At 42.7% G+C, this 144179-nt stretch overlaps 2 protein-coding genes across 6 annotated transcripts; one reads left to right on the top strand and one right to left on the bottom strand.

Annotated features, from left to right (window-relative positions):
• Window positions 1-34142: 34142 nt before the first annotated feature.
• Blnk (B cell linker) lies at window positions 34143-96398 on the top strand. Its single transcript, XM_038342702.1, has 17 exons — window positions 34143-34328; window positions 53125-53190; window positions 57226-57275; window positions 62331-62371; window positions 63669-63825; window positions 66626-66789; window positions 71014-71095; window positions 72139-72210; window positions 76896-76965; window positions 79221-79248; window positions 80021-80063; window positions 83187-83271; window positions 84312-84343; window positions 85915-85991; window positions 87158-87241; window positions 89128-89283; window positions 96036-96398. The coding sequence occupies exons 1-17, from the start codon at window positions 34282-34284 to the stop codon at window positions 96153-96155; spliced, it is 1374 nt and encodes a 457-aa protein (XP_038198630.1). The 5' UTR covers window positions 34143-34281; the 3' UTR covers window positions 96156-96398.
• A 9302-nt stretch (window positions 96399-105700) lies between these two features.
• On the bottom strand, window positions 105701-130527 carry Znf518a (zinc finger protein 518A). Of its 5 annotated transcripts, none has more exons than XM_038312486.1 (5): window positions 130444-130527; window positions 128027-128107; window positions 114870-115000; window positions 112593-112675; window positions 105701-112199 (listed from the first exon to the last, which is right to left on the bottom strand). In XM_038312486.1, the coding sequence occupies exon 5, from the start codon at window positions 112068-112070 to the stop codon at window positions 107619-107621; it is 4452 nt and encodes a 1483-aa protein (XP_038168414.1). In that variant the 5' UTR covers window positions 112071-112199; window positions 112593-112675; window positions 114870-115000; window positions 128027-128107; window positions 130444-130527; the 3' UTR covers window positions 105701-107618. The 5 variants fall into 5 exon arrangements, with proteins under 5 accessions (XP_038168414.1, XP_038168424.1, XP_038168432.1 ...); XM_038312496.1 differs by lacking the exon at window positions 130444-130527 and adding an exon at window positions 130167-130257; XM_038312504.1 differs by lacking the exon at window positions 130444-130527 and adding an exon at window positions 129939-130019.
• Between the last annotated feature and the right edge of the window lie 13652 nt (window positions 130528-144179).

The raw sequence follows: 144179 nt of genomic DNA, 5'->3' as shown, positions 1-144179 counted from the left end.
AAACTTTTAAAAACGATCTTGCATTGTACCATGTTTCCTTGGTGACTCTGGGACAGTGAAATTATTATAAGTGAGCAGAATCTTACAATTCTTGTGAAGTCCTACCTGAGTGTCAGGGGACGTGAGAATCGCTGATGTGGGGCTTCTTATGCTGAAGAAGGCAGGGGTTAGGAATTTCACCCGACAAACTCTGGGGATGAACTCTGGGGCCTCTAATTCCATTTTTTTTTTTTTACTTACAGGGTCCTTCACAATGGCATTGTGTGGTCTGACCCCTTTGTATTCTGATTTGAAAATGGTTTGTACCCTCAAAACTTATATGGAAACTTAATTGCAGTTGTTGGGGGGATTGTTAGGGGGATTGTTGAGGGTGGTCTGTGGAGGGTGACTAGGCATCAGGATTAGCGTCCTTGTCACTGGTTGGATGGGATTAGTTACCACGATGGTGCTGGGTTGTTAAAACATGAAGCCACCCGTGGGGCTGGAGAGATGGCTCCTGGGTAAGAGCACTTGTTACTCTTGCAGAGGACCTGGGTTTCAGTCCCAGCACCACATGGGAGCTCACAACTATCTGTCACTCCAGTTCCTGGGGATCCAGCATCCTCTTCTGACCTCCGTGGACACCGCATGCATGTGGTACACAGACACACGTGCAGTAAAACATCCAGACCACAAAATAAATAAAATTTTTTTTTTGTTTTTTGGTTTTTTTGTTTTTTTGTTTTTCGAGACAGGGTTTCTCTGTAGCTTTGGAGCCTGTCCTGGAACTAGCTCTTGTAGACCAGGCTGGTCTCGAACTCACAGAGATCCGCCTGCCTCTGCCTCCCGAGTGCTGGGATTAAAGGCGTGCGCCACCACCGCCCGGCAATAAAATATTTTTTATAAAATAAGTGAAGCCACCTTTCCAATTCACCTCTGCCACACTTGTCTTTCTCTTTTCCACCATGAGAATGAGGCCTTGTCCCATCCTCTTTGACAACCCAGCCTTCAGAAATTTAGCCAAAATAAACCCCCTTTCTTATAAATTACCCAGCTTCAGACACTGCTGTGACAACTGAAAATGGATATGTAGTCACAGTTTAATGGAGGGAGGTGGAGAACGGCTCAGAATGGCTCTAAAACGGGTCTGGGGCACAGAAGCAAGGTAGTGATTTCTGGAATTCAACTCCGAGCTTGAGGTACCTTGAAAATTGTGAAACGTGAGTCTAGGGGCAGAGCTCAGTCAGTAAAGCGCCGGTCACCCAAGCCTGAAGATGGGATTTGGTCCATGGTACTCGTATGAAAACCTGATGTGATGGCATGGTCTTGTCATCCCAGTGCTCCCGACAAACACAACCAAGTGTCTTTTAAATATGAATGATTGAGAGGCATTAAAGAACCAGGCCATTCAAATGCAACACCCAGCGTTATGAACTATATACTCATAGGTGTTACCAGACTTTTCTATGTCTCAGTCCCTTGCCTGAACAGTGGAGGTTCTAGTGGTTTCTGCCTTACAAGTGTTTATGAAGACTAAAGAAATGCAAGAGTATTGCCAAGCAATGCTTGCTCAGAACAGTACTGTTAGCCAACAGGGCGTGACCTCTCTTTGTCCCCACCCCCTTCACTTCCCTGTGTCCCCACACACTTCACCAATATTTCTGCCACTGTGGTGCTTTCTGCGTAGTGGATCTTTCCAAAAGAGGAGTTCAAACCACTCAAGGTGGACTCAGGATCTTAGGGAGGGTGGGGAGAACAGCAAGGATCCCAGGGTGGGTTTCAGGGGATGCTCCAAGCCAAACAAAACATTCTTCAGTGCTGGGGTATGGTGGCACACACTTGTAATCCCAGAAACTGGGAAACTGAGGCACCAGGGTCATTAGTTTGAGGCCCTCCTGGATTATATAGTGAGACTGTTTATGATGATGATGAAGATGATGATAATGATTCTGTACTGAGTTAAGGCAGAAGGACCAGGCAGCCTAGCTCTATACAATGTATATTAAAACATCAAACACCTCATGAAGCCCTATAGTAAAGAAACCTGCTTGGTTTGTTGGGTTTGGAGCATGCCCAACTTGCTCCTATTCTGTTTGCTGTCATGCGTGATACTTAGACAATCTATTGGACGTAATGAGGCGTGTCAGTGACTTTGGACTCAGACAGGCCTGAGCCACCTGACACTTTTCAGATGTGTCTGCCTGGGCAACTTCTGGCGCTGGTGGAATTCTCACCTTCCAATCTGTAAAATGGCCATCAGGGTGCTGACCTTCATAACCTCATAAGACACAACTTTCTCTGCTCGCTGCTCACAGTTCTTTCTGCCTTCCCTCCCTGCCACTCCAAGGTGCCAGCTGGCGTGAGTGATGCTCCTGCTTGGCTGTGGCATGACAGGTATGGGTAAACAAAGGGCACATCTGATCTCCAGCTACCACTCTGCCATTCCCATGCAGTGGCTCCTCTTCCAGGTTTAATATTAACCCCACGTCTGTAACGGCAGTCTGCCCTTCTCTTCCTCGGTGACCCCCATGACTATTCTTAGAGCCCTCTACTGAGGCAGGAAAGAGGCTGCCATGCTGCAGCTTTTCCCTGGATGGACAGGCACATCTCCCCTCATCAACAAACGCTATTTTTACCCTGAGCTCAGTTGCTCTTTGCACACACCGAAGGAGTCAGTTTAGGAGAGGAGACGTCTGTTTCCGGCAGTTTTATTTTCTTTTATATCAAACACCTCACATCACCTTATTTTAAGCTGCCCATCTGGGAACTTTGCCATCCAACTGTGGGCAAGGTCTTGTTTTGGTTTGGTTCTTCTCTGAGCCAGTGCCAACTTCCTCTGTGGCCTGCACAGCTGCTTTTGGCTCTCCATAGCAGGTGTCTCTGGAGAGCAGAACTGCCCGGCTGGGAAAAGCTGTAGGGTTCGTCAAAGGACAACAATCTCAGGACGTTTGCCTCTTGTCGTTGAGAAGCCATCCACACCAATACACATTTTCTAAGTGCTTACATATTAGAAAATTCTGTGTTTCATCTTTATCCACTAAGTGAGAAATGACAGAACAAGGGAATTAGTGACCACAAAGCAGTACTGGTGGCTTCCAAATTTTTTCTTTTAAAAAATTATATTTATTTTATTTTTTGTGTGTGAGTGTTTTGCCTGATTGTATGTCTGTTCACCATATGCATGAATGGTACTTAAGGAGTAGTGAGCCTTGTGGGTGCTGGGAATTCAGCCTGGGTCCTTTGCAAGAACAGCAAGTGCTCTTAACCACTAAGTCAACACTCAAGCCCCCTTCTTCTTTCCATTTAACTGTATTTATAAAACTCCAGAGGAACACAAAATGAGCAGGCTACAGGCTGAGCATCCCCCATGAATGTGAAGAAAGCCAGGCATTTCTTACAGAGAAAGTCTGAATAGGAGAGTTGGGGTTTTGTTTGCAAAGACTTGGGAGCTATTGAATGTGCCTGAGCAGAGGCCAACTGAAAAATATGGCGCCTCGTGAGAACTAATGAGGAAGGATGAATCAGGGAGGAGAGCGGGAAGCAATGAAGAGATACTCGTCATGAGATGTGAACTAGGACGAGGCAAAGGGAATGGGAGCAGTCTCAAGTGCAATGACAGCCCCAGACCACAGGCTGAGCTGTTTGTTGGTCACTGGTGGGAGGAGGGGTTGTCAGTCAGTGATGGCCCCGGGTGCCTGGAGAGTCCTCTAGCCGCTAGCCCTGCCACACCTGGCTTCACATTCCTATCTCTAGCCTATGCCCTTCTCTTTGTTTTTCCTTCTTTCCTCCTTTCCTCTCTCTCTCTCTCTCTCTCTCTCTCTCTCTCTCTCTCTCTCTCTCTCTCTCTCTCTCTCCTTTCTCTAACCCCCATGCCCTCTGAGACAGGGTTTCTCTGTATAGCCCTGGCTGTCCTGAAACTCACTTTGTAGACCAGGATGGCCTCGAACTCACAGAGATCCACCTGCGTCTGCCTCCCGAGTGCTGGAATTAAAGGCATATGCCACCACCACCTGGCTTGTTTTTCTTTTAGAGACAAGGTTTCATGTAGCCAAGTTACATGGCCTCAAACTCGCTATGTGGCCAGTGATGACTTTGAGCTCCTCATCTTTCTGCTTCTACTTATTGAGTGCTGGGATTACAAGTATGAGTCTGCGTGCCTGGCTGGGATCTCTCTGTCTTGGGTTTCAGTACTATTTATATTCCACTTACAAACCTTTCCGAAACCCCAACAGAGTGACTCATGACTGCTCCCCACGCTGTCCCAAACCTTTTCCATCCTTTCTCCTGCTCAGTAAACTCCTGAGACCACCATCTAAACCTCCTGTCCCTCTGGACTGCAGATAAGACACCAGCACAGGGTGAGAGAGGCATCAGCTATGGCAGCAGCTATAACTGGCTCACTAAGCTCTGGAACTCCAGCTGATGGTGCTCAGTGGCATCCCCAGGTGGCTCCTACGCATGAAGATGACTAGCCATGCAGCCTTGCCACTACCAGTAACTTGGAAAATCCTGCTCGATTCTGGTTCCAACCACCAGGGCACATACCCTTTAGCTAGAAGTTGATGATTTAATGAAGTACTAGCAATAGTGGCCACCTGCAGGGATGGTTCACTTTAGTAAACACTTCAACATTTGCCCTGACCTTCAGATATCCCTGGAGGTGAGAATGCTGGCTGGTAGGATCTCGTGGAAGGTTAGGATGGAGACCCAGAGCTGTGATTCCACCCAGACACTGTTGCCAATGGCCAGAAGAGAGACTTCGGAAACTATGAGTCCAGCCATGAATTCAACTTGTTGTTGGGTACCTTCCAGGATCTGGACGCTCTTCCAGGCTCTAGACACGCAGACTGAAAAACATGGCTGGTCCCTGCCTCTTGAAGCTTAGAGCCTGTTCCATGAAAACAGACAGTAGATGAAGTTATTAAATCAGCAGATTTGGCTGGTGTAAGAGCTATGGGGACAAATAAGGGGGACAGAGTGTCTGTGGATGGGGCTGGGATGATTTGAACCAAGTTGCTCTGAGACGACTTTCCTGAGATGGTGACATTTAAGTAAAGGTCTGAGAAACAAAGCTCTGAGGACAAAGTCACTGTGCCGAGGGGTCGAGTCAGAAAGATACAATTTCAAAAGCTACGCCTGCAATCTTTAGACAACTAATTGAAAGACAAAATAGAATAGTTAGCCAAAACAGTAAAAATGTGTAGAATTAAACTAAACTTGCTATGTATTTGACCTTCATGCATTGAGGATATCTGTTAAATAGCTTGGTTATTCTTTCCTGCGTTTTATGGGAGTACCTAAGGTTAAGGGAGCAATTGTAGCCTAGGTGTTTGAGCCATCTTAGGTGGCAGTATAATGGCTGGCAAACAGGGACCTTCTTCTCTCCAGCATACACAGTGGCCATCAAATCACTGACCCTTGTAGAGGATACAACAAAGGCTGCCCAGCTTCTCAGGCAGGAGACTGATGGCTCTGGGAGAAAGCCTCCATACCTCAGGTCAGGACTTCCCATGGGGGAAACCTACAGCAGTTACTGCTCAATGGTCAGGGAAGGTTGTTGCCATGGGTGACAACTCTGAATTTTCCCCCAGCTCCAACACATGGGCAGTTGGCTATGTTGCGTCTATCCAGTTCCTCCTGACCCATCTTCTCCCACTGATTCCACATACATCCCTCATCTCAAATCCTGCAGACTTCCTCAAAGAACACACCTTTAATATGCACCTGAATTGCCTCTGCCCCTCCCTCCCATTCTATAAAAAGACTCTTCATTTAGAGTGTAACCTTTATGAGCCTCAGAGGGCTGGGCATTCTACACAAACATGAATATTTAATTACACACCCAAGGATGTCTTTTTTGTTTCTGTCCAAAGAGCCTCATTGAAACTTTATCAGCTCCTGACCCAGATGCAGAAGACCAGAGGGCTCAGTCCTCAAGCAGCCATGCCAAACCATTTCTCTAAGGCTGTTTTTGCTGATGATACAGCCACCGCCCCCATTCCTCTCCAGGAAATACAAGTCTTTTATCAGCACCTGGGAGGAAAAGGGGGTTCAACCGCCCTGTAGACACAATCCACACATGTGATGCCAAACTTGGTCCTTAGCAACCTTGAGGCTCTATTTTAAATGTTTGAGTGTTTCTCAAAAAGAGAAGTTCATGGAAGGGAGAGGGTGACATGGAAAATCATTTTCAATGCAATAGTCAATTCCAAAATGCAGACTTATGAATAATCCTTTTCTTTCTAAAATTTAAATAAGAAAATTCAATGTTAGAACATTGTAGAGACAATAGTTCAGTTTGCATGTATCATGTGCCAAATATCAAGTCTATATTTAACTAAGATTTTTATATATATGCAGATTAACTATTGCTTCTGTGGTACAAGGAGGTCAGCTCCTTTCAAACACATTCTGAGGCAACAGGTTACTTGATGGCAGAAGTAGGAAACTTTCATGCTGCTAGTCAGCTGAGACTTTACTAGAAAAGGTAGAAGAGAGACTGGGATGATGGCTTAGTTGTTAAGAGCACTTGCCATGTTAGGCAAAGACTGCTCTTCCGTTTCTCAGTCACTCAGACCTGAATAATCACACAGAAACTATGTTAATTACAACACTGTTTGGTCAATAGCTTATGCACATTTCTAGCTAACCCTTATATCTTAAATTAACCCATTTCTATTAATCTGTGTTTTGCCACAGTGCTGTGACTTACCAGCTAAAGTTCTGGGCATTTGTCTCCTTTGGCAGTTACATGGCATCTCTCTGACTCTGCCCACTTTCTCTATATATCTCTGTTTGGATTTTTGCCTGGCTTTGCTCTAAGCCATTGGCCAAAACAGCTTCTTTAATAACCAATGGTAATAAAACATATTCATAGCATATGGAGGGGAATCCCACATCATCTCCCCTTTTCTGTCTAAATAAAATGGAAGATTTTAACTTTAACATAGTAAGGTTACATATAACAAAACAGATATCAGACAAGAATTACAGTTACATTTTTTGAGTCTAAAGTTTCATACCTAATTTATTTTTATCATAACTAAGGAAAACTATAATTATAACTATCTATTCTTCAACTCCATCAAAGACCCCAGAAAGATATAATATTACCTAAGTTGACAGGAAATAAATGCATTGTAAACAACTTCCAAAACTCTAGAATTGACAGAAACATTAGGACAGTCATCCAAAGTTCTTCTGTAACATTAGGGCATCCATCTTCAGCCTACAGGCCCATAGTATCTGTCAGACTTTTCCATGAAGCATAAATGTTCCCCCTCTATTGGCAGTTTGTCAATCACTTCCTTCTGTATCCTGCAGAATGTCTGGCAGTCTCTTTCATTAAGCAGAAACTCTGAAGGACTGTCTCACCTTTAGGCAAGTTCAGCAGTCATTTTTCTGTGGGTCCTGCATGTCCAGATTGTACAACATACCATCAAGCAGTCCAGGCAAGAGCAGTTTCTTGCCAAAATGGCTAACAAATTCTAAGGAGCCTCTTTAATGCCCATCATCCTCTTGAAGTAGATTGGTGCTGCCAGGAGCAGATGTGTCTCATTGTCTTGAAAAGTCCTAAGTTCTTAAAACATTTTAAATGCCATATTCTGTTAGCCTTTGAAAGATTTGAAGAATCCCTATTCATCTGAAATATATATCTGTACATCTAGAAAACCTAACTAACATGACTACAACCTTGACTATTATAGATGACTATTAATCTGTATTTCTTAATTATATATTACATTTTTAAGTGAGCTGCACAAACTCAACACCTTAATCAAGATCAGAAATATACATATAACAAAATTGGCTTTAAATTTGTATCACTAAACCAAGATCCATATCATTGCAAAGTATTCATCTCAGTAGCAAATCCCCCTTTAAATGTAAACAAACATTTATAAACAATCATTTAAGAAATTTGGACATTGTTCTCTAGACTACCTCCTGCTGAATGGAGGCACTGTTTCATGGGGCATTCTGTGTGGTAGGTCCATCTCAGCCAGCAGTCCTGAAGCTGTCATGGATGTTGGACCACCTGGGCCATTGCTTCAGAAGGTCTTGTTTGAGCAAACCATATTAGCAGTAATGAATCTACAGCTTTTTATCCTCTGTGGAAACAAAAGCAGAATCTCTTTTCTTTTTTTTTTTTTAAATATTTATTTATTACTTATTATGTATACAATATTCTGTCTGTGTGTATGCCTGCAGGCCAGAAGAGGGCACCAGACCCCATTACAGATGGTTATGAGCCACCATGTGGTTGCTGGGAATTGAACTCAGGACCTTTGGAAGAACAGGTGATGCTCTTAACCTCTGAGCCATCTCTCCAGCCCCAGAATCTCTTTTCTAAAGCAACATATGCTTAGACTCAAATTTTGAAGTCAAAATACCTTTAAAATATATATGCTGGTTTAGCTTAGTAGCCTGAACAATGAACTGTCTCTCCATACTTAGCTCATTCACAGTCAAAAAATTAAAGAAAACACAATAATATACATAATCCAAACTCTCTATGTATTTTCCATGTTTATGTGGCTTATTTTTCTTTACTTTTTTAATCTATGGCTGTCTGTCTCTTTAAAGACTTTGATTTTTTTTTTAAAAGGGATTTGTTTCTTTTTATATCTATACTCTTTTTCTTCTCTCTCCCAAGCCTACATACATTTTTTAAAACACACTGTGATCCATTCTGAGGTTTGTTTCTGTCTGAATCTGTCTTTATTGTGTATTTGCAATCATTTGCTGATCAGGAGTGCTTTAACAATGGTAAAAAGCTTGGTCACAGTGGCCCTGGATGCTGGCTTCTCCTCTCTTGGCCTTTCAATATGGCAGAGGAACATTTACTGCCAGTTCTGGGTCTGCTGAGTGAAAACCATGCTTACCACCTCAACTCTGGGTAGCACCATGCAGCACATAAACCCTTTTTGTCTGAATAAAAGCTAAATCTGCCATGCAGCACATTGTACGGCCAGGAAATATCACAGTGTATGGCAGTGGGAATCTGTCATGCTCTTCTGCCTGTGCACACCTAGCAGACCTGATCCTGCCACCTGTGCAGACAGGGAACACTGAGCCATGGGCATGGTCTCAGCTACTTTCTCCCAATCCCAAGTGGGCACACAAGCACTCAGACCAGAAGTGAGTGCTGTGCATCTGCCCCAAATATTTGGGTGCCATTTTGTAGATGGAAACTGCTCATTCATTTCCCAGTTGCCCAGACCTGAATAACAACACAGAAACTATATTAATTACAATACTGTTTGACTAATAGCTTAAGCATATTTCTAGCTAATTCTTACATCTTAAATTAACCCATTTCTATTAATCTGTGTGTTCCCACAAGGTTGTGGCCTACCGGTAAGGTTCTGATGAGCGACTGGTGTCTTTCTCCTTCGGCAACTAAATGGTGTCTCTCTGAGTCTGCCTACTTTCTCTCTATGTCTCTGTTTGGATTTCCTGCCTGGCTTTACTCTGCTAAGCCATTGACTAAAACAGCTTCTTTAATAACCAATGGTAATAAGACATATTCATAGTATACAGATAGGAATCCCACATCAGCCATGCAAGCATGAAGACCTGAGTTCAGATCCCCAGTGCCCTGGTAAAAAGTGAGGTGCAGCTACTCATACCAGAAACCCCAGCATGTGGGGAATGCAGACAGAATGACTGCTGCAGTGTGTTGGCCACCAGTCTAGTCAAAAGGATTATCTCCAGGTTCAGTGAGAGACTCTGCCTCAAGGGAACAAAGTAAGGTATGTTAGGGCAAGATACTAGAGGCTCTCCTCCAGCCTCCACATTTGCCCGCATGTGCACACAAACTCACACATAAACCATGAACACACAAATAATAATGTTATTATAAATATAGTATGTTTAAGGACAGAGGATCCAGAACAGCAGCTTCTGCTGAAGGAAGAGGTTTACCTCATACAGCTTGGGAAGCTGGGGGAGGGAAAAGGAAAACCCCACAGCTTTAATTGGACAGTTAGGTGAATTTCATCAACTATAATCTTCAGAGTCATCAGGCCAGCTCCTAAATTCAGGCAGCTCTAACAAAAACTCTGTAGACCAGATGGCAACAACAGTTTATCTCTCATATATCTGGAGACTGGGAAATCCAGGAGCAAGGAACCAGTAGATTATCCCTGGGGAGGGGTCAGTTCTTTGTCTCCAGATGGCCCCTTCCCACTAGATTCTCCCTGGAGATCCCTCATGAGAGAAAGATCACCTCTCTCTCTCTCTCTCTCTCTCTCTCTCTCTCTCTCTCTCTCTCTCTCTCTCTCTCTCTCTCTCTCTCTCTCATGTTTGTATGTGTGTGCATGTAACAGCACATGTGGAAGCCATAGAATAACAAGTCAGTTTTCTCATTTCACCTTTATATCAGTTCTAGGGAATGAATACAGGTCTCCAGACCTGAACTCCAGTGGAACAATGGTCTTGTGTTGTTTTAATAAAATGCTGATTGGCCAGTAGCCAGGCAGGAAGTAGAGGTGGGACAATGAGAACAGGATAATTCTGGGAAAAGGAAAGGGTCAGTTTGCAGTCATCATCCAGACACAGAGGAAGAAAGATGAGAATGCCTCGTTGATAAAAGGTACCAAGCCACGTAGCTAACATAGACAAGAATTATGGGCTAATTTAAGATATAAGAGTTAATAAGAAGCTGGAGCTAATATGCCAACCAGTTTATAATTAATGTAGACCTCTGGAACTAATATGCCTCCCAGTGCATTCAGACTGGGGATTAGAACATTAGGGTGAAATATTTCTGGCCAAGGCAACACACACATGCATCCCATACCAATGGATAGAAAACAAATATGTACATTGTTTTGCTTGTTAAATTCATACATTGTCACGTTAAATATGTGTTTCTTATACAGACTTTTGGTTCACAACCATGACTGCATAAAAATGTACCCAAGCTTCTAACAGTGACCAGTCCCAGTTTCAGACTAGAGGAATTAAATATGAAGGTGAAGGTAAGCGCACATGTGTATGCGTGCACGTGCACCTGTTTCACAAGCTCATGACTATCCTGTCCCGGTCTGTAGGAGCCCACAGAAGTCTATTCCACCTTGACTAAAGGTTAGAGAGTTCACCTATTCTAGCTCCTTCAAAGTTATGACAGGAGGTTTGATCTAAGGTGTGGCTGGCTACTAATAGGATGTTTTGATCTAGGGTATGGTTACTTGATGTTTTGGGTATTAAGGTAAATATTTTGTTTGTTCCTTGTGTCATGGTAAATAAGCCTCTTGCCTTCCCCCTCCTCTTTGGATTGAGGTATATAAAGCCTATGAGAAATAAACATGGGTCAAATCTCAGTATGTACTAGATGCCCCCAACTCTATCAGTTGTCTCTTGTTTACCTCTTTCTTTCTTAATCCTCACGTTTCCCTCCAAGCATGGACGAATCAGCCAGGCGGGACCAGATAGTTGTCACCCGGATGCAGGACACCGATCCAAGGTTGAGAAAATGGTGGTGCAGAGTGTTTGTTGAGCATGGCTAAGATGGAAAATTCTGCTTTGATCTCCTTTATAGAATTCTGAAATTCTCTTTATCCTTGGGCTTGCTAACAAGAAAACTATTCTTAACTGCTTAACTGCACCACCAAGATCTTACCAGGTGGCCAGTGGCAGGACACCAGAAGAAGGTACTGCCTGCCCTGTATGAGATGGTGTTACAAGGACAGATAATTGTTCTCTTATCTTTCATACCAGGTGCCTCACTGGGGTAGAAATCTGAAAGATGTCAAATCTCCTGAAGTCATTCAAATAGAAAAGGGGAGTCACTGACTGGATTGGTTGCAAGGGTTGAAAAGACAAAGTGGGGATGAGCTTTAGCTGTTTCCACAAGGAAAAAAGAAAATCAGCGCCCTCTATAGACAGAAGAAGGAAGCTCACATTTTCTCTGTACACCTCAGGCAAGGCTAGTGATTTTTATCTCCCTAATGTTTGACACAGGAGCTTGTGAGTACTCATGTACATCCATCCACATCCCTCTACACACAGAAATACACAGGCAAGGGCACTCACACACGCACATGCACACGCGCGCGCACACACGTGCCAAAGACAAAGGCAATGTAAATATTAGTGTTGGGTTCAGGGATGTCCTGCAAAGATGAAAACACCACCAAGTCTAATAAACCAGAAGCAAACTTTATTCCAGAAACCAGATCCCAGGAAAATCAGAAGCAAACTTAAAAAATGAAAATAAAAAATAAAACACCACAGGACATAGAAGCTTATCAACTAGCTGAGACCACATCCAGAGATGGTGTTTGTTAGGCTCTAGCAAAAGGCTGGTTTCTGAACCCATCTTTTTATAGTAGGGGCACCAAGAATTAGGTCTGAACAAAGGAATTTTTATGATCTTGCCCCAACCAGTCAAGGAAGACCCTAAGGGAGGCAGGGAAGTGGGTTCTAATGTCAATAGGTAACTAGGCAGCTACCATAAAATATGTTTCAGAGGAGATTACAGTGAAAGTCACTAATTTCAAGAAAACGGGTGTCTTTAGCAATTAGTCAGAAAAGGGACTGCTAGTAATAGTAGAAGGTTAATAAATTAGAATTGATTGGTTCTCAGGCTGGGAACTTAAAAGGTAGCAGAAAGCTTTTCACACCATCTCAAGGTAAAACTCAGATAGCGACTGCCATACTTCATAACCTCCATTATCAGAGCTCATTAGTTAAACCAGGTGTTTCTACCTTGTCCACGGTTTCTCCTGGTACCTCCAGGCAGTGTATACTGAAGCTTCATGCCTTCCCTTTGATGATACAAATTTCCCATAACAGAGACAGTGCCTAACCCAGAGGTCACATATCTCTGTTTCCTAAAGGTTAACTCAGTTCACATCTGTCGTTTATCAAGGATGGCCAGGACACTACTCTCAGTTTGCAGAGAGAAGCTCTGGCCTTGTAAATAGAACAGCCAGCTGTAAAATGAAATGACCTAAGCTGATGGAGGCTTCCCAGGCATCCGAGAAAATAGCTCACTGTGGATGACTGATCCTTGATCTGCTGAGAAAGCTGCTGAGAGTCTGTTCTCATTCCCCTAGACTTATAACTTTATATTTCTTTATTTCTACATTCTTATTTCTGGAATATACATTTTTATTTTCTTATTCTTGGACTCTCTAATTAGCAGCACCAGCCTGGTCTCAGACTGTTGGACAGAGCAGGAATGTGAGTTTTCTGGGAGCAACTCAGACTTATACACACGAGAAATGTTGCAAAGTGAACTCACCAGTGATGCCAACAGAAGGCTTTTACCTGCAAAGTAGCGGAGCAGCTTCCTAAACTGGTCTTATTTTCCCTTTCTTTGCCAGGGAAGTTCTCTTTGTTACCACTTGGGGTCAGTATTTCCATCTTAGAAGGCCTGCGATTTGTGAGCCAAGTCCCCGAAATAAAAAAATACGGTAAATTATATAGCAACTAGACTTTAGGGGGTTCCAGCATCCTCTTTTTTTATGTTCTCTGATTCGAGTTCTTTCTGTGTTATCACGTGTGTGGTAAGCATCCATTTTATTTGCAAATGCTGACACCAGGTTTGTACCATTCATTAAGTTAAAAAAAAATTGTACCATTCATTCGGTTTTAAAAAGTAAAGGTATTAAGTAATAAAATAAGCAGAATGGTCATTAAATATTTATTCAAATCTGTGGAGCAACACACGTGCAACACTGAATGGGCCCTACTGCTCCTGAGTGGACCCTGCTTAGGGGACTTTGCTAGGTCTCTGTAAGTTCACCCACTCAGCAATTATATTGCTTTGATGGGGGCTGTGGGTGAGAGAGAGGCTGTGTGTCTTGGTGTATGTATGGTACCTCCTTACCTCCCCCTTCTTTGCTATAAATCCTGGAACTGCTCTTTAGTTTTTCCACTTAAAATGTTAGTGATGTTACTTGTACCAGAAACCCTAATTGGAGGCTTGTATACATTTAGGTGGAGGCTCCTCTGACTTCCTGGTCCTCCATCTCTGGGCTGTACAGATAGCATGAGGTTGAAGGCAAGTTCAAGAGGTAACGGGTTCCATTGCCTTCCACAGTTAACAAATGTTGGGGATTTTGCATATTGTGACACATCGAAAAAGACAACCTAGTGGAGTTTTTGCTTACTTTCCGTGTGTGTGTGTGTGCGCGCGCGCGCGCGTGTAGGGATTGCATTACTTCTTGTGTTTGTTAAGGATATTTCTCTGTTGGATAGGCTGTTTTTCTTGTTTCGTGGGACTTATTTAGAGGTAAGTGTATAAACTGACAACATGACCACTCCTTGGTACAGATAAGGGAAAGGACAGCCAGAGGCAGCTGGAAGAATCCAGAGCAGAGAGAGAGAAAAGTAGACTGGACACGGTCAGCAGACTGGACACAGTCAGCGCTATCTGCAGAGACAAGAGAGCAGCAGGGACAGAGACAACAATGAGAGAAGCAGCAGGGAGAGGAGGCAGTGAGAACAGCAGGGTCCTAAGGACGTGATAGACAGGGAGGGAAGCAGGGGAGCTGCAGGGGGTTTAGGAGAGGGAGGAGGTGAGCAGGGCTAGAATGCTAGCCTGGACTTTGAGATATGGAACAGGAACTTGGGACACTGAGGGAGCCTGGAGGCCAGCACCAGCTTGGAGATGTTAATAGGCACCACAGGTAGCCATGTGTCCCTTCTGCCAGGGGTTTCAAAAGTTCATGAGGAATCCTGGCTTTTATCTAAGCGCCAGAAACCCTCCTATAGTCCAGCTTGAGCTCATTTCTGGATATTCGGAATGCATTTTGGAGTTTGGGGAATTAAGAACTTCCTTTGGACCTGGCAATAACAAACTTAGCTTTCTTCCCATGTTTTGGTTGCTAACATTTGCTTCAATGGTTCTCTGCCTCAAAAAAAAGTGTGTGTGTAGTATATATGAGTGTGTGTGTGTATGTGTGTAGGGGGTGCACACACCTCTGTGACTCAATGTACGTGGGCACACACACATATGCACACATATACATACAAAATGTCTTCCTCTATTTCTTTGCATTGTATTTTTTTTTCCAGATGGGTCTCTCTCTGAGCCTGGAGATTGATGTTTCAGCTAGACTGTCTGGACAGCAAGCCCCTAACACCCCCCGCCCCATCTATACCTCGCCTCCTACAACCAGCGCTGGGGCTACAGGTGAACACATTCCTACACTTGGTTGGGGTTTTGTTTTGTTTTGTTTTGTTTTGTTTTTGGTCAGTTCCGGGGATCTAATGACAGGTTTTCATGCTTGCACAGTAAGCATCTTAACCCACTGGGCCATCTCCCCAGCCCTTCTTTGATTTTTAACTTGGTTAACAGTGGTACTTTGTGGACATTTTATGGTGTCTAGGCTTTGTATTACACATAGACTCTTCCCATTCAGAGATTATAGATAGGAGGGGGAATCTTATATTCTCTTATTTTTTTCCTTATGCTTTTATTTTCATATTTAAATTGTCAACCCTGGAATCTATTTTTGCAAACCAAGTATGATATTGGACCCAAGTTCCTCTTCCTCTCAAGAGCTTCCCAGCTGTCCTAGATTCTTTCATTAAATAATCTGTGCCCTCCATCCCCCCCCCCACCCGGTCTGAAACCTCCCTAGATGATGAGAGGATTGGCATAGGCCAATGACTTCTAAATATGGCAGCAGAAAGCTCTGTAAGGTGCAGAACTTCAGACTAGACCTATAGCCCCCCTGGTGCCTCTCGTCACTTGGAAAAAGAAGAAATAAATGTGCACTGAGCTGAAGCCATTCTTCAATAAATAGCTGTGTGGGAGAGTGGAAAGAACACAGCCCCAAATCAGAAACCCTCCCCTTGCCTCTCCTGCCCACTAATCATGAGCAAGACACACAACTGCCCTGGGCCCCGGTATTCTTCTGTGCAGAGAAGAACTAACCACTGTGTCAGAACGTGGCCCGGTGCTCTAGTGTTTTAGCAACCGTGGAAGAGCGTTATAAACCGTGTATGTGTGGTGGGGATTGGCCTGGTTGTTTGAGTTTTTGCAAGGCTGGCCCAGCACTGCTAGGTAATATAGGTGACACAAACCAGATTTCTAAATGTTTAAATGTTCAATCTTTATGATTTCTTTAGCGCTGGTCCGCTCTGTTACCTTCCTGGTAAGAACCCTGGGTCTGTGGTTTCTCAGCTTTATCCATTTAGACAGTGTCTGGTCAGGGAGGTAGTAAGAAGAGAAGGAGCAACAGGGAGTTCAGCGTCATCTGCTTGGCAGAGGGGTAAGAAAGAGTGATGTTTGTGGCCTTGTTTGATAGTTTTCTAGGATTCTTTTTGTTTTTCAAGACAGGATTTTTCTGTGTAGCTCTGGCTGTTCTCACACTTACTCTGTAGACCAGGCTGGCCTCGAACTCACAGTGATCTGTCTACCTCTGCCTCCCGAGTGCCGGGATTAAAAGTGTGTGCCACTAACACCCAGCTTCTAGGATTTTTTTAAAATGCTCTCTTCTATGATTTATAGCAGTTTTGCTGGCAATGCAGAGTGGCAGCAAAAACCAGGCAGTGTGGCTGTCTGGTCACATTCCCTCCTCCTGCAGGTTCTCACACTGCCTTACTTCACCCCAGACATCATGAAGATAGCATTCCTGTGCTCATGCAAGTCTTCACAAGGTTCCTGACAGCTCACACTTGTTCCCAGCGTACCGTGCCTGTAGTCCATCCCGTTGGGGACCTGCAGTCAAAATGGGACATTGTTTTTTCCCACCCCATAGATCAAGAGGAAAATTCTACTAAGATCTAATCAACTTAGCCAGAGAAGACATGGTACAGTCGTTCTGTTACCGCAAGGGGAAGGCACAGTGTCCAGGAGGACACAATGCAGAGAGTGCACTGGATACAATGTGAACACGCTGTGTGAGGGCTTAAAGAAGGGGTTCTTAGGACCAGGACAAGGGAAAAGTGCAGGGCAGCTGATGACAAACAATGCCACAGTGACTTAATGTGTTGGACCTGAGGAACCTGCTCTTTAGAGTTCCTTCAGCTGGGACCCGGCTTTATTGGTCTTTCCATCAAGGCAAGCACCAGTCAGCTGCTTGGTGGCTAATGTTCATCAAGGCTCCAAAAGCACAGAACCCCTCTAGTCCCAGGGGAAAGTGACATCAGCATTCTTCTGTGGTTAGCACATTTTAGTGTATTTTATTAGGTTCCAAACCTTTGAAAACTGGCTGCCCCAAACACTCCAGCGGTTGGTCCAGGTGCCGTGACAAACAACATTTTCTCTGAGCCAGTTATCAACAATAAGCGAACCCTTGGGGAGTGACTAGAAACCACTCTAGGGGTTTACACTTCTTTTTCTTGAGGAAGGTCCGTATTGTTTCATTTTTTTCTTTCAATTTTTTGGTTTTAGTTTTTTGACACAAGGTTTCTCTGTGTAGCCTTAGAGCCTGGCCTGGAACTCACTCTGTAGATCAGGCTGGCCTCAGACTCACAGAGATCCACCTGTTTCTGCTTCCCAAGTGCTGGGATTGAAGGCGTGCGCCACCACGGCCTGGCCATTGTTTCATTTTCAATTCGAATTTTTCATTAATTCTATTCCATTCTAGAGCTAGAGAAATGTACACTTGTGTGCTCTTGTTAGCCCTGGGGCAGGGAGGTAACTTATGCAGTCACCCAGTGCTCCACACTCAGAGGGCTCACACTTGAATCCATGCTCTGATGAATACGGGGGCCTTATGTGTTTATTTAGCACTAAGCCCTACAAAGTAGTCAGTCCTGCTCACTAGATAATAGATAATGCTCGAAAGCACACACAGACAAGCCAGGTATGGTGGGGGTCTATCTTTAATCTCAACATTCAGGAGGGAAAGGCAGATCTCCATAAACTCAAGGGCAGCCTGGTCTCCTTGGGAGAGTTTTAGGTCAGGGCTATATAGTAAAATGGTGTCAAAGGAAGGAAGGAAGAGAGGGAGGGAGGGAGGGAGGGAGGGAGGGAGGAAGGGAGGGAGGGAAGGAAGGATAAAAGGAAGGGGGGACCTTATAAGCAGGCCTGGTGACACATTCATATAAGCCCAGCACTCAGGAGGTTGTGGGCAGATCACCACAAGTTCTATGCCAGCCATGGCTGCTGTGTCTCAACAATTAAAATTAAATACGGCTTAAGAAACAAGAAAAGAGGGTCTGGAGATATGGCTAGTGGTTAAGAGCACATACTGTTCTTACAGTGTTTCCAGCACTCAAATCAGGCAGCTCCCTTAACTCTAGTTCCGGGGAATCTGACGGTCTCTTCTACTCTCCTCAGGTACCTGCACTCATGAGTACATACAGTAGACACACACACACACACACACACACACACACATGCACAACTTAAAGAATCAATATAAAAGTAAAAATCAAGAAAATAAAAGGGAAATATAAATATAAATATTTAATGAAAATTGCTTTATTGTGCTAATAATATATACACACCAAGTATGAATTTCAAACAAATAGCAGTGAATGGGTAGTTTTGAAAGGAAAAATATAATCATAGTTAAATTGGTTTGGGAACATTAAGTCTCACCATGTTACACTGACTGCCTAGTTAGAGGAAGTGAGAGAGAGAGAGAAATTGAGGAGAGATCGGTCAAGGGTGGGAGGAGAGAAATGAAGAGTGGGAGGGTGAGCTGAACTTGGCACCAAGCCCAACTATCTTCCTTTAATGATAAAAAGAAATTGGTTATTTCTGATGCACGCATGATCTGCGGATATGGATTTATCAGTGAGACATATTATATGCTATCTTCATTGTGTGGCTTTTCCTTATTTTTCAATTTCTCTGTCTCTGTGTGTGTGTGTGTGTGTGTGTGTGCGTGTGTATACGTGTGTGTGCGTGCATGCGTGTACAGATGCATTCATGCCCATGTGTGTGTCCCAGTACACATATAGAAATTTGCTGGGGTCAGTTCTCTCCTACTGCCTGGGTTCCAGGGACTGAACTTGTCATCAGGGTTGGCAGCAAGCACCTTTAATGCTGAGGCCCCATTATCTGAGTTTAAATGTTTTCTGGTCTGGGCTTGTTTTGAACCAAACTAGAAGCCTCATCACAGCCCTCCCTTGGGAGGCTGAACTCAAGGTAAAACCCATGCCTTTGATCTCCAGTTTCTCAGGGTACATGGCAGATTGCTTTGATTTCTAATGATAATATTAAAAATAAACAAAATTAAAAACCTCTTTTTCTTATACTGTGCTAATAGAAATACTTCCCCTTAAAAGTTCAGTATTGTTAGTTAATTAATTTCCCATCCTAGTAACTTCTACTATTAAGAGGTCTTTTAATATACACATTTAATATTTAAATATATATTTAATTTAGACATTAATTAAATTTAAAAATATATATATATGACTCTGTTGCTTTAATGAGAGTATAGTCACAATCAGTTTCTCTGAAAATGCAGCACCCAGCGTCCATATTTAGACATTTTAACACACACATACTTTTGTTGCACTGGAGTGTGTAAAATATCACAGGAGGCTCATTGCAGTTGAGTTCAATCATTTACTTGCAGTTTGCTTGTTAGGCACTTGAAAATACTTTGTTCCCACGGAAGCAAAGCTATAAAAGATGCTCTGGTCCCCAGGCTCAAAAGACTGTTGCAGAAGTGTTTTTGCCCTTGTAATGAAAATAGAAAACAAAGCATTTGGTAACAGTAATGGGGGAGAGAAAGAAAGCTAACAGTGTCAACCTGTTGGCTTTGAACACTCCAGCAGCATGAATTCCAGTCCAGCTCCACTGAGGATCCAAATGGCCCTGGTCCTTTGAAGGCTTAGTTGAAAGCCTGTGTGTACTTCAAGGGCACCAAGTGGAGTTTTTGTGATGTTATGTTCCGTTTTTATCCTTCTGGCTGAGCACAGAGAAGAAGGCAAGAGAGGAAGGAAAGCCTTTCTGAGATGCCCACAGAGCTCAGAAAGTAGAGAGGGAGAAACACTGGCTGGCTCCAGTGCTGTTACTCAGGCCTGCCTTGGGAATACCAGTTGTCCCCCTTGCTCCTCCTCCTTGTGGGTTCCTGAAGCTTACACAGCCTCCTCCCTGGGGAGCTGGCCCATTTTCCCAGCTCCTGGGCTAGCTCACAGTGCAGAATCTTGCTACCACTGGGAAACTCATGCCATTTCATAATTGTTTGTTACATATATTCCCTTCACTTGCCTCAAAAGAAGGAAGCATTTAAATTCATCTTTAGGGACCTACCTAACACTGGATGTATATTTCATTTGTCTAAGTTGGCACCAAGCTATGAGCAAACACTAGGCCTGGAGGAGAGGAAGAATGAAGACATGGCCCTCCTGGAGGAAAGATCGAGACTAGGAAGGAGACTAAAACCGCTGCTTTACAAACCATGGTCGGTTTTACTGTGAGGTTTCTCCATACACCATGCTACCCCTTCCTATGGACAGTCAGTGTTCATATGGACTCACTTTGAATATCTGGGTGGGCCTCTGACCTGTTTCCACAGTGGAGGGCAGCATGGCTTTCCCTCCATCTTTATGCTTAGTTCAAAGATGGAGATATGACCTCAGGTTTGTGTCCTGTCCAAACGAAATTCCGTTTCCCCCAATTTTGGTTGCTGGACAAAAGTCAGTTCTCCTCCAGCAAAGGAACCCTTCCCTCCCCTCTGACAGAAGGAACAAATGTTGCGCCTTTTAACATAGCAATGCGCTCTCTGGCCTGCCGGCTCCCTCCCTCAGGATCGCAAGTCCCCAGCTCTTCTCACCTCCCTCCACTGCAAACTTCCAGCTTCTCACTCTCCTTATTACCCTGCTATTTTGACTATGCTCTCTTGATCCTCTCTTTTGCCCTCTCTTGGTCCTTTCTTTGTCTCCTCCTCTCACTCCCTTGCCCTGCCCTCCGCTCCTGTTTCTCCTGGCCAGGCCCAGTCTGCTGGCCTTGTTCTGTCTACTACTACTACTACTACTACTACTACTACTCTCTCTCTCTCTCTCTCTCTCTCTCTCTCTCTCTCTCTCTCTCTCTCTCTCTCTCTCTCTCTCTGCTCTGGACTCGACCAGATGTCTCTGGATGTCCCCTCCCTAACATCTATAATAAAAATCTTGTCCTTCACCATGCCATGGAGCCCTCATATCATTGGTTTACACAGTATATGATCAGGCCAAATCTTCCTACATCTGAGGGTGTTACCTCCATCCTGTTGAGCTGAATCTGAGGAGCTGGAAGGCTCTGGAAGTGTGCTGGGAAATATTCACCAGCTGGTTCTGATTTATAGCATTGCTCTCTTCCTGGGTTGAAAATCATTCCACCACAGTTGATTAGAAACTCCATCATCGTGTTCCTCACATGGAGATTAAATATAGAAGATGTGACTAGCCTCAAAATCATCCATGGTAGAAATTTAACTAGGAAGAGATGATTTAAGTGGATTTGTTACATTTATTTTTCAACAATTTTAATTTTAATCTCATATATATCTTTTTTTTCAAATAACAGCATTGTTAAATACAGGTTCACAAAATTCTCTGACAATTGTCTCTGAATAGTAGGTATGAGTTAGATCCAGCAACTCATCCAACAGTAGCATCTGGCCATCTTGGAGGAAGTAACCGAGCAAGTGGCCCAGAATGAGGGGGAAATGATCCTGAGTATGATGCTGGGCCCTGAGTTCTGCAGCCTGCCCAGCACAGGACTGCCCGGCCATTTGTGAACTGACTGTCATTCGTATTTGGAAAAACCGCTAAGTTAAATGCAGGTTTTACATACTTGGCATTTAAACATTAAAGAACTGATAGTTTCAAGGTACACTCTACATTTGCCCTTTTATAAGCAAACCCTAAGCTTAGGGATAATTTCTGAATTTTTTCATTTTCCTTTAAGTAGACAGGCATTTTAAGAATCCTGAGACCTGTTATTAAACACGCTTTATCAACAAAAGCAAGCCCTTTGACAAACCTGAATAGGATTATTCCTTAATATTATTTAGAAAACTTAAAGCCGGGCGGTGGTGGCGCACGCCTTTAATCCCAGCACTCGGGAGGCAGAGGCAGGCGGATCTCTGTGAGTTCGAGGCCAGCCTGGTCTACAAGAGCTAGTTCCAGGCCAGGCTTTAAAAAAGCTGCAGAGAAACCCTATCTCGAAAAACCAAAAAAAAAAAAAAAAAAAAAAAAAAGAAAAAGAAAACTTAAGAGTTGATATCTCATGCTTACTTGAATTTGAATTTCTTGGTTTGGTAAGATTACGTGCTTATATAACCTTGTTTTCCAATTGTTCACTTTTCTATGGGGTCTGCCATTTATTTCCGAATTTGGAGAATCTCTGTATGCATTATAGCACGGGCATCGTTAAAGGTTTATTTCTGTAAAGCGTCCTTGCATAGATACCTGTTACTTCATAGGTGTAGGGTCTGCCTGTTTATGAAGAAGCAAACGGGAAGGTCTGTGAGGATACCATTGATGCATTTGGTTTTTCCCATTCCAACTTCAAAGCTGCTAAAGTTCCTAGTCTGCCAACCATCAATTGGTTATTGCAAGAGGAAATTTTACTTCTTCCCTCAGATAGTGTGAGGCTGGGGTAGGACAGCTTTCATAAGACAACTCACCCTAAGGGACTACATTGTTAGTAAAGTAACATTAAGGCACATACACAATTCTTTTCATAAACAATCAGCTTCCGTGTTCTGACCAAAGACACTGTTGTCTTTGTAAAAAAAGAACACTCTCTAGGTGGGGAGTGAGTCAGTCCTAGTCCTTTTTTGTTTTGTTCTAGTTTGAATCTTTGTCTATTTTAGACTTTTTCAGGGGCTATAGGGATGACTCAGTTGTTAAGAGCACTTATTATTCTTCCTGAGGACCCAAGTCTAGCTACCAGCACCAACATGGCAGCTATAACATCAGCACCAGGAGACCCAACAGCCTCTTCTGGCTTCTGAGGGCACCAGGAATGCAGGTGGTGCACATACACGCATGTAGGCAAAACCCTCATACGCATAAAAGATACATGGATGGGTGGATGGATAGATAGATAGATAGATAGATAGATAGATAGATAGATAGATAGAAAGACAGACAGACAGACAATTCATTCTCTGGTTCTTGGTTTCCTGATCTTAGATTTGTAAATTAAAAATACAGGATGTTATGCAGTATTTGGGACAGGCTTTTTACTAAAAATGTATCCACTTGTTTATCTAACATTGAACTGACCATCCCTTATGTTTATCCTCTAAATCTGATTGAATTCAAGAACAAGAGAACTGGACCACTCTGAAGAGTAGTTGGGATTTCAAGTATGGGGAGTCTACCAAAGGAGAACATTCTGGAATCAAGGTGAAAGAAATGCTGGTGAGTTCAGCAGTGATGAATCTGGGCCTATAGGGGCCTAGAGACATAATTAGAAGGTAAAGAAGACATGCAGGTGGAATCAGAGACTGATGTGGGATTTCCCTCTGTATGCTGTGATTACCATTAATGAATAAAGGAACTGCTTTGGACCTATAGCAGGGCAGAACTTAGGTAGGCGTGGAAGACAGAACTGAATTCTGGGAGAAAGAAGGGCGGAGTCAGAGAGATGCCAGAGTCAGACATACCGAAACTTTGCTGATAAGCCACTGCTACATGGCAATACATAGATTAATGGAGATGGGTTAAATTACTATGTAAGAGTAGCCAATAAGAAGCTAGAGCTAATGGGCCAAGCAGTGATTTGAGTAATATGGTTTCTGTGTGATTATTTCAGGTCTAAGCTAGCCGGGCAGCTAGGAGCCAACAAGCATCCTCCTGCAACAGAGACCTCACGAAAACCCATAGCATTGAAGTTACTGTTAGATGGTGAGCCACTGGAGAAACACAGCTTGAGTCCTCAGTCGGCTCCTTGGGTAGAGAGAGTCAACTGCTTTCCCATGGAGTACCTGCTTTGGTTACTAGTGTTACCGGACTTAACAAGCCGGCTTCTGCCACCTGTCCTTGATAAACCAATTAAAGCAGCCAAATTAACAGTGAAAGCAGAAAAAGGAGCTACATTCAATGTGGCCACTTTGGGAAGAAGGACAAAGAGGTCTAGAGACCCACCCAAGTCCATCTGCAGGGTCCTGATGTGAGGTTAAAGTTCAGGCAGAGGACCAGAGTTGTACATAGCTCAGAAGTCCTCAGTTAAGGTGTGATACCGCCCACCTCTGACCTTTCTGGAAGGTGCAGCGAGGAATTGGAAATCTTTCCTGCTGGCCTAGGTTTAGATCTTTTCCTCTCTCAGCATGAGATTCTTGGAGGAATTCCAGCTTTGTGGGGTCCCATTGTTTCAATAGTCTGATAGTCAGATAGAAAGATAAAGTGTCTCTGCCAGGCCAGTTAGACTAGCAGTGACTTCCTGGACTCATTTTTAGGACAGCTCGCTCTATGCGCAGACTCGGTTCCGTTTTCCTGGCCACAGAGTTCCCATTGGTGCAAGTGATTAGGATTTCAATCCCTGTCAACCAGTTCACTGCCTGAGTTAGAAGCCCGGTTGGGTCTCACAGCTGTCTTCGTTTCATACCTTTACAGTCCTTCACTGCTGACCAGATCTAACAGGGGAAGTTCCAGCTAAACAATATTCTAGCTTTCTGATGATCACTATGAAGAAAGATCACAGCCGGGTGCGGGAATGACCCCACACTTCAGAGGCCCAGGCAGCAGGGTGGCAAGTTCTAGGCCTTCTGTGCTGCATATTGAGACCCTACCTCAGAGAACATGATAGGAAAAGAAAGAAAGGCCAATGAAACAGAACAGAGTCCTTCCATGTGGATATACAGACATAAATAATTTCTTCAAGGTAACAGAATTATATTTTCAAAAAGTAAACAAGATTGGCAAACGCTCAAAGTGAAGCTCAAGTACAAAGAGAAGGAACAAATCAGAGATTATCTGCTGGGTGAAATTTGACAAGCTTCTGGAAAGCAAAAGTGGTTATTGGAGGTGGATGGGATTTGGGCAGGCCATAAGACATTAGAGAAAGGAAACAAGAATGGGGGATATCCAAGAGACACCAGGGGTCTCCGAAGCAGTACTCTTTTTCTCTGGAGGTAGCATTGACCAGGCCTGGGACACTGGGCAGCCCCAACACCCTGGTGCTTCTGCAGAGACGGCTGGCAGTGACCATCGTTTAGAATACTACAGTAGTTTTAAACTTGAACATTTCAAACTCGTGGACAAGCTGAAAGATTGGCACAATAGAACCTGTACCCCACCATCCTGTTCAGTCACCACATGTTTAACGGCCATTTGAAAATAAACTGTAGGAATCATGACCCTTACACTCTAAGTCCACCAGCACCTACCATCCAAACATGATCTAAGAAGAATCTACACCACCCTCAACCAGTGAACAGTTCCTAAGCTGTTAATTGTCAATACATTTATATCCGGATCACAATAAAATCTCAGCTGTTGACTCGAGCACTCTCTGTAGCTAATTTCCTTAAATCAACATTCAAATCGGGGTCATGCAGTGATTGCACTTGATTGTTATGACTCTTGAGTCTGGTTTAACTTTGAACAGTTCCTCTTATTTTTTTTCTTTCCTTCTTCCTTTACTCTTTTCTTGCTTTCAAGACCAAGTGGTTGCCTTGTAGAATTTCTACACCTGGATTAAAAAATAAAACCAATAACAACAGCCTCCCCAAAACGAAACCCCATCCTCATTGCTTCCTTTTAGTGTTACAACTTTTTCTAGACTCTTTATTCCATAAGAATCTCTTTCCCCGCTTGCCTAATATTTTGCTTACACACTGTGGTCCTAGCCTACTTGTAACCCTTGCACTCACCAGATGTCCTCATTTGGATTAACTATGGCTCACTCCATGTAAACTGGAAAGCTAGGTCTGAAAGCTAACCGATCTGAGAGTGAGCATTGGCATCAGAGTCCTTCCTAAGTCAGATAGGGCACTTAGCTTTGTCTCACATCAGGAAGCATTGTGGGTAGGCTAGACTTGATTATATGACGAAGGTACTAACCCTCAGATCTCAGCTCTGGACACCTCAGCTTTGTAATTGGCTGGTAGCCTCTGGGATGGACTTTGGTATGTTGTGCTATCATCAGGATATGGTGTCCTCAAAAATATTTCCCCTACCTGCCTTGGCATTAGCTGATGGTCTTTAGCTTAATCTGTTTTTTTTTTTTTTTTTTTTTTTTTTTTTTTTTTTTTTTTTTTTTTTTTTTTTTTTTTTTTATTTGAGATTGTGCAATGGTGGTTTTACTGGGAAGGGAATTCAAGTCCTTTGTGTACCCTGGACATGCATGTTACTACTGAGTCTTATCCCTGGTCCCCTCCACCCTTTTTCCTTTTTTTCCTTTTCTTTTCCTTCTCATTTTAAAATTCTTTTAAAGATCTATTTGTTTTGTTTTGTTTATATGAGTGTTTTGCTTGTGTGTATGTATGTATGCCACATGTATACATTGCCTTCAGGGGTTAAAGAGGACATCACATCCCCTGAAACTGGAACTATGAACGGTGAGTCATATGTGGGTGATCCAGCCTGGGTCCTCTGCAGAGCAACAGAGGTCGTCCTAACCACTGAGCCTTCTCTCCACCCACTTCTTTCTTTCTTTTGAAGCAGATTCTCACCATATAAACCCAGCTTGTCTTGGAATTGCTCTGTAGGACAGGGTGGCCTTAAACTAGCAGAGATCCACCTGCCTCTGCATTCTGAGTGCTCAGATTGAAGACACACACCATCAAGCAGGGTACACTGACCCTCTTTGCACTTTCCATTTTAATACAACATTTCATTGACTTGCCCAGGCTGACTCTGAACTCTATAGCTCGGGTAAGTCTTAAGCTTGCCATCCTCTTGCCTCAGCCTACCAAGATTACAGGTCTGTACCATCAAGCTCCTCTGTGATTTTCTTATTCTGCGATTTATTCTGTATTGATTAGTTAACTTTTTTCTATAAAACTTGGGTAAGAATTTTAGGGCCTTCTTTTTTTTTTTTTTTTTTTTTTTTTTTTTTTTTTTTTTTTTTTTTTTTTTTTTTTTGGTTTTTCGAGACAGGGTTTCCCTGTAGTTTCTAGAGCCTGTCCTGGAACTAGCTCTTGTAGACCAGGCTGACCTCGAACTCAGAGATCCGCCTGCCTCTGCCTCCCGAGTGCTGGGATTAAAGGCGTGCGCCACCACCGCCCGGCCTAGGGCCTTCTTAAAATGCTAGAATAGAGGCTTTATTTTTTTCAAAATTCCAAACAATCTAGCTTTATAAATTTCTAGCTATTAGAATGAATGAAATAATTGACTATAATGTTAGTAAATTCTTTTCTAAAGCTTTTACTATTTTGGACGAAGGGATATTTTTATTTATTGGTGGTCTAAAGTAAAGTAGTCACTTACTCTTTTTGATATTCAGATTGTTGCAAAGGTATCTACTGGACCCTTCTTGCAGTGTCTGTCTTCACTGGGCAACTCAATGAGAAAGGAGAGGCAAAGACAAGATGACAAGCGTGTCTTCCTTGTCCTTACCCTGATCTGAAGTCAGCCTTTGCTTCATCAGGACTCCGCCTCTTTTTAATGGGCACTCTGCCTTCTTCTCAGTGGGATGTAATGGAGAAGTTTTGTTCATGTGTCTGATATCTGGGATAACATTGCCTTCAGAGCCTTTTAGTGCTCTGTGCAGGTTGATCGTCTTTATTAAATTTAGTATCATCAAGTTTTATGTTCTTTGTTTTTATTTTTCATTCTTACACTATGAATATTAATTTCTACCAATTTTATGCAACATATTAAAAATTTCCTATCAAAAGTCACAACACTTGCCGGGCGGTGGTGGCGCACGCCTTTAATCCCAGCACTCGGGAGGCAGAGGCAGGCAGATCTCTGAGTTCGAGGCCAGCCTGGTCTACAAGAGCTAGCTCCAGGACAGGCTCTAGAAACTACAGGGAAACCCTGTCTCGAAAAACCAAAAAAAAAAAAAAAAAAAGTCACAACACTTGAACAGTATACACACACACACACACACACACACACAGAGTTGAAATCGGAGATTATGACATCTTAATGGTGCCGACTCACCCTATTCTCCACATGGAGCCATGACGTGAAGACTTCCTTATTTGCTAGCCAGCTTCTACTTGGAAATTTCTTTTTTCTCTTTTGAGATCATGTCTTGCTTTGCAACCAGCGCTAGCCCCAAAGTTGTCATTCTCCTGCACCCACCTTCCATATACTGACATTACAGACACACACACAAACATGTCCCGCTTTTTGGAGGCCTTTTGAATCCAAGATGTTAATCAACAGCCGCAGCCTCTGCCGCTGACGCCCTCCTGGCAGGTAGAGCCTCAGTGCATAGAGGCCACTAGCCTTATCTAAGCTCCCCATGGCTTTCACACACCTGTCTCGCCAGAGAACTCTGCCTATCCACCGTTGCCTACTATCTGACAGACTGACTCCTGGAATCCACCTGGCTTGTCTGGTTCTCCAAAGTATCTGCATCCCACTCTTGTTTCTAGTTTGGGGTTGTGGCTGGACCACAGGAGTGGTGAGGATCGAGTAGTGTGGTATCTGATGGGCATTTTGATCAGAGGGGGTCACTCATTGGCCAGTAGTGAGGCATAACATGGGCCATCAAGGAGCGCATCATTGAGGGGGGGGCAAAGGCGGTTGCACTTGGTTTCAGTAGGTCAGAAACTCCTGCCTGTGGAGGCCTAAAGAAGGGTCTGCTGCTGGAAGCTGGAGTGTGAGGGTGAAGGTGGCTACGGGAAGCAGCAAGCAGTTGGTTTATAATCCTGTGAATGCTCAGGATGGAGGAAAGCAGGCCAAGGCAGGACTGTCACCAGAGACTCGAGACAGAGTGGCTGAGGGCTGAAGGCAAGGGAGGAGATAAAAATGACCCAGAATCTGAAAGTTCTCCAGCCCAGTGTCAGGCTGCTAGAATGTTCTTTCCAACATAATCTTGAACCAATGCAATGAATAAAGGCTATTTCCATATGGGCCTTTCTCTTAACTAATTAGATGCTGCACCCTAGGTCTGTCTGAGAGGCAGAATGTTGAGTTTTCTATAAAATAGAGGGCCGATTGGACTATATAGGAAGTGAAGCTTGAGCTTCAAGGGACCTTAATCTTCTGCTCGAGCCACACCCATTGTCCCCTTCTTCCTTCTTCCTTCTTTCCTTTCCCACCACAGCAGAAGAGAACAGGTCCACAGCTGTCAGCAGCAGCCACCCCTCCCTTTCTGTCTTTGTACTCCCCGTCCTTTTCTAATATTTGTTTCCACTGCCTCACCCAGGCTCCTTAGCTGCCTCCCTCGCCTTCCTCAGCTACTGTGCTCTTGGCTGGGATGCTGAGAAGGCCAGGCATGGCTGACCAGGCGCACGTTCCTGCCACAGGAACCTGTGTGTGTCAGAATGCAGGCAGGGCTGCTGTTGCTGAGGGGTGAACCTCCTGTTTCTGCTCCAGGGCTGACTAGAAAGGAAAAAGTGAGTGTATGGTTTGGGGGCTAAGGGCAGGGACTCGGGCATCAGGACAGACGGAGTAGCCTTTCCTTCCTGATTTTCACATCACAAAAGAGAAAGGACAATGACCTTAATGGGGGTCATGGATCTGCCTAGAACTAGACTGCACAGTACTGACACCACACATTGCCTGTTTGCCTGAACTGGCCCCAGGAAGGAAATGCAGCCTGAGGACAAGTGCCCGCGCAGACTGACTGAACTACAGCTGCCATACCGGGCCCCCTGAGGACTTGGGCTCCCACCTAGCCTCTCTTCGAGAAGATGACTGAAAAAAGGAGAACCTGAGGCCTCTCCCTTGGAAACTACAGTGAAGTCCCACAGGTGCAAACTGTTTTTAGACACCTTACCACTGTTCAGATGGTGCCACACAAGTCTGGGCTCTCCTTGAATCCCTTCTCCTGTCCTCTAGGAGTAGATGAAGTGACACTCTCCAGTCTGTGGTTGATGCTGGGACAGGGTCTTCTATCTGCAGCACAGGTCTCTCTCACTGGGAAGCCATTCTGATGGGCAGTTTAGACTGTAAACAGCCTTGGACTGAATCCTAGCCTCTCCGTGGAGGAAGGGCACCACTTTGAACCTGCTGTTTAGCCTGAAAATCAACTCTTCATATAGAAAACACAGTGACTGGAGCGCAGGACACACAGAAAGCACCCAATAGACATGTTGTTGTGTTGTTACCACAGGCAAGAGCAAGCATCCAAGACCGACCAGAGCTGTGCGGGCCTCACTCCAAGCTCCCTTACCGTCTGTTTTCTCATTCTCGAGCTTCAGTCTCCCGCAGAGCTGATTTGGGCTTGGGCACGCTGTCTTTCCTCAATAATCCCAGACCTCTCTTATTCCTGCTAAATAGTCAATGCCCATGAGTGAGATTTGAATAATAACAATAAAATACTAACATCCGTCACTCCACTTAAGATTTAGGACATGGGGACTGGAAGAATAGCTCAGCTGGTGAAATGCTTGCTGTGGAGGCGTGAAGGCCTGAGTTCTGGTGGCATACCCTTGCTATCCCAGCTCTGGGAAAATAGACAGGCAGAAGGGATTCTGGGATTTGATGGTCAACCAGTCAAGCCTAATTGCTGAGCCCCATGTCTTAGTGAGGGACCTTGTCTCAGAAAACTAGGCGGACAGCACCTGAGGAACAAGACCTAGTGTTCCCTTGGTCTCCACACACACACTGACCCTCCAGCACCAAACACACACAAAAGAAAGAGGACGCTATTCCTGCCTGGAAGCCCTGTGAGCCCTTTCACCCCAATTTTCATTCCTTAGAAATCATTTACCTGAATTTTCTGTACTCCCTTCATTGATTTTATCATACACACATGAATTTTCATGTGTGTATACAATTTGTTGTGTCTAACCTTAATATTAATAGACCATACAACATTGGTCTCTTTTATTTTTAATATATTTTAAACTAAAATATAGTTGTATCATTTTCTCTTTCCCCTTCCTCCCTCTAACCCCTCCCATTTTCCTCCTGTCTTCCTCTCAAATTTATGGCTCCTTTTTCTTTGATTATTGCTTCCATATATGTAAATGTGCATATATATATGCATAATTACATAAGTACAACTTGCTGAGTCTGTTTCTGTTGTTTGTATGTATTGTGTCGTTGTGTTGTATGTAAATGATGTCAGAACTGACTACTTCATATTGGAGTTAGGGGGCTTGCCCCTAGACGAGGTTAATTTCCCCTGTCTCAGAAGTCATTAATTAGTTGCCTACAGTCCTTTGTCTAGGGGAGGGACTCCATGGGAGTTTCTGCTGCTGCATTTAGAATGTCTATTGATATTCCCACCATATGGTCTTATTCAGACAGCCATTTCTAGGAGCCATCAACTTCTTTTTCAAAGTGAACTTTTACTTATATGTGTGCTCACACGCTCTACTGCCCACACGTAGAGATCAGAAGCCACTCGCGGGCACAGACGTTGGTTCATTCTCTCTACCATGTGGGCACTGGAGACTAAATTCAGGAGTCAGTCTCACGGCGAGAGCCTTTACCCACTGAGCCATCCTGTAGGCCTATTCATCCATTTCTTCAGTGTCTCTTTATTTCGTATATTATTATTATTATTGTTACTGGGTCTGGGGAGATGGCTCAGTGCCTGAGAGAACTGAGAACTGGCTGCTCTTCCAGAGGACCTGGACTTGATTCCTAACACTCACATGGAGCCTCACGAATGTCTGTAACTGCAGTTCCAGGGAATCCAGTGCTTTCTGCCCCCATTAGGCACAAAGTATTCAGGTTAGGTGCATAGGCATACATGTAGGCAAAGCACTAATAGACATAAAATAATAATAAAATACTTTTAAAGAGAAAAATACTATTTTTACTATTTATCCATAGTGATACAACTGGAGTTCACTAATTTCTACCATTAGATAACATTCATTTATGTGAGTGTGATATAATTCATCCCTTATTCTTCTGTTGATGAACAACTGGGCCATTTCCAGAGCTGGTTTTTGCTTTTCCTATTAGAACATCACCGCCGCCAGCTGGTGCTCAGCGGCGCAGCCCTCGCACGTGGCCCTGCAGACGGGGAGCAGTAGCACTTCGCTGGACATTTGTGCATGGGACCTCGGTGCACCACTTAGAAATGTCTTACAGACCCATGGCCTACGCTGTCACAAATAGGTCCCACCGCCAAACTTACTAGATAATACCAAACTGTCTCCAAAGCGATTCTGCTTCTACTTCTCCACACATGAGTCGCGCATGTTTTAAAAGGGCTGTCCCTGGGATTTGTCATGCTCTCCATGCCTGCTGTCATAGACTGGGCCCGAATGCCCATCATGGCCTGTGCCCTGGGCTTCTGCTCCATTAACGAGTCCACCGCTAAGATTTGGTATCATTGGTTTCTGCTCTTGCACAGCCCTTCTGGGCAAGCAGTGACGGCTGTGAAGCCATGGTGGCAGGCTTGGGATGTCGGGCTGTGACACCACACACGCCGCATACCACATGGGGCAAAACGTCCAGCCTGGAAAAGCAGATTCTCGTTTTCATCATGTCAGACTCCATACAGTAAAAAGAAGAAAGGCAAGCGGCTGTAAAAAGAAAAAGCAGAAGTGTAACCCTTGCCCCCGTCTCTTTCTCTGGGGAAATAAGAAGCTGCCAGACCAGGTGCTGAGCAGAGTTGGTGGAGAAGAAAGTTGGGGGCCAAGGGGGAGCATTTTACAATAATTCAGAAGGAACCAGAGACTGTTGTCATGCCACTGGCCAGACCCTCCTGACCCCTGATGACATCATTCATGTTTTTCTCCTGCTTCCTTCCACTAAGAACTGGGGAGGGAAGGGGCAGGGAACTAGATCCCCTCCCTTCAGGATATACTGCAAGAAGACTGAGCAGCCTGGCTAGGGCAAGCCAACAGCCACAGGAAGCGAGCTCTGGCGTTTTTCTCATGATGATCTATTCTCAGGCAGAAGGACCCCACCCTTTATCAGCTCTGAAGCGTCAGCTCCTAAACATCCCAAGGAATGGGAAATTCAGAGAGCACACATGAATGTGAAGAGGCAAGGGACCCAGGGGACAGAAGAACTTCGGTTTGAACAAAGAAATCCATTCCTGCTCTCCATCTCTGGTCTTTCTCCTCTGTCTGGTCCTTCTTCCCCATCTCTCTTCAGTCAGATCTTGGGACTGTAACAGGAGAGATAACTAAATGTCCTCCACTTTGTCCCCATGCGCATGTTTTAGACCCAGGCTGATGGCCCTTTGATTATGTGAGGCACATAGCCTCCCTCACAAAGGTGATCGGGGACTTAGCAGGAGGCAGGAGCATGGGTGGGGTGCCCAGGTACAACAGGAAGAAAGAGTGAGTGCTCCGGCTCATTTTCTCACCCTTGACCCTAGATTGCATTCTGCTTGTTAACTCACAGATGAACCAGAAGCTTGCAGAGTAGACAGAGGAAGTGGGGGGTTAACTGGGGAGTCTTGAGGAGAGCAGCAGAGCTGTCTGGATGGGGTCAACAGCTGCAGGTGAGGGATCTCACCGTCCTTAGGATACCCCACATCTGACATACCACTTGGGTCTGATGAGAGGACCAGTGTCTGAAGTCAGGAGGGGAGTTAGGAAGCATGTGCCTGGTGTCATGTGATGGGAAATCGCTGGGCTTGTCCTCAGCTGCTTTGGGGTGCATTCTGATTTTATTTGAAATCATTGAACTCTCAGCTGGGCAACTCCTGACTCCACACAGTGCAGAATGGAAATAATTTGTCCTTCCTGGAGTCACCTATCACGGCTTGAGAAGAAGAGACCCTACGTCTCTGAGTAAATGACCACTGCCATGACTTTGCCACCCAGCTGTATGAGGAAGGAGCCACCATGAATAGCCCACTTCGTGTCTTAGCTCTCTGCAGAAGAGGCTAATCCATGGCTTCATGCAAACGAGCAGAAGGCTCTCAAGAGTATTCCAGTTGTACTCGACTGTTCAGCTTTTCCTTGTACCTGGGAAGTTGCAGGTGACTCTGGCTATCTGCTGAAAAAAGGGACTACCTAAGATTTGGGACAGTCAGGAAGTAGTGTCCAGCCAGAAGCTTATTCCAACCTGGCAACAAACCTGGTCATAAAAGAGCGGTGCTGGAAAGGGATTTGCATGCCCAATAAGGTTTCGCTACTGGAGTTTACACAATGCGCAGTAATCAGCCAAGCTGGCTGACTCCCTGGATCACATGATCTCGTAGAAACATGAAACTTGACGATGCGCTCCAGCGAGTTTTACTTCCCCTGTGCAGGGGTGTTTGCCAGCAGCCTGTGGTTACTCTCAGAAGTCAGTTCCAGTGGCTTCAGCCCTTGAGCCCAGAGCCCTACCATGCTGCTCCCTGGGAAGGCTAGGAGCTACTGACATCCACAGGACAGCGATCCACGTCTCCTCTCAGGAAAAATGGACAAGCTGAATAAGATTACTGTCCCTGCCAGCCAGAAGCTGAGGTAAGTTTCCCTTCGGATCCTTACCCCTGTTCCTTCCCCACCGGTGTTCCTACTGGCGCCAATACCCTAGAATACTTCGCCAGTTCCAAGGAAGTGACTGGCAAGGGCTAAGCGGAAGCAGACAGGGTTTTTTAAGAAATGTGTAGGAATGAGTGGACCTACCCTGGCTGGGTTTTTCCAGTGATAGGATGAAGGGTGAAGCCCTGGAAAGGCAAGAAGATAGAAAGTTCTCTGGCCCACATGCTACCAATGGCCAGCTCTGTGAGTCTGAATAGGTCACCCCGCTGAGGAAGGGCTTGTCCAAACAGTCTGCACCCACTGCACAGGGAACATTTGTGGTCATTGCTGGTTATCGTCTCTAGCTTATTTTGTGAGTGTTCATCGTAAGTTTATGGCGCGCGGGGCATGGGGGGACTGTATGTCTTTCCAATGCTTTCATGACAGTACAATAAGTACCTCGTTTGAAAACTGCTGAAGAGTCAGCCGAGTGGCTCACCGTGTAAAGTACTTGCTGTGTGAGCCTAGCAACCTGGCGACCAGAGTTCCGTTCCCACAACCTAGACAAGAGAGAGAGAGAAGCAACTCCACAAAGCTGTCTATGACTTCATACTCACTGCATGGCACATGTATGCCCTGACACATTATGCCCACACAGGTACCCCCCCAACACACAATAATAATAACAACAACAATAATAATAATTTGAAAAAACAGCTTTAGCAAATATTTTGTATATATGCAGTGGACCAAGGCATAAGTCAAGGGTCCATGAAAATACTTCCCAAATTTTGAGTGTGAAAATCCTTTTGCCTCCCTGTAACAGTGCCAATGGCTTTCAGAGACTGGAACTTTGAAATGTTCAGGAGTGTGCTATGTTCCAGCTGTAGATTGGAACTTAGGACTTTCATGGGGTCATACTTAGGAGTTGGAAAACTGGAGATTTTGAGACAACGTCGAAGAATAATAAATCTAGAGTTGGGAGAGGGGCAGCCTTTCACAGTTAGCCTGTGGGTCCTCTAACCCTGAGGAGTATGGTAAGAAGCAGACTGAGATGCACTAAGGGGCCTAGGACAGTGGGCAGCTCCTCTGGTCAGCCATTTCTAGAGCATGCCCAGGAGAGCCAAAGGCCCTTAACATGGATGGACGTCAGAAGGTCCCATAGGCACCCTGGGTCTTTTCGAGGGGGAGCAGTGGAGGTAAGAAGGGGCCACAAAGTGGAAAAGAGGATTGTAGTAGCGGAGACATTTTCATGATGATGTTTCAAGAATCAGGCTCTTGAGAGGCAGCTCAGGTAACACAGATGGAGAACTGTGGAGGACAGTTTCATCATGCTGAGGTGGATACAGAGGCTGATGTGAGGATATCTCAAACGTTGGAGAGGAGTGTTCTGCCCAGCAGGGGCTGTGGAGTGGAACTTATAGGGTGAGAGGGCCCTGGGACCTCGGTCCTCTCTGGTGGGACCAGACGGAAAAGTGAGAGTGGAGGGTCTAACCATGCAGAGTTGGGTAGTGGTTTGTGTTATCAGAGAGGGAGCAGGATGGCTTGGATAGAAGCAGCTGGAGGCACAGAGACTAGCCTGCTGGGAACGTAAGGAACCCAGGCGCAGCTGTGAGCAGGGAGAAAGCAGGGAGAGATCAGATGTGGCAGAGAGCTGACAAGACCTCAGTGTCAGGGCTGCTCTGAACAGAGGTCCCAAAGGTCCCTAATCTAAAGCCTTTCAAAGCCTCAGAACTTGCTTCAGGGAACCAGGATGGGAACTGAAATAAGAGAGCAATAGAACTTTAATCACTTTATGACCCGTTGCCCCTGGGACGAAGTCCAGTCTAATCATGGAGTGGGTGATGGTCATGACGTTATTATATTATAGGCCTGAAGACCAAAATTATACTGCAGATAATCACATGCTACATTCATCTGCTTAAAGGAAAGCAACATTTTCTCCACTTGGTTACTAAATTGTCCGCAGAGAATCAGCCTGTTTTTACGAAACGTGCACCATCGACGTGGAAGCCCCACGTGTGGAAACTCGCAAAGAAAGGGCACTGTAAACAAAGCAGCTCAAAACACCACCTCAACTGTTTTCTGTAAACACGTGACGTGGTGGGGATGGGCAGGTGAAACGCTTGCTCCCTCTGCTTCGCGGGCCCGCCCCTGACTGGTCAACTGCAGCTCAGAAAGTTGCCTAGCCAGTTCTTTGGCACCAGGTAGCAATGTAAATGGAGAGCGATGTCCAGACTTCTGCAGGCCTTTCAAAGCTTATAGAGGGGTTTGCTCAGGGTAAAGCAGAGCAAACAGCAATGACAAGACCACACAGTGAGTGTTTGTGGGATGACCGGGATCCAGGGACAGGGGATGACGGGGATCCAAGGGGTGTACAGCCTGGTCTGGAAAGAGACTGGGGGCAGAAGGGATGGCTAGAAAAAGAATAAAACAGAGTGAACAAGGAAATGAGGACAGAATTGGGAGCTGGGGTTGGGGGGAAGGATCCTCAGCCAGAAGGATGAAAGGCTCCTAAGGCCCCACTGGGGGGTGACACTCACTGAGAGATTTGTGTACCAGAACTGGGACAGGTGAGGTGGCCAGGCGTGTGTGAACAGATGTATGCATGTGTCTCTTTGTTAATAGAAGTCCCCAGACTTGCAGTATCTCATCCTTGGTTCTTAGCCCTGATTGCCCTTTGAGTTTTATAAGGTAGTGCCATCATTAAACTTCACTGAGTCCTGGGTTCTCAGTTCTTCAACAGCAAAGATCCCTAGGACCGCACAAGCACCACGTCACTGGGTGAGCATTGGGAATCTACAGTCCCAGAGAGCTTTGGCAGCCGCTCTTTTCAGGGTACCATAACTGACTTGAAAATGAAGTTTTACATTTTAACAGCTTCCCCAGATCTGTGTTTGTGTATTCCCCGCCCCGTAACACACATGAACACATACTGATTTGTTTAAGTAGAAGAAGTCTTTGACATAAGGCTGGTCAAATCATGCTTGTTGGTTAGAGGATATGGTATTGTTTTTAGTCAGACAAACCAAGGTTTTTGTGCTATTAGGCCAAGTTTACTTAATTTTCCTGGCCCCAGTTTTTTTTAACCTGTAAAGCTAGGTTTATAATAATAGTACCAATGCCATAGGGCTATTGTGGGCATTAAATGAATTGTCCCATGAAGCAACTGACATCATGACAGCATGTCATAACTACTGACTTTAAAAGATAATAGTTATTAATGTTACTATCATGGTCATTCTTATTAATTCTATAGTTTGCAATTGATTTTATGGACATACACAGAGGACTTGACACTGACCCTTAGTGTGTTTCCTGTTAGTTTCATTTCTTCTTTCTATTTTTGCCTGACATCTGTGGCATTTAACTTTGCATGGATTGTAGACATGACCTACACGTCTCGCAGGCCTCACCTAAGTGGCCAATGAAACTGTTCAGGACAGAAGGCTCTGTCATGGGTGTCCCGGCCTTGCTGGCTAGGGACTCACCCTGGAATTTTCTCTGACAGACCCCGGGACACACCTCTCTCCTCATCTGAAATTTTCCATTGGAGTTTCCCATTCCTGAACTTTTCACATTAACTTCTTTATAATCAATTCAGCTTTCTTTCACTCTTCCGCCCTCCCTTCCTCCTCTCAGCCCCTCCCTGTTTCTGCCAATGCTTTCATGATCGGCTCTAATTCTGACTCATCCTCCCGGCCCTCCACTTATGCCTCCTCACCTGCCACACCCTCTAGCCTTCCTCCATTTCTTTTCTGTGTTCTCTTCTTCCACACCATCCGAGGTAGGTCCTCACCTTCCCACGTTTCCTACATTTGTCAACTAACTCCCGAAGTCCTTCTTAGCCATGAACTTTGTGATCCTGTGAGCATGGGAGGCCAATTGTGACATGCGTCTTTGTCTTCCTGTAAGCACTGTGTTCTTTCCTGGTTCTCAAGGTAGACTTCCAATGTATTCAGAAGGGTGACAGAGCTGATTCCAGAAGGCTGGCTCCAACTGGTGTGTCCCAAGGATAAAAACAAAAGCTAGGGAGATGCAGGGCTGATAACGCACGCTTGTCACCCATTCTTTAAGATCTTCTTTGTCTCATAAGCAAATCTCCTGCAGTGTTTATGAGACACAGATTTGAGGAGATCCTCCCTTAGCCAGGGTGGCATCCCTGAGGCTATCTTCCTCACAATCACCCATCAGACCATTCCTGATGAGTAAATTTTGAGAGTGCCATCTTTTTTTCTTTTAGGAGTTTTACCTGGCACTATTATAAATCAAGTCTGTATTTTCCATCCTCCACCCTATAAAACGACTCTTTGTCTTTGGTCTTATCAAGGTCTCAGGAAATGGTTTATCTGATTTTATGTGAAGGACCCAGGCTTTCTGCTTATTAAGTGGGGTGTTCAAGGCTGGTGGCTGATCCTAGATCCTGCCTCTGAATTCAGGGGACTTCCAGGCTCTTGCCCTCTGTAGACAGAGCCTCATCAATGGAGCCTGTACCTGTTCCACAAGTGTCACAGATGCCACGGTGCCTCTCTCAGACACCTGCGACTCTGTAATTATGACTCTACCTCGGGGACTCCTCCTGATTTTTGTGTTCCCTCCCTTTTCATTCTGACACAATCCATATAACATAAAGTCAGCCATCTGAAGCATTTTTGTGCGTATAGTTCATAGCATGGGATGCATTCATAACCTGTGTAACCACCGTCATTGTTCATGCCCAAGACTCTTATTGCAAAACTGGAACTCTGTGCTCATTAAACAGTAGGTTTCCACTGCCCTCCCAGCCCCAGAAATCAGTCTTCTCTATGTCTCCTCTAGGAACCTCAAATAACTGGAACCAGAACCTCAAATAACTGGAACCATGCTGTATTTGTCTGTTTGTGCCTGCTTCCTTCACTTAGTTTAACGGTCATTTGTGGGGAGGTGGCACTACACTCCTTTAGGGGTGGCCTAGCTTATTTCTATTTGCTGTATCGGATGTTGATGCTCAAAGTCTCAGAAATGGACTTAATCTTCTCATTCCATAGCCTTGCTGGGTTTCCTAAGTCCCCAGGGACTGAGGACCCAAGGGACCAATGATACTGCTGGTAGGGGCAAGAGAATGACATCTGTAGTCCAAAGGGTTTGGAATTCCAGCCCTCCTCTCAAAGGTCCCTCTGAGAGAGTGGAAACATCTGAAATGTGACACTCGATGCTGTCTTCTAGGTTCCACACACCCTCTAAGTTTGCCAGGACCATTGTGAAGCAGCAGCCTCTGTGCTAATTGATGTGGGGTCACAGGGATGTCTGGCCACTACAAAACTTCTTTTGGGGGCACATCATGTTATCTCTTGACCATGTGTTGAGCGTCTTTATTACTGTCACATTTTCTGTCCCTGGGTTTCCATTCACCAGTGTGTTAGTCACTTCTCTCATCATTGTGACAGAAATACCTCACAGAACAACCTAAATGAGGAGGGGTTTCCATTTTGTTCACAATCTAATGATGGCCAGGAGGGCATGGTTGGTTAACAGCATTGGGAACCAGCATTATGTGGCTTGGTTACGTCTTGGAAGACCAGAGAGCAGAGAGTTTGGGATAGAACCAAAAATGGATATTACCTTTCAGGTCTACCAAGAGATACCCACTTCCCACTAGTTCCACAGCCTTCCAAACCATCATCAAACACAGAAGCCTATGGGGACATTTAACATTTAAAGTATGATAATGGGAATAGGCTTGTCTTTCTTTCTCCCTTCCTCCCTTCCCAAATCTTATTCCACAGCTGAGAGGCATTTACTTCCCAAAGACGCCCTCCTCCAAGCCCCTCCCCTGCCACCTGGCCCATCCCTGACTTTGATTTACCTCCTTGCCAAAACAGTACCCTGGCAGCTACCCCTGCAGCCTTTGAGTTCATGCTGGTATTTTCACAACTCTCCCATGACTACGGACTAGGCCTTGAAAATGTCATTTCCCTTGGACCAGCATGTGTAGATTTTGAGAGAACAATCAAGGCCTAGTTCAAAAGCAAAGGAGCCAGCTTAAGAACTCTGGGTGTCCCCTTGCTGGGCTACACTCCTCTGTTGATCAGTTGCCTGATGAAGGGACCTTAGTATCCCAGGAGCGACTCTGCCCCCATGATGCTCTTCTTCAGACTTCACTCCACACAGTGCAGGCAGGGTACATGCATGTGGGCTTCTGAGCCTCCTTGGACATAAAGCCACACACACCAAAGAGCCCACATGTAGTTGAACACTGCCATCCCCGGCCTCAGGAACTTCAATGAGAGGCCGTGTTGTTGTTGTTGTTGTTTACACTGGAGACTGAGAATTGTAGAGCCAGTGTTGGTCAAGGTGTCCGTGCTGCGGCATGCCTGCTTGCCTATGTGGAGACATAGTGTCTATGGAGAAGCACTGAGGCCCACCTTTCCAGGACGTAAGAGACATTTCTCAAGCCTCTTTATGTCTCGAGTAGGACAACTGAGACCAGAAAGGCAAAGTTACCTGTGCAAGCTAGTGCCAATAAAGCCAACGATGACCCTCACACCTCCATGCTGCCTGTGGACAGAGGCAAAGAAGGCCACACATCATCCCTTTGCTCCATCTCCCTCCCTGAGGTATTTATTGGCCGATAAACTTCCTAGTCTAGTCAGTGTTCTATGCATATCCTCGATAACTATTTTAAAAAGCTAAAAGGGATGGGCTGGAGTGTTGGCTCAGTGGTTAATATCACTTGTCCTGAAGGACCAGGGTTTGATTCTCAGGACCCATATAGAGCCTCATCATCTCCTTGGGCACCAGGGACGCATGTAGTGCTCAGACACGCAGACAGACACAAAGGCAAAACTCTCATACACAGAAAACAATAAAAATAAAAATAAAACAATAAAAAGTTAAAAGGGAGCCCGCTCGCTTGTCAGACACCTCCACGAAGCCCTGTAGACTCAGGTGTGACTCGGGTTGTTGCGTATTTTCAAGCCCCAACTTGAATTCACTGACTCACGTGTGAGCGGTGCCACACTGGTGTGTTTTACAGTGACCGGGCCTACAGTGGTTCCCATTGTCTGAGGGTAAGTTATAATTACAAAGAGCATAGCTGGCCTTCCCTGCAGGCCAAGCATCCATCAGCAATGTGATATAATTTAGGAGGCAGCCTGGGAAAGTGTCTGCTGCATTAGACAGAGAATTCACGTTGATTGGAATAGGCGGACCTGTGTCTGGGTGCCTGCTCAGCACTAATTAGCTTAGTCTCGGAGGAGGGCACTGAATCCATTTTACCTTGGCTCTTTCATCTGGAAAATAGAAGTAATACTATATACTAATAATATACACATATACGAGGAGCATTGTAACAGTGACTATGTCAAATCAACATCGGGAATATCCTTTTCCCCTAAAAACACCCTGGTTTTAACTTCCCAGATACCCCAGGTTGTGTCCTTAGAGAGCTCCACACAGGATGAAATGTCCTGGAGTTCTGGTTCAGAATCACATCACTAAGGGACCTGGCTGTTCCCTGACACCAGCACCGGTTAGGAGTCACTGCTCTGACAACAAGCTTGGGCCCAGAAGTGGACGCGATCCTCCTGCCTCCAGCACAGAGATCACTAAGTTGAATGAATGGAACACTGTTCTGGATGCAGAGGTAGGAGGTGCACATGAGCCCACCTGAGCCCACCTGAGCCCACCTGAGCCAGGTTCCCCAGGTGGGAGGCTATGCCCGAGCAGAAGACGAAGGATACATGCTTAGACATAGTGCTTTCCTGCATCCCCTCGTGTGCTTTAAACCAACAGTTCTCAACCTCTGGGTCAAGACCACTTAGGGTGTTGAACAACCTTTCACAGATATCACCTAAACCCATTGGGAAACCCAGATATTTACACTGTGATTCATGACAGTAGCAAAAGTACAGTCATGAAGTAACATCAACAATATTTGTTTGTTTGGGGGTCACCACAACATGAAGAACTGTATTAAAGGGTCACAGCATAGGAAGGTTGAGAACCACTGCTTCAAACTATACCTGTTAGTGCCAACCTTTAATCCTATGTACTCAAGAGTCTGAGGCAGAAAAGTCACAGGTTCAAGGCCATCCTGGGCAATTTAGAAACACCCTGTTTCAAAATAAAAAGTAAAGGGAGGGACTGAAGATATGGTTTAGTGATAGAGTACTTACCTAGCATGAAAGAGGCCCTGGACTCCATCCCCACTACTGAAAACAGGAATAAAAACAGAAACTGTACTTAGTTCAGGTGTAAAGCTATATAGAAGGAGGAATAAGTTTTTAAAGGACATATATAGATATAGATATGGATATATGGATATATATCACTAGACAAATCAGGAGACAAGAAACACATTTTTGGTGATAGACTCAAACATAAGAAATATATTTTCTTTTTAAAATTATTTTTTGGGTGTGTTTTGCCTCCATGTATCTCTGTGCATGATGTGCAACTGTGTGCATGCCTGGTGCCCAAGGGGACCAGAAGAGGGTGTCAGGTTCCTTGGAACTGGAGCTACAGATATTTATAAGCATCCATGGAGGTGCTGGGAATCAAATCTGGGTCCTGTAGAAGAACAGCCAGTGCTCTTAACCATGGAATCATCTCTCCAGCCCTGGTAAATACATTTTCAAAAAAGAAGTTGAAAGCCAAGCATAGTGCCACACACCTGTAACTCCAAGACCAGACAAGATGAGGCAGGTAGAGAGTTCAAGATCATCATGACCTTACCTAGTCAATTCCAGGCCAGCTTGGGCTATATGAAGTCTTGTCTCAACAAAACAAAACAGAGCAACCAAAATACAGAGAAGAAAATAAAAAGCAGAATCCTAAATTCTGAGAAAGTTAATTTCTATATATATGTGTGATTTGTAAGGTTTTATTATTTTTAATTAATTAATTGATTGATTGATTGATTGATTGATTGATTTTTCTCCAGCCTGATCACGGTTCCCCTTCCTAAGGCTTTTATTCTTAAGCATGTATTAATTGTACAAAGTAACGAGGGGACTTCTGGCTTCACAGCGCATCCACGTTCAAAGATCTCAGTTGCCATGCCAACCCCAAATGGCTGGGCCTCTGTGTTGAGTGCTGTATTTTAGGGTGAATGTTGTTGCTTGTAAAATGATGGTAGCACTACTGCGGGTGAGCTCAGTGGGAGAGCCTGCCCAGCAATACAAGGCCCTGTAGTAGAGCCCTCTTAACACAATCACACACAATTTCTCACGCACACACACACACACGTGCGCGCACACACACTAAAATAAAAGCTATTCATTTGAAACTTCAAAAGTAATGAAGAAAATCATGTGTTTTAAAACTGTTACTGACCACTCTGTGTCTGGATGGTGGCAGTGGTTGTATGATCTTGTGAGTTTACTAAGCATTGCTATATAAATGGTGAGATTTGGACTGTGTGTGTTTCGCTACAATCAAAAGCTTGTTTGGGCCAGCAAGACCGTTAGTGAGTGAATGAGCCTGCCAAGCTGAGGTCCATTCCCTGGGCAGCATGGAAGGAGAGGCCTGATTCCCAAAGTTGTATTCTGATCTCCACATGGTACAATGGAGCACATACACATTTGTGTGTGTGCATACACACAAACAAACAAATGAATGTAATTTTAAAAATTGATAATATAGACTATTTAAGGGGCCATGATCATAGTTTTCTTTGACCAATGAGATACTACTTCAAGGTTTTTCTTTAAACGTATTCTTTTGTGTTGTGCTGTCTGGCCCTGTTTAAGTGTATGACTAGTATGTGAGTACTTCTGTAAGTGTGCACATGTGTGTGGATGCTAGAGACAGAGACCCACATGCAGTATCTTCTTCAGTTGCGCTCGATTTTATTTTGTAAGACAGGTTTCTCATTCACCCTGTAACTCGAAGGTTCAGCTAGACTGATTGGCTTGCAAACTCTGGGATCCTCCTGCCTCTGCTCCCCAGTGCTGGGATTGCAGGCACACCCACAGGTGCTGGGAGAATACACTCAGGTCCTCGTGCCTGTTTGTAAAGCAACAACTTTAAAGAGTGAACTTTTTCAGCAATCCTAAAGGTATTCTTGATACACATTTCTAGATGCTTTTTTAAAGAATTGCAAGGTTTCTTTTCAATCCTCTACCTTCCCCTGCCAACCCCAAAATAAGATAGTGGATATTTGTAGAATCGTCCCTGTTCTTGGTTGTGCCAGATCCAGCCCAACTTCTGTTTATAACCTGGCTCACAAGTACAAGCATGCCATCTGCCAGCAGAGAATGTTTGCAGATGTCTGCAGGAAAATAGAGACAGGGAAGGGTACTGGAAACACCTGTGATCAGCTTCCGATGGTTAGTGGCTGTTAGCTATGAGTGTGAGTTAGCTGTTGTGTCAGGTGTACACGGGCTCTTTGCTCCAGACTCTGCAGGGCCTTTCTGCCTAGGCCGTGGAATAATGGTGCTGCTCTTCTTCCAGCCTGCTCAGGCACCACCAATACGTCCCAGGCCTGCAGAGCCCCGGGATGGTCCCTTCTACTATCAAACCAATACCACCCTGTCTCCTTCCCTCTCACTGATGTCTGTCCTTTCCTCTTTTCTTTCTGCCCCTAAGCAAAGCCCTAGATGCCATAAATACTCATGCTTCCTACCAGCAAAATGTTTGACCTTGGAAGCCAATAGGTAGACTGGGTGCCATCTCCAAGGATAGAAGGGAAATTGGCCATAGAGGCTCATGGTAAAGGTGGTCATCTTCTCAGAAGAGGGCCCAAGTTGAAATAAATCACTGTGTCATTCAGAGAGGGCAAAGTTCATGTACCTTGGAATCACAATTCATTTTGTGTGTCACCCTTACCAGTGACAAGACTACATGAGTTCCTCAATTTCTCGGACCAAATGTTCTAATCTCTATAAATGGGAAACCACAATAGTATAAATACTCTTTACCCCACTGCAGACATAAAAATTGTTAAGAATGTTCTTGTCACTAAAGAAAGTGTGTTAATGACAGGTGCTACCCTGGGTGAGGTTGTGACACATGCAATACCTGGTGCATGCATCGTCCACAGCAGGGTTTACTTCTGTTCTGGTTCTTTCTCCAAGGCTCTCTGCTGGCCTGGGGTAGGCTGGTCTTTCAGAACTGTCTTGCTGGGTCTGTGCTTCAGTCAGTGTTCTGGGCTGTGGCACTGGAAGGAAGAGGCGCCTTGTTCCTATAGGATAGTATATATCCCAGCCGAAGACCTGAGCCGGGTGGGAAAGATCAGGGAGAAGGTTTGGTCAAAAGAAGCAAAGCAGTCATCCACTAAGCTAACCCTGGGACTGTTACCACATATCCCTAGAACTTAATTTTCTCCCTTGGGGCAAGATGAGGCTGGCCCAGATTATACCCAAGGTCTCTGTCACTTCTAAATTCTAAAGTGAGGAGCCTGGTTATCAAAGCTAGACAGTTGAAGCAGCACTTTCTGGGTCTCATTGTTTGCATCTATAAAACGGGATGGGGCCGCTCACTCAACCCAAGGAGGTTACTCTGGCTACCCTGCCCTGGAAGGAACTGTCAAAATATCTTGCCAATTACACGGCATTGTTCAGAAGGAAGCAACTGTGGGTGCTGAATTCGCAAACCTAAATATAACACCAATGATGCCACAGGAAGGCCAAGCTGGAGGAGGTGGACATGGGGAAGTTGAGGCCAGACAAAGAGTATGGAGGGAGGAGGCTAGCCGTCTGAGGGGAAAGAAGCTAGACATCAAGGGGAGGGCGAGGAAAGAGGCCTTTGGAGGATGTCTGTGGCAAATAACAGAACAATCAGTAGTATCTGTTTCAGAATGCTGGGTCAGGAGCCGGTGATGTCACATTTAAGACAAGTTATCCTAGAGGAAGGTGTGTAGGACTTAGAGAAGCTTTGGCTTCTTTCTGTTTCTTTACTCTGATTTTGCAGAGACCAGAGGAGTTGGGCAAGCGGTGAAGTGGGGAGGGATCCCTGTCTTGCCTTCTAGAGGACAGTCTTTGTCTTCAGTTTAACTTGGGAGCTCAAGCGGGGCTGGCTCCTAGAACTGTGGAGTAAATAAGGCACCAACAGCAAATCATGACATCACACTTTAAGGCGTGGTCTGGAAAAATAAGTAAATCAAGGTAAAAAAAAATTGAAGTAAATACAAAAAAGAATATGAAGAAGTAAATATTGGAAATTTAAATGTGGGGCTGGGAGAAACACGTCAGGTAAAACACTTGTGCACAACGGTAAGGACAAGAGTTCAAATCTCCAGAAACCGTGTAAATAGCCAGTGGGCATCAAGACTCACCTGCGGTTCCAGACTTGGAGCAGCAACAGTATCCCCAGAGCAAGCTAATTAGCAAAGGCAGCCATATGGATGAGCTCTGCACTTGAGGGACTCTCCTCAGTGAGCGAAGTGGAAGAGAGACGGAGGATGACTCCTTCCACATGCACCAGCACACAGGTGCACATGAATCACACACATGCATCCCAGGGGGGTGGAGAAAAAGAAATTTTAAATGAAGACAGGACAGTGTTATTGTTAATGTTTTTTTTGTTGTTTGTTTTGTTTTGTTTTGTTTTTTTGTCTCAGCCTTCAAGATGGCACACTAAGCAAAGCTTTATGCCAGAGGTATTTTTTTTTTCTTTTTGCCATGACAGAACTAAAACCCGTGGCCTTGTGTTTCCCATGCTCTACCATGGAGCTGCCTCCCTAGTCTGTTTTTCTGAGACATGTCTCACTGTATGTCCCAGACTGACCCAGAACTTGTGGTCCTCCTGCCTCAGTCTCCCTGGAGTTGGGGTTAGTAACTGCAATGCCACGCTAGGTGGGCAGCAATGTCCGATATGAAAGCTGTCAGCCTGAATTTCCAGCGGGGGAGCTCACATCATTCCTGGTTCACCATTCTGGAAGCAGACTCAGCAGAGATGGTCTCACTGAGCTCCCGGCCACCAGTGTCCCCCACCCACACTGTCTCCATTCTCCCCACTTAATCTCGGCACACCCCAGGAACGGACACTGAGTACTTCCTGCTGTCTGGGACTACTAAGGCTGAGGCACCCGCCCTTCCCTTAGCTGGCGAGCCTCACTTTTGACAGCAAACCTCTCACAGTAGCCTTGTCCCTTGCTACTCCGAGCTTCCCACCAGGCTCCAAAGGTCCCACAGGATCCTACTTCTCAGCCTTTGTACTTCCTGTTCCTCTCCCACGCCTGGCATTTCCCGGTCTGTTCACATGACAGCGATGGTGACAGAGAACTCAGAAGCTTCAAGCCTGAAGATCCAAGGACACCAGATTTTAAGCTCCATTTTCCTCCTTTCCAGCGGCTTCCTGGAAGTTTAGCTTTTTCTAAATTAAATACATATTACAATTTAATTAAGAAGATAAAAAGAAGTGGGCTGCGGCTATAGCTCAGTTAGCCAAGCACACGCCTGGCATGCGTGAGGCCCTGAGTTCAATCCCTGGCATTGAAAAATGAAAGTCCTTTTTAAGGAATCTGGAGTCAAAAGTATTAAACCATGGAAACTCTCAAAATGGGTTGGAGGGGGCTATTTCAAAACAAAGAAACCAAGGGCAGAAACATGGCAGGTAAATTTACTTGCTATCAAGCCTGTTCCTGGGACCCAAAAGATGGAAGGCAAGAACAGACATCAACAAACATATGGATGTTTGTTAAAATAATTCTAATTTAAAATATAAATTTAAAATAGAAGCAGTTTTAAAGATACATTTGTAATAAGAAGCAGTAAAGAGATTGAGTGTATTCTTTACACACACACACACAGAGAGAGAAAGACAGAGACAGAGACAGAAAAAGAAAGAGTGGGGGCAATGAGGATAACAGAGAAAATATTATTCCAAATTAATCCTAGAAACAAGTGGCTGGAGACACCAGACCACCCATTTGTATGAGCAGAGAGGTCCCAGAGGTGCCTGAGATGACAGGCTTCTGCTAGAAGTCAGAGTGAGCTCCAACGGTGATGAGCCAAGAGGAAAGTGTCGAGCTAGCTCAGTGGAGACCAGGGAACTACTGCAAGCCCATGAGGAAGGGAAGAGCAAGTTGAAGTTTGAGACTCAGAAACAGAAGCACTGAAGGCCGTCACAGCGCAGAGTGGAGGGCCTCCCAGCCTGGTACAGCCTTTTCCAGGTAGGAAGCAGGAGCGGCAGGCTTGGACCCAGATGGGCTCAGGAGGCAAGGCTAAACTTACAGCTCCCGAAGCATGAAATGCAAGAACTGGATCCAAGGCTGAGTCAGATGAAAGGGGAAGGATATGTCGGCTCTTTACAGGGTTTGCTTTCCTTTGAAACTCTGCTAATCCAAAGACCAGCCCACAAAGGGATTTTCTCTGATCTGGTTGCTTTGCATTTGGTCTTTTCTGGGAAGAGAAGTTGGGGAAATGCCAAGACGCTGGGTCCCCTTTTCAAAGCCCAGCGAGTGCAGAGGGAGCTGAAAGAAAAACCAAGATACTTCACACATTACACACACATACACACAAACACACAAACACGCACAAACACACACATACACACAAACATGCAAACACAAACACACTCAAACACATACAAACATGCACAAACACGCACACGCAAACACACACATACACACCTTTAATTTTTTTTTGGCTAGGCTTTTGAAAATATGTTGTGGCAAGTACAACCATTTTCGAACCATCTTCTGTATTTAATAAAAGACAACGGGACATGAATCTTGTCAAATGTGAACTTTCTTGGACTCCTGTTTAGTAACTGGCCACACCGCAGTACGGCTGCTTTCCTCCAAGACCCCTCACCTTGGTGCTCCATAAACCATCCTTCCAGAATTTGTCCCACCCTCGAATACCTAGGGATGTTCTGAAGATCAGCTGTGGCCCTCCCTGGTGTGTTCTCACAGACCAGATCTCCAGGGCTGGAGGGATTGGGGTACACAAAGCTCTCCTACCCTGATAATGCTGTCTGAGGTTCTCAGCCTCAGCCACACACTGGAAACACTTGAGAGCTGATGACTCTGAGTTCCGTGGTCTGGAGTGAGGCCTAGGTTAAAACAAACAAACAAACAAACAAAACAAAACAAAAAAACCTCTGGGTGATTCTACCTCCAGGCCTAATTAAGGCCACTTCTTTAGCGTAGCCTATCTTCCGAGGAGAAGTTGTAATGAGATTGATTGTCCACATGCTCGTTGGGAAGACAAGTTGATGTGGGATAGTGATGTGTCTGTGGTTTGTGGGGTTGGCATTGCTGCTGTGCTACCTAGCAGGTGTGAACTATCTCTGCTGGTGTGCTATGCTGATCCCAGGTACAGGGAGGGACACCCAGCAGGTGGGAACCATCCCTGCTGGTGTACTTGTTGAGTGGAGGTAAAGGAAGAAGGCAGGCCACCGACAACCACAGCTCTCCCTTGTTGGAGGTAGATGGGATGGCGTGCTGTTGACTGAAACAGAAGGCTGGGCACTTTGTTTGTTGGGCGATGAGATATCACTTCACCCAAGTTAGAATAGCCACTATCAAATGACATATTTGATTTCAAGGGTGTGGAGGAATGGGAGCTCTTACACACGCACGGTGGGAATATACTTCAGTGGTTAGTGTTATAGAAAGGGACATCCCCCCAAAACTAAAGAAATAGAACTACTATATGATGATCCCACTACTTGAGGTGCGGAAGGAAATGGAGTCGGTTAGTCAAAGAGACGGCAATATTCCCATGGTTACTGCAGCACCAGCCACGGGAGCAAAGAAATGAAAACAGCCAATGAATAGAAAAACAAAACGTGAATACACATCAATGGTGAGATATCACTCAGTCGTTAAAACCATAATGAAATGGGCAAGGAGGTGGGGAAAGAGGGGTGAGAAAGATTTGCAGGGTTTTTTATTCCCCCTCTTTTTGTTGAAAACAGATTTTTTTTCTCATACAATATATTCTAATTATAATCTCCCCACCCACAACTCCTCCCAGGTCTTCCCCACCCACCCAAATCCACACCTTTTGTTGCCTGGGGAACCAGGCTCCAGCAGCACAGGTGTCAAAGGGGAATCCACAGAGTGTCCTGTGACTTTTTAATCTGATGGGGTAAGGGAAAAGACACTCACACACTCTTTTGATGACTTCCTTCTCTTGTTCTTCTGCTGTATTCTTGTCTCTATAGCTTATATACCCCAACAAAGTCTTCCAGGCAACCTAGGAATTACACTATGGCTGCATTTTATTTTCCAAGAGAATGATTATAATGAATACAAGTAAAAACATATTTTCATCTCTCTTCCATGATTAAAACAAAGTCATCCCAAGAACCCACATCCGTTTGCATCTAAGTAGCCTGTTAGAGATTAACAGAGTGAAAGCAAGTGGGTTACTTTTCTCTGCAGTCTTTTACTGGCGGGCTGTGTATTGAAGTTACAAAGGAAGAATCACTCACTTTATTACTTATCTTGAGAGGTAATCTTATAAAGAATCTTAAAGGGACCACAAACCTAGACTTTCATACATGAAAAAAAATCAGTCAGCTCTACTTTAAATCTTTAGGGTGCCTACTCACTCATCAATAGTTTCTTAGATCAGGAGATTGAGGGCAGAAATGGGTACAAGGAATTAATCATCACCTTTGAGCATCAATTAATCCAAGCAAGAAAGGCATGTCAGCTAATGATAATTGGGCCGCTTTGTTCTTATTCCCTGACCTGAAAGGGTTCCTCGACTGTGTGCCTTTTTAAAACTTTAGATTGTCTTCGTGGTTTTTTTTCACCTCAAAGCTATTTAACAAAACATCTTAGTCTAACTTCAAGTTATTTTCGGAGCTTTGTTTCAGCTATGATGCACTCCAAAACCTGTAAATACTCTCATTAAGATTAAGAGAATTTAAGCTAGCTGGTTTATAAGGACTCAGTTGTTTGTCTTAATCATTAACCTAAGCCACAGTCTATGTGACTCCTCAAAGAAACTCATGTGTCCTAGCTGTGTGACACTTCCTTGTTTTATTTTTGATCATCAACACTCTATGTGAACTAACATTATTATTACCAATTAGACAGTACAGTTTAGGAAGAGATCATCTTCATAATGATCCACAGGTAAGAATGCCCAGTAAAACAGGATGTTTCATGGGATAAACACTCTACCTCACATTCACACCATACCAGATCCCAGAGAAAGATGACAGTGCACACAGGTGAAGGCACAGCAGAAGCAAGAGACACTCTGGAGACAGATCTCAGGGCCTTGGTGAGCGGGGATTCACCCATCAGGGATTGGCCTCCTAGGGGGCCGTCCCCCTGAAGTCAACGGCCATCTGCTGCTCCTCTGACATGGCCAGCTGCACAAACCCTTCCCTCTCTCTTGTGGGAAACAGACATCTAAGAAAAAGGAAGAAGAAATAAAATAAAATAAAAATAAGATAGGCAAAACAAGCAAATAGAAAAAAAGAAAGAACCAAAGGAAAAGCAGCAGAAGAAATATACACAGACAGGATGTCACACACATTTGCACACACAGAAATCTCATAAAACACAAGATCAGAAACCGTAATAAAAAAAAAAACCCAAAAGATCTTTAAAGTACAAAAATGCCCAGACAAATTTTATGTTGGCCATCAACTGCTGGGTGTGGGGTCAGCCCTGCGGTGTGGTTAATTACAGTTTGATAGCACCAGTAAGTTCTGATATTCTAGGAGAAAGGAAATTCTGTTTCTAGCCTAGTAATGACAGCTGTTTGAGAACTGTAACATTCGTCCTAATGTGAGCCCTGCACAATGTGAGTATGTGTTGAAATGCTACATGGACCTCATAAATATGTCCAACCTTATGTGTCAATTGAAATAAAAATACAACTGATTCAAAAATTGAACATGTTTATAGGCCACCATCTATATACATAGATATATTAAGAGTAAATATAAGGTCACAGTTGGCCTCAGTTTTATAAACTAGGTGCTTCTGTGCATTAGCTATGAAAGCCTCAATGGAATGTTACTAGCAGAGACTGGGATTAAGAGGGGCCGTGCTTAGTATTGTTCCCATAGGGCCTTCCACAGCACCATCCATACAGACACATGTACTACACGGATCTGCTCTTACACGACTGCACAGATGCTTCTTACCTGCTCCCCCTTTCCCAGCCTCCAAGCCTATAGAGGTCGCTGATCTTTTACCGTCTCCACAACTTTCCCTTTCCAACAATGGTATGTGCACAGCTAGAATCAGATAGCACACAAACTCTCTTCACTGGCCTCTTTTCACTTGTGGTATGTTTTAATTTAAAATAATCAGAGGTCACACTCCATCACGAAGTCAGGGCAGGAACCCAGGAGCAGGAACTAGATCAGAAGTCCTGAAGGATTCCTTCTTAGTGGCTTGCTCCTCATGGCTTGCTTAGCCTGCTTTCTTATAGTACCCAGGACTATCTACCACAGTGATTTGGGCCCTCCCCCACAACAATTATCAATCCAGAAAATACCCCCACGGGCCAATGTGGTGGGGACATTTTCTGAGGTTCCCTCTTCCCAGATGACTCTAGCTTGCTTCATGTTGTCATAAAGCCATTTGGCTCACTAGGAAAGTACTCCGCTATTGAGTTACATTCCCACATCTGGAATTCTTTATCCAGTGATAGGTATGAACCATTGTATATCCAAAGCCCTACTACCAGGTGGCATCTTCAGCTTCAGTCATTCAAGTCACAGTGCCCCGCGTCACTATTTCTGCTAGTGACCTCTAGAATACCTACTAGGAATGACAAAGCTGCCCTGGGGGGTGGATTAGACTCCAAATAGGGCCAGTGCCTTTTGTTAATGAAGGTAAAATTGTATTGCAAAAATCAGCCTCGGTGTTAATATTTTGTTTGTGTTTTTTTTATAGACAGCTTCAAAAGATGGTCCATGATATTAAGAACAATGAAGGTGGAATAATGGACAAAATAAAAAAGTAAGTTGGTCTCTATTATTTATATGAAAGAGTCAGTCCATGCTGAGTGAAGAACAAAGCTCTCTGTCCTTGCGTGAGGACCATGTCACCTCTCACCTTCTTACTAGGGCCAGGAAGCCATGGTGGTTAGTCCACATCCTGGAAACAGGAAAATAAGTGAACTAGACTTGGGATCTGTAATTTGTCATCTCTGTGAAGAGGTGTGCTGGGCCCGCCTAAGGCACCTAGCAGGAAAACTACTTGGACGACCACTGAGCTGAGATACAAGGATGATCCTGGAGAAGCCAGCAAAAACTCAAGGAGATGCAAGCTGGCTTCTCTTGTTCAGCCTTGTCTAGGTGCTGCCGAGGCAAGCAGGCCTTGCTTTTTTGTGATGTCATATAGCTAGTCTACATTCTGATTTCTGCTCTTTTAATTGTTACTTTAAAATCACGTTTCTGTGAACTCTGGACGAAGTGAAGCCAGAATCCTGGTTTTCATGTGCACCCAAATCCCTTATATTAAATAAAGAAAAGACAACAGAAGTTAGACTGGGTTCCCTGGCACACGACTGAAATCTCAACTGTTGGAGAATTTAAATCAGTCTTAAAGAGCTTGCAGGGCCCTAGCATGAGTAAGACCCTGGATTCAATCTCCAAACGTACACACACACACACATATACACACACACACCACCACCACCCCCACCACACACACACACACACACACACCACCAACACACACACACACACACACACACCACAGAAATTGTACATGCTTCTTACATTTACCACTTAAAATCTAAGTCAAGATGAACAGAGAAATAGCATTTTGTCTTTTGAGATAAGGTTTCACTGTGTATTTGGCCCTGGGTTACTTTGACTTGCTGTGTAGACACAGCTGGCTTCAAACTCACAGAGTTCACCTGGTTTTGCCTCCTTAGTGAGTGCTAGGATTAAAGGCATGTGCTGTCACTATATGCTTTGTGTTTAGTCTTTAAATTTACTTTTTAATTAATGTAATACAGATTCACCATGGGGAAAAAAAGTCAAAGAATTTGAAACTTACCAGGAATCCTCACTTCCTCATATTCTCCCCCTAACCTATTCTCCCAGAACAGGCATCGTCCTGGGTGAGTCGCCATGCATGCACACCTGTGTGTGCTTTCACAGACATGTGTACTCCAGTACTACATGTGCCCCCCCCCAGACATTTTCGTCTTGAGTAGCACCATGCTTCAAATACCATTTTACCTGCTTATGGTGATGGTTTTACCATAGACCTCTTTATTAGTATGCAAAAATAAACAGCATTTTTTTTTGTAAGAGTTGGCTAATAGTCTATTGTAACAACAATATAATTAAAGAAACTGACTATATACTGGTAGGTGTTTTAAAGGGGAGGGTGTTTTTCTAACTGGTAATGTTTCTTTGGAGTGATGGTTTCATATCAGTCAAAATTCTCTAGCTGTTCCTTTCCATATAGGTGTCACTCCGGTGAGGCTGCTTTCAGACTCCACGTGCTCCATTAATCTAAATTCCTGAAGTAAAATTTCTCAGTGGAAGTTAAAGTTTTATCACCATTATTAAATCATCCTCCTCCAATTTTGTGCCAACAGCAGCATGGGGCAGTCCGTTTCCAATTATTCTTTCTAGTAGTTGCTGTCAGAGTCGCTAGCAACTGTGGGTTGCCCCAGATTTGCCAGGTTTGCAACTCCATTGTTCTCGATGGAGTGAGGTTTATCTCCCATGTTCAGACCTACTCCAGCAGCCACAGAGCAGAGATGTTCCTGACAGTTTCTATTTCAGACATTCTGCCTGCTGTCCCTAGAGCACTTTTCATGTGTGTGTGTGTGTGTGTGTGTGTGTGTGTGTGTGTGTGTGTGTGTGTGTATTACATGCACACATGCACATGCACACAGAAGCCAGACCCGGATGTTGGGTGTCCGCCTATATTACTCTCCATGTTATTTTCTTGATAAGGTGTGCCACTGAACTGAAAACTCACCGACCGCTTCTGTGAGGCTTGCTAACCAGAGAGCACTCAAGATGTGCCTATCTCTCTGTTCCCAAATGCTGTAGTTGGAGAGATGCACAGCCATCCTGGCTTCTCATGTGGGTGACAGATTTGAATTCAGGTTCTCACGTTTACCCGCCCCTCCCCCAGCATCTTTATGACCCCAGAGTGTTTGTCTTGACAAGCCATGCTTCATAGTCTGGAAAGTAACAGTTTCTCCCTTAAGAGGAGGAAGCATGGTTGAGCACGCTGGGTTCTCTACCACAAAGACTGGATGCAGTTTTCATGGGCCATGGGCTGCATGTGGAGAGGCCTGTGAACTATTGGGTTTGGTGTGCAGTTGACAGCTACTTATTACTTTGAGAATTCACCTTTTATTCCTGGCTTGTGGTCAGCGCCCCCCACCTCTGTATTGCATGTACACATCTTTGTGGGTGAGCACACATGTGCATGTAGGTGCATGTGCATGTCTGTGTGCATATGTGTGGAGACCAGAGTCCCACACTCCTCTATTGCGCTCCACCTTGGCTTTCTGAGCCTGGATCTCTCGCTGTATGTACTGCAGCTCACCAGGTCAGCTGGACTGACTGCCAGCGAACTCCCTGGATCCTCCTGTGTCTGTCCCCCAGTACTGGATTCATAGGCAGGCTCCGCCATGCCCAGCTGTTATGTGGGTGGCTCTGGGGACCCAAACTCGGGTCCTCGCATTTGAGCAGCCAGCACTTGCTGACTACTCTCCCCTGTTGCAGAGCCACCTGGAGTTTGTCCTCTGTGCTGAGATGAGCTGAGCGGTTAAACATTTGCTCTTGTGACCAGAGGATGACAGTGGGTAGGAGCTGGCCTGGGTGTCTTGAAATGCTGTCCCTGGACACCAGGCCCCCTTTGGTTCTGTTGCTCTTCCATGCAGTCCCTTTGACGATCTCTTTCTAGACTTCACCATGAGTTTATTTTGATGAGAACTGTTAGCTTAGGATGAGAATGGGATGCAAATAGAGTTGGGAGAGCTTATGGTGGAAAATGTAGGATTTCTATACAAAACCCAATATTGTTATTTTGTTATTATTATATATAATGTTGTTATTGTTATTTATCTCTACAATTTTGGTTTGTAAGGGGTTTTGTGTATTTCTAAAATAAAATATAAATTCTTATGTTGGTTTTAAAATAAATAAATATATAATTATTATCATATATACTGATTCTATAAAAGGAAATAATATTTTAGTTATTAAAGGCTACTGGATATCAGTTTTATCTATATGTATTTAAATTTCATTAAGGATATCACTCTTAAGTAAAATGAGCAATTATTATTAATTGGTAATTTACTTTAAACCTTCCACCTTGAGATGATGCTTACCTAACTGTTACTTTTTTTCCCCTAATGCTGGGGATTGAACTTAGGGCCTTCCACCTGCAAGGACAGTGCTCTAGCCCAAAGCCATAGCCTAGGTCTTGTATGTCATGTTTTTAAATGGTACAAAATGATTTTTGTTTAACCTATGAGCAAAGTACTTATTATTGATGATTCTGCTCCCCCCCTTTTTATAAAAAAAAAGCATGTGTGTACTGGGCAGTGGTAGCGCACACCTTTAATCCCAATACTCGGAAGGCAGAGGCAGGAGGACCTCTGTGAGTTCAAGGCCAGCCTGATTCTACAAAGTGAGTTCTAGGACAGCCAGAGTTAAACAGTGAAACCCTGTATCAAGAAAAAAAAAAAGATTTTTTTGTGAACCATTAAAATACAGGTCAGCAATGAGCACTGCCCTTCCTTCAATCACTGAATGCAGTGTTGACTGGTCTTTGGGCTTCACAGATCTCTTCTATGGCTCAGCCTGGCTAGGGCCAAGTCATAGGCTCCCGGTGCACTGTGGAGAATACTGGCTTCATTAGATTACAATACACTGGATTCTCAGTGTGAGGGGCCCAGAAGATATTCTAGTAGCTCTCTATCTCTTATCTCTGTGTTGGCTTGGGCTGTGAGCCTTGGCATCAGCTGCCCTGCCCCCTGACCTTTGCTCTACTGGTTCTCGTCTACAGGCTAAAAGTCAAAGGACCTCCCAGTGTTCCTCGAAGGGACTATGCATTAGGTAAGAGTATTTCTGAAATACATTAGCTGGCTTTTGTCTAATGCTCCTATTTATTTCTTGAAGAAGGAAATAAGTTGTACTTACTTGAAAACAAAGGATGCTCAGCCTGATTTTAAGAAAGACCATATCAATGAGGCCTTTGACTGCTGTGCTCAGTGAAAATGTACTCCACCCACCCATCCACCTATCCATCTACCTACCCATCCACCCATCTATCCATCTACCTACCCACCCGTTTGTCACATACCTCCCAAGTATCTGGCACATACAAGATATTAAGTAGAAGAGCTATACTTACAAGTGAAATATAGTTTATGCTGCTGCAAAATTGATAGCCGCAAAGGGAGGCCAGATGATGTTATAAAGATCTACAATTTCATGTAGTAGGAAAGCAAAGTCCTGTGCAGTACATGGTAGCGGGGACTAATCTATCCGGCATAAAAGCTATTTAAGGAACCAGAGAGATGGCTTAGTCAGCAAAGTGCTTGATATGCAAGCGTGAAGACCTAAATTTGACCCCCAGAAACTATACAAAAAGCTGGCCATGAGCCGGGCCATGGTGGCACATGCCTTTAATCCTAGCACTCAGGAGGCAGAGCCAGGTGGGTCTCTCTGTAAGCACAAAGCCAGCCTGGTCTACAGAGTGAGTTCTAGGACAGCCAAGGCTACACAGAGAAACCCTGTTTTGTTTTGAGAACAAAACAAAATACCCATGCATGGTAACATACACTTGTAGTCCCAGTGGTGGGGAGATGGAGACTGGCCAATACCCCGGTCTTGCTGGGCAACCATTCCCAGTGGGAGACTGTCAGAAAGGGGGAGGGATCCCGAGGAATGGCACTCAAGATCAGTCCCTGAGCTCCACATATACCAGCACATACACAGCTCCATTTCAACTAGAATAAACTTTGGCCACAAAAAGATTAATCTTGAGATTGTAGATTTATAGCAATGGTAATCAAAGTCAAATATTCAACACCTTTGTCTAGAATAGACAGAACCCCACACTGCCAAGCATTCAGCAAAGTTCAGACAGAGAGCCATGGGATTCCTGTGCAACATGGATCTAAGAAATAGGGATTTTGTCCAGGAATTTAAAAATCTACCTAATTCATAAGTCAAGGAAGCCTGTTCCCAAGCATAGAAGTGTGAACAAATCATTCTTCTCTCCAAAGATGGATAAAGGGAACAGCTCTGACCTTTTCAGTATCCAAACAGGGATGACAGGAAAATCACAGGAAGATTGGATCCTTTGGCTTAAAAGGAGTACTAGAGGTGATTCAGTCCAACATCCAGTATGGACTTCCCTCCACCCCCACCAGTAGTTCCTTCACAAATGAGGCCACCTACCGTATGGTTTCCAAAGCCTATCTGATTCCCAAGGGACGGGCAGCCCTGACTGGATGTAGGGCTCTGCTATGCCTCCTAATGGCCACTCGGTACAAATTTTGCCATTGCAAAGACATCAAAGAAGACAATGCAGAAGTGATGTCACTTAAACTGTTTGTTTAATCTATAAAACAAACATCTCCAGGTGCCTCAGCTTTGACCCACTCAACAAATATGCCACAAGTTTGTCCTGTGTGGAACTGGGTAAAGGCCTGTCATACAAATGTGAGGACCTGAGTTTAGATCCCCAGAAACCACATCAGGCTTAGCAGCTGAAATCCCAGCTCCTGTGGCAGGAAGGGAGACAGAATCAGGAGAATTCCCAGAAGTTTGTGGGCCAACTAGCTTAGCATACACAGAAATGATCAAGAGATCCCGTCTCAAACAAGGAGAGGCCAAGAATGACATCCAAGATTTCCCTTACACACATCTGCATTCATGCACACGAAAACACACATTTTAAAAATAATTTCCCAAACATGATGGCTGCTGTAAAAAAAAAAATAGGAAAAAACTGGCAGGGTGCAGTAGCAAAGAATCATGGCAGGTAGGGGACAACTTAGGTAGACTGAGAAAGTCCCTCTGAGAAGGTGACATCCGATTCAAGTGCTAGGGGACAAACATGCAAGCATATCTGTCCCCTGGGGATGAACTAGCAGCATTGGAAATGACAGACTCAGATGCTCTACCTCTGAGTACAAACAGGGCCTGCTCCCACTCCCGCTCTTCCTCTCACTCCTTGGAAGCTATCCTTTCGGCAAAACTACCATCAACACTTGCAGTGCCTTTCCTTGTCCTGGCCTCCCCCACCCCTAGCTGCTCATGTCCCAGGGACATTTCCAGCTGCTCCTCTGTGTCTCAGGGATCTTATTCAACTGCCTGCACAGACTCAGAAATTAGCCCTGAAGCTCCTTAATGCAGGGAGTGTCCAAGGAACTCAAAGGTTACGTAAAGAGACAGAGACAGGCAGGCAGGCAGACACTGGTGGGTGGGGGGATTTGTCTTAGTTCTGCAGATAAAGAGCACCTTCAAGGGAAAGGCCTCGGGTTTTAGGGGTCACTGAGGAAACCCTCAGGTCACTCCACAAACCCCCGAGGGATCAGATCCGAACAAGGCTTCTGTACTTGCACCCTCTGCCCCTCATCTTCAGGGACTCTCAGGAGACACCACCACCTACCCAGAGAGGTTTGCCTAGTACTAACCCTGTCCCCACTGATGTTATGCAAAGAGGGGACTGACCAATTGTGAAAAAGTAGAAGTTCCCTAAAAGAATGAAACTAGTGTTTCCCTGTGATCCAGCAACCGTACCACAGGATGAATGGCCAAAGAGAAGGCAATTATATACCAAAGAAACATCTGCGCTCTTGTGTTCACTGCTGAGCCAAGGCAGGGAATCAGCCTGAGTCTCCATGCTGATGAGTGGATAAGGAACATGTGGTGCCCACAGAGAATGCAATACTATTCAGTCATTATAAGGATGGAATCCTGTCATTTGTAGCCCGGGTGGAGCTGGAAGGTCACTATGCCAAGTGAAGTAAGCCAGACTCAGAAAGACAAGCCCAGCACATTCTCACGCTGCCCGTGAAAGCTCTCACAGCAGCTCTCCCAGAACCCAACAGACCCGAGACACCGACCACCAGGGTAGTGGTTACCTGAAGCTGACAAGGGTGTGGTGGGGGAGGCTGGGTAACGGGTCCAGTGGGAGCATGAAGTCCCAGGGTGCTATCTCACAGGTGACTATAGAGCACAATGTACAAGTAGTTCCAATAACTAAAGAGAGATGCCAGAACGTCCCATGTGAAGAGACGGGGGTGTTTACCCTGCCTTAAACAGGATACAATGGATATGCGTATTGAAATACTGAAACACCACACATTAATCTGTTGAGCTGGATACTTTTTTATGTTTTCATGTATCAATGAAAATAACTTTTATTTAAAAAGGTAATTCATTTGGGGCTAGCGAGATGGCCCAGTAGATACAAGTGCTCGCTGTGAAAAGCAAAAGAACCTAAATTCGAATCCTGGACATTGACCTGAAGGCTGCATATAGCTGTGTGTGACTGACCAGCCTGCCTGCTGAAGCAGTGAGCACCAGGTCTACCGAGAGACCCTGTCTTAACAACCAGGGTGAAGATGAATACCCAATGGCTGCCTCTGGCATCCACATGTGTACATAGGCATACATACCCTAATAGGCAGCAATTAAATAATATTATATGTTTAAAAGGAAGGAAGGAGAGGACCATGGGGAGAAAGGCTCTCGGGTCCACCCTGCCACAGAAGCCCAGAGTCTACACAGCCACCCTTGGTCCTGGAGAAATGAGCTCTGACACTCCCTGTGCAAATGTCCTGTTGTCCTGAGTGGAGCCAGCATCCCTTGCTGCTCCACGTCTCTGCTTGCTTTCACCCTGTTGGGATGGGCAGAACTGCCGTAGAGAGGGCACTGTATTCAGTGTCTGGGGTTCCACACGGAACCAAGAATAGAGAAATACGTCTTGGGCTCACAGTGTTTTTAAAACTTGGGAAGTACTGGAAGACCATTCAGTCTAAGCTTCCAAGATAAGTAGAGCCAGAGAGGCAAAAGACTGTCCAAAGTTATACAGCAAGGCCGTGACTGAGGCTAGATATGGGCCCCATGACAACCCTGTGGAGGGGTGAATGCATACACAGGCAGAGGGAGCTCTTGAGGCATTCAGTGATGAGACTACAAGCCCCTCTCCAAGCCAGCTTTCCCGAGCCCCTTCCTCAGGCCCCACAGTAAATCCTGACCCTGCCACTTTCCAGCACCGCTCTCTGGAGTTCTTGTCAAGCTAGAATTACTGGGAAGAAGGAGCCTGTACTGAGGAATTACCTCCATCACATTGGACTATGAGCACGGCTGGGGGGGTCATTGTTTTGATTAATGATTGATGTAGGAGGGATCAGACTTCTGGAGAGAGAGAGAGAGAGAGAGAGAGAGAGAGAGAGAGAGAGAGAGAGAGAGAGAGAGAGAGAGAGAGAGAGAGAGAGAGAATCATGAAAATAAGGTAGTGTGGGGGTAGCAAAGAGGTCTGAAGTGAGAGGGGCCAGGATAGGGGTTTTGAAATGTATAACAAGTACTTGTGAGTAGGGATTGTAGGAGCCTGGAAGCCAGCATGGGCTTTGATACACAGCCACAAGTGCATGTCCTTGGAGAGCCAAAGGTAAGGGAAATGCCTCCTTTTAGCAAATGGGAACCAGTTTCACAGGTTCTTGAGGAATGCCGGCTTGTAACCACCAGAACTCCTCCTATTTAGTTTTAGCTGGGCCTAGACTCAATTTTGGACTGAGTTAGTGGGCCTGCCCTTTTGGAGGGGAATGGGGTACTACCCCTTAGACCTGATAGTCATGGAGTTTATTTTGTTTTTAAAGGCAAGTATAATATTCTGGTAATGTTCCTTGACAAAGGCAGGCAGGCCTAGGTAAAGGGCCCTGCTGCTCTGCTCCTGCGAGATTCTCTTTATGCCTTGAGATTTAAGCTTTCTGAGGAGATCAAAAGCAAATGACGATATGACTGCAATTACCATTCAAGGCCACATAAATGCCCCAGAAGACGTGCGGGAGACAGGCAGCATTGGTGCCGGGGTCAGCTAGAGCTGACCGGCTGAATGCGTGCTTTTTGCTCTATGTCCCTCTTCTGTTACAGATAGCCCTACGGACGAAGAGGAACGGTGGACAGATGACTTTGTAAGTATCTGCTCCTGTGATCTGAGTGTGGGGGGAGGGGTGCCAACTTCCTGGGGAGACCTCCCAAATGCTTTGCTTCCAAATGCTGATGGCTAGCTGAACATCACAGGGAGAGGGACACAGAAGGGCTGAAAAGCAGGTGGCAATGACCTCACTGGTGGCTGACTTGACCAAAAAAACATCAGCCGAGCTTGCTATGTCGCAGAATGAAAAACAGGAAGCTAGCCGTAGCGACACTGGCCAGTGCTATATCAGAATGAACTGTCAGTCTCCTCCCAGTGGCTCCGCAGTCCGCACCTGTCGGGAGCTGAGTCTTGCCGACTAGGTATACTAAAGTTTTCTTCAGCACCCTTGTGTCCTTCCACCTGTTAGCACGCTCTGATCTGATGTGCCAGGAACCCTACATAGGCCACACCTCCACCTCACACATAAGGAAACAGAGGTCACAACGACAGAACTGGCGCTGCTACTGTCCCTCCAGGGGATGAGGACCCACGATGCAGATATCCAGGCCAGTGCCCAGAATCAAATCTGTGTTCACCACCTGGAGTGGATGTGGTCTTTGACGACAGCAGTTCCTCCTCCTTTAACCACAGAAAAAGAAAAGAAAAATAAGGGGAAGGGTGACCTCACTGTGGATCACTTGGGCATAAAGTTCCTCCGAGAACCCAGTGTAGCGGAAATCAGTGTCAAGGCTGCGCCCCCTGCTGGCGGCAGCGCGAGATCGCATCTGCGGTAAAGGAGGGGAAAGAAAGCTGGCTGAATTAAGAATTTGAAAGAGCGAGGATGGATATATGTGAGGGTTTGGAGGGAGGAAAGGGGAAGGGAAAATAGTGTAATTATAAGAAGTAGTTTTTAAAAGGAGAATGTAGAACGAAGAACACAACAAGAAAAAAAAAGAAAAAGAAAAGAAAAAAGAAAAGAAAACCAGACTTTGGAAGCACCACAAAGTCAAACAGCCAAGATGAATAAAGATTGGGTAAATGCCTCTGGCCACTATTTTTACTCCACTTCAGATAATATGAAATGCAGGCTTGTTCCTAAAGCCTTAGATCAGACAAAGGAACCCCGTTAGAACATCAGAGGTGAAAGGAGACAAGGGTCCCGTCTCTGCCCTGGAGAGTCCGGTGCGGCTCCTATGTAGTGGCGGAGCTGTGTGGAGCAGGTGGATGCGAACAGTCTCCCTCGGCCTCCGCTTCCTGTCTTCGTCCTCAGGAACCGCTCCTGCCTGCTAAGGCAGGAGGTGGACACCTGGTGGCATCTGCAGGGATACCAAGCATGGTGCTTACATTTGCAGGACAGCGACTATGAAAATCCAGACGAACATTCGGACTCTGAGATGTACGTGATGCCTGCGGAGGAGACGGGCGACGATTCCTATGAGCCACCGCCTGCTGAGCAGCAGACAAGGGTGGTCCATCCAGCCCTGCCCTTCACCAGGGGCGAGTACGTAGGTGAGGCCAATGTGGACGCTGGGACCACAAGGAGATGGGCAAACCTAGCTGCTGCCTGAGGGTCCCCTGCCGCAGCCCAGGAGCTGGCAGGTGTAGGGGAACAATGTTATGGCTTTTTCATTTTATGGGGAGCGTTTTTTTCCCCAGATTGGGAGCACTGAACAGGTTCCCTGTACTGATAAAGAAGTGTACCCTGGTCAGGCGGTGGCAGCGCACACCTTTAATCCCAGAACTCGGAAGGCAGAGGCAGGTGAATCCCTGTGAGTTTGAGGCCAGCATGGTCTACAAGAGCTAGTTCCAGGACAGCTAGGACAGTTACACAGGGAAACCCTATCTCGAAAAACAAAAAAAAAAACAGAAAAAAAAAAAAAAAAGAAGTGTACCTAAGAGCTGCCCTCCCTTGCTTTTATAGCTTCATGGAAAATCAACCTGGGCACTGGTCTTCTTTATCCAGGGAACTCCTTCATCCAAGGCTCTGAAACTTCTGAGAAGCCCAAATAGAGTAACAGTGTGCTTCAACGACCTGAGTGTCCACTAAAGTCCCCTCTACTCTGTTGCCAGGCCGCTTTATACACAGGCCATTTAGACTGTGGATGTCTGAAGGGGGATGGGGGTGCAGTGAGCGCTGGGCCTGGACTCTTTCTCTTAGGTCCAGTGTACACAGCACAAGTCTGGCTTTGAGGCATGCCTCTTGTGATTCAAGAAACCTGGTGTGGGAGCACAGGCCCACAATCCTAACTTGGGGGTAGGGATGAGGAAGGAGTCCAAGTTTCCAGGTTGGGCAACATAGCAAGACCCTGTTTCAAAATTTAAAATAGTTTAAAAACAAGCATAAACAAAACAGCAACAACAAGAAGCTGGCTGGGGGTGCCGGTCAGTGGTAGGGTTCTTTGGTAGCTTGTGTAAGGAAGGCATCAGGGGGAATAGGAAAATCATTTCTGTTTTCACCACAGCAGGTAACTGGGTTTCCGGAGGTGGGGGGGGATCGAGTGTGTCCACAAGGAGCGCAGAGATGCATGTATGCAGCAAGATCATCTTTACTGTGGCCAGCAGCCTCCCCAGAGGCGGGCAGGTGCTGCTGCTGCTGCATTCCACGGTTAAGCTGTTAGGCCCTTCCTGTGGCCTCGGACCATGCTCAGTCCCGAGCATTTAGCAGTGAGCAAGGCAGCATACCCTTGCTATGTTCTATAGGTTACAGGGCAATGCTTTGGAGCCACGGCTTCTTAGCCCTGTCAGTCTTGAGGAAGAAGGATACAGCTTCACTGTGTGGAGGAAGGAGAGACGCAGGGAGCGAGCTAACTGTGTCATGGTTATATAAGTGGCAGAGCTCGGATGTGAGCTGGGCTTCTCAGCTTCCACACTGGCAGGCCCCAAGCCCTACCCCATTCACTCCCGGATAGATGTGGCAAGTGACTTTGTTCACTCACTGCAATGATCCCGAGAGGGAAGAGGCTGTAGAAGGTACACAGGGCAAGCCAGAAACCACAGTTCAGTTCTTCAAAGCCTGCCTTCTGTGTTTTGCTACTTCTCGAGGGTTTAAGCATTCAGAATCCTATATAAACTCCAAGAGCTACAAATAAAACTGGCAGTGGCAAGCTCCGCCAAGCAGATGCCCTGGTGTATGAGCATAGTAAGCATGACCTTGGCCACAAACCTCTGACGAATGCCGAAAGCAAGAATGGGCCACCAAGAAAAGCCACGGTGTCAGGGCATGACAGGCAAAGTAATGTCCCAGGAGGAAGCAGGAAACCCAGCAGCCTGCTGTAAGTCAGTGTGTTGAAGGATGCCAGGGCATCCCTATGCTACGAGCTTCTGGAAATATGTCAGTCCAATCCAATCAGAACTCAGCTCGCAGCTGTTTTCCTTATTCCTAGGATAGCTCGAAGGTGGATAGCGTGATCTTCTGTTCATAGCGTGATCTTCTGGGTTTTTTTTTTTTTTTTTTTTTGGTTTTTTTTTTTTTTGTTTTTCAAGACAGGGTTTCCCTGTAGTTTCTAGAGCCTGTCCTGGAGCTAGCTCTTGTAGACCAGGCTGGCCTCGAACTCAGAGATCCGCCTGCCTCTGCCTCCCGAGTGCTGGGATTAAAGGTGAGTGCCACCACCGCCCGGCTGATCTTCTGTTTTAAAAGGAGCAAGGGAGTGCCCGAGAAACTGTAACTGGTCCAAACAGGCGCAGTTAGTCGATGGCAGAGCAGAAAGAACCCAGATCCGTCTGGCTTCAGAGCCTGGGCTCTCAAATACCTGCTGAAAGGGACAAGTCACCTGGCTTCTCCAGGAGTGAGGAAAGGAATTCCTCCGAATAACTTGGGGATCCCTTGGGGATCCCGAGGAACTTAAAAAAAAAAAAAAAAAAAAAAAAAAAAAAAAAAAAAAAAAAAAAAAAAAAAAAAACATCACAATAGACTTTATCCAGAAGTCCAGAGTTCGGTCCAGAATGGAGCCACTTTTAAAGTCCTGGAGGTGGTTCTAGTGTGTAAATACAAGTGAGAACCACATTCCTTGCTTCCTCATGCTGCTTCCACCCACTGTGCTTAGCAGAATGTTGAACTCTCAGTTCTCCGGAGCCTGTAGGCTTATATATCACTCTGCCAGGAATGTGGTCCTAAGGACTCTGCTAGTTAGCATCTAGGTAAACAGACAGATGGACAGACGTGGGAGCTTCAGTGTACCTGTCCTGTTCACTTGGCTTCTTACCACGCTGCAGCCACATACATGCCTTCGGCTGGTGTTTCCTGATCCCCACGGTGTCCCTACAACGAGTGACCTAAGGTCTCTTATGTGTTGTTTCATGTGTGTTCAAGATAACCGATCCAGCCAGCGGCACTCTCCACCCTTCAGCAAGTCACTCCCCAGCAAGCCTAGCTGGCCTCCAACGAAAACGAGGCTGACCTCCACTCTGCCATCTCCCACCTCCCTCCAGAAGCCTCAGATCCCCCCCAAGCCCAAAGACCTCCTTGAGGATGAGGTAAAGTAAACCTGCTCAAAGGGCCGCCCAGGAGGGGAGCTGGAGGGGCCAGAGAAGTAGGCCTGAAGCAGCCTCCCTTCCTCCAAGCCCTACTGTCTTGCTGTCCATCAAATCCCTCAACGTGATATTGGCTTTCTCTTAAACTGGCAACATGACCCATTTTAATTATCACAGCTTTCCAAGAAGCGTGATGTACGTCCTGGATCTGTGCCCCTCCCACAGCCCCCACCCTGCCCCTCAGAGCTTTTGCTCCTCTGCCTCTCAACTTTCAGGGCTCTTGCTCCTCCCCGCCCCCCCCTTCTAGGGGGGATCCAGAGACTCACCTCATCAGCTTCAGTGCCTGCCTCTTGAGAGTCTTTCTCCTCTTGGAATTGTTACCTTTTGAAAGTGACCCAGTAAACTGCCCTGGCTGTGTTGATGGCTGTCTGCACCTAGTAGCCCTGGCTCCCATGACCTTTGCAGTTTAAAGAGAAAGAGAGCCCTCGGGTGGGGCACAGCCATTAAGACACTCCTACAGGAGGACCCTAAAGACAGCTCTGAGCCATCACCAGACAGAATCTTACTAAAGCTGCTCTAAGAAATCACTTGTTTTGAGATGCCTGCCGGTGATAGAAGCTCTGGCTTGGGGAACCTGTTGTGGAATGGCCTTTATTTGCATCTTAATATAATTTTCCATCAGGAGACAGAAAAGAGAGCCTTTTAACACACAGTGGAGACAGCTTCTAGGTTTAAGTCCCTTCTGATCCTGTCAGCTTTATGATTTTGGGCTAGCTGCCCAACATCTCTGAGACTGTGTTTTTCCCTTCCTTACTATACTTTATTTATTTAATAAGTATATAGATAGATAGATATATTTCTTTTTTAATTTTTTTATAAATATATTTCTTACACACACACACATGCACACACGCACACTGTGTTCCTATCATATTCTAGGCTTTTTACAAAGCCAGTTTCCTAGTCTCTCCTGAGGACTGAAGGTGGCAGTAGCCAGCACTGAGTAGAGCTGCTGACCCTCATGGTAGCTGGGCTCAGCGGTGAATGAATCCTGGTCCCTTTTGCCTTTGCCATGAGCTCACCACTCCGACAGCATGTACACACTTCATCCTGAAAGGCTCCTCAACCCTGTCACCTCTACACATGTCAGTGCCCCTAGCACAGGGCAGCAGACTTGGGGAGTGGTGGTCTCTCAATCTGCAGTCTGTCTGTCAGTCAGAGAGGTGATCCTGTCTCTTTAAGGAGGGCATAGATGGCAGGGAGCAGGAGAGCAGAGTAGAAGAGGGTGAGGAACCAACCAGGAAGACTCTCTGTGAATTTAGACACAGAAGCAAAGGGACGCCCTGGCCTGTGACAGGGTCTCCATTTCTGTGATGAGGTGGGAGGGAACTGAGGGCCGAGAGGCAGAGTTCTGCACACAGCGTCCTGCAGAGGTGGCTCAAGGAAGCGTCCTGCACCAGTGGGGAAGAAGTGTACAGGAGGCTGTGTTCTCCAGGAAGCAGCTGGGAGGATGAGATTTTCAAAAGGTTACAGCCAAAGTCAGGGACTAGGTGATAGTTCAGTTGGTGAAGCATTTGCCTTGCAAGAAGAAAGACCAAAGTTCAGTTCCCTCAGAACCCACATTAAAAGCCATAGGTAGTGAGGCTTACCTGTAATCCAAAGGCTGTGAACCAGCTGATCCCTCCGGCTGACTGGCTGGCCAGTCTAACTTAATTAGCAAATGAATCCCAGACCAATGAGAGACCTGTCAAACAAGAAACCCAGTCTGGGAAAAAAAAAAGAAAGAAAAGAAAAGCAAATAAAATTAAATTAAAAAAATCAAATGGGCTGGAGAGATGGCTCAGAGGTTAAGAGCATTGACAGCTGTTCCAGAGGTCCTTAGTTCAATTCCCAGCAACCACATAGTGGCTCACAACCATCTGTAATGAGATATGGTGCCCTCTTCTGGCCTGCAGGTACACATGCAGGCAGACCACTGTATACATAATAAATTAATAAATAAATCTTTAAAAAAATCAAACAAATGACTCCCACAAAGTGATCAGCACTGAAAGAATGATGCCTGAGGTTTTCCTCTGTGCTCTTGTACCTGCACACACATGTGCCCCTCACCTGTATACACACGTGTGCCCCTCATCTGCACACATGTGTGCCCCTCACCTGTACACACACGTGTGCCCCCACCTGCATACACGTGTGCCCCTGCACCTGCATGCATGTGTTCCCCTGTACCTGCACACATGTATGCCCTCACACCTGTACACACGTGTCCTTGTACCTGCACACACACGTGTTCCCCTGTACCTGCACTCATGTGTGCTCCTGTATCTGCACACACAGGACTGAGGATGTGGCTCAGTTGGTAGAGTGGTTTTCTGGCATGAACAAACCACTTGTCTCCATTTCCAGCACCACGTGTATCAGGAGTGGTGACAGAGACTAGTAGTCTCAGCAGTCAGGAGGGTCAGGGTTCAGGTCATCCTTGCCTGCAGAATGAATTCAGGACCAGGCTAGGCTACATGTGACCCTGTCTCAGGAGAAAAAAAAGAATCCACAAAAAGGAAAATAAAAGACAAAATCAATGTGTGTACAACACAACAACAACTTTTTCTTTTTCTAGTATTTAGAACCTTATGCACCCCCAAAACTTTTTTGTTTTTATTTTGTTTTGATTGTTGTTGCCTTGGGTTTTTTGGGTTTTTTATTGGGTTTTTGTTTTGTTTTGCTGAGACAAGGTCTCTTTATGTAGCACTGGCTGACCTAGAACTCACTATGTAGACCAGGCTGACACCACAGTTATGGTTTTATAGACTGTGTATGGGATAACGGAGTTTCTATGAAAACATCACAGTGATTCTGGTGGTCTCTCTAAGGTACAGATTGTATGGGTCTTCATCATACACTTGTTTTGGCAGGTAGCCACTTCTAACCATGGAACTGCCGAGCTGGAAGTGCACATTGCACATTTGAACAAATGCAAATTGTTGGGATTGGATCGAGTCTTTTCTGTCATTGCTCTTTTGGAATAAAACTGTCTTGGTTCCATAAATTCCGGAAATAGCATTACTCTAAATAGATTGGATTCTAGACAGTATAGATAGGATGGCTCCTACTGAAGGTGAAAAAGAGACGAGAAACAACAACTATCTGGAAAGAGAGAAGAGCCCTAAGGGAGGATGGAGAGGGTGGAAGGGCGGGTTGCAGGAGGCACACAGGTGGATTGAAGTTCTCAGCACTCAGATGGGGCTCAAATCCTGCCTCTGCTACCTTGTGCAAGCTGTGTGTTTTCTCTGTACCTCAGAGTTGGAGGGAGTACCCAACTGACAAAGGCTGTTAAGATGGCTGAGTGACGGGATGGGGTTTTGTTGTTTTGTTTGTTTTGTTTTGTTTTGGATGGAGTTGTTTGGTTTTTTTTTCTTCTCTGGCTACCTTTCTTGTCAATCTATCAGGCCAGATTAGAAAAATCATTTTTAAGACCTGGGTAGCTCATTTGTGGTTTATCTGTATAAATCTCTATCTATCTACTATCTATCTGTCTGTCTATCTATCTATCTATCTATCTATCTATCTATCTATCTATCTATCTAACTATCTATCTATTAATCTATCTCCCCCCATTGTGGTCAACTGGTTGTTGACAAAGACCAAGAAAATACAGTAAAGAAGAAACTGATTTTTTAAAAAAGTAATAGTGCTAGGAAGACTTTCTATCCACATGTAAAATGAGGGAATGAACTCTAGCTCATGTCATACACAGTATTAACCAGAAGCAGACCATAGACCTAAATGTAAGCTCTGTTTCACATTTGTGGTTAAAGATGTGGGCTCTCAGCTGCCATGCCTTCTGTTTGCTATGGTGCCTCCCCGTCCTCATGGATGCTTATCTCTCTGGAATCCTGAGCCCAATCAACTCTTCCTTCTATAAGCTGCATCTGCTCCTGATGGTTCATCACAGAAAATACAGCTGCTATGATCCATTTCACTTAAGGGGCTTCAGTGGCCATGGACTTAGCATTCACGGAACAGAGTCTGGTAGAAAAGTCCCTGTAGATCCAACAGATGGCTAAATGCCAAAAGGCACCCATGGTAAACTTCACCTAGTGCAATCTTATAGTATGTGAGTTACAGCCCATAAAAACTTTCATAAAAACGAAAATCTCTTTCTCCCACAGTTAACTACAAGCTTACAGCAAGCATTCTCCTCACTCATTTCTGGGTTACTTTTAGGCTGATTATGTGGTCCCTGTGGAGGATAACGATGAAAACTATATCCATCCCCGAGAAAGCAGCCCACTGCCTACTGAGAAAGGTAAGCAAGTGTTTGGAGTTTGGGGAGTTAGCAGTGAGCCCACACCAGGCTGTTCAGCGGTAAGCACTGAGGAGATCAGAACTGACAGGTGCTACTCCTCTGTAACCACCCCCCCACCCCTGGCTCTGGGAGCATCTGATTCAGAGCCCTGTCTCCCCCTTCCATGGCCAAGGTTTTAGACTCTGGTTATGAAAGCCCTGGAGCTACTATCTTCGGCTGCCTTTTTCACGCAGAAGGGTCCTCAAAAGCTAATGCTCACAGGCTTGCAAGCCACAGGGTGGACTTGGAAACAGTGCACCACGAACAAGTCTATGGCAGAATGATAAAATGAGAGTCGTGTACTCTGCATCCTGGCTCTTTCGTTCCACATGTCTCAGGCCTATGGGACGCTTTGTCTGTAAATCTTGCCAGGGATAAGAAATGCTGTCATAAACACGTGTCTCAGATCAGACATGGAAACGGCACCCTCCAGAAATAGTGACTTTGGAAAATACAGTTCCAGACAGGAGACGGCGCCTCTTTGGATGACACTTCCTGTCTAATAAACTGGACCAGAGAGGACTGTCCTCAAGAATGCTGGGTTTTTGTTTGTTTGTTTTTAATGGCAGCGCTCTGCTGTACTCAAGCCACCCAGTGCACAAAACAATACCTACATGTCCCTCCTCCTCTCAAACCATCTCAAAGGCCAAGTGAATTTGTGTGCGGAAGGGAAGGATGAGTGATTAATTTGGCACCACTGTGTTTAGCTTTAATATCCTTTTGATTAAAGCAAAACAGAGCCAAGCTCTCTTTTGTCTCCTGCCCTACTAGACGGGTGACATTCTGATCTGTGGTACTTCAGCAGATTATTTTATTTCATTCCTTTAATCGCTAATATATCCAACCCAGAGCTTCCCCTTTGGATGGTTTCTGGGATTAAGAAGGGTCATGGGATCTTTGCGGATCCTCTGGTTTGACTGATCTTCTTCCCCCCACCCCCACGAGAACTTTCCTCAGGAAGGCATGGCTTAATTATGCCATGTGTGCATATTCGTGTGTTTCAGCTCCCATGGTGAATAGATCAACCAAGCCGAACAGCTCGTCAAAGCCAATGTCACTCCCAGGGAATGTCACAGGTAAAGTAGATGCGCGGTTGGTTTGGTTTTACAACCGTTCCAAAAGAGATATACAACTAAGAGCACGCGTGACCAATCACCTGTATCCCCAAGTTCCCTGATAATGGGGAACCAGGTCTTCATCTCGTCCATGCCCACAGGCTTTCTGCCACTACCCTGACCTCTACCCACTAGATTCCAAAACCATCTCCCTACACATGATGGGTAAAAATATCCCCATGTGTTGTCAACTATCTCTGTGTTGGGATCAACTTCTAGCCATATGAACCACCAGTTTATAGAAACCAAACGACTCAGCCCATAGGGACTTGTCTCCCAGTGAACATTTGGAGAGAGTAAAATGACTGGCTGGTCTGTAGCTTTTATCAAGAAAGAATAGATAGAATCTGTATTTCTGTGCTTTTTCTAAGTTGATTTCATTTACAATTCCTCACCCTGCCCCAGAAAAAAAAAAACTTAAAATTTATAAATCTCCATAAATGTGCAAGCTGAATTTCACACTAGTGCAGCCTATATTATTGCGGAATGCTGGGTGGAGTCTTTTGTGTGCGTGTGTGTCAGAGTATGGGATGCTGCATGGTCTGATAATAGCAGAAAATAGCAGTCTCCAAGAATGCTCGCAAAGAGACGGAGCTCTGGGGGCTTACATGGCCGATGTGGGGGTAAGGTGGTATTAATGGAACAAATGTTGGATATAAAGCTGAAGTAGAGTTATGTAGGGAACACACAGGAGCAGGACACACTGAAGACCCGTAAATGAATGTCTTAGCTGAGGAAGTAAGCGGCAATTGACACCCAACCTGCACCTTTAAAACAAGCACTTCTAAATTTCTGCTCAGGACAGATAGAGACGGAAGCTGATTTTCCCATTTTACTTTTATGCTTTGGGTACATCACCCATCACACTTCTCCCTTAGAGTGTCCTAACCAAGAACTGGACACGCTCAGAAAGCGAGGGGGGTGCCTAGTATACCACTGCCGGGGTCATCCCACTGCTGAGTTGTCCCACTGCTGGGGTCGTCCCACTGCCGAGTCGTCCCACTGATATGCGTCTTGGTCTGGCTGCACTCTGAGGGAGCAGAAGGGCCCAGCTGGTGAATAGAGGGGTCTGTCTCCATCATCCCTCCACGGTCACAGAAATACCCTCCTTCTGAGAGAGGCAGCAGTGACTCTGACCCGCACAGCAAGCCTCCAAAGAATGATACAGACATCTGACCGGAGAGAAGTGCTGTCTGGGTCCGCCACTCACGTGGTCTTGCCTCTTGCCCTCTTGGAGCCTCTGGCTGTCCCACTTGGTGTTTGTGAGGTGTAGGTGGCACCTTTGCAGTGTCTAGCACTCTGCCAGCACCCAGAGACACTGGGGTATTCATCACAGGACACTAATAACCATCCTGTTGGCTAATCCTTTATATGTAGTAGAAAGGGGGCTGCTTGTTGGTTCCTGGCCACATAGCCCTGAAATAATCACACATAAACTATATTAATTAAATGACTGCTTGGCCCATTAGCTCTAGCTTCTTATTGGCTAACTCTTACATATTAATTTAACCCATTCCTATTAATCTGTGTATCGCCACGTGGCTGTGGCTTACTGGCTAAAGTTCTGGTGTCTGTCTCTGGGAAGGGGGCTACATGGCGTCTCTCTTGCTCTGCCCTTCTTTCTCCCAGCATTCAGTTTAGTTTTCCCCATGTACCTAACTTCTGCCCTGCTATAGGTCCAAAGCAGTTTCTTTATTCATTAATGATATTCACAGCATACAGAGGGAAATCCCACATCATTTATAAGCTATGAATATTATATAAAACATTCACCCATCTTAGTATAAAAATACTGACGTCTATGAATCGTGATGTTTATAGTGATACATTATGTAATCATTGCCCCAGCTCACTTTTAGATTCCACACCCACCCAGCCGAGATCCCTTATGTCCGTTTTTTATGTAGTCAGTGCTATTCCCACTCCCGGCTCCAGGCAACCATTTGTCTTCATCCGTTGCTGTAAACCTGCTTTTGCTGACATTTCGTAGAGAGAGGATCACTCACTAAGTGGCCCTGAACATCTGGCTTCTGAACATCTGGCTCTTTTCCCTCACTATAAAATTTTTAGCCATCAGAAACTTTGCTCCTTTTCCACATTCTGGATGTGTTTGGCTGATTCTTTAAAATGTCAGATTTATCCTGTTTTCTGACCATACAAAGTGAATTTGATAAGATGAGAGTGTCCCCATTTCACAGAGCACTAGAGACAGTGTTTTTTAAGAGGTCTCCCAGCTAGTTTGATAACAGAAAAATAACTAGAATACTGTCTTCCTAATACAAGACTATGGTGGATTTTTTTAAAATGTATTTGTCAGGGGACAGGGCATGTTCCTATCTTGGTACACACGAGGAAGTCTGAGTACAGCTTTGTAAATTCGGTTCTCTTCTCTCACCATGTGGGTTCTGGACATTGAACTTGGGTCCTCAGCCTTGCTGAGCCACCTCACTGGCCTAAGAGCACAGGCTTGCACCAGCACAACACCCTGGTAGCTCAGAGCACAGCTGGAAGGCCCTCCTGTCTGGTGGCTAAAAGCTATGGGGAGGAAAGAGACGGGAGATGTTGGTGTGTGGGTTGGGGACGTGGAGGAAAGGGTAACTCAGCAGAGAAACCAGGCAGTGGGTCTAACAAGGTTGGGGTCAGGGTGGGGTCTGCTTCCTCTTTTTTCAGACATAGTTGCCTCCTCTTCGCTGAGTCCTTCTATCTGAATGTGAGTGACTAGCCTATCTGCACAGTATCAACCTTAAAGTTCAGTTTTAACAGCAGCTGGGTGATCACAGTGGGACTCGCCCACCATGGTCGGATGACACTTCTCTTTATTTCCACAGTACAGCTTACTGTGTGCGAGCGGGCACAGTGGCGGAACTGCCAGCATGACTGCTCTGTTGTTAGGGGGAAGGTTTATACTGCGAGTAAAAGAGAGGAAATACCCAGAGACACTCAGAAGAGTCCAGAGAGAGAGAGAGAGAGAGAGAGAGAGAGAGAGAGGAGAGAGAGAGAGAGAGAGAGAGACAGAGAGAGAGACAGAGAGAGACAGAGAGAGAGAGACAGAGAGAGACAGAGAGACAGAGAGAGAGACAGATAGAGAGACAGAGAGACAGAGAGAGACAGAGAGAGAGAGACAGAGAGAGAGACAGAGAGAGACACAGAGAGACACAGAGAGAGAGACAGCGAGAGACAGAGAGAGAGACTGGATGAACATGGCCAGGGCTGGGGAAACAGAGCAAGCGGGAGAGAATAGCGGAGACAGCAGTAGAGAGTAGAGCACAGCAGGAGAATGAAGAGCAAGAGAACGCTGTGGGATAATGCTCTTGCACACTGTAAAGATTTGTCACTCATCCTGGTATGAATTTGCAGTGTGGAGAATGGCCTAGCAGCTGCTCTCACTTGGCAGTGACCGAGTAGACGTTCTCTGATGTATGTGAGGAGCAGACACGGTGCTGAAGTGTGCTACGCATGAACCGGCAGGATCGGACACACCAGGAGGGGGTGGGCTGAGCCCACACGTCTCTAGACACCTTTGCTGAGCATACCTGTCCAGTGTGCTCGGGGCAAGTGGTATTTTCTTGCCTCCCTCTTAAAGGCACTTCCGTGTGTTTTCACTGGGCTCTCAGAACCAGGGTCCCTGAACTTGCCCTTGAGTCTGATGAACAGGTCTTCCAGAAGCGTTAGAGTGGCATTCTGACTACAGCCTGTGTGAGCTTATATGCTGGCATTTTTTCTTTCTTCTTGTGTGTGTGATGTGTCTGTGTATGTGGTATGTGTGATATGTGTGTGAGTATGTGTATGTGTGTGCGTTTGTGTGATGTGTATGTATTTGTGTGTAAGTGTATGTATGTGTGTGATGTGCATATGTTATGTGTATGTGTATGTGAGTGTGTGTCAGTGTGTGTGTATGTGTTATATGTGTGTGTGTGTATGTGTGATGTTTGTGTATGTGTGATGTATGTGTGATGTGTATGTGTGTGTGTTTTTGGTGTGTGTGTGATTTATGTGAATGTGTGATGTGTGTGTGATGTATGTATACGTGTGATTTGTGATGTGTGGTGTGTGTGTGATGTGTGTATACATGTGATGTGTGGTATGTGTGTGATGTATGTATATGTGTGATTTGTGGTATGTATGTGATGTGTGTGTGTGATGTATGTATATGTATGATGTGTGTAGGTGTGTGTGGTGCATGTGCATGTGGAGGCCCAAGACTGACATTGGTAATCATCCTCTCTCATTCTTCCACCTTATTCACTGAGGCAGGGTCTCTCAATCAGACTTAGAGTTCATCAATTGGTTAGTCTTACTCCTAGATTTCTGAGTTTTCCATCTCTACGTTCCAAGACTGGCATTACAAGCAAGTTGCCACACCCACTTGGCATTTATATGAGCTCTGGGGATCTGACTGTCTTCACATTTGTGTGGCAAGTGCTTCACTACTGAATTATCCCCCGCCCTGTGCTGGGGTCTCAAATATCTCATCATCTATGCCCATTCCTTTGCTCTTCCCTCCCCACGCCCGGCTTCAGTGTCACTGGATATGGGCCCTTCGCTTAGGGTGACACAACGCACGTGTGTCTCAGAAACGCTAGCCTCCCTAATCCGGCCATTCCTGAAGGCAGGCCTAGTGACCGACACATGTATGTTTTGTGCAGGTCGAAACAGTGGGGTCTGGGACTCCAAGTCATCTCTGCCTGCTGCGCCATCCCCACTGCCACGAGCCGGGTGAGTATTGACTGAGGATAGTGGTTGTAAGAGACCTGGGTATGTGGGATGGTGGGGCCCTGCTGCCCTGCGCACTCCTGTTAGTTCTCCATACCTATGGACCAGAGGCACTGCCACTAAAGTCAGAAGTGAGGAGTCTTGCCTCACACAGAGTCAATTTTAGCTAAAATTTGAGTTCATTGGCTCACTGTGATTTGCAGGGTACCCCAGCTTTCAGCACCCGAAAGCTCTGAGATCTCCAATCAAGTTCAACCTTTACTTTCTGCTCCCTAATTTCATTTGCGAGTAGGTCATGGCCTATAAAAGTGGGCTTGGCATCAGAACTTGCATTAGGCACTCGTACGCCTGAACAAGCATTAGGGTGTTTTGTGGGACAAAGTTTGTGGGATTTAAGGTGGCTTTGGAAACTGCTGGGTGAGTATTATGGCACCATCATACTAATTACTTCTCTAATGCTGTGATAGGACATCAGGACCAAGGCAGCTTGTAGAAGAAAGTGTTTAATCTGGGCTTAGGCTCATATGGTTTGGGGCCATGATGGCACAGTGAAGGAATGGCTGAGAACGTATGTCTTGATCCACAACCATGAGGCAGAGAGGAGGGAGAGACTGGAAATGGCACAAGATTTTTGTAGTTGTTGTTAGAGTCTTTGAGGGGGTCAGTTCGAGACACTGTGTAGCCCTGGCTGTCCTGGAACTTGCTCTGCAGATCCACCTGCCTCTGCCTCCTGAGTGCTGGAAGTAAAGGCATGTGCCACCACCACTGACTGGCAGCACATATCTTTTGAGACCTCAAAGCCTGTCCCCAGTGACATGCCTTCTCTAACAAGGCCACATCTCCTAACCCTCTTAAACAGTTCCACATATCGAGAACAAAGCATTCAGATATATAAGCCTGTGGGGACATTCTTATTCAAATCACCATATACTCCATACATTTGTGTTGGTTCAGTAGGTCGTTAAAGAAATTCACTTATGAGCTGGGAAGTTGGCTCAGTAGTTAAGAGCAGGCAACACTCTTTCAGAGGACTGAGTCTGATTGCCAGAATGAATGCCAGAAGGCTTACAACTGCCTGTGACTCCAGCTCCAGGGAGTCAGACAAATCTGACCCACATGGCACCTATCCAAACACCACACACACACACACACACATACACACACACACACACGCACACGCACGCACGCACGCATGCACGCATGCACGCAACACATACCATATATACACATGCACTCACACACATGCACCCACTCACATATATCATACACACAAACACATCACACACACACAAATTTTAATAAAATAGATCCTTTTAAAGCACAATTATATATGTATAAAACAGGCCATCATGGCTACAATCTTGATTCTACCCCAGTGCACACCAAATAAGTCTTAGTTTGATGGGTTATGAACCAAATCTGCCCTCCTCTCTTGGCTTCACTTTGAGCAGTTCTTTAGTCTTTCTAAACCTGTTTTCTGATAGCAAAAAAATGTGAAATAACAGAAAAAAAAATTGAGACAGGGTCTCCCTATGTAGCCCTGGCTGGTCTGGAATGTGCTAAGTAGGTCAGGCTGGCTGCCTGCCTCTGCCTCCCACATGCTACCACACACGGCTTCTTGTGGGTTTTCAGTTTTGTCTGAGACAGGGATACACTATACGATACACACCTGGAGAGGTCATTTAGATGGCTGAAGCGATCTGCGAGGACTTTAACCTAGCTCCAGACTCTGACAGACACTGGATTATTAGGTACTCTTCCCCTGTACTTCAAATCTCAGACACAACATGAGGGGGTGTAGCGGGGAGGAAGAGAGAAGAAAGTGGGGGACTGAATCAAAGAAGGGAAAAGAATTAAAAATAAACTCCAACAAGGAGCATAAAGCCTGAGGAAAGTAAGTCCAGACTCCATCAAAGCTCTCAGCTACTGCTCCAGCACCTCCGCCATGCTGCTATGCTCCCTGTCATACCGGTAACAGACAGAACCCCTGAAACTGTAAGCGAGCCCTCAACCAAATGCTTTCCTTTGTAAGAGCTGCCTTGGTCATGATTTCTCTTCACACCAATAGAACAGTGACTAAGACAGCTAACCCTTATCCATCTGCTGGGAGGACCATCACAAGTCCTTCAGCCATCCCTGTCTGTCCTTCAGGAGAGGTCTCCTACCCACTGTTTTCCCTTTCAGGGTTTAGGACTAAGAAGGTGGTAGCTCTGCTTCATCTTCCCTGTGTTTAACAAGGCTAATCTTTTATTCCCCAGGAAGAAAACAGCGACACCCCTGAAGACCGTAAGTTGATTCTGCACTTGAAAGTATGTCCCATTTCCTGCAGTATCTATTGTGAGCCTCCTACTTAAAGTAAGCAGGGCATCCAGCTGTGCTTAACACTGCAGGCTTAGCAACTGGAGTGGCTGCTGACAACCCGAGGAACTTCTAAGGCTCAGGGAGCTGGGAAGATGCTACCCCTGGCGAGCTGGCCCTTGCTGCATTCTGTTAGCCTTCCTGAATGTGGGCAGCAGATAACAGAAGATGTTATCCACACCTCGGTCACTGCAGAAAGCCTCTGTCCACTTCCTGCCTTGCGGACCCCAGAGCATCTAGCAGACCACTGTGTATCAGATCAATCGCCACAGGCAAAACTAAGCTTCTGGTCAGAATGGGGTGACCCTGGGCAAGCCCATGATGCCATGCAGCCCAGATGGACCTGAGCTTGCTCTAGAACTTGACAGTGACTGTCACTTAGGATACATAGAAGGGGGGAACCACGTGACCAAAGTCAGATGTCCGATGCCCACTATACAAGCATTGCTGCCCGGCAGCTGCTGGGGGGTCAGTGTCCATCAATACTGTTGACAGATTAGTGATGTCCCCACAGTGAAATGCACTGCTCCTCCATGGGACACACCCATCCAGTTTTCAGTGAATGGAAAACCACTGTAGCTGTGTTGCCACAATTTAGAGTAACTGCATCTGGTCTCTCCCAGAGTATTTAGTATTGCTCTGACTTTGAGCTCCATGTTCTGCCGTGTTGAAGGTCTTTGTCTTTTCCTCCTTATCACAGAACCCACTTGCCTCTTCACACAATGCACCAAGAGTTTGTGAAGGTAAGCATATTTATTCTGAAGGCTGCGATGCACTCTAGGAATAAGTTTTCAATGAGTAATATGCATATCAATCCTTAATTCTGCATTTCCTTCATTGCTTATGAGCCTATTGTTAATATGAAGCCAATTCTGAATGATTAGTGCTTTGCATTGTAGTAGTAAGTCACAAAGTTAGCTCGGAAGCCTGAGCTAAGCCGGCAGGGTCTATGGAGAAGGCTACAGCCTGCTGCCACTTGTCTACCGCAGAAGGCACAGCAGAAGGCACAGTCAGCTAGAAAGCAAAATGGTAATACAATGTATGGCCTTAGAGCCACCTACTATGTATGACCTTAGAGAACAGCGTAGACAAAGTAATGAATTTTTAAAACTCTCTTTATTTAAAAAAGTTCTGCTGGAAAGGTTTTGAAGTTCAAATGCCCATAGTCTTGGTACATCTCCAAACACTTCTCTGCCTTTACTTCACAATATCTCAATATAACATGTTTTTAAAAATAATGGCCCCATTTAAAAAGTTTGTATTTGAAAAACATGAACGGGGACAAGAAAGAGAAAGTAGGACTCATTCATGACATCAACATTTAGAGCGTAGAGACCCTGAAGTCCTGCACCCGTCCATCTCCACACGTGAAGGCGCCCTGTGCTTCATCACAGTGCGTACCCTTTCACCATGTCCTAAGTCAGCGTCTGCACGAGTGTCCTGGCATCCCGGCTCGTGGGCCAGTGAGCACTCATGCACACAGCTCTTATCTCTGCTTTTGTTGCACCATTAGGTCCCCCTGCCATTCTATATCTGTCTTCTTTTCTCTCCCCAGGCTGTTTCTGTCTTCCACCTCCTCCTCCTCTGCTGTTCTGTGCTTCTCTGCCTCCCCTTTAACGTTTTTCTGTTCCTGGACATGACATGTATGTCTCACGCCATCCTTCCAGGCTCTCCAGCCTGCTAAGCAGAGAGCACAGCAGAGAGCCTCTTTGCAAGCTTCTAGGCTTCTGGAGCCTCCAAAACCAAGATGGAGGGGCTACGGGCTTGACCCCTGCTGCTCGAGGCCTTGCATGGAGGAGTTTAGCAAGCTGCTGCTTCCTTTGGACTCCTTCCAAAAAGAGAGGCAGGGGCCATTTCAACCCAAAGGGAGGGAGCAGCCATCTCTGCCCTGGGGAGGAGACTTCGGGTCTGTGAAAGATGAGTCACAAGGAAAGACAGACAAGGAAGCTAGGGACTTGAGACCATGCAAGGCTTTGCTGGGTGAGGTAAACTCGGTAGGAATCATTGCCCACGGCCTGCTTACAAGTTGGGGCGCAGGTTGAAATGTTTCCTTTTTCGACTGCCGTTTGGCCATAGCTAGAAGGACCAGTGAGTAGTCATTTAAAGAATCAGATGACCGATAGACATCTCTCATGACTGGGGGCCCTAGGGTAGGAAGACAGGAATCCAGAGAAACAATCTGTTTGAGTTCTTGTGTGTGAGTGGGTGCAGGAAAGAAACGGCTGACGTGACTGATCTATAATGTGGTTAAGGTTTTTATTGTAGATAGGAGAGAAAACAGCCAGAGCCATCTGGAAGAGTCTAGAACAGAGAGAGAGAAAGAAGTAGACTGAACATAACCAGGACTAGGGAAACAGGAGAGACTAGTGGAGATACAGAGATAACAAGAGATAGAGAACAGAGTTTAGCTACAGAGAGTAGGTAAGCTCATAGTGAGAATAGCCAGGTTGTAAGGTGGACGAGCAGCTGGGGAGGGAAGCAGTTGACTCTGAATTGTGTGACAGGTCCTTGTGCTACTGAGGGAGCCCAAAGGCCAGCATGGACTTGGGTGTCCTGATAGCTACTACAGGTATATGTCCCTTCTGCCTGAGGTAAGGGAAATGATCCTTTTCTCAAATAGGAACCAGTTTCACAAGTTCCTGAGGAACTTTTCTCTAACAGCCAGAAACCCTGTAGTCCAGCATGAGTTCATTTCTGGATATTTGGACAGCCCAAGAGACCTAACAGTTCTGTAAACCAAATTACTGTAATTACGGGAGCTGCCTGTCACAGCTACACCGAAATGGATGAGGCTTTTACAAGATGGCAAGGCCCTGGCTAACAGAGTCTGGAGACAACACAGTGTGGCCAACGCTTAAGGCTGCTGGAACCTAATGGAGGCTTTGCGCTCCTTTGGAAATTTCTGAGTTTTAAAGAACTATGCACAAAGTTAGTATGAAAGCTCAAAGTAACCCGCCACACGTTTGAAATACCTTTAGAGTTCAAGGCGGGCTGAGGTCAGGACCAGAGGGCTGATCACTTCCAGCACGCCAGTCACTGCTTCTGTTCCTTTGAAATCTCTGCAGCTTTTATCTTTTCTTTTTCCTTGTTGTTTTTAGTGAGCTATATATTTTTCTCTGCTCTTCTCCCTTCCTCCCCATTCCCCTTTTGCCCTCTGCCATGATCCCCACACTCCCAAGGTACTCAGGAGATCTGGAGAGCTTGTCTTTTTCTGCTTCCCATGTAGATTAGATGCTTTTGTCTTTTTTTAATGTCTCAGGAGGAAAGTTCCCTGTGGGCTTCAACAGAAATTTCTTAGACTCTGTGGTTAAGCCTATTTCCTCCCTCATGAATATGTTGAGATCCAAGTGGTATCAACATTCACGGGTAACCTGGACTTTGATTCAATTGATTTTTCAAAAGAAGTAGATCATTGTAAATTCTGAGATTATACCTCTCATCAGCAATAAGTCACTTATCCCACCTCTCACGACCAAGTAAGACACACAGTTGTATGCTAACACCTGAAGGGATACGGTTACACAGAAAGCAGAGAAGGAGAGATGCAGAGGGATGTTAAGCCTGTTCATCTCCTGACACCCACCTGTGCCAGACACTTACGGTCCAGTACCCAGGGCTTCTGTCTTCAGGTACAGAAGGAGCTGTGCAGAGGTACCAGCACGGTAACACTGACAACAGGGAGTCACGGTCCTAAGAGTACACACACCAAGAGAGTGGCAAGTACACAGACCTAGTAGAACACCTTAGAAGACAGGGTATTCAAAAACATCTGGCCAAAGAGGGTCCTACACAGCTGATGTGGCTGGATTTGGGGATGGGGACAGGTATTTCACCATAATACTAATATGAGACCTCTTTTAATCTAGAAAAACCTGTCCCTGCTGAACGCCACCGAGGGTCTAGTCACAGACAAGACATTGTACAGTCACCAGTGTTTCCTCCCACCCAGAAGTAAGAATCCTTCCACTATTCATTCTTTCTTTTAAGAATATTTTTCATTTTGATTTTGTTTTCATGTCTATATGTGAGTATATGGTGCATGTATGTGAAAGGGCATCGGATCCCCTGGAGCTGGAGTTACATGGTTGTGAACTATCCCTTGTGGGCCCTGGAAGCTGAACTCAGGTCTTCTAAAACAATAGGACGCACCCACCTCTCCTGTTTCTTTATTTTATATATATTTTAAAGACAGGGTCTGACTCTAACCCTAGCTTGCCTGGCTATATATGGATTGCCTTCCTTATATATGTAGCCAGTATGCCCTTTAACTCCTGCCCCAGCCTCCACAGTGTGGGAATAACAGATCATGAGCTAGCTCTTTCCCTTTAAAAACAAGTTTCTTCTTGTTGCTATGGAAATTCATTGTATTACAAGGTCACACAGAACTTCTTAATTAAATCTGGAAAGGTGTTAGCAACTTAAGAAACTAAGAATTTCAGAGACCCATTCTTCAAGTTATTGGTCTCATCTAAAACATAACAGTTCAGTCAAGGCTCCTCCTTTTTCAAAGTTAAGAGGGAAAAAAATCTTGCTTTCAAAGGTTTTGTTGTCCCTCCCATCTTTAAATGTCATTATCCTTTGGTGTGGATTCTCCAGATTTTGCATTGTGCTCCAATGATACCCCTTTGTATGTTGTGAATATGTTTTATTACCATTGGTTAATAAAGAAGCTGGTTTGGCCAATAGCCAGACAGAATATACCCAGGCAAGAAATCCAAGCAGAGATAGAAGGAGAAAGAAGGCGGAGTCAGGTAGATGCCGGCAGCCACCAGGGAAGCAAGCTGTGAAGTAACAAGCCCAAAATATAGAATGATAGAAATAGGTTAATTTAAGTTGTAAGATATAGCTAATAATAAGCCTTGAGCTAATAGGCCAAGCAGTTTGTAATTAATATTAAGCCTCAGAGTGGTTATTCGGGACCTGGCGGGCAGAAGAGAAACCTCCTCTTACAGTCCTCTGCCTTTTACTTACCCTGCATGTCTTCTTTTCAGACCTGTCCATCAAAAGCCTGTTCCTCTGCCAAGTAAGTGCAATAAAACCATGATGCCCAACCCTGGGTGGAGGGCAGGGGCGGGCGTGGGAGCCAACGGCCCTGTCACCTCCACCGTGCAGCCCCCATGTCTTCTCTCGCTCATCTCCCTAGCTGTAAAATGGGGCCAAAGATACTGATTTTGTAGAGTTATTTTGAAAGGTAAGTATTTCCAATATTTAGTATTGGTTGAACATTTACTTATCAGCCATCATCACTTAAAAATTATAATACAGCTATTTTCAAAATCAAATTAAGTAAAACAACATATAGGAAATACCTAGAACAGTGCTTGGCACCAAGAAGGTTCTCAGTAAATGATAGGTATTTCATTTAAATTTGACATATGCTTTAATGGATTTCACATATATCTGTAAAATGTACCCTACGATGAGAATGATAATTATCTGGGTAATTTTCCCAAGGTAAACTTCACCTTACAGAGCAGTCAGATGATCAGATCTGGAGAGGTGGGTGAGAGGTTGGGTTCAGTTCCCAGCACCCACAAGGCCTGTACCCCCAGCTCCAGGGACCAACGTCCTCTCCCAGCCCCTACCCTCACATCCATATACGCACATACACAGTGAAAAATTCAGTCTTTAATATACACACCTATAAGCCAGGTAAGTCAGGCTCACAGGATGAAACTACCCCACCTTTCATTTTCTTTCAACTCAATACAGGGGGTGAAACAAAAAAGGAAAATGCTGTGTGAAATTTGGAACATATTTCAGATTAATCCAGATTGACCACTCAAGCAAAATAATTGTCCTTTACAAATATACATTTGCATTTTTGCTACACAAGGTTTTTTGTTTTTTTGTTTTTTTGTTTTTTTTTTTTTTAGTTCTTAGTTACACTTTTGGTTTATTTAAATAAATGCCTAGATCCATATCTGGCACACAAGAATGAGAGGAAGGAAGGAAGGAAAGAAGGAAGGGAGGGAGGGAGGGAGGGAGGGAGGAAGGGAAGGAGGGAGGGAGGGAGGGGGGAAGAAGGATGGAAGGAAGGGAGGGAGGGAGGGAGGGAGGGAGGAAGAAGAATGGAAGGAAGGAAGGAAGGAAAGAAGGAAGGAAGGAAGGAAGGAAGAGAGGGGGAGGAAGGAAGCAACAGAGTGTTTTCTCTATTTCGTGTGTTTTATAGTCAGATTTACTTCTGAGAGAGGGTCCTACTGTGTAGCCCAGGCTGGCCTTAAACTTGTGATTCTCCTGCCTCAGTTTCATAGTAGCTGGCATTACAGCCTGCATTACCAGGTCCAACGTGACAGAACTTACAAATGTCTAGAGCCAATAGTCAGTTGCTATACTTTCCTTCTTGAAAGGCAAGAAGAAAACCTGGGTTTTTCAAAGATAGGTATTTGCCAAAAAGTAAAGACCTCTCACACATCTGGAATGATCTTGGGGCTTTCGAGGGGTCCTAAGGCCGTCTCTGAGCAGCGTTATCTAAGGACTTTTCAGCTCTGTGGATCGTCCACAGTGTTAGCTCAGTAATGAGGCATGGGCACTCTGACTAACTAACTGCATGGGAGACAGGAAAGACTAATGAAATTCTCAAATCTCTTTTAGGGTTTCCAGAAGCGGGGAGCCCAACTGTCGATGGACCATTACCTAGCTTTTCATCTAACTCCACGTTTGCAGAGCAGGTATGGCATGATCATGACGTCATCGGACTGTTTCAAGTTAACCTTGGGAGAGGGCTCGTCTTCTGAGAAGATGATGCAGAGTAAAGCTCAGGATGGAGTCTGGCTTTCAACCGAGTTGCTCTCACAGCTATAGAATATTCTGTTTTTTTTTTTTTTTTTTTTTTTTTTTTTTTTTTTTTTTTTTTTTTTTTTTTTTTTCCCAGTGGTGAAGCAAAACCTTGTCCCATTTTTTCTCATGTCTATTCTGGGTACCCTGAAAAACAATTCATGCCTCTTTAAACTAGGGAGGGAATGTGTTGTTTTTGTTGTTATTCCTCTCACATCGTTTTTATTTAAACTTTATAATTTCCTTAGAATAGACCTGTGGAGGTTTATGATGTTAACACCTGTATTAAACAGAACAGCATGGGAAAAAAAGTGAAAGGGCCTTCTGTGCCTTTGAATAAGTCTCTCTGAATTTATGCAAAATGTGAAGGTGTTAAGTGAATAAATATCCTTATTCATCATAATCAAGCAAGATAATATAATTGAAACACTGGCCATTGAGAGCTGGGGAAACAGTTCAGTCGGTAAAGAGCTTGCTGTACAAGCGTGAGGATTTGAAATCCATCCCCAGAACCAACAAACAGAACAAAAGAAGACACAATGAAAAAGGGGTGTGATGCTGTGTGCTTGTGACAGAAACAACAGAGCGCTGGGGTGGGCTGGCCACCTAGCCCAGCTTCATCTCTGTGTCCAGTGAGAGATGCTAACTCACAAAACAAAGTGGACAGCTCCTTGGGGAGCAACATCAAATGGGGATGTCTGGCACACGTGCCCCCCCCCCCGCTTGCATGTGTGTGGTGGGGGGGGGGAGGCGGCTCGTGCATGCCAGCCATATGAGCATATGAACACACACACTGAAATCATGAAGCCCTCTATAAAGCATCAAGAATAAGAAAACAATGAAAAAAGTGTATGTAATTCATTCAGGAGGAAAAGTGGTCCAGGGGCCTAGTGAGTCCATATATAAGCCTTGTGGTTGACCAAAGGAAACACAAAACTCATTTTAACAAAATGAGTTGCAGATTATTGTTCCTGATTTGGTTTTTGCAAAACCTGCCATATAAGCGCCTCACCTAAATACTTTGAGGACCAACTCATGTTCCACAATGCCTGTCTCACAGGAGGCTGAACTTCACGGTAAGCCCTGGTATGCTGGCGCCTGTGACCGCAAGTCTGCTGAAGAGGCCCTGCACAGATCCAACAAGGTTTGTGCATCTAAAGATCCTACACTGTGGAGATCATCCTAAATCCAACTAAGTCATTGCAGGGGTGTAGGCCCAGGACTGTTTCTGTGCACTTTCTCCTCTCTCGGGGTCACCCACTTTGATCTTCCATCTTCTGCCTTTTTACCTTTAATCTCAAGGCTCTGTGGGGTCCACTGCTCCTCAAACAATAGAGAGAAGTGGGAGGCAGGGGAGGTTTGGGAAAGACCTGATGCTGCAGGAGCCCCACCTTGGAGTGAGGGGGGACAGGCTATTTGAACCAACTCATGGGATCCAAGTGTTTATTTTTTAAGAACTCAGCATTGGGTACGGATGCAACAACACAAGATTAAAGCCCCTTTGTCACTTCCTCTGCTCTCCCAGTTTTTAAAGCCCGAATCCCTGTCAAAATGTCATCAGTGAGCTGGCGAGCGTTCCTTTGCTCTGCCTAGATGGAAATTGTGGGTAGCCCGGAAGAAGGCTTTCTAGGACTGTGTCCAACAAGCTGAGGTTTTCCTCAGTTTTTGCTTCTTTCCTGTCTAGCCTACACTACTTATGGAAAAAAATGACCACCTTTTTGCGGGGGCGGGGGAGGGAAAGACACAATGCTGTCCGCCAGAGAAGGTGGTATTGGAGAGAGACAGGGTAGGGAAGAGGTGTGTTTGGAACCAGTCACAACCTGTTTGTGTGGGCCGATCCCAGCTTTGCCTTGATAGCAATCACAGCACTGAGGCTTATGTTTTTTTTTTTTTAAAAAAAGATTTATTTATTTATTATGTATACAACATTCTGCCTCGATGTATGCCCACACGCCAGAGGAGGGCACCAGATCTCAGTACAGATGGTTGTGAGCCACCATGTGGTTGCTGGGAATTGAACTCTGGACCTCCAGAAGAACAGCCAGTGCTCTTAACCTCTGAGCCATCTCTCCAGCCTGAGGCTTATGTTTTGAACCAACCACCACACCTCCCCAGCTAGTCATCCTTGGCCATGGTGGAACGGATTGCAGGGCCATCTAGAGTTGAGTGAGTCTCGCCATCACTGCAGTTGTTTCTGGGAGCCCCGACTGCACACCCTCCGGAGCCAGGACAGTCAGCTGCCATCTTTTCAGAGTCCTGTCAAGGCCTCCTGTCTCTCTTCAGTGGTCGTCACTGTCTGGCTGACTCTGTAGCACTCCATTTTAAATGTCATGGTTGTCCCCATGGCTTCCTTTGGGTCACACATTAAGTCTTTATTGGAGTTCACTTGGTCCCCAGAAATCTTGTAAATTTTCTTCCTTTGTTTCTAAGATAGATTTTTTTTTCTTTCTCTCCAAATTCTTTCCTAAAGCTGATCACCGTTTATTGCATTTCTTCTACATGTCTTTTTGGCCAGGTTTTGCTCATACCTTTTCATAATTTATGATTCTAAACTATTCTAATAAAATACTTAATACAAATTGGAATATTCTGTTACAGTTTTCAACTTTAACACAAGTCTGTTGAGGTGAGCGTTTTCTTCAGCTAAAAACTTAAATTCTCAGCTTCTACTTTCTTCTTACAGTTCTTTCACACAGAATATGTTAGACTTTTACTCAAGGGAACTGGCAAACATGGGACCTCACTCAAAATACCCTAGGTTTGATCTCACTCTGTCCTTTTACATATTCCTAAACCCCGACAAACCTAATTCCTCAGGGAACACATTAAAAGCTGGCATTGACTTCACTCGTTTGTCTGCATATACTATTTTATGAATAGTATTCTTGAGAAATAATAAAGCAAATTCTAATGAATAATAAGAACATGGAGCTAAATTATCAGTATTTGAAAACAGTAAAATATCCTCCACAGACTGGTTTCTAGCTTACAGAAATATAACTATCACTGTGCTTTGCTTTAATTAAACAGGATGGATCATTTCTTATTCGGAAGAGCTCTGGCCATGATTCTAAGCAGCCATATACACTAGTTGCATTCTTTAATAAGCGAGTATATAATATTCCTGTGCGGTTTATTGAAGCAACCAAACAATATGCTTTGGGAAAGAAGAAAAATGGTGAAGAGGTTAGTAATTATTCTTTCTGTATTTATTTATTTACTTACATTTATTTTGAGACAGAGTTGTAATATGTAGTCTGGGTGGATTTAAAACTCCCTGCCAAGGCTGGGCTTGAATTCATAATCCTCCTAAGTATGGGATCTTGAGGAAGGTACCACCATGACTGGCTGGTAATTTCTTTTAAACTGAGCTCTACACCTGTGTTTTGAACACAGTGGCACCAGGCTCTGTTAGGTGCTGAGGCAAAGGAAAAGAATACAAAAACACTTGGTCTTAGGGATGTAGATTTGTCATAAGTAGAATATATAATGAGACACCATGTTTTGAAATGCTGTATTATGTAGTATATGATGCATGCTGTGTAATAGTATATCCTATGAGGAAGCATAAGAAAAACATATATGTTATGTTTTTCATATACTATAACATATATGATATATGTGCCTGTAATTTTGTTTCATTTTTAAATTACATATGTCTGTGTATATGGTGTGCATATGTGTGGGGTACTCACACACGTCTACGTACATGTATGTGGAGGCCCAAGGTTAATATTTGGGAGTCTTTCTTGATCATTCTCCACACTGTTGTTTGAGGCAGGGTCTCTTGATTGGATATGGTTACTCTAGCTAGCTGTTTGTTCCAGGGATTCCCCTGGCTCTGTCTTCTGAGTACTAGAATTACAGGCAGGCCACTATCCCGCCTGGCATCTTTACGGGCACTGGGGATCTAAACTTCTATCTTTATGCTTGCACAGCAAGTGCTTTATCCACTGAGCTGTCTCCTCTTCCCCTCTTCCTACCTATTATTAATAAGGGCAATCAGATAAAATTTATTAGTTCAAGAAAACTTATATATGGAAGTTGAAATGCCCAATAGGATTAAAGTGGTGAGAATTGAGGTCTTGGACTAGCTCTCCAAAATCAAGGCTCAACTCTGGCACTAAGTTTAGTGACCAGGGAAGGATGTGAGAATTCAGAACTTGATTTGAAACATTAGACTATAATATTTGGGCCAAGATGAGCTTATGTAATATAAAAAATACCCATATAGGCATTAAATAACAAGCAGAAATGTCTTTCATTAGGGACAAAGTGACAGCTCAACATGTTTCTGTTTAGATAACTTGCTCAATAAAGGAATCTTGGAGCATGAGTTAGAATAACCCATTAGCTTTGTTACTGTTCAATCGCTGTGAAGACACAATATGACCAAGGCGACTCTTACAAGGCAGCACTTAACTAGGGTTTGTTTAAAATGTCAGAGGTTTAGTTCATTATTATCATGGTGGGGAGCATGGTGGCAGCGTGGCACTGGAGAGGCATCTAGAGCTCCATCCTGGTCTGCAGGCAAAGAGAGCAACACTGAGCCTAGTGTGGGCTTTTGAATCCCTAGAGCCAGTGACACAGCTCCTCCAACAAGTTCCCACCTCCTAATCCTTCTCAAATAGTGCCACTCCCTTATGACTAAGTATTCAAATGTGTGGACCTGTGAGTGCCAGTCTTATTCAAGATACCACTCCTATGAATGGTCCAGAAAGGATATTTGTTCTCATCTTGAATGATGGGTTGAATTTGAATCTGTGGGATGAAAGTTGGAGGAAGGAAAGGGAAGAAAATGTGGAAAGGACAGTTTAAGCAGAGAAAATAGCACAAGCAAGATTCTAGTGAAGAGACATTTAAGAGTGAGTGTGGTGGCACCTACTGGTCATGCCAATGTTTGGAAGGTTGAGGCTAGAAGATTATGAGTTCAAGTCCAGTTTGGGCTATAAAGTGAGGCCCTACCTCAATTTTTAAAATAGAAGAAAGAAGGGAGAAAGGAAGGAGGAGATGGAAGAAGAAAGGCAGGAAAAAAGAAGAAAGAAAAACATTTTTTGAAGATACTTTCAGAAAGAGCCACACCCTTTCCAAACTCAGCATTGTTTTATTTTATTTTTTAAAAAACAATCTTTTTTATTTTACATACTAATCTCAGTTCTCTCTTCCTCCTCTCCTCTGTCTTCCCCCCTTTCTCCCTTCACCCCCTATCCATTCCTCAGAGAGGATAAGGCCTCCCATGGGGAGTCAAGAAAGTCTGTCACATCACTTGAGGCAGGACCAAGGCCTCCCCAGTGTTTCTACACAGAGCAAGGTATCCCTCCATAGGGATTGAGCTCCAAAACCAGTTTATGCACTAGGGATAAATACTGATTTCACTAACAGTGGCCCCACAAACTGACCTGTTCATCTTAAATCGTAATTACTTATGCTTCTGCTTTCTCTAATGATGAAGCCGGGACTATGTCTTGTTCACTTTTACCGAACTGGATTAAACTGGTTTACTTTAGTGGACACTAAATGAATGAATTCAATTGTTAGTTGAATGGTTATAGGCAAAATAATGGCATTTGTGAAACAAATAAAAAAGCCTTTACGTATTTTATATTTTGTTTTCTAAAAAATATGGTTAAGGCACACATATAAAAACACTATCATAGGCCATCTCGATCATGTTCAGGTATGCAGCTTGACATACATCTCCATGCGTCAACCCCACCAACAGTACACAGCATTCAACTTCACATCCCGCCAACACCTGTAACTTGCTATTTTCTGGGTTGTTTGTTATAGGAGCCATCTTAATGAATGCTTCGTGGTACCTCATTCACATTCCTCTGGTGGCTAGCATCTTTTCATATGTTCGTTGGCCACTTATGTATCATCTATGCAGAACTGTTTATTCGGGCTCTTTGTACACTTTCCAATCAAATGTTCCAGTTTTTGCTGTTGTTGAGTTTGGGAATTTTGATTTTGCTTTGGTTTTGATTTTTTGAGACAGGGTTTCTCTATGTATCCCTGACTGTCCTGGAATTCACTCTGTAGACCAGGCTGGCCTTGAATTCAGAGATCTTCTTGACTCTGCCTCCCACATGCTGGAATTAAAAATGTGTGCCACCACTGCCTGGCTCTGAGTTTGGGGATGTATGAAAACATTCCCCTCCTTACTTGGGTTCCCTTTTAACTGTTAGTCTTCTTCTCTGATACAGTCTCATGAATGCATCTTAGTTTTGGGGCCTGTGTTCTTCATGTCGCATCCAGGAAATCATCACCAAATCCAATTCAACGTTTTCCTTACATGTTTTATTTTAGTTTTTGTTTGTTTTGTCTTGCTTTGCTTTTATAGTTTGTGTTTTTAAACAAAGTCTCAAATAATTAGAAAAGACAGACTCTTGAATCTGAGAACAGAATTGCATTGTTATTTAACAAAGTTAAATAACTACTCTATTTAATTTCCTAGCCCTTTAGTTTCCGATTGCACCCGACTTCACAGCACCCTGTGCCAAACAGACAGACTGAATGTATTGTGGCATTTGTCACAAGCGTTTCACTGGCAATGAAAAGGGGTTGGATGGTTGAAGGAGTCAAGATAACATTATTTACAGGCCTCTGCCTGCTTCCCTCCTGCTGGGAACTCTATCTTAAAAGCCTCTTTGAAAATGTTATTTCATCATAATCAGTGTTAGAGATGGTGGCGATGCAGGCAGGAGTGCAGGAGTAGTCTCATTTCCAAGTTTCCTCAGGGGTGTAGCACACTTACAGAAGGCCTGAAAATGGGGAGCTGGGAGCTGTCCTAGTCACTGGTCCTGAAATATTCTTACGTAAACTTAGAACTCTCAGAGAAAAGTCACACTAGCTAACAAGAATTCTTCAGTTCCTCTTGTCCTTACAAGTCAGAACTTTTGCTCCTATCTCAGAATAACCATCCCCTTGACTAAAATGTGTAGTGTGATAATAGTGTCCGGCAATGCTAAAAATCAACTAAAAATCTCCTTTAAATTATTTGTAAGAAAAAAATTATGTTTTCAGTACACTGAACACAAAGTGGTAAAAAGAAAATTTGTGCTCTTTAATATCAACTATGCACATATTTTTAAAGACTGTTTCTCAGTTTTTTTACTTCTTTCATATATTACACCTCGACCATAGTTTTCCCTTTTTCCACTCCTCCCAGCCCCTTCCCATTTCTCTACTTCTATTTGTGTACAATATAATAGATAGAGTCAATAAATAGCTAGTTAATTTATTGTTTAGCTTTTCGTGCAGTTGTTTTGGCTTACGCAGTACAGTAATCTCATAGCTTTAATGTCTACTCTATTTTATGGTCCATGTGATATTGAGTTACTGTACCAATTATTTTCTATACATATGCAGACATCTCAAATACACTGAATTAATGTGAACATAAATAAAGAGAACTGAGGGAAAGCAACAACTAAATGATTGCCAATTCATCTTTTATTTAACCACAAATGTGCTTCGACTCCACTTTATATTTCAATTCCAATTCAACTCAAATCCTCTTCTGTCTTCTGTGCTTCTTTTCTTTATTCTTTTTCTGTTTTCTGTTTTGTTTTGTTTTTTGTTTTTCAAGTTTTCATGAGAGGGTTTCTCTGTGTAGTCCTGGAACTCACTTTGTAGGCCAGGCTGGCCTTGAACTCAAAGAGATCCTCATGCCTCCGCCTCCCAAGTGCTGGGATAAAAAGCATGTGCCACCATGGCCTGGCTTTCTTTTTTTAAATTATTTATTATTTTATCTGCCTTGTTGTTTTGCCATTGGTGTCAGGTCCCCTGGAGCTGGAGTTACAGACAGTTGTGAGATACCATGTGGATGCTAGGAATTGAACCTGGATCTCTGGAAGAGCAGCCAGTGCTCTTAACTGCCAAGCCATTTCTCCAGCCCTCTCCGTGTTTCTTAAGTTTAGAATACATTTTTTTAAAACTTGGAATTCAGTGCCAAAGAACTTGTTTTTTCTCATCTTCTAGCCCTTTCCTTTTCAAAGCTCTGACTGTATTTGGCTTGACAACATTCTGTGCCTCCCCCAGCCTCCGCCCCAAATGAATGTATCATGGCATTTTTCACAGAGGAATCCCACCGGCAATTACAAAACTGTTAGTGACTGCAGAGAAGGAGGGCATAGAAGTGAGAGCGTTTGAAAGTCCCTATCACTTGCTCCCCTCCATAGTCTAACATGTAGATGCCCAGACATCTAAACACAACTGTATTTCATTGGAAAAGTTGTCCAGTATTGTGAATTTATTTTTATTTAATATGTAGATCTTGGAAGTCATCCAAACAATCAATAAAACTTTTAAATTGCTTTGTACCAGTTGGCTATCTGTACTGAAGAGGTTAGGGAGCACAATAAAGTCAAGGGACACTAATTATTTAAACCGTGGAACTATTGCAGACCAATTACTTTTAAAATGATAGATGCGCTTTCTTGATGACTATGAACTTTGGTGTGCTTAACGCATTTTATTTTATGGTCTGTGTTATATTTATTTATTCTTTTATTTAAAACTTTGAGCATTTTTCAAAACAAACTTTTTGACATCCCTAAATCAAGACTTATAGACATGGAAGAATCTAATACAGAAAGATTAATGTGTATGTTGAGAGTATAGCATGAAATTTCATTAATGATTTGACATCAAGTTAGTTCTACATTCACAAGCAGCCAAGTGTAGATAGAAACAAGAGGGTTCAGAAAGCCTCCCTTTCTTGTTCAAAAAAGAAAACAAAAATGTCAATGTATCTAAGACATCAGTTTTCCTGGTACCAAATCCTAAGAGCAACTTACTATATTGATTGTCTTTCAGTTGGCTTCCATCACTGTATCAAAAATACCTCTCATAACCAACTTATAAAGATTAAAAAGTTTGTATTGGCTCAGTTTCTAAGGTGTTAGTCCATAGTAGATTGGCCTTGCTGTTTTGGACCCCAAGGTGAGTCAGTACATCATGACAGAGTGAAATCATTCACAGGAAGGAAGGAAGCACCATGTCCCACAATGCTCTCAAGGGCACATCCAGAATGAAGCAAAGGTTTCCAATGAAGCCTGCTTCTTAAAGGTCCCACTAATTTAACAATGCTGGCCCTGTGGGAACCTTGCCCTTAGCACAGTAGTTCTCAACCTGTGGGTTGCAACCCTTTGGGGGTGAATGACCTTTTCACAGGGGTTGCATATCAGATATCCTGTATATTGGATTTTGACATTACAATTCACAACATTTGGAAAATTACAGTTATGAAGTAGCAACAAAAATAATTTTATGGTTGGGGGTCACCACAACATGAGGAACTGTACTAAAGGGTCACAGCATTAGGAAGGTTAAGAACCACTGCCCTAGGACATGGGCCTTTGTCAAGACTTGTGCAGCATTACAGATAATTTGTGTTCTGTGAGGGATGTAGAGGAGTCTATCACATGGCAGTTCCAAGTTTGACAATAAGAAGTGGTTTTTAATTCATTAATTTTGAGACAGAGTTTCTTCATGATTGTTCTGGAATCTTCTCTGTAGATCTGGCTAGCCTGAACTCAGGGATCATCCTGCCTCTGCCTCCAGAGTGCTGGGATCAAAGGCATGCGACCACACCCAACTCTGAAGCAAATATTTTAAATCATTGAGCAAAACATTTTAAAAACATTGCATCCTAATCGGTGAGATAACTTGTCTAAGTAGGTATTCTAATTGAAGCTGTCCATGTGGCGTTGGTCTTACTAAACACAGGAATGTCCAGAGCCTACCATCCTGCAGGGTCCAGCCTTTGTTAAACTAGATGGACACTTATGGGCAGAATATCAGCTGAGACCCAGTCACTGTGAACAGCTTGAGAAAGCGAGATGAGAGGCACAGAGCATGGACGTAGCATAAACAGATGCTGATTCACCTGTGGTTTCCTTTCCTGCTAATTATCCCGTGCTCTCCTTCCCCAGTACTTTGGAAGTGTGGTGGACATCATCAAGAACCATCAGCACAACCCCCTGGTTCTGATTGACAGTCAGAATAACACAAAGGATTCCACGAGACTGAAATACGCTGTGAAGGTTTCCTAAAGACACAGACATCAATACTGCTGTTCCAGACATTGCTCCGTTTCTTCTTTTGAGAAAACTTCATCTTCTGGATATGAAAAGCCATCAATAAGAGAGATGAATGAAGCTGCTGAGGCAATAAATTCCCCTCCTTCATAAGATGCTCACATGAGCTTTTCTAGTGCCTTACCCGATGAAGTAATAGTTGGGGAGGTTCAGTTATTATGCTACTAATATTCTCCAAATAAATGTATTTAAAAGTGACAGGTGTAATGCATTTTCAGTCATGTAAGAAAACAACAGTGTATTTTTAAACTAAGAAAATTATACTCTTGGATACAAAGCTTCTGGGAACTTAGGTCCTTACAGCAACCACTGTACCTGAATGTAGTCAGGCTGTCTACTGCTGTGATTGACAGATGTCTTGTTAAACTTTCTTAGACAGGGTCTCACTATGTAGCTCTAGCTATCCTGGAACTCTTTGTAGACCAGACTGGCTTGAACTCACAGAGATCCACCTGACTCTGACTTTCAAGTGCTGGGATTAGAGTGTGTGCCACCTGCCCAACTTTAGTTAAATTGACAATGTGTAAAGTGTTTAAAGGTAATGAGTGGCAGACAAAGGGGCAGGGGTGGAACAGATCTTTCCATGTGTGCCTTCCAACCATGGCAGAGGTATACAGGAACAAGCTTTCTTGTTCTTCTGCTAGATTGTGTCACTAGCTTTGCTTATTAGAAATCATCATTCCCTCTTTGATCTGAGCATCTATGAGACACAACCTAAGCTTCATGTGAGTTTGAAAATGAGATGGTAGAAAAAGTAAATGGAAAAGGCAGGTGCTAGGAAAATACCCCAGAAAACACAAACAGATAAGCCGGTGTTGATGAATACAAGGGTTCCATTATTTTCTTGTATGTTGATGTAATAAAACACCATGACCAAGACAACTTACAGAGGAAAGAGTTTTGAGTTCTTTGGTCCATCATGGCATCAAGCAGCAGGCATGGCAGCTGCAGCAGGATGTTGAGAGCTAGCATCTCAACCATAAGCTGAAGCCGAGAGCTCAGATGGAAAATAGGTGACGCTTTCCCTCTCCCAAAGCCACTCCCTTTCCCCAACCACCTTGACATACTACTAAAACCTCCTGAAACAGAGCAACCAACTGAGGACTAAGTGTTTAGATGCTCAAGACTATGGGGGACATTTCTCATTTAAACCACGGCAAAGATAAAAGGGATACTAGAGTGAACAGCTTCACAAGGTCTTAGGTCAGTTCAGAAATGTACTCTAGATGGTGCTAAAAGATATGCAGCTAATTAAGTCTAATAATCAGATAGGAACGCACTTGATCACTGGATAAGAGAGTGGCCTCAACGGTATTTTAAAAAGCCAGATGGTGATGCCCATAGGTCAGAGCAATTCACAGACTCTCTTAAAACAGTGTGGCATGTTTTTATGTGTCCGTTTCATGACTACTAAATTATGGGTTGAATGGTATCCAAGGCCTTTACAGATAGAGTCAAGTTAAGATGGGGTAAGTAAGGTAGTGCCACCAGGCGGCCTGTTCCTTATGAAGAAAAGAGCTATCGTTACAGATGCAGCTATGTATAGTGAGAAGGCTGTGAAGAGGCATCAGAAAAGAACACCATGTGAAGACCAGGGACTGGAACTGTGCACTCATGAACCAAGCGCTGCTGAAGATGACTGCCAAACCAGCAGAAGCCAAGCGAGGGCAAGGACAGATTCCCCTCCAGGTTCAGAGGAGACATGGGTCTGTTTACACCTTGACTTCAGACTTCAACCATATAGAACTGAGGGGTCAATGAGTCTCTTTCATTCTTTTTATTTTTTTTTAAAAATTATTTATTATGTATACAGAGTTCTGCCTGCATGTATGACTACAGGCCAGAAGATCTCATTATTGATGTTTGTCAGCTACTGTGTGGTTGCTGGAAACTGAACTCAGGACCTTTGGAAGAGCAGGCAGTGCTCTTAACCTCTGAGCCATCTCTCCAGTCCCGAGACTCTTTAAGCCATTTGGATTGTAGTGGTTTGTTAGAACAGCCCTGTGAAATGAATACAATTCACAGACAGTTTTTACACAGAAGTTTGGGGATTTTAGATAGAGTTTTCCCTTTTACATTTTAACAGTGGAATTGCTTAGAATGTACTAGAAAGAACAATTCACAATAAAGAAGACTGAGGTAATCTTTTACAAAGAGCACCTCTAATGACAGGAAGTGCAGGCCCCTCTCAGTTTTGCTGAGTGCTACGTGGAAATACTTTTTACTGTCAGTAAGTCTTCATTCCTTCCTTCTGTTACTGTCCTGCTTGCAGAACAGTCTCTTTTGCTCTGTCCCCAACTGTCCTCTTCTAGGTGGCACATTCCAACAAGCTGAAGAAGCATAGCTTGTTTAAAAAAATTATGTGCAAATCCATATTAATTTAATATTTAGCACTGCTATGGTGGGTTTCTTGGAGCAAACGCTGGGATCCAGTCTCTGCAGAGGTATTCTCTCCTCCCGTGTTGGGAGAAATATCCTACCTAACATGCCAATTCCCCCTGCCAACCTCCCAGAAAGAGTCCATTAGAGTGCAGGTAACCCTGCCTGCTTCTCCAAAGCCATTCTCTGCAGGTGGAATTCTCAATGAAGCTAGGAAAGCCTCCAAAAGATCCCATCAGTTTCGTCTATGATTTTCTTTTATTGGTTTTTAGTGAGCTCTACATTTTTCTCTGTCCCCCTCCTTGTCTCTCCCCTCCCCTTCAACCCTCCTGCAAGGTCCCCATGCTCCCAATTTACTCAGGAGATCTTGTCTTTTTCTACTTCCTATGTAGATTAGATCTATATATGTCTCTCTCAGTGTCCTCATTGCTGTCTAAGTTCTCTGGGATTGTGATTTGAGGGTTGGTTTTCTTTGATTTTCAATGCTTAATAAGCAAATCATTTTTCACGGAGAAATTCTCGGGCAAATTAGCTGATGGGATGGGAGTGGTACGGCGGCTGAAGGAACATCCCAGTTCCTGTTTTCTGTTTCCAGAATGTTGCAAAGCAGATTGCAACTGTGAAGACAGAGAGACTGCAAGTTTGTGCCAATTGGCAGGAGAGATGGAGAGGCTAGGCCTGGGGCCATCGGAAGCCCGCCCTGTGCTGAAATGAGCCAACCATAGCAGGAGTTTCATACTCTGAACCCTGGGAGCAAAGCCACTGTATAGTAATGGCGACAGGTTTGCCTAAGAGTAGAACACATCCATGGGAAGCAAACTAGCCACATGTGATGCAGGATTTTAGAGGTGGACACAACTCAAAATGACATTAAGATGGTGTGCAACCTCTACTTACAGGTGAAGATGCACAGAAAGAATTTAAAGGTCTGCTCTCTGAAGTTTAGTCGCAAGAATGTCCCTGGCTGTACCTCCATCTAAGCACAAGGTGAGACAGTATTGGCTTCATGTTATCAAGTGTGATTCCTATCCTTGTTAACATCAGCTTTTACATCTGGGAAACAACTTCTTTCCAGCAATGATCCAGAGTGAGCAAAGCTACATTTTAATATGCTTACAACTTAGTTATGCTTATTCAATACTAACTCTCAGTCCCTGGGTTGAAATCTCCTTTGCAGAGAAAGAAACTGATCTATGAACAAGCCCTGAAATTTATCTGCTTAAAACTGCTTGTGAACATTTATTTTCATTACATATCAGAAAGACTCCTAAGATTTTTCTCTGTATCTGTGGGTTTTAATTTTATTTTCAGTAACTACGATGTTCTTTGAATCTCATGAAAGCCATTTGTGGTCTTTGCCCAAGAAAAGTAGATTTAGATACATACACAACCTACAGATTTTCTCCAGTTTCCTGCACCACTAGGGTTTCTCCATGGACCAAACACCCAAAGTCCCAAGACTTTAGGCTCATGATTCATACCCTTAGTAAACTTTAACATAAAAAAATGGGTGAAACATTATACACTAAAGACCAGAACAAGCCTAATGTAATTTCTTCAGTGAGTTTGAAGCAGGCACTGTTGGAGTTAGTACAAGGGCCTCTGGAGTGATGCTTCTAATGCACCCCCAGCTTCTGCGTCCACAGATGGTGTGAACCTGGCTTGCCCATGCATGAAATGGAGATGACCATGAACTTTATCTTCCAAGATTGTTCAAAGAAAGTATTAAATTGTGAAAATTCAGGAGTGTGAGTTATCATTGCTGTAACCAGCCCACAGTCACCGAGCCCATTGTGCCAGCCAGTATATATGTCAGGTACATGAAGTGTGGAAATAAATCATCTACCAAATACTTCAATCTAGAGTTCTCATTTTATAAAAGCATCAAGCTTTCATATTTTAATTTATAATCAAGGAATGACTATATCAATATCAATGGACGCAATTACCTAGTAAAAAGACACAGACTAACAGAATGAATTAGGAAACAAGATCCATCCACTACATATAAGAAATATACCTCAACATCAAAGATAGACATTACCTCAGAATAAAGGGTTGAAAAAGATTTTTCTAAGTAAATGGCTCCAAGAAGCAAGCTGTTGCATGATGTGGGATGTCCTTCTATATGTGAGTTGCTTTTATTGGTTGATGAATAAGGCTGTTTCGAACAATGGCTTAGTAGAGTGAAGCTAGGCAGGAAGTTCAAACAAAGATACAGAGGGAGTAGGCGGAGTCGAAGAGATGCCATGTAGCCGTAGAAGGAGTAACATACTACACCAGTAAGCCACAACCTCATGGCAATACACAGATTATTAGAAATGGGTTAATTTGTTAGAGCTAGCCAGTAAGAGGCCTAAGACCCTGCCAAACAATGTTGTAATTAATATAGTTTGTGATTATTTGGGTCTGGGTGGCCAGGAAATGAAAATGCAGTCTCCGTTTACAGCTGTAGCAATCCCATGTAATAAACTTCAAACCAAAATTAATCAAAAAAGATAGGAAAGGATACTTTATATTCATCAAAGTAAAAAAAAAAAAAAAACTACCAAGATGACATCTCAATTCCCAACATCTCTGCCCCAAACACAAGGCTACACACACGTTTGTAAAGGAAACACTAAGTAAGCTTAAATCATACATTGAACTTCACACATTAATAGTAGGAGACTTCACTACACCACTCTCACCAACGGACAGATCGTCCACATAAAAACTAAACAGAGAAATACTAGAGCAAACAGATGTTATGACCCAAATGAACCTTACGATATCCACAGAACATTTCACTCAAAAACAAAATAATACACTTTCTTCTCAGCACCTCATGGAATGTTCTCCAAATTTGACCACATACTCAGTCACATAACAAATCTCAACAGATACAAGAAAATTTGAAATAACCCCCTGCATCCTATCCGATCACCATGGATTAAATAACACTTTTAATGAAGTGACTGAATATAAGATTAGCTCAAAAAATCAGCAGCCTTCCTATGCATAAGCAATAAATGAGCTGAGAAAGAAATCAGGGAAACAATACCCTTCATTCACAATAGCCACAAATAATACAAAACAATATCTTGATGTAACTAACTAAGCAAGTAAGAGACCTGTATGATAAGAACTTCAAATCTTTGAAGAAAGAAATTGGAGAAGATATTAGAAGATGAAAAGATCACACATGCTCATGGATTATTAGGATTAACATAGTAAAAATGGCCATCTTGCCAAAAGTAATCTACAGATTCAACACAATCCCCATTAAAGCCCCAACACAATTCTTTACAGACCTTGAAAGAACAATACTCAACTTCATATGGAAAAGCAAAAAACCCAGCATACAAAAACAATCCTGTACAATAAAGGAACTTCTGGAGGTATCACCATGCCTTATCTCAAGCTCTACTACAGAACTGTATTGTATTGGCATAAAAACACACAGGTGGATCAATGGAATTGAATTGAAAGCCCAGACATAAATTTACACACCTATGAACACCTGATTTTTGATAAAGAAGCCAAAATTATACAATGGAAAAAAGAAAGCATCTCAACAAGTGGTGCTGGCATAACTGGATGTCACCATGTAGAAGAATGCAAATGGAGCCATATCTATCCCCATGCACAAATCTCAAGTACAAGTGGATCAAAGACCTCAACATAAATCCAGATACATTGAACCAGATAGATGAGAAAGTGAGAATAACTTTGAACACATTGGCACAGGAGACAACTTCCTGAATAGAACACCAATAACATGGGTACTAAGATTGACAATTAATAAATGGGATCTCATGAAACTAAAAAGCTTTTGTAAGGTAAAGGACACCATCAATAAGACAAAATAGCAGACTACAGAATGGGAAAAGATTTTTGTCAACCCTACATCTGACAGAGGCTTGATTTCAAAATACATACAGAACTCAAGAAACTAGACATCAAAAAACAAAAACAAACAAGCAAAAAAACCCAAAGAACCCAATTTAAAAATGGGGTACAGATCTAAACAGAGAATTCCCAACAGCAGAATCTCAAATGGCTGAGAAACACTTAAAGAAATGTTCGACAACCTTAGCTATCTGGGAAATGCAAATCAAAATGACTCTGAGATTCCATCTTACACCCGTCAGAATGGCTAAGATCACAAACACAAGTGACTGTTCAAAGTTGGAGAGGACGTGGGAGTGCAGACATGTACAATTACTTTGGAAATGACATCATGAAATTTGCAGGCAAATGGATGGAACTAGAAAAAAAATCATCCTGAATGAGATAACCCAGACTCGGAAAGACAGCATGGTATGTACTCATAAGTGGGTATTAACTGTATAAGGACAGCCATGCTACAATCCACAGACCCAGAGAGGCTAGGTAACAAGGAGGGCTCAAGGGGGATATGTGGATCTCCCTGGGAAGGAGAAATAGATTTTATGAGCAGACTAGGAGAAGGTGGGTATGCAAACATGAGGAATAAGGTTCTGTGGGTGCCATATTTAAGAAGCCTTTGCCTGAATGAAAACCACAGCTATTTACCACTAATTTCTTGTTTTACATTTCTTGCTTACATTTAAATCTAGAATTGTATAGATAGTGACAGATTTTGCCCTTTATTCTCTCAACTGTGCTTCAGGTTGCAAAGTCTCAAGTTTGTTGATTCTTCTACTAGCTCAAACCTCCTATTAAGCTGCTAGTATTTGGCTTTGGCTCTGAGCCTAAAATTTTTCTGGGGTTTTAATAAAGATTATTTACTATCCCTAGTGGTTGAGGAATTACTAAGCTTTCCTCAGTTCTTTGAATCGGCTTCCTTTAGTTTTGAACAATACTGCTCATCACTTAACTGGTACACCTCTCAAAGGCTTCTAGTTTCTCCGTGATCACAATTTTAATTCTTTATTTCATAATTTTGTATTGAAACTGGACACTTTATGTAATGTTTTGCACCCTTCTTCCTGTCATCTCTCTTTCCCTCCCTCTTTTCTTCCCTCCCTCTCTCTCACACACACGCCCCTCAGATACTTTACTTTGTAGTGACCTGGCTGGGCTAAATCAGAAGCCTCCTTCTGCCTCAGATGTTATTATTCAAGCACCTGTCGTCTGACTTCTTAAGTCTCCCTTTCCCAGGAGTTGCTCCTGGGTCTGCATGTTTAGTGGTCAGCCCTCTGCATCTGTGAGGTGTACTCCCTTTGTTACAAGACCCTTGTGTCTTAAAGACAAAGAGCTCTCACTGCTGCGGGACTTTACAGATTTGCCTGTGTTGAACCGGGAACTTGAAACCCAGAATCCCTTTGGTCACTCTTCTGAGGTTGCAGCTTGCAGCTTGCAGCATGTGCGCAGTTAGAAGGGTATTGCTTTTCCCCAGGTCCCACTTTCACTGACCCTGTCCTTAAATTCCTCGGTGGTACCTCTGGTATGAGCCACAACTGCTGCTCTTCCCTAAGCTCTTGCTGATTGCTGTTTTTTTAGCAATACTCTAAGGTAGAAACTGTTTATGTTTTGAATAAAACTATGATGGGCTTAAGGCATCATTTTGACTGAATTAAATACCCTGAAAACTGTTAAGTGGCTTTTTTGTTTTGTTTTAATGTGTACGGGCTTTTTCCAAAGATGGTTGAATAGGTGGGCTTCTGTCCTTCGATGACAGAACTAAAGTCCCCTAGTGTAATGATACTTCATTTGTATTTTAATACATAAAGCTTGCCTGAAGATCAGAGAGTAAAACAGTCCCACCCCCGGCCAGGTTTACACACCAGGCTGTAGTGACACACACGTTTAATCCAAGTAGCCACAGTAGTCTGCCATAGAAACCGGGTGGTAGTGGTGCACATCTTTAGTCCTAGCACTAGAGACTAATATAAGAAGGGAGGAGACAGTTCTCAGTGTTTCATTCTGAGATTTCTGGAGGCAGTATCACCATTTCAGACTAAGGTAGAGGTTAAGAGCCAGTGGCTGGCTGTTTTTTCTTACCTTAAGGTTGAATCCCAATATATGTCTCTGGGTTTTATTAATCATGCTACACCCTAGCTCCCAGGCTTTTGATCTTGGACTGAAGAATTAGAGTCACATGTTTGGGAACTTGTTATGAGTCACATTACCAGCATCTTTGAGTCTCTAGTCTGAAGACTATTTATAGGGCTTCTCAGACTCCCTAACTGCAGAAGCCAGTCCCTCCAACACAAGTCAACATGTATGCCGCTATCTTGTGTTAGTTCTACTTCTAGGGAACCTAGTAGAGACTCCCTGAGATAGGCAATATGCTAGACTTCGAAGCTCACTCTAGCCCTTTTCTGAATAGAATTTTTGCTTATGGAGCTAGAGGTTGGGGAAGGAGTTACTGGCAGAGCAATGCTGAGAAAAATGCAGTCAGTGAAGTTTAGTACAGAGAAGTTTAGGCCACTAAGAAATACTGTACTCCACAGACGAGTTTTTTCTTTAGATGAGTCATGCAGATTACCTTCTGCCCTTTTTGATAGATCAGTTTGTTTCCTTACTATTATTTTGTTTAGAAATCCAGTTCTCAGTGTACATCTTAACATTTTCAAGATATGAAAGCCAATCATCTGTCATTAATATTTTGCTCTTCTTTTAATATTTTCATTTTGTTCTATTTCTTAATAAGAAAACATCTCACGTGTATGGACATTTTGCCTGCATGAATGTCTATTCACATGCATGCAGTGTCCTTGAAGGCTAGAAGAGGCAGTCAGAACCCATGAAACTGGGGTTACAAAGGATCATGGGCCAACACGTGGGTGCTGGGCCCTCTATGAGAGCAACAAGTGCTCTTATCTTAACCACTGAGCCTCTCAAGCCCCTGAAATGTATTTTGAATGTTATAGACTGTTAGGGTAGCTTCTTCTCTCCTATTCCCAGGATGTAATACATGTTATGTATGGGCCTATCCATAAGAGCGAAGTTCAGCTAAAAGTGTTTCCCAACAGAGCCAAGGATAAGTTGCCATAAATGTGACCTTTCTCCAAGTTCATCTACAATTTTGGAAGGAAAAAAGGAAAGTCCCATACTTACTCTGTAGTCTTCACAGACATTAGAGACAAGGGGAGGCATTTCCTATTAGAATTTCTATTAGGTTTTAGCTCAGTTAAAAACAAAGAACTCTCATGTAAACACAAGCTTAAGTTTAATTGAAGAAAACCTTCAAAACCTTCATTAACAACAAATAAGGAAATTTTAACAATGCTTACCATTCTTTAAACATCATGTACATTATTAATATATACTGTGTATTTCCAATCAATTCCACTCAGGCTCAATTCAAGAAACACAATTATAACAGGTTTTATACAAAAAATACTTCACTAAGAAAGTAGGTAAACTGCACAAAAACAGTACAAGTATAATGTGCATAGCAATATAGCTTGAAGCATCTATTTATGGCTTTGTTTAAATCAAAACTATTAGGGGAATGGGCCCACTTAGGACCTACTATTACAGTTGACATATGTAAACTGTTCACATCATTTTTAGGCACTTGCTAACAATAGTGTTTAATCCCTGAAAAAAATAAAACATATGCCCCCAACCAAATTAAAAAAAAAAAGTCAGAAATAGAAAACAAGAAAATAACATGGGTACAATCTTCTTTTTAAATCACCCACTTTTATTAATGCATGCACAGAACTAAAAGAAAATAATTTTTTGTGTCATAAACTTTCTGTGCAAATTTACATAATCAAGTACAAAAATATGTACATTTTTGTTATATACAAAAAAGAAGCCCTGAAGTTTTGATCCAATCAATGAAAATGTCATTAATATGTACAGTAACAAAACAAAAAATGATGCTGTACGTCATTTTTTAATAGAACTCCATTATTCGATGAGGCAAAAAAATTGATACAAATGTTTATGGTAATGTTAAATCAATGGATTGTTATAAAATGTCCATTTTGAAATTGTTGGGCATGTCTCTTATGAATTGTTCTTAAAGATTTATGAATTGCTACAGAGTCCGTCATTAATGCTTGCTTCTCTACTTTCAAATGCCAACTATTAATACTATTTGGGGTTGTTTGTCATCCCGAAAAATTACTAATGAAAATGGTCTGTCCTAATGTGGACATGTTTCGGTAAAAATAGTAATTAAACACAAGCAAAAATATGATCTGCTTTGCTAACCTTGCTTTAAAATATTGTGTGTGTAAAAATAAGTTGTTTGAATTTTCAAGAAAAGCCCTTCCCTTTGAAGTGTTTCTATGTTTTCTGTTCACTGTGAAAGGATGCCAATCAATGGGGAAAAACTATTTGGCGATGGTCACTGCTAAACAGATAAACACAGTTCTGTGCAAGGGAATCACTGGAGAACAGAACCAAATTCAGAAAAATGTTGACTTTTAAGTGGATTTTAGAGAAAGTTTCTTTCTCCTCTGGAGACTGCCTCATTTACTGAAGTGATTGAGACAGTCACAGAATAAGAGAATCATCTTGAGGGTATTCCAATCTGACACAGGGCAGAGTAACAGCAACAGGACTTACTTGCCCAAAACACTTCAAGCATTATTTCAAGTTTAACTATAGTCCAGTAAGATGTAGCTTCGAAGGAACATAATACCTTTCAAACGAACTGTAACAGATAGAAAGTAACCTTGTCAAGCTTAGGCCATCTTCACAAGCGGTAAGAAACTCATGTGTGAGACGGTTCTTCATCTCCAGAGAAAACTCGAATGTCAGATCTATAAGGCTGGTTGGAGAAGAAAGCGAACGGGGCTGTCCACCATTACCCTCTGCTCAAGTCTCTAAACTCAACTGGAAAAACTCTTATCAAAAATTTCCTTAGCCCTACCTTCCCACAGATGCATCCTTGAACAACTAAAACAAGGCTCATCTGTGCTAATTACTTTCTTTCAAAACAGGTGAACTGTGGCATTTTCAAGTACCACACATAAAGCTTTTCTTCTTCCACAGAAATATAACCAACTCTTAAAATGTTCAAAAACTATATTGATATAGAAAATGCCTGAATTATGGAAACTTAGCCCATTTTTTCCTTCTAAAGTCTCTTTCCTTTGTAATCACAGTAAGTTATTCTAACACATTCCAATCCCGAGTAGCTTCCACTAAATGTCTCTGCCCATGGCCAGCCCACACATCCTGATTGTCAAAAACTCGGCCACAGAACCAGCAGTTAAACTTAGTTTTCAAGACATCTTCCGAGGTAGTTTTCACAATCTGGTAATTATTTTTGCTTGTCTTTTTGAGTGTTAGTTTTAGCACAAATCTTTCTTTCACAGAATTAGCAGGTTTAAGCATTTTGTGTCTCTTGGAAAAGTCATTGTAAGTTGTTTCTGAAGTGTTATAATAAACTGGTTTCAGTAAAGCATTAATAGTTGTTTGTGACAATGAAACCTTCAGTACACGTCCATTAAACTTTGCAATAGTTTTCATCACACGTTCTACTTCTGGGGCATCTGCATCAGGATGGTTCAAAACCACAACTGGTTGGTTTCTCCTAGGACATTTCACCAGTTGTTTGGAATTAAAAGGAAAAAGTCTCAAAGTTCTACCTGAATCCTTTGAAAGCCTGGGTCTGCTAAATGCCAATGTTTCCTGGACATCGTCAGCATTAGACTTTTCTCTACACTTTCTATGTAATGTGGACTTTTTTCTTGGAGGTTCTTGGTAATTATCAATATACTTTCGTTTACAGCTTCTGTTTCTAGATACAATGGTGCTTTCAGAATCTTGACTTATACGAGTCTTAATTTTTGCAAATTTATTTTTACAAGTCTTCCTTTTATTGAAATTTCTCTCATTTGTACAATTGGCTTTATACCTTAATACTCTAGTCTCTGAATGCTCACTGATACATACTGGTTCCTCAGAAGATTCTGTGCATGCTGCAGTAGAAGCATGAACAATTTCATTTGCTGGCATCAAATCATTTACTAAGACTGGTAAGGCATCTCTAGAAGATTCTGGCTCTTTCTGCTCTCCAAGTCCTGGTAGTTTAGATGGTACATTCTCTTTTTGGAATGAGGGTTCAGAGTTACTAACTGAAAGATTATTAGCAGCACTGACATTTAAAACAGGATTAAAAATTTTTACCAATATTTTCTGTGGTGCTCCTTCAGGTCTCTTTGGCTGAATATGTTGGTAAGGACTATTTCTGACTAACTTAGGCTTAAGCGGTTCAATGTTATTTGGCATCATACACTTTAAAAACACAGCTTGTTTCCCATCAGGCATGAGGGTGTACAGAGAAGCTTTGGGCAAGGTTTCATTCTGTAGCCTTCCTGTATCCAAGATATTCATCTTAGGGCCCTGCTGCTCAGGCAGAATGTTAGGAAAACGAACAGCTTTCACGGAAGAAGCCACTGATGTTTTAATAAAGTAGGGACCCTTCAATGGTGACGCATTTGCTGAGCAACTTTTCATGTTGACACAACTGCCACCACCGGAGCAAAGTGTAGGGGTAAGGAAGTTATTGTTTGCTTCTACCTTAAGAAAAGGTGTTTTGCAAGGTTCTGTAGTTACAGTTCCATAGCTGAGAACATTCTCAGTTTTGACAGCGTGAACACCTTCAGGTTTCCCTTTATTAAGTGTCAAAAGCACTCCAGGTTTCTTGTTCACAAGGAGAGAAGTAGGTGCACTCTGTTTATGAACCAAAGGGAGTGGTCTTCCAGAGAAAACGTGGAATCCAGGTTTGTTAGCAACATGCAGTGGTATAAGAAAACCTTTTGGAGTTTGAACAAATACAGGATTTCTCTGTTCTGAGGTTAGAAATGGATTCTGAATATATACAGGACCCGAATTTTGTGTTGTGGTTCGGAGTTTGTCTTTTACAAGCTGTTGTGTTATTATTGCATCTGACTGAGTCTTAAGTAGTGTGACGATACTTGGAATTTTAGCGGCCACCTCTGAATTTCTCACATCTTTTAATACTGACTCCACTTGTTTTTCTTGTCCATTACATTTTAAATTCAAATCATTTGTAGGCACACTAACACCTACACTGGGAGATGGAACTGGGAAGATGTCTTGTACCTGGAAGTCTTTAGAAGATTCTACAACCATTTCTTCTTCCTCAACCTTTTTAAATGTTTGGTCACAATTGAGTGGAAGGTTTTTACTGGGAATGTTATCAGAATTTTCCTTGGTATCAGATTTTGGTTTTAATACATCTTGAAGTAACTGGTTTACTTCTGGTGGCAAAAATTCTGAAGCCTGCTGGCTTTGGAGAGAGAAAACAGATGTGATTCTAGGCATCATAGGGGAGCCAGCACTGGGAATGTCATTCCATTTAGTTTCTTCAGTAACATTCAATAAATTTTGGTTTTCATCAGTGAAGAGGCTTTGCTTATCAAAGTTTTGTCTTTCTTCTAAATTATATGGTTCTTCAATTTCAGCTTTTGTTTTGAAAGTTCCATCTTTCTCATTTAATGGGCTGACGGATGCTAACGGGCTCCCTGAGTTGGAGCTCTCCTTTCCCGGTGGTGGTGAGAGTGAACCGCTCTCACTAGCCGAGTCCTCGGTGGTCTCACTGGAAGAGTCCCTCGGGAGGTTTTCAAACCCTCCTGTTCCTGAAAACCTACTCTGCTTGTAATTCACCTTTGAGTAATTATGAAAAGGTAATGATCCTTGGTTGGAGAACTCAGAATAGCTGGAGGATTCGTCAGGTAACTCAGAGCTAACATAATTGATGCAATAGTTATGCATATCTCCACAACTGTATGCATTTAGCTTAGTGGTAAGGTTGACTTTATCTGGACTTTTAATGGTGGTGGTACCTAATGCATCTGGATGAGTGGTATGGTTTTCCCACGAGTCAACATTATCTCTTGCTTCAACTTTTGTAGTCAAACTCACTGATGCAGCAACTGATTCTGATGTTGGCAAAGATAAACTTTTACTGTTATCTACCATCTGAAGCATATTATTAGTCTTTTCAGATGTGAAAGCCATTTCTTTTTCAGAAATTTCTTTCCTGGAAAGCACAGGAGACGAAGATGAAAGTGGAGCTGCTTTGACAAAATCTGTGTCATTCACCTCAGTTGTTACTCCAGTTGCAAATCCAGCGCTGTCCAAAGCTTGGGGTGGCAAATTAGCTGTACTATCCTTTACTGTGTCTGGTTGTAAGGCTGGTGCAGGTAAATTCGGTTTACTGATAGGCAACAATTTTATTACAATATGCTGTCTCCCATCGACCACCTTGAAGCCCATAAACTTAGCACTGTAGTTAGCAGGAATTGTTATCTTATTATTTCTCACCAGTAACACTGTAGGCCCTTGTACACCACTCTTCAAGGAACTTGATGTAGCATTTGCTCCCTCGTCAGCTTTATTATATTGCCCAGGGGACAGCAAAGTTGACTTTTCTGATTCTGTGGGCTTATCATCATTCTCACAGTGCAGTCTTTCACCCTTTTCTTCATTTAATTGCTCTTGACTCTGGTCTTCAGATTTAGTCTGTGTTTTGTTCACTATACTGAACGTGTGAGCAGTTTTTCCTATACTTTCATCATTCCCATTGGTAACTGTCTTACGTTTCCAAAACGTCTTTGTTGGACCTATTTTGTATCTCTTAAGTATTAGTTTAAGTCCTGTTGTAGTTGTTGCCACTCTCGTATCATATTGGTCTTTTTCCAGTTTTTCTTTCGCATATAAGTGTTCTTTATGCAAAGTTATAACATGTCTGACAAGTTGGTCTTTATGAATGGCACCATAGTTACAGTAGTGACAAGTGAAGGGAAGAGTACCAGAGTGGACACAAAGGTGCTTCTGAAGCTCTCCCTTGGTAAAACAGAGGTGACGGCATTTTCCACATTTATAATGCATTTCTTTATGTCTGTGAATGTGCTGAACAAATGTGCCAACATCCTGGGTAAAGAATCTACACTCTTCACACTGAAAATTACCATTAACACAATGTTTAGACGTGAAGTGTTTTGTCAACTCCAATAAAGTATATGAACGCTCACTGTTACAAATATCACATTTTACGAAAGTGCTCCTATGGGTTTTTCGGTGTTGTTTAAATATCTGGAAGTCATTTGCTGAAAAATTACACATTTCACAAGGAAACGAAGGCAACTCACCATGATGCCACATTTCAAAGTGTTTCTGCAAATCGTTTGGACTATACTGAGTACTGTCTTGGCATTTTAAACAACTGAAGTTGAGTATTTTTGCAGACATGTTTACGCTCTCTTCTTCAGTTCGCTCAGATTTACAAGGCAGTACACACTCCTCAGCACAGCTTACAGTCTTCACACTCACAGATTTCCTTGCAGTCTGTGGTTTACTCTGAAATAATATTCTGTATTTTTCAACTTCATGTTTCATTAAGACTTCATTTGGAATATTTATCTTGGGCAAACTGATGTTCACATTTTTTAGCTTGTAATGAAAACTAGGTTCTGAAAGTTTTGGTGTAGGTACTGATCCAATAGTATCTGCTGTCTTATTTCCTGCATCACATTTTTTCAAAGTAGTTTGTTTTTCATCACAAAATAGCTGTGTCTGTTCAAATGGCATGATTTAATTTTTAAAAAATCCAGTTTCTTTTGTTCTGAAAATTTATGAAGTTATTTGTGACTTAAACACAAAACAATACTGAGCTGCAACATCTTCAAAATAACCAGGATTTTCCTTGAATCAATTCACCTAAAATTAAACAAAGAATTGAAATTTTCATCACAAAATTCAAAGTAAATTTCTTATTTCTAAGTTCATTCTGACTCAACAAAGCAAAAATGCTAATCAAACACATATACTAAAGACATAAAGACCTGATCTGTTAAGAACACCCAGATTTAGAGGAAGCGTCATCTAGCAATAGAAACAGTATCATTAGCTTCTGCTGTTTCTCCTTCCCTTAGCTTCATGGTCAGGCTCTAGGTGATGCCAAGATGACTATTCAAGTTCAGTTAGCAGTCTTCAAGGTACAAACTTAATTAAAAAAACATATCACTCCTCCAAAAGCACGACACAGTTTTGGCCCAAGTTTTCTTAACTGTCATTCCCTACAATAAGACAAATTTCTATGAATGACCATACCTGATTTACAGGCCACTCATGGGAGTCAGAGGCATAAAACACCATCAAGCATGAACTGACATTAGGGACTATAGGATGCTTCCCTAGAAGAAAATCAGCATTATTACCAGATGGTAGGAACAGACAAGATAAATGCAAAAAAGCAACATACACATATGAAGTTTGCTGTTTGTCTTGCATAAATAGAATATTACTTAAAAGACTTTAACATCTTAACTTTCTTTACTTTTGTATATATTTCTTTTGAAGAACACCAATGCAAACATATCTAGTTCCCCCTTCCAATGACTTCAGAACATCTCAGAGTAGATATGCTGTGGACTACTTCTTACTGCTGGTGGAACTTAAATCCTACTCTTTTGCTATTACAAAGGCTGCTACAGGCTCTGACCAGAGAACAAGATCTAGAAGGACACATTAAGCTGAGCTGCTCATGACTGGATGACTTTGTTCTTGTGTTTTCTTTCTTGTAATGCACATATTAAAAAAATTTTTTAAAGCTAAAAACAAACAAAAAACAAAGACAGCTATAGGAACTATCATTCCATGTCACATTTATGCATATAATATTTCTGAAAAATATCTAGATATACATTTCCTTCCACCCAATGTGCAATTCTACAGTCCTAAAAATTTCTTATACCCAACAAAGTTAAAAACCTACAGAAGATTTATTATAAAAGATTTATATTTAATTTTTCTAATATATAACTTGTATTTATTTTTATGCTCCTCTTTGAACAGAAAGACAAAGTTTTCTATGAGTAACATAAGAGGTAAATATGTATTTATCATTTCCTCATATATTAAAAGGGATTTAAACTGAAATGGCTATTGGTTGAAAACTACAATATACTAAAAAACATAAAGAAGTAAAAACTATAGATGCAAACTTCCTATCAACTATTTTATTATATTAATAAATTTCAAAGCAAAATTTTCAACGAAGGTTATCAACAAGGATAATTGTCATCAAAGTAACTATTTGATCTGATAAGCCCAATAAGAGAGTAAACTAAGTTACTGACTCTAAAATATTTGAAATAGTGAACCTAGAATGGGATCTTTAAAACTTTAGTATTACTACTACTACTACTACTATTACTACTACTACTATAGTGGAGGTGGGGTGTTTAACAGTAAAGGTCATATGAAGGGCATGGGGAACCTATAAGAAGAAAACTACTGAAAGTTAGAACTGTTAGGAAGTCAGGATATAAGGATGTCTAAATTAATGCTCCTTCATCCAGATGGAACTTAAAGATGATTCAGTAATGACTAGCTAGGGAGATGCTTAATTTACAAATAAGAAATACCCTTAGCTTTTACTTAAATTTGATAACTTTCAATTAATGCAGAATGTCAATACACTCTTGGAAGAGCTCAAATATTTCAGGTAGTTGAGGGCTTGCATCTCAAATTTCAACTTTACCTGGAGAATCTATCTGATCCTGAAGCATGTTTACCCTGTAAGTGTGTAAGTAAAGTCACTAAAGAACAACTTATTCTAGAGTTGCCCCCCTTTGATGGGCGGGTGGAAGGATGGAAGGAAGGAAGGAAGTAAGGGAGGGAGGGAGGGAGGGAGGAAGGAAGGAAACTACGTTATAAACACCTCAGGTAATACAAGACAGGAATTTTTTTTATTATTATGTATACAGTATTCTCAGTACTCTGCCTGCGGGCCAGAAGAGGGCACCAGGTCTCATTACAGATGGCTGTGAGCCACCATGCGGTTGCTGGGAATTGAACTCAGAACCTCTGGAAGAACAGGCAATGCTCTTAACCACTGAGCCATCTCTCCAGCCCCCAAGACAGGAATTTTATCATAATTTTCACTCCTACCTATTAAGCTAGTTTTTAATTACAGTCCAATTTTCATCTCCACCAACAAAGATTACTGGTTATTTAAGCTGCGGTTTTTCTTAACTTATAAGTTTACCGACATCCTTAATCACTGAAATAAGACACTTTCGTAAAAGTATTAAAATAATCTGCAATTTCCTACACCATGATGACCAACAAAAACTATAGGCTTTGACCACTGAAATAACAAAAAGACTTAGAGGAGAAAAAGGTTTTTTGTCCAAACTGGTGCTCAAGCCACTTTCGCAGCTCAGCTAGTGAGCAGTGTGGCTACCAGGACGTGCGTCACATTCAGACGCAAGCCACCATTTCAAAGAGGAAGAAGCCCATTAGGAGACACTCATTCAATCAATATTTAATAAATATCAATAAGTAAGAAAGTGACATTTTGCCTCCTTTATCCACTAAACATACCTTGGGAGAGATGGAGACTTGAATCGAAGATCAAATTGGAGCTCTCTGGGTGACAGAAGGCCCAGGAAAGAGAGGAATCCAGAGTTTCCAGCTGAGTACAGAAGCTAGAAATAGGGAATTGCTACTATCAACTGTTAGGAGAGATGTAAAAGAAAAATTATTACTGAAGGCAAATGAATCTTCCTATACTAACAGATATCTCCCTCTGCCTAGTACTGTCTTTTCTTAAGATATGATTAGGTCACCTTCCAATTAAAAAACTGAGAAAATCTTGTTTTACCGCATCTCAATTATTGATATCACTAGAAAAATTAAGCATTGACATTAAATTAAAAATTGACATTGTGGTGCATGCCTTTAATCCCAGCACTGGGAAGCAGAAGGATCTCTGTGAATTTGAGGCCAGTCTGGGCATATAGTGAGTTCCAGGCTGGTCAGGGACACAGTAGAATCAAAAAAAGAAAGAAAGAAAGAAAGAAAGAAAGAAAGAAAGAAAGAAAGAAAGAAAGAAAGAAAGAAAGAAGGAAGGAAGGAAGGAAGGAAGGAAGGAAGGAAGGAAGGAAGGAAGGAAGGAAGGAAGGAAGGAAGGAAGAGAAAAAAGAAAAACAACAAACTAAAAGGATAAGCACAAATAACTGGATAATGGGAGGGAGGGAGGGAGGGAGAGAACAATTTAAGTATTCAGAAAAACTTTTTCTCTTTTATCCAGAGAACTAATGAGTTATTGCCATTGATAAAGAAAGAGACAAAGAAAATTTCTTTTAAAAATCAAGTAATACACAGCTCCTCCATATGCCCTGACCCCACTCAGGGGCAGGGAGATGCCTAAAACCAGAAGTACCTAAATACTGTATATACAGTTATCTTCTACATATATCTATGATAAATTTAACCTATAATACAGACACAATAAAAGATGAACAATAACAAAATAGAATAATATTTATAATAAAAAAGAATGTAACTGTACTATATTCACCATTCTTCTGGTATGAAGTCTGATGATACAATATTCTCAAAGCAAGGTAAATAATAGAGATATTGTAGAAAAGCACTGAGCTACTACACTGGGAAATATGATGTCATAAACATCAAGTTGACAACTAAGATACCTCCCAAGAGACTAGAAGGCAGGTACCATATACAGCGTGGGCAGGCTAGACAAATAAATAATTCACACCAGGATGTACAGAAATAGTCTACAGCATACCACTCAGAGTAGCATGCAATTAAAACATGAACTCATTATTTCTGGACTTTTCTTTCTTTTCTTCTTCTTCTTTTTTTTTTTTGGTATTTCAAGACAGGGTTTCTCTGTGTAGTCCTGGAACTCACTTTGTAGACCAGGCTGGCCTTGAATTCAGTGATCCACCTGCCTCTGCCTCCTGAGTGCTGGGTTTAAAGGCGTGTGCCACCACCACCACCTATTCACCATTTTCAGACTATCACTATCGGTTAAAAATGGGAAAATTCTACAGTTGGCAATCACAATGAGATTCAAGATTATATATATATATATATATATATATATATATATATATATATATATGAAGACCGCTAATGTTCTATAAGAGAGAAAAATAATTTTGAAGTCAGATGAAAAAATATAGTAATTTTTCTTAAAAAGATTTGAATTTTTAAAATCAAAGTTTCTCTAAATTCTAGGCATATTATTAGTAGGAAGAGAATATAAAACAACACCTACGACTTATCTAGTAAAAGATTTTAGTTTAAAAAACAAAACAAAATAACCTTTAATCCCAGCACTCGGGAGGCAGAGGCAGGCGGATCTCGGTGAGTTCAAGGCCAGCCTGGTCTACAAGAGCTAGTTCCAGGACAGGCTCTAAAAAAGCTGCAGAGAAACCCTGTCTCAAAAAACAAAAAACAAACAAACAAAAACAAAACAAAACAAAACAAAAAAAACCAAAAAAACAAAATAAGCCGGGCGGTGGTGGCGCACGCCTTTAATCCCAGCACTTGGGAGGCAGAGGCAGGCGGATCTCTGAGTTCGAGGCCAGCCTGGTCTACAAGAGCTAGTTCCAGGACAGGCTCTAGAAACTACAGGGAAACCCTGTCTCGAAAAACCAAAAAAAACAAAACAAAGCAAAACAAAAAACAAAACAAAACAAACTTATATCCAAATATGGTAAAAAGTTATCTTAAATAGAATTAAAGTTTTCATTAACTTCATCAACTAGTTAGGTAGCTATACCCAACACCAATACTAGCTAGCCGGCTGTAAATGCTATGAGATATGGGTATGGAGCAGGCATTTATGGAGTTTTCAGAGGAGAAGAAACCCAAGAGTTCATTCTACATTTACTCTCAAGTGAGAAGAAATGCTAAGATCCAGAGACTATATAATAAACTCTACAACACAGAAGTAAATATAAACAGCATTAATAGTATAATTAGGGAAACAGAAAAGATTGGAGAAAAGGAACATATACAACAAATACATAAGAAGTTCTTATGAAGAAATTAACAGTGAGTTCCCACTGCAGAGATTATAAAAAGAAAACATTAGATGCTGGAAAGCAAACAGGCAGTAATGACCAAGAGCACTTACAATCTCTGGCCAACAGTTGGTAAAGCTAAGTAAAAAATGATCAGTTTACACTCTGAATTTTCAAACAAACTAGGAATTGAAGCAACAAGCAGGTAGGAAAGCTAAGATAAAGTGAAATCTAGAGGAAAAAAACCTGCAATTTTTTAAAAATATAAAAACGAACAAGCATACCCACCATATTAGTATGCAAATTTGCTTTAGCCTTTGCTAAACTATAAAATTGTATGTGTACCAGATAATTGTTTTAAAACAAGTTATTATGATTCATTATCAGTAAATACTTAATTTGTCTACTAATTTTATAAGCCTATTTACCCACAGTTACATAAAACTTTTTTGGCCAAAGGGCTATGAGTAGAAAAATCTTAAGAAGCCTGTACTAGATAGAATACTAATTTTTGTTTATCTGATTGTTTTGAAGTAGAGTCTCTCTACACAACCCTGACTTTCCTAGAACTCACTGCACAGACCAGGCTGAACTCAAATTAATAGAGATCCACATGCATCTGCCTCCCCAATTCTGAAATTAAAGGTGTACACCACCACAACCAGCAGAATACTGTTTTGTTTTTTAAGGAGTGGGGTAGGAAGGAAAGGGTAATGATGTAATTCAAACACACAGGTAAGTGCTCTAGTTAAGTATGTGTGGGCTACAAACACATCTCAATGTATTCTTTAAGAAAGTGCTGGATTTGACCTGATAAAGTTTTATTTAGAGTTTTTTTAATGCAATTTTTTAACAGTGTAGACTTTGATATTACAGAGAATTTGAACAATGACCTATAATACTGTCTACCATGTTATAGACTCTCTACTAGCTAAATAACCATCATGTTTTCCTTAAACTGATATATTCTGTGCCCTCTTCTAGCCCCTTGGGCACCGAATGTATATGGTGCACATACACACACGCAAGCAAATCACTCATACACATAAAAATAAATATTTTTAAAAGAATATACCTTATGAAATGAGTATGCATCAATATCATCCAAATATAGGTTAATAAGACTATGTATGATAACCAGGTAGTGGTGGCACACATCTTTAATCCCAGCACTTGGGAAGCAGAGGCAGGTGGATCTCTGAGTTTGAGGCCAGCCTCATCTAAATAATGAGTTCCAAGACAGCTAGGGCTACACAGAGAAAGCCTGTCTTGAAAAACCAAGAAGAAGAAAAAAAGAATATGAAGTAAATTATAAAATATCCACAAGAAAACATTATACAGAAAGATGTATGATTGAATTGGGAAAGACAGTTTGTATAACTTTTTTAATTTAAAAAAGAAAGTTGTACATTAAAGCATCCAATGTATTTAAGTTAGGAGGAAAGGTCATCATTTGTATGATAGGAAAAGAACCTAAAAGGCAAATAAATCTATAGAAAAACTCTCCAAACCACTGAAAGATAGCATGTTCTGTACAATCAAACTGTGTTACCCAATCAACAGACTCTTCAGCCCTCCTAAGTATGTGAATGGCAACAAGGAACAACATGACTACCGGAGCCTTTAGGGACACCTGCATGTGTAGTCCTGTCCTTGATTAAATTCTGGAAATCTTCACTCTTTAAAGTAAGTCCCTTTTTGCTTTATAGCTCATACTGCTTCCATTAAATGTAGCCAAAAGTTCATACTTAGGGACACTTAGTAGGCGAACCAATGCTAACTGTACTTGTTTCACAAAAAAAGTATGCTTTGTGAAAGCCTTTGAAGAAAAATAGCGCGTGAATGTACAAGAAAGTTGAAAAGGCAATCTAGGTCAAAGAACAAGAAACATGAGAAGCATTTTTTTTCTCCAAAGGTGCTGCACGATCTAGCTCAAAGAGAATGCCTTACAGAAGGCTAAGCAAGTGGTGCAAAGATACACCGTACAAATAATAATATACTATTGAAAAAATACAATAAAATAAAATGCATTCTCTAAGCAGGAGTCAAATAATATATCAATATAACTCACAATCTTCCCTAACTTAAACCTTACGTCCACTGGGCTGATCTAATAGAATACTATATAGCCAGGCAGTGGTGGCACATGCCTTTAATCCCAGCACTTGGGAGGCAAAGGCAGGCTACTCTCTGTGAGTTCAAGGCCAGCCTGATCTACACAGCTAGTTCTAGGACAGCCAGGGTTACAAAGAGAAACCCTGTCTCCAAACAAACAAATAAAATAAAGGGATACTAAACACCAAGTGGCCCATAAACAGCAGAAATCATTTCTCATAGTTCCAGAGTCTGGGAAGGCCATGATCAAAGCACTTGCATCCCTGTTATCTTCCTCGTTCATAGATGGAAGAGAAATAGCAAAGGAATTCTCTAGGGTCTCTTTACTAAGGACACTAATTTCATTCATGAAGAATTTGTCTTCATAATCTAATCAATCCCCAATGGCTTGATAGTATCTTAATAATAATTAAGATTATTCAATCTATAGCACCATAGCCTTAAATTTTAGTCTTTTTGCAAGAGCCTGACAAAAAACAATACCTAAGGCTGAAAAATGGTGAAGTAGTTGAGAGTACTTGCTGCTCTTCCAGAGGACCTGAGTCTGGTTCCCAACACATATATTAGGTGAGTCACAACCACCTTAAGTCCACCTACAGGAGACCTGACACTTTTGGCCCAGAACGGGTGCCAGCACTCAAGTGTACATACTCACATGCAGATACACATACCTACACATAACTTGAAAGTATTAAATAACAAATCTTGACTTGTAATTATTAAAAAAATGAAACAACACCTTATCCTTGTTTTCTCTCTTCACTCTTGTCTCATACTTCATTTGCCATCTGCAAATACAATCTAGCAAACCCCCATGGTCTCCTAACTCCTCATATATTCCTTTCTTAACTTTGCCTCTCCATTTGTTACTCCTTGCTTGAACTGTTCTGTCTCAAAGGGCTACATCCACTCATCTTCTGGCTGAACTCAAATGCATCCCATTCAGCAAAGCCTTCTCTTAACCTATAAATCACCCTCCTCAGTAAGAAATAAAAACTACTTTATGATTTTTATTAGACTTTTACAACATGTTGGCAACATTTTAACTATCTTCCAACTTACACTATCTACACTGGGGTTTTAACTATATAAGGACTCTATCTATAATGTTCTTTGCTGCTCTATCAACATAGTCCTGGGCTTGTAGTTAGCACCAAATCAGTGCCAGTCTTTTGCTCGAAGTATCAGGAGTACAATAGGGAAAAGAGGGCAGATAAACCTCCCCCACTTGTGGGGATAATAGTCTACGGTTTAGAGAAAAAGTACACTGTTAATTTATTCAAAGGGAGCAAAAACAGATCAAACAATGGGGAAAGGAAGAACCAAAATGTTATCAGGAAAATCTCACTTCAAAAGTTCTTATGGGGTCCTGGGTCAGTGATATTTACTAGTCTAGTATTCTCTACAAAGCTTTGAGTTCTATCCTCAGCATTGTCAAAAGAAAGAAGTTAAGTTAAAAGGAGGGACTGGGACACAGGCGTAGCACTTGCTTTTAGTTCCCCGACTCAGGAAGCAGAGACAGGTGGATCTCTGTGAGTATGAGGCCAGCTTAGTTCTTGGTCAGCCAGTGACACACAGTAAACAAATTAATATAAACTAAAAAAAGGAGAAGTTGAGAGAGCTAGCATTCTAAGTAAAGAAATATTAAGTGCCGAGATGATGGAGGAGTGTCTATGTGTTACTTTCATTATTAATAAAGAAAACTGCCTTGGCCCTTTAAGAACAGAAAATTAGGTAGGTGGAGTAGACAGAACAGAATTGTGGGAACAAGGAAGTAGAGTTAGGGAGACGCTTCAGGCAGTCGCGTGGTGAGTCTCCATGCTGCTCCTCTCCGAGATGGACGCAGGTTAAGATCTCTCCTGGTAAGCCACAACTCGTGGTGCTACCCAAATTACTAAATATGGGTTAAAGGAAGATGTGAGAATTAACTAATAAGAGGCTACAGATAATGGGCCAGGCAGTGTTTTAAAAGAATACAGTTTCCGTGTAATTATTTCGGGTGTAAAGCTAGCCGGCGGCGGGTGGCGGGACGCAGCCCCTGCCGCTTCCCACTACAGATTGGCGCTCCAACGTGGTGACTAAATCCACTTAAAAACCTTGCCCGCTTGGGATCGGAAAGAAAGTTCTCTGAGACCATGCCAATGGCTCACTGCTCCCTTCCTGCACCTGGGCAGATGGCGGAATCAGGCTTAGGCGAGCGGGACAGCATTTGCGGATTCCTGCCGCCATAGAGAGAGAGGTTTTTCAGACTGCTCGGTGCTCTGCGTGTCAGATTTGATTGTAACTTGGATGAAAAGAGTTTCTGTGCTGCACGCTCAGTCTCAGAATTAAACTGCTGAGTGCGGCTCCAATGTCGACTGCTGTGTGCCTGGAACTGTGTGCGGCCCAGGGGCACCAAATGACTGAGGCAGGAGCGGCTTTGGCTCTGCTCCGCCATGCTGAATTGTGCTGACCTCAGGCAGGAACTATCGTAATTACCATGATAACAGCGCAGTTAAGGTTTAGACTTGGCTATAAACAGGCAGTACCGTATTATTTTAAGAAGTGGTTAACCTTTTAAGAAATGCTCCTGGATAGTAAAAAATTACAGATTCACAATAGAAAAGATTCAGACATAGAAGGCCTTTAAATGGCTCACGTAGGCTTAAAAGAGAGAAAAAGAAAATATAGAGAATAAAGTTAATGCCTTAAAAAAAAAAAGGTTAAAGTCTTTAAAGAGACAGAGTACAGATAGTTATAGATTAAAAGAAGTAAAGTGATAGAGTAAAAATAAGCCACGTAAAAATGGAAAATTCACAGAGAGTCTGGATTATGTATTTTGTTGTGTTTTCTTTGATTTTTTTGACTGTAAAGGAGCTAAATACAGAGAGACATTTCATTATATGGGCTGCCAGTCTAGACCAGAATGGACATTTTAATGGTATGACTTCAGGATTTGGATCTAAGAACATGATGCTTTGGAAAAGAGTTTCTTCTTTTGTTTTCACAGAGGACGAGACTCTGTGGATTGCTTCTATCCCAATATGGTATGATAGACCACGCCCTCCTGAAAGGTTGCTGTGAACATCTTCAAAAAATTACTTCACTCAACTGCCAACTGAGAGGAACCTAGCACACAGGTTACACCATGAAAGACCTAAATAACAGCGCCCCCATTCAGCAGGAAGCAGTTTGGAGAGAAAAAACTGCGCCCATTTTCCCAAATATTGCTTATAAATGTTCTTTTACATTTAAAGGGGGATATGATATAGATATGATATAGAGATGAATAATTTGCAATGGTATGGATTTTAAGGTCAATTTGTTATATGTATATGTATTTCTGATCTTGATTAAGCTATTGTGATTGTAGTTCATTTTAAAAACTGTAATGTATAATTAGGAAATATAGGTTGTTAATGGATAATCATTGATAATAGTTAAGCTTGTAGTCATGTTATTAGATTTTCTAGATATGTAGAGACATATTTCAGTTAGATAGACATTCTTCATATCTTTCAAAGACTGCAGAATATGGCATTTAATGTTTTAATAACTTAGGGTTTTTCATGACAATGAGACACGTCTGCTCCTGGCAGCACCAATCTACTTCGAGAGGAAGATGGGCATCGAAGAGGCTACTTATGGAGTTTGTTAGCCATTTGGGCAAGAAACTGCTCTTGGCTGGACTGTTGCATAAACTGGACACAAAAAACCCGCAGAGACAGGACTGCTGAACTTGCCTAAAGGTGAGATGGTCTTTCGGGGTTCCTGATTCATGAAAGAGTCTGCGAGACGTTCTGCAGGACACAGCAGAAAGTGACTGAACTGTCTTTGGAATTTCCTGCTTCATGAAAAAGTCTGCTGGACACTATGGGCCTGTAGGCTGAAGATGGATGCCCCAACGGTACAGAGGAACTTTGGGTGACTGTCCAGGCAGCGAGTTGTCTCTGTCATTTCTAGAGTTTGAAAGTTGCATATGACTTGTTTACTTAGGTAATATTATATCCTTCTGGAGTCTTTGATGGAGTTGAAGAATAAATAGATAGTTATAGCTTTCCTTAGTTATGATAAAAGATAAAATAGATTTAAATATTGTAACTGTAATACTTGCTTGATAACTGTTATATGTAATTTTGCTATGTTAAAGTTGAAGCCTTTCTTTTTTGTTTAAACAGAAAAAGGGGAAGTGATGGAGGAGTGTCTATGTGTTACTTTCATTATTAATAAAGAAAACTGCCTTGGCCCTTTAAGAACAGAAAATTAGGTAGGTGGAGTAGACAGAACAGAATTGTGGGAACAAGGAAGTAGAGTTAGGGAGACGCTTCAGGCAGTCGCGTGGTGAGTCTCCATGCTGCTCCTCTCCGAGATGGACGCAGGTTAAGATCTCTCCTGGTAAGCCACAACTCGTGGTGCTACCCAAATTACTAAATATGGGTTAAAGGAAGATGTGAGAATTAACTAATAAGAGGCTACAGATAATGGGCCAGGCAGTGTTTTAAAAGAATACAGTTTCCGTGTAATTATTTCGGGTGTAAAGCTAGCCGGCGGCGGGTGGCGGGACACAGCCCCGCCGCTTCACACTACACCGAGATCCTGAGTGTGCAGCATGCCTAATATATTTGGACTTATCAGCATTACTGGATCAGAAAGATTGAAAGGCAAAGTAATGTAAAATCAAAAGTATAACATGGGGACAGAAATAGGGACTGAAGGGATAAGCAATTTGGTTTTATTTTGAATGAGACAGAAGCTACTTCAGATATAAGACATGAGCTGAATTATTTTTGTTTCTTCCTTCAAAGTGTCTTGGACATGCTAGTCAAGTATACTCCAACTAACCTACATTGCCCAGTCGCTGAACTACTTTTAAAAGAGATCATCTGGGTTATTTTATAAAAAATAGAAGATTTGGGAGTTATTAACTTATTAGTTATTAAGGGACCAATTTAAAGGTTATTATAATTACTGTGTATGAGACGAATCTTGAAGGTATGGTAGGGTTCTGAACTGATTTTGAAGAAAGCACCTACAAGATTTATTGACCTATGATCTCTGATATAAAGAAATCTACCAAAAGCAATTAAAATTTCCAGATCCAATAACTGAAAGAACTATGTTGTACTATAAGCCATTAAGTATTCTAATATAATTAAAATGTATGTCAAATATTTACTAAGATTTTAAAAAATTGTAGAAATAATAGGAAAGTGTTTTTAAAAGGTCAACTATACCCATGCACAATTCAGGATCTCTCTGACATTAAAGTGGAATTGTATAATTAGTACTGCATGAAACATATGGAGTTCTAGTTAAAAGATAAAATTTCAGTTGTCACCATAACTGTGTTTGTATTTATGTATTTTGGAACACCAAAGCATAAGTAAATAAAAATGTTTAAAGCATAAAGCCTCAAGATATAACAATATAGCTGGGCGGTGATGGCACATGCCTTTAATGCCAGTAGAGGCAGACAGATTTCTATGAGTTTGAGGCCAGCCCCATCTACAGAGCAGGTTCCAGGATAGCCAGGGCTACACAGAGAAATCCTGTCTCAAGAAAAAAAAAGTAAAAAAAGGGGGGGGGGAGGAAATGACAGTATTTAGGAAGAAAAAATGAAGAGGAAAGTGAGGCAGAAAGGAACATCCACTGTACTAAAGCTAAATGAGAATGTGGTATTCTAAAAGCAAGGTGAAGAAAATGGAATTAATCAATTCCATTAAGTAAGCTAACACAGAAATTACCACTGGTTTTAAGGTCATGATCACCAGGAACAATGGTTAGTATAGTTTTGGAGGAGTTAATAGAGAAGGCAGAACAGTACAGATTTAAGAGAAAAATGGGAACAAAACTACCCTATAGACAACTCTTTCAGGAAGTTTACCACAAAAGATACACAGGTAGAACTGAAGTGTTTGGTGTGTGTTTGTGCTTTTTAATAAACAAAACTATAGTATGAATGAATATTAATTAAAATGATATGGTAGAAAATTTTTAAGCTGAGGATAGAAGAAAAATGTAGTAGCAATGCCCTCAGCAGATCAGAAGGGATGGAGCTTAGAGTAAATTGGAAGCATACTTAGAAAACAAGACTCCTCCTCCCTAATAACTGCAAGGAAGGCACAGACACTAGCAGGTGGACACATCTGGGAGACCTTGAGACATCTTGTTTCACGAAACTAGCAACCTACAAACTATGAGCTAAACCAGGCAAAGCCTGTTTCACGAACTTCACTGAAACATAAGCTACAAATTGTCACCACTGACTACTTCATATTACAATGACAGCTGATAGCAGTAACAGAAGTCATATGGCCCCCCAAAGTCCAGACATTTATTGTTTGATTATAAGAGTTTGCAAATCCAGGTACACTTAAACCATTAACAATCTTTTTAGGTTCGAAGGTAGAGGATCTGGCTATGAGAAAAGAAGACATGATCCTAGACAACACCAGCATCTAACAAGCAAGCGACACATTAACTTGTGAGTGAGACAGGTGCTCACTGTGTAGCCCTGGCTACCTGGAACACACTATGTAGACTAGGCTGGCCTCAGAACTCACAATCTCCAAACTCTGCCTTCTGAGTGCTAGGATTAAAGGCATGTCCCAGCATGCCCTTCAGGAGATGAATTCTATGAATAATCAAATATTACTTAAATTTCATTCATCCGCAGGCAGATCTCTGAGTTCGAGGCCAGCCTGGTCTACAAGAGCTAGCTCCAGGACAGGCTCTAGAAACTACAGGGAAACCCTGTCTCGAAAAACCAAAAAAAAAAAAAAAATTCATTCATCCTGATCAAGCTGTTTTGTCTACTGTCATATCACTTTCATTGGCTTTATCTTTAAAAGAAGTATAGTTTTGGTCTGTTACTAAGGAATCTCTCAAAAAGGGCAAGATAAGAAAAAAAAATCAGCTGGAGAGATGGCTCAGCGGTTAAGAGCATTGCCTGCTCTTCCAAAGGTCCTGAGTTCAATTCCCAGCAACCACATAATGGCTCACAACCATCTGTAATGAGGTCTGGTGCCCTCTTCTGGCCTGCAGGCATACATGCAGACAGAATATTGTACACATAATAAATAAATAAATATTAAAAAAAAGACAAAGAAAAAAAATCAGTTAAATTTAAGAAACAGAATAGCGTTCCAAGTTAATTACGACCATTTATTTACTGAGGGTCTGTGAGTTGAATGTAGAGCCAAAGCAAACACTCAATACAAAGCTATAGCCCTAGCCAAACAACCCCCCTCCTTTTTTTTTAATTCTCAAGATAGACACAAAGAGGCTTTTATCATAATGGATAACTTCATACCATTTAGGTATACTTTATATTTAACATCAACAAAATGGCATTAATAACTGTTGACAGAGCTAATACTTATTTTTATCTATTACTACTTCTTGAAATAAGACCCCTATGAAGCCTAAGCTTTCAAACTTAAATACACTCTATTCTTCTGATACTCATGTAGCAATACTAATCCCAGCATCGATTTTGCACCATGTAATAATCTAAATTATTTTAGTATGTAATCATACTGCAATTTCCTCACTTCATGCAATACTTTCACAATTCATGATGTCACTTTCTACACAATACATATCTAACACAGTTCTGAAAATTCTCTACATTCGTCATTATTTTACTAACAAACGAAGTACCATGCAAATATGGCAAGGCATCAAACACCTTATATAAAAAGAGGTTACTCAAGTAAGGAACATAAATGATGACTTGGTGTCTCAACTCAGCTTTTTTATATTTGTTCTACTCAATATAGCCGTCAGACATTAATTTCTAAATAAACAAAAATTTATGCCTTTGTGAAAAAAGGCCCTAAAAAGAACACAATCTACTGATAAAGTTCATGAAAGAACATTATGATTACCAAGTAATATAAAATAGTATAATCAATCCTGGGTATTTTTAGTATATTTGAGAGGAGAGTGGAGATACCGAGGCGCCCACAGACCCTAACTGACACAGACAAGCAGCACGTATCTCTGGGCTGAGGGCAGATTAAACCGTATTTTGTACAAAAGCACAGCATTTTCAACTACATCTTAATAGCTCTACTTATAATTTGTGGGCACTTTCTGCCATTCTTCTTGTCTACATCAAGATATTGAGATATTTATTTCAGGAACCATCATAATTCTTTAGTCAACCTCCAGACCCTTTCTAACAAAGTAGATATCATTAATTATAATGTAAATATATATTACTGCTTTTCGTTAGGTGTATTGAGTAGCATTTGCTAAGTTAAAGCATAGACTCTGGCCATTTATAGAGGTCTGTAACATGTTTCTACAATATTGACCTTTATTGGTCATTATCCAGAAGCCCCAATCTACCTCTATATCTCGTGTGACATATTATAAAACATTAAATAAACTATAAAACCCAAAATTACTTTTTGCTTGCATTAAAATAAAAACTTCTACCTATATAAGACCCTTCTATTTTGGCCAAAAATAAAATACTAAGGTTAACTTAGAAAATGCACATACATATAACCATTCAGTTTTTTTTTAAATCCACTATTAAAACATGGGAACTTACTACTTAATAGACTATCTACTCCAGCACGCCAATCCTTATCATACCTTTCTTTCAGGAACAAAGGCACACAACTTAATGCTTGGACAATGCCATAATCAGGTACAGTGATTAAAAAAAGACAGTATCTGGAAATGAAAAAAAAAAACCCAAGATTTTAAAATTTTTGACTGTAAAAGTAAAATGTCCTTTGTCAATTACACTTCATACTTAATTTCGGCATATAAGTTTGTTTTTAAGATCCTTTGTACTAAGGCATAAGCGTATCATTGATACCCAGTGATAACATGTCATAACTTGTATAAAACAAACATCACAACTCAAAGTATAAAAATCTATCTAATACATTAGCATCACTTATTACAATAAAACGAAAACTGGTCTTGTCCCACCCAAATCACAAAAGCAGAGCCAGTACTGCATCCAATTCTGAACTACTTTTGTGACCACTACAAAAGCATCTAGATGATGCTCAGTTCTGGTATCCAAGATCCCATGAAAACCGTTCCCCATGTGAGCCAGTATGAATATTCATAGTCCAGACATGAGAGCAAACAGCCAAGAAAGAGTCCAAAACTTTGTAATAATAGTTTTCTTTCACTTATTGCAAAAAAACGTTTTAGTAGAGTACCTGAAGAAATGCAAGATTCAAACTTTGCATTTAAGAAACAATGGGAAAGTAGAAAGACTGTCATGTAAGTGCTCTACAGGGCAACTGCTTCAATGAGAACAATCCCAAACAAATGCAAAGAGTAGCAGTAAAAGTACATTAAAGGGGCACTGTAGGTATTTTTAAATCAAACTGTATTTAGTTAAAAAGTTTCCCATTTATATTTCAAAATACAGCAGCTTTTGAAATCAGAGTACACACACACACACACACACACACACACAGAGTATATATCCAGAAAAGATATAGGAAGATAGGAAGTGTGCAATAAAACTCTCGGGTTAGAAGTTTACTAAGAGCTCACACAGTAGATATGCACTGTAATTGCTGCCCTTTTATCTTTTCAAACACTAGACACATGTTTTGAATTGGTAATTATCATTTTGCAAAAGAAAACAAAACAAAAACCCAGTAAGGTCTATGTGATTACCTACCCCACAAAATGCCAATACCCCAAAAGTGTTCATTTGAGCTGCTTTTTATGAATTTCTCAAAAAATACATATTTGCTGAAGGATAATAAATGCATCTGCACAGAGTTGCAAATATAACTTTAAAAATGTTAGGGTATTTTAGCGAGTCCTATTAAATGTTGTCTATCCACTCTGACCATATATACTAGAGCACAGTCTAATCAGAGCTGTTCTGCTGGAAAAAGAGCAATTCAATTAGAATTAATCAAGAGTGCCTAAAAAACAGACTTTCAAATTAATGACGCTCCTACCACAATGTGAGGTATTATCACGTTGCATCCCTGCGATAATCACAGGCAGCTCAACATTCTCATCAATTAAAATGTGACTTTTTTTTCTATTTTTAAGACTTAAAAAAAATTCACAAACACTAAATGCCCCAAATTTAAACCTAAAGAGAAAACTAACCCTTAACTTTTGTTTTCTAAACTTCGAAGCTCCATCTGTTCCACTGGTCTAGATAAGAGTTAAAACACATCACCATATATGCATTCAGCCCGTATCCTTGGCATTACCCAAGCCGTCTACTCAGAGACTTAACAAAGAGAACACCATGTTAAGAAGAGATTCAAGATGGACCCTACAAGTTAAAAAAAAAAAAAAAAAAAAAGCCAGCTACAAAGACATCATCTGCCACTGGGTGTGGTTGGGGGTGGGGGTGGGGAGTCTACCAAGAGGAGCACTTTTTTGCCCAACTCTGAAGAGGGCGCGGAGTGCGTGCGCCAGGGAGCGGGGAGTCGGTGCGAGGGAACAGCCCCCAAGAGCCCTAGACTGGGCCCGCAGTAGGGATGCCGTCGAGGCGGGCCGGCGAACCTACAGCTGGAGGGGTGCGGGCTGAGGGCTGTCCATCCCGTCCGCAACGGCCGCGGAGCCCGACCAGTGATGGCTTCGCGCGCCGAGCGCCCCGTGTCGCCCCCGAACCCCGCGCCCGATCCGCCCCTTTCCCCGGAGTTCCGCTGCCCCTCGGGCGCGCGGAAGAACACCGTCGCCGCGCTCGCCCCGGTCCCGGGCGAGGAGCCTGCAGAGCTCCGACAGACAAACTTACAGCAAGCCCGAGCGGAGACGAGAGCGGCCGGCTCGAGCCGCTGGCAAGAGCCCTGGCTTAAAAACCACTGACTTCTCTAGAAAAACTTTGCCGCAAGTTGGGCGGAAGCGCTGAATAGACGGGACTATTTAACATGGGCTTCCTATCACAAGAGGCGGATCCCTAGACCTTTTGGGGGGACCCTGAGAACCCTCGGACTCGCCCCTTGCCCCCTGCTGTCTTTCTGTGCGCCCCGCCATCCTAACTGGTCTTGGCGGCTCCGCACTACAGGGAATACCTGTCGTGGTCCCCATTGCCTGCGAGTCCCAGATGGCGGCCATTACCCGTCCATCCGGGTATTTCCGGAAAGCCGAGCGCCGCGCTGCCGGCAACGCACGCTACGGCGGAGGGATCCGCTCTGCACCTGAGGCGAGCGGAAGAGAACGGCGGCCGGAAGGATCCGCGCCTAAGCCTTACGAGAGTAGGCCATGGCGGGAGACCACGGCTGCCCCCGCCATGAGGCGCCTCCCTGGCTCCCCCCTCACCACTGTCCCCGCGCTCACCGGCGGCGGGGAGCCAACTGTCCCTGGAAGAGCGGGAGACGGCCACTCTGTACCCACCAGAAGCTGGGTGCTCTTGGCAAGCCTTGGCTGACAGGAAATGGCCTCCACACAGAGAGTTTAACCAGCCCAGTCTTAGCAAATGGCGTCTTCCCACTACTCACTGGGATCGTGCAAGTCTTGGTATCTCTTGAAGTCTTGGTCGATGGAAGAAGCTGCGGCCCACGGGGAGCCCAAAAGCGGGGTCACAGGCCACCCTGAGGGATGGTCTCCTCCTCACGACGTGCCAGGCGACCTCATCCTAAGACGGGGGATATGTCCTCTGAACTAGGAAGTCCTCTCGGCGAAGGAATCCCCGGCCCACGCACGCACAACAGTCTCAAAAATGGAATCCTTGCCCCTGACAAAAGAATCCGCCCCCTACGTCACGCAAGAGTTGTACAGTCTTCATACATGGCTCCTCTCTTTCACACCATTTCAGAAGCTTACTCACCTCGCTTGGTGAAAAAGCACCTAACTTACAAAAAATATGTCGAAGCACGTGGCAATTGCTGTCTTCAAAAACACTAGGCGGAAGGATATAGCAAAATATTAAAACCGCGAAACTCTGAGAACTTTGGCTTAAACTGTGTACTGTAGTTTTTTTTTTTTTTTTTTTTGTTTTTTTTTAAGGTTTGCTTGGCACTTACGGGTTTTTCTTTAAAAACAGCTTGAAAACTTTTAAGTGTTTTCAAATCTCATAGAATATGCTTTTGAACACGATGACCTGTTGCCACAAAAGTTTTCCTCCACCCTTTAATTAAAAACCACAAAAAGAACCCCTCAGTTTTGGGTGGTACGTATGATGGTGGACAGAAGCCCTCCTAGAAAAGGCACGCTGAAATTCGCATGAGTAGTACAAATAGAAAGCCAAAGGAGAAATCTATTAATACCAAAGGGCAGTATATAATGACTATTTTCTCTTTAACAACCCAATATTTGTATTGCTCCAGAAAGAGAATGCATATCCCTGAGGAGAAAAGGGGAAAATATCTTGTATGGTTTTAGGGTTTTTCAAGACCATGTTTATCTGTGTAGCCCTGGCTTTCCTGGAATTATCACTGTAGACTGGGACGGCCTCGAACTCATAAAGAACTGCCTGCCTCTGCCTCCTGAGTGCTACCACGCCTGGCTAAACAATTCCCCCCCCCCCCCCTTTTTTAAGTTTTCCGAGACAGAGTTTCTCTGTGTAGTTCTGACTGTCCTGGGACATTCTCTATAGATCAGGCTGGCTTCAAACTCATATAGATCTGCCTGCCCCTGCCTCCCAAGTGCTGGGATTAAGTTTGGTGCCACTACTGCCTAACTTTTTTTATTTTTAAAAGAAAAAAAAAACCAAAAACAAAACCTGTTGGTAATATGGGTAGAGTTGATTATCAAGAAAATGCTTCACTGTGCTCTGAAGCATTCCCATAAAATTCCGTGTGTGTGTGTGTGTGTGTGTATACATGTATATATGTAAAGTCTTGAAAGCCTGCATTTATACTAGAAGACTCAAAGTGTACATGCTGAATAAGCCAAAACATTGTTGAGCTCTTGCCCATTTTTTTTTAATTTCTATCAAACAGCTCTCATTTTATGCTCTTTAAAAGTTCTGAACACTGAAGCTAACAAAAGTGAAAAGACGGGGAGGTAGTAAGAATGTAAAGCTGTGTTCTCTAATGCCCCACACTTAAGAAGGATAATTAATGGGAATAGGATATCAATAGTAATGCTTTCAGGAGTTGGCTGCTCTGAAGACCAACATGTTATAAAATGACATGGGGTAATAATTCTGAGCTTTTCATAGTAAATCTGGTGGTGACAGTCACAAAGATTCCTTATTGCTTACAAATATTAATGTATTATTAATTCATGAACATTGTACCATAAAACAAGTTAACATAACATAAGACAATTATATTTTCTCCTAGAAAGAAATGGATATAATGCATTTCACTTTGGGCATTTTGTCCTCTGAATTGTGTGACATCATATCATAATAAAGGCCACAAGCTTACATATACATTTGCAGAAAAGTAAGCATGGCTTGGAACACCATGAACACTGCAATCATAATGAAAAGATGAGATGTTTAATTTTTGTTTTGTTTTGTTTTTGAGACAGATTTCTCTGAGTAGTCCTGGCTATCCTAGAACTTGATCTGTAGACCAGGCTGGCCTTGAACTCTAAGATCCACCTGCCTATGCCTCACAAGTGCTGGAGTTAAAGATTTGCGCCAGTACCTCCTGCAAGATGTTTACTTTTAAGAGCAAGAGTCTCCTAAAAGTGAATCCCTTTCTATTCCTCTTTCAACTCAAGCCCATGCTCTTGGCCCCCAAAATATAATCCAGTGCATCTGGATTTGGACAAAGAAGACATAAAGAATCTGGGTGATCTAACATAAAGTGGACATACCCCTTGATCAAGGGTATTATGGATTGGTCACTAATGATAATCTGTAAAATAGTAGCTGAGCCTCAAGTGGTATCTTTCCCAATGCTATTTTCTTTTCTCTTCTTTTCTTCTTTCTTTCATTCTTTGTGTGTGTGACCAGTGAACTTTACTGGCAGTATTTAGAGAGCAGGGCTCCCTAAAGCCCTTCCTCTTCTGGGGTCTGGGTTGGAAACTGTGAAGGGAGATGCTCAGTGTTAGGGGCTGAGTTGGGACAGGGACTCTTTAGCAGCAAGGACATCTCTCTTCCTCTCATGTTCTTGTTGGGGTGGGTGGTCCAGCACTTCTTACTCCTCGACAGCCATGGAGACCCTGAAGTCAAACCAACCACCCTGTTGCTGTAGCTGTATTCATTGTCATACCAGGCATGAGCATCACAAAATTGTCACTGAGAACAATACCAGCCCCAGCACCAAAGGTGCAAAAGTGGGCATCCCTATTCAAGTCATAGGAGATAATGTGATCCTCAGTATAACCCAAGATGCCATGTAGCGGGCCCTCCAATCCCTGCTTCTTGGTGTCATCAGACTTGGCAGCTTTCTCTGGCACAAGTCAGATCCAAAAAAGACACACTAAGTTTAGAAGCATGGAAGGTCATGCCAGTGAACTTGCCATTCAGTTTTGGGATGGCCTTGCCCACAGCCTTGGCAACACCAGTGGGTGCAGGGATGATGTTTTGGGTAGCCCTATAATCATCATACTACAGCTTCCAGAGGGGTCATCCACAGACTTCTGGGTGGCAGCAATGGCATGAACTGTAGTCTTGAGTCCTTCCAAGACGCCAAAGTTGTCATGGATGACCTTGGCCAGGGGTGAGGGGAGCTAAGCAATTGGTGGTACAGGAGGCATTGCTGACAATCTTGAATGTGTTGTCATACTTCTTCTGGTTCACAGTCATCACTAGCATGGGGGGTGTCAGCAGAAGTGGCAGCGATGAATACCCTTTTGGCTTCACCATTCAAGTGGATTCATGTTGGTGAAGACACCAGTAGACTCCACAACATACTTGGCACCAGCATCACCCCATTTGATGTCAGTGGGTTCTCATTCCTGGAAGGTGGAGATACCCTTCCTGTTCATGGTAAGTTTCCCATTTTCAGCCTTGACTGTGCTGTGGAACTTGCCATGATAGAGTCATACTAGAGCATGTAGACCATGTAGTTGAGATCAATGAAGGAGTCATTGAAGGCAACAATCGCCACTTTGTCAAGAGTTGAAGTCAGCCCTAGTAACCAGGCACCCAATGTGGCCAATCTTTTCACTTCAACCTTTACTATTGTGCCCCAGGGATGAAAAGATGTGGCTGTCTTAGCAAAGAGCTCCCAATGTTCCCAATGTTATTTCCAAAGTTTATTGTTTGATATCTTTTCAGGGGAAATTCTCTTGAACACCAATTTATGTACTACAGAGATGAATATGTGTATTATATTAAAACATACAAAGACAGCTGGGATTGATAATATAAATAAATTTCAGAAAAATTCAGCAAAGTGGAGAATAGATTGTGCTATTATCCTATAAATTACAGATTTTAAAAAAATGTGTGCCAGAATATGCAAAAATCTTTCTTCTACATGACATTACTTCTGCTCTTGTAATATAAATTTAAATCAATGGTAAGTCAAGGGACCACAGGACTCCATTGTCTATGGAAGTCCTGATTTGTTCCTGTTATCCCTAGCTCGCTCTATACAAAAGTTCACACTTAAGTGATAATTGTATGAGCACTAGAATAATAAGGGGAAACTACTGAAATTTTCATTAAGTGATAATAAGTAATCTCAAATGTTTGGTTCACTTAACTTATGGCCTGGGGAAAGGAAACAACTCTTTCACAGGAAAAAGAACAGACATGAGCAAGAATTATTACCATGAACTTGAGGCTAATCAAATAGAAGATCGTTCTTTATAGTGACAGTGGGTAGACATGGGAGCAGGAATCTGCAGTATTCTATTTTTTTTTTGTAAGGTCTGTCTTTCAGCTCTGAGTTTCTTTCATTTCTCTCTTCTTAACTCAATCAAGGACAACCTAAAAAGAACTTGCATTTTCAGCCTGATCTAGAGAAGGAGCAAAACTTCTGAAGATTTAACAAGTAGAACAGAAAGATATCAAACTAAGAAGCACATCCTTTCTGAAAAGACAGGCAGCTCCCTAAAGCTTGCTGGCCAACCAGCGTGGCAGAATCCTTGAATTTCTTTCATGTTCAGCGACAGACCCTGCCTCAAAAGTAAAGGTGAGAGCAATGGAAGAAAGACGTCCAAAATCAGCCTCATACCCATACCTACACACATACTCATGCACATACACACATGCACACACACACACACACACACACACACACACACACAGAGAGAGAGAGAGAGAGAGAGAGAGAGAGAGAGAGGAGAGAGAGAGAGAGAGAGAGAGAGAGAGAATTTATAAAAGAGTTGGAAGTATGGATGTTACTCTGATCCTGATTCAAACAAACAAACATGGGTAACAGACAACTGAAAGCTTGAAGACAAGATATTTGATAGTGAGAATTTTCAATATTTAAGTATAATATTAGATATCTATTTTAGGTTTTTAAAAGTATGTTACTTAGGGGCAGACTGAGAAGCCAATGATAATGGCACTGGGATTTGTCTATACTGCATGTACTGGCTTTTTGGGATCCTATTCTATTTGGATGCATACCTTCCTAAGCCTGGATGGAGGGGGGAGGGCCTTGGACTTCCGACAGGGCAGCTGCCCTCTCTTGGGATTGGAGGGGGAGAGGGAAGGATGAGTGGGTAAGCGGGAGGGAAGAGAGAGGAGGGGAGGAAGTGGAAATTTTGATTGGTATTATTTATAAAGTAATAAAAAAGAAAAAAGTATATTACATAGAGATATATTGCATTTTAGTAGATAAGGTGATGGTTTATATGAGACTTATTCACAAGTAGAAGGAAGGAAGGCATATAGGAAAGAATTTGTGTGTGTGTGTGAAAGGTGAAATGATTGGCATTGAACTGATAATTTTTGACCCTAAAGAATAAGACAGATAAGACATTTAAAATTCTTTTTTATTTTAGTATTTGACATAGAAGGAAAGAGAGAAACTGGATGACTTATGGCCAGGTCATTTTGTATTTCACTGATTTCCTAAAAGGAAGGAAAAACTAGACTGTAGCAGAAAAGGAAGTGATAGGGTTTGGGAAGATGGTTCAGAGGACTTGGGTTCTATTCCCAGCACCTGCACAAAAGCTCACAACCACCTGCAACTTCAGTTCTAGAAAATCAAATGCTCTTTTAGACTTGCACGCAAGTGTAATATATGTGTGTGTGTGTGTGTGTGTGTGTGTGTGTGTATGTATACATATATATAGTCATACACATAAAATAAATAAAAATTTTTCAAAGGAAGAAAAGAAAAAGATTATCTAGGAAATCATTATTACATAATAAGTCAACTGAGAGTGAAAAAAAAACCATGCCTGTAGGGCCACAGTCCTCACTTTAACTGGCCAAGTCAGTAAACAACCTTCATTCCTCAGAGACAAGGAATCAGCTTCATCGAAGGTGCTCCATCGCAAGGCAACAGATTTAAGTAAAAAATGTTCTTTGGAGTCTGTGATTACCTCTGCTACCTTCTCCAAAACCCAAAACATCTAAGTAGCTAGAAAACATGCATGCTGCCAGCATCCTTCTCTCAGCTTGAAGTGTAACAGAGGGATTTAAACACTTACCTAAAAAATCATGCATTTAGAAGATTTTTACCTAGATAAGTATTGGCACAGAAAGATTAATTATAAATTAACCATTTAAAATAAATACACTTCATTCGGTGGATATAAATTTCACCTTTATCCAAAAGAAGACTTATGGGAAGAGAGGAATCTAGAATTGATTCTGGGAAGATGGCAATAACCTAAATGCCAGGTGTCTGTCATGACATCTAATCAAGAGCAGTTTGTCACAGTCTGTCTGATGTAACTATTTTGGAACTCTCAAGTCCACTGAGGACTTACAACTTCCACAGGAAGTGTTGTCTAGACTGATTGCAAGTAATTTTAGTTCATTTCAGCTCATAGCTCATGCCCACTTCTGCAGTCCCTTTAGGAAAACACCGAGGTTCTTGTTCCTGGAGGAAAAGTCAGGATATGCAATAAGAAACAAGCGTTTGTTCTGTACTTACCAAGCCCCCTCTACTTCCCCCTTCTTTCTCTCTCTCTCTCTTCCCTCCTTCCTTCCATTTTGTTATGTTCTGTGACAGTGGTGGTGGGAAGTGACAGTTCACATGCAAGACCAAGGCTGTAGCCCACGCAGGGCTCTGTGTTGTGATTACAGATCATTATACTAATCACAGAGATACTGACAGAAAGGGGAAGTGGCACTGTTGCACAATGGTCACACAAACTTGCTGCAGGCCAGGGATGTAATACCCTCCTCTGCAAGGTGAAGCAACAGCCAGGCATTTAAAGGGCCCACATCTTTCCCCTTCCTTTCATGTTTCTGTTCCCCCCATTTTGGGAAGAAGACTTTTAGGAGTTGTACATTCAAAAGCAACTACACATCCGGAGGAAATTAGAATCTTGTTGCATGTTCCTAAAGAAAGGCAAAAGCTCAGAAATACCTGTGTGGACATTCAACAGTGTATGTTCCTCAGGCTCACCCTTGGCATGGCCACAGTGATTAAAAAAAAAAGTCAGAAAGCAGCAAGCCTGGGAGGAGGTGAGGAAGCCTCAGTTTTGCACTGGGGCAGGCTGCTGCTTAGTTCTAGGTAATCTCATGATCAGCGTTATCACACCATTAGACACAAATGTCCAGGTTTTTAAACAACTGTCACAAGGCACACAAAAAGTAGTGGAGTATGATCCGTTCAAAAGGGGAGGAAAACATTAACCAACCAATCACACAAACAAACAAACAAGCCAGAACCTGCCACTGAAAAAGACCAGATCCTTGAAAAAGACTTCAAGCAATTATCTTCAAAATGTGGTTGACCCTAATGAAATAGACCAAATCATTCTCCACAGGAATTGACGGAAAGAAACTTTTTAATGTAGTGAACTATGACGTAGCTTGATGCATATGTAGGCTGAAGCTTGATCTGGGAGTATAGACTACTAACAAGCAACAGAATTCAGCCAATCCCAGAAGCTAGCCCCTTAAGCAACCCCAGACTGAAGGCTAACAAATTATGCCCAGATAAAACAATATTGAGCCACATCAAGTAGATAATCTCTGTAGGTTATTTCTTGCCTTTCTGATTATAAAAGTAGTTTTCCACTTTTTAAGGGGGTGGAGGCTTTCTGATTCATCTTTGTGCTGGAATACATGGTTAATTAAATATGAGTGTAGAATTAGAATATTTTCAGAAAAATACATTATCTGAACTTTACCTAACAATCTTTCCAAGATGGTTAATGGTTCCCCAAAGTTAAAACAAGAAAGATCAAATCAAAAATTAGAAAATAACAGATAGAACCCAAGATGTAATATAAGAAAATCTCAGAGTGACATTAAAAGGAGGTTCCAAGGACAACACAAAAATAAGCCATTAGCCCTGTAGAGAGTTGAGATGGCCTCAGTTTACTCTAGACCAGTGGCCAAGTTCATTGAGAGAGACAGTTTCAAAACAATTCGATAAGGAAGAGTGAACCACAGCAAGCATGAGAAAGCAAACAAGCTAAGCTTCCCATCCAGTTGAATATTCAACCCTTATTAAGTAATATACCTAGGAAAAACTCAGTAAAATACAGCTTTGGAACAAAAATTTGCTGTCAAAGAAACAGAGCTTCTTCACAAGGGTCAGTGACGGAACGATGCTGCAAAGACAGGGGATGAATCACGAGGCGGTCAGAAATAGAGCACGGGCTGACACTGGAAAATATCAATACTTCTCCATTATTATTAAGAATACTCCAGCAGAACTGCAACCGAATGCCATGTGTAAAGGCCATTCCTATAATACCAACACTTGACATGAGAAGGCAGGAGAATAAGAGATATGAGTCCATCCCTGAGTTAGAGACCAGCAGGGGCTCTATGAGACATTGTCTCAAAAAAGTAATAGTAAAAGAATTACCATTTTAAATATTGGAAGTAAAATACAGTGTTAAAATATTTTAAATGACACCAAAGTTACTCAGAGACACCCTGTCTCAAAAAAATATATATTTTAAGTGAATGTCTGCTGTGGCTACCATAGATAAGAAGATACGTGTGAGAACAGTACTAAGAAAATTGCCTTGAAATGCAGGGAATAAGTGTGAGAGAGAAATATAATGAAACACAGGACAGTTAAGAGCTTGGAGACTAGGTTAAAAGTTTCCAACAAGAGATACACATATGTGTGGAAAAACAGTATTTAAAATGATGCAGCCTTGACATTCTTCTGAATTGAAGATATATTATAATTCTCCATTAAAAAATGAATGCCAAGTAGGGTAATAAAAACATCTGGGTATACTATAGTGATGTTGTAAACCAATAAAAGCAAAGAAAAGATGTAAGCCTCTATCAAGGAAAAAGATTAAATGCAAACATATGCGAGGTAAAAGCCCCGCCCCCGTGATGTCATAAATACTCTAAGACAATGTCTGAATTTGTTAAGTGTAAAGAGGACATTACTATCAGCCAAGGACCCCACAGCTAGCTAAATAATAGTGCAGTGAGAGTGGAATAAAGATATTCCACATAGGAAGAGTAAACTAAGTTAAAAATCACCTTCCTAGACAGGTTGAACTTTGCCAGAAAATAAGTCAGCCTGGAGAGAAGATTGTAGATTTAACAAATTGTGGATTTCTGAAACTTCCAACATATTTCAGAAAATTAATTCTTTGAGAGAACTTTATATTTAAAAAGAACCTTGATGCTAAAACTATGTGACAGCTAAAAGATTTTGGAGTTAGGCTTGGCATTTAGTGGGTAAATACCTTACTATCTTCAGAATAAAGGTAAGAAACCTGAGTATGGACACCGCTAAAATTTATATACGTAAGGATGTACATCAAGCAATAAGGATGACACAGATCCTACAGTTTTGAATGCAGGGGAAAATTTAAAGAGCAATGCATGTTCTCCACCCAATATGAGAAAAGGAAAACATCAAGACCTAATAATGGTACCATACTACAATAAAAATAATCCAAAAGTATCAATTAACCATTTTAACAAATTTAAGCATAGACAATGAAAGACAGATTCTAAGACTGAATCTAAAAAATGAATGCTGTCTCTGAGCTGTGTGCAAGAGAAAAACCTAAAATAAAAGTATACAGCAAGTTTGAAAGCAAAAGATAGAAAGACATAGCAGGAAAACAGTGAAGGAAAGCAGGATAAAATTAACCTTTTGCCTCCGCTTGTCAAGTGCTGGAGGTGCAAGTGTGAACCACCGCATTGGCCCAAATGCAGTTTTTGTTTCTATTGCGATGCATTTCTTGAGCGCTTTAGTGGGTTTCTGTGCAATGTCAGTACATGCATGCAGTATGCACGACAGCATTCAGCCTCCTTCCATTCATGCTCTCCCACTCATCGTTTCTAAAAATCTCTATTCTACATTCAGATTGGCTTTATTTAAAACGTCCACATAGGAGAGAAATATAAAGCAACTGCTTTTCTGTGTCTGGATTATTTCACTCAGCACCATCTTACCCAGCTCCATCCACTTTAATACAGAATACAGGATTCCCTTCCTCCCTAATGGCCAAACGATACTCTCCTGTGTGTGCATCCCACACTTTTCTTTATTTGGACACCTGATGATGAACGGCTATGTTTATTCCCCGCCTTAACCTACTATGAATAGTGAGGCGATTAACACGAGTGTTCAGATACCTGTTTGGTGCACAGATTTTGCTTTCTTTGCACATATCCACCCTGCAGTGGGGTAATCAGACATATAATAAACTTACTTGCATTTTTTTGAAGCAACTTCTGCACTGTTCTCCATAATAACAGTGCTGATTTACATTTAGTACTGGGTTTTTTTTTAATATCTTATTTAACTTTATTTTATGTACAATGGTGTGAGGGTGTTGGATCCCCTGGACCTAGAGTTACAGACAGTTGTGAGATGCTATGTGGGTGCTGGGAATTGAATTCAGGACTTCTGGAAGAGCAAACCACTGAGCCATCTCTCCAGCCCTCAGTACTGGATTTTTTAATTCCTTAAATTTTTATTCTTAGTAGGTGTGCATATGGGGGGGGTCAGAGTGCATCTTGGTGGAACTGAGTTCTCTTCACCTTTACGTGCATTCTAAGATGAAGCTCAGGAGATCAGGTTTGTGTGGCAAGCATTTTACCTGCTGAACCATCCCCTTGGACCACACACGACTGTCTGAAAGTTCCACTTTCAAATGTATACTGTTGCCAACATTTGCTAGCTCCGTTTTGTTGTTTGTTTGTTTTTAATAGCCATTCTAACCAGGGTGACAGAATCGTCCGTCGTGGTTTTGATTTGCATTTTCCTTGCAGCTAGTGATACTGAGCATTTTTTTTTTTTTTTTTTTGGTATATTTACTGGCCACTTGAATTTCTTCTTTGGAAAAGTTTCTGCTTAAAAACTTTGCCCATTTAAAAATACATAGATTTTTGGGGCTTGATTGTCAGATGAAACGTTTAGCAAATATTTTATTCCATTTTATTAGCTGTCTCATCACTCTGGAGATAAATGTGAAGACAGAGCTTTAGCACATTTCCTAGCATATACACCATGCAAACTATTCCAAGATCAGGACACATAAAGAAATAGTTCTCAATCATATCCCATGGTGGAGCTTTCTTTAACCTTTTAAATATTAACCAAATTCTATAATTGAGGACCCTAGGCATTAAACATTTTAAACACAGTAATAGCATATAAATAGCATGTGTTTGTACAAATATAAATATTAAATATGTTTGTCACTTGAACAGAGTTTTAAAAACATTAACTAAAAGTGCAAAAGCACAACCAGGTAGTGGTGGTACATGATTTTAATTACAACACTCCGGAGGCAAAGGTAGGTGGAACTCTGAGTTCAAGGCCAGCCTGGTCTATAGAGTGAGTTCCAGGACAGTTGGGGCTATAGAGAAAAACCCTGTCTCAAAAGAAAAAAAGTTAAATGGAAAACATCAAATGAATTTACTTGGTGATTTTTCAGAAAGTACAATCTTACCTGGATGGGGTGGCTCAGTGGCAGAGATTTTGCCTAGCATTGCACAGGGCTCTAGGTCAGATCCCCAAGATCCAAGGGAGAAAAACGTACAAACTTAGACACAAAGTGTATTATAGTGACGTCATTGAATCACATGCATATCCTCGGCACCTTTTTCAGGCATTCATTTCCTCTTCTTGTGTTCATTCTTTTTATGTTTTCCTAGAGCTTGTCATTTTTTTCCCTAAGTGCTAATTTCATTGTCATGATTTTATCATTTTCCTATGTGTAGATTTTTTTTTTTTTGGATTTTTCGAGACAGGGTTTCTCTGTGGCTTTGGAGCCTGTCCTGGAACTAGCTCGTGTAGACCAGGCTGGCCTCGAACTCACAGAGATCCACCTGCCTCTGCTTCCCGAGTGCTGGGATTAAAGGCGTGTGCCACCACCGCCTGGCTGTGTAGATGTTTTTATATCCCCTTATATATTGCTGATATAAACTGTGATCCCCCCATCTTAAGCACCCAAAGGTTTAAGTTTGCTGATCCTCTTCAATGAATATTTTGCCCATTTCTGATGTTCATATAATTTCCTCCCTTTTCAGAATTTGAGCTTGCTTGTTTTTGCTTCTGGTCGCTTCTTTAGTAATTCCCTGAACTAGCTGATTGACTTTCTCATTCTTCAAGCACACAAGCTTGTAAATCTCCCTCTAAACACTGCTTTAGCTGTTTCAAAACAGTTTCTAACTTCTACTGTGAGTTTTTTCTTTAACCCTCAAGATCTCTTTTGAAATACAAAACTTAATATTTAAACTCAGGTGTTTCTTTGATTTTTTTCTCTACTGCTTTTTGTTATGTATTTCAAGCACAATTTAATTGTGATCAAGAAAGATATTTCTCACAATATCAAACTATCCTAAATTGTTGAGATTGCTTTGTAGTCTTCAATATAGACAACATTGATAAAGACTTTGTGTGCTCTTCAAAATAAGCTGCATATAAGGTAATGGGGATAGTGGTCCATAGATGTCTTTTAGGTCAATCTGAATTATTTTCTTCTAGATCTCTCTTTTTTTTAAAATCTGTTCTCTTATTAACTAGGAATGCATGTATAGGGGTTAGCAGGATGGTTTAGCAAGTAAAGGCACTTACCACAGAAGCCTGATTACCTGAGTTTAATCCTCAGAATCCACAAAATGTTGCAAGAAGAAAATCCACTACTCCAAATCATTCTCTGTTACATGTGTGCTATGATTTCCCCCTCGCACACATCATATATACATACACACACACACCAGTAAAAAACCAATTAAGTTTTTAAAAACTAAAAAAGAAATACTCTCAAATTTCCCATGTGTATACAGCTAATAAAATTAATGACATATGACATAATTTCCATTATGAATGTAGGTGTCATTTTTCTTATAGTTCTTTCCTTTTACTTTATACATTTTGATGCAATGTTATTATATACATAAAATTTGTTATTACATTTGTCAAGTAAACAGAGTTTTTCCTTATGAAATGAGGCTATTTGTAGTAATACATCTTTCCTTAAAATATACTTTTTCTGTAATAATATATCTACACTAGCTGCCTTTAAGTTGGTGTTGATATGCATGTCACTCAAATGCGTCTCTTCTTAATAGTGCATTCTTTGCCTTTCCTCCTGGTAGGGACAGTGTTAGCTGCAGTTGGACTGTACAATCATTTATATTTAATGTAACTAAGAATACATGTGAACCTAAAACTATATTTCCCTACATTTTTATGTTTATATTCTTCCTTCCCTTTCTCGTTTTGGATTTAAAGTGCTTTATTATTCCTATCTATTCTATCAGCTTGGTAGCGATCTATACCCATCTCTAATAACCTTACCTATATCATGCATAATTGACCTTTGA

This window comes from Arvicola amphibius, chromosome 1 (assembly GCF_903992535.2).
Source record: "Arvicola amphibius chromosome 1, mArvAmp1.2, whole genome shotgun sequence".
Lineage (NCBI taxonomy): Eukaryota > Metazoa > Chordata > Mammalia > Rodentia > Cricetidae > Arvicola > Arvicola amphibius.
The sequence above is the reverse complement of the archived record's forward strand: the minus strand, read 5'-3'. Positions and strand labels throughout refer to the sequence as shown.

Bases quoted from the DNA above. Each gene is read 5' to 3' on its own strand.
- Blnk (XM_038342702.1), top strand. From the start codon at position 34,282: ATGGACAAGCTGAATAAGATTACTGTCCCTGCCAGCCAGAAGCTGAG. The intron at 62,372-63,668 runs GTAAGTATCTGC...TTACATTTGCAG, and splicing joins AACGGTGGACAGATGACTTT to GACAGCGACTATGAAAATCC. The intron at 66,790-71,013 runs GTAAAGTAAACC...GGTTACTTTTAG, and splicing joins AAGACCTCCTTGAGGATGAG to GCTGATTATGTGGTCCCTGT.
- Znf518a (XM_038312486.1), bottom strand. From the start codon at position 112,070: ATGCCATTTGAACAGACACAGCTATTTTGTGATGAAAAACAAACTACT.